Source organism: Eptesicus fuscus, chromosome 5 (assembly GCF_027574615.1).
Source record: "Eptesicus fuscus isolate TK198812 chromosome 5, DD_ASM_mEF_20220401, whole genome shotgun sequence".
Lineage (NCBI taxonomy): Eukaryota > Metazoa > Chordata > Mammalia > Chiroptera > Vespertilionidae > Eptesicus > Eptesicus fuscus.
In genome coordinates, this window is record NC_072477.1 from 33,311,956 (window position 1) to 33,447,260 (window position 135,305).

Consider the following 135,305-nt stretch of genomic DNA (forward strand, 5'->3'; position numbering starts at 1 on the left):
CAATATTACCATTCCTATTCTCATGTTACTCTTTCCTCAAGACGGCTTTGCTAATAGCAGAGTCACCATCATGGTATCTCTCTGGTCAAGCACAAGGCAGCTGGGTGCTGGCACTGCTGCACCGGTGCTAGTAACATCTGGTCCAAAGCAGCGCCATCTCCTAAACTAGAGGTTTCTGAGTTCTGTGCACAGTGAGAACCAGCCACTGGAGGGAGGTCCCATTGAGCAGTCAACATATGGAGCCAGTAAGTGAAGCAAAATTTTAAATTTTAAAAAGTAAACACATTCACAGTGATGTTAATAGCTAACCTAAATGACAGAGCGTTGCCTGTACTATCTCACTTAATCCTCCCAACACCCTCCCTGGTTGGTTACTATTATTATCCCTACTAGAGGCCCAATGCACGAAATTCATGCAAGAGTGGGGCTTCCTTCCCCCGGCTGCCGGCACCGGCTGCCCTCTGGCACCCGGGACCCAGGCTTCCCTTGCAGCTCTAGCTCCGTCCAGAAGGTCAGAATGTCGTCCGGAAGGACATCCGGTCTAATTAGCATATTACCTTTTTATTATTATAGATTTTATAAAGAAGACAACAGAGCTTAGAGAAGGTGAGACACTTGCCTGAAGTCTCACAGCTCGAAAGCCATGGAGCCCAAATCGGACCCACTTCTGTTTGATGCCGGAATCCACACCGTGAGTTCACTCCTGTGATGGTGTAGTTAGCCTGCTGGTGGCATTTTCTATGGGTAGTTCTGCTGCTATAAGCAGTGTGTTCATGTTTTCCCTAGGCTGTGGTCTAAATATTTTTAAAAAGCAGTCTTTTAATTTTTTAATTAGCCTGGTTCCCCAAAGATAAAGCTCTTTAAAGGTCAGATGTTAGCTTAATCCTCTTTGGGTTATCACTGAAAGAGATCAGCTGAATTGACCTTGACAAAAGCGCCTGGGAGGCCCAGGGACAGACGGGCCTTGGGTGTCAGTGAACACGACAGCTGCTGATACAGGAAGGGGCCTTCTCTGCGCCTTTGATAGCAGGCAGATATGTTTTCCTTGACAAGAGCCTGAGTAAAAAAACTTAATATCCACCTTCAGCGTGAGTCGAATCGTGTCCCACTGACATTAGATCCTCTGCCCCGGGGAACACCAGGCTGGGTGCTGAGGGGCTGCCTGAGGCCGACTCAGTGACCATGAGAAGAAACAGAGCGTGATGGGGACAAAGCACATCGCCAGGAAGGGCGGGCTCAGCACAGCTCACTGGCCAGCAGAGCTAACCAATCACACAAGACAGGTTCATGTACCACTTTCCTAAGGACAGTCAGGGTTGCCAAGATGTCAACCTAAAATGCAGAATTTGCCCGAGAAGAACAGAGATCTGTCAGCTTAGTGTCAACATGGGAACAAACAACTCCATACGTGACAAGCATAAAGCACCGCTGTCCGGGGCCTGTGCAGGGGAAGGGACGGGGCATCCTGACCCACGGAGGCCTGCTGCTCCCTCATCCACGTCGAGAGTGGGAGCAGCTATGACCACCATTGGCTGGAGCTTGGCCAATTGGAATTCTTTCCTGGGGGTTTTATTTTTATTTTTCAGATTTTAAAAAAATGATCTTTAGAAAGAGAGGGAAGGAGAGAGAGAGAGACAGAGAGAGAGAGAGAAACATCAATGTGAAAGCAAAACATTGATCTGCCTCTTGCATGCCCCATCCTGGGGATCCAGCCTGCAATACCCCGGGCTTGTGGCCTGACCCAGAATCGAACCAGCAACGTTTCAGTTCATGAGAGGACACCCTACCAACTGAGCCACACTGACCAGGGCATCCCTGGGGTTGTTAGGAAAGGGACTCTCCGCCCTCGCAGTGGCGGTGGAGGAGGGATGAGGCTCAGGAGCTGCAGCAGCCATCTGCCTCCCACAGGAGGAAGCTGCTCTGTCCACATGGAGGGTAGAGGCCAGGGACAGTGTGCAGATGCCAGGACCCCTTGTTCCTGAGGCCCAGCTTCTAATTTAGTTGTTCAGTCTAGATACTCTGAACTAACAAGTCCCCCTTTTGCCTAACCTAGTCTGGCTACGTTCCTATCACTTCTCCCAAGAAAGTCCCGACTCATCTGGAGGAAGCGACTGTGACCCTCCACTTGCTGTTCAGTGTCCTTTCCTCCCAAGTGGACAAGCAGTACCTTCCTGCCGGGACACTGCTCCCGTTTCAAACCGGTGAGCTCCTTCCCAAAGGATTGGCCCTCGTTTTCTCTCGTGTGGCCTTAAGGAAAAGCTGAGAGTTTCAAAATTCTCCTTTGGGGAAAATTTGCATTTTTTTTTTTTAATGGAAAAGAGAATGCATTTCAACTCAATAAGCTGGTGAGTGCAGGTACTGGAGACAGTGGGTCTCCCAGCTGCTGCTCACATGACATCGCAGTGTGGACCCTAGAATGACAGAGATGGGCGTTTATGGAACCTGACAATGTGAGCACATTATACAAAATACCCTTTAAAAATTAATCTTCCCCATCACAATTAGATAAGAATTGCTAGCCTGTTTTATAGTATAGCTGAGAAATATTATAATTTTTAACTATTTTCTAATCCCTTTACCCTTTATCCTTTCTCTTGCATTCAAACATCCATGGGAATTTCCTGTAAGACCTCCCCTTAGGTTAGGACTAAGAAAGAAGGAAATTCTTGGTGTTTGAGTACAAAGGTAGATTTTAAAAATCAATAGCAGATTCATCTGACTTTTAAATGTAAGAGTCACACATGAATATATATATATATATATATATATATATTTCTAAAATCTTGTTTCTAAATACTCAGGGCTAAGACAAGAGGACCTAGACTCTAGAACTTTAGTCTATAAACCAGGGTCAGAAGGCTATGGGCTCAAGGGTAAAGGTTTATAAATAAAATTTTATTGAAACCCAGTCACACCCCTTTGTTTATGTATCAACTAACTACTTTTGCATTAGAACAACAGAGTTGAGTGGTTGCAACAAAAACTGTATGGACCTCAAAGTCTAAAATATTTATTATCTGACCCTTTTTTGGAAAGTTTGGGGGATAGTAGACATCATGACTCCTGTTTTCCAGTCTCTTCAGTCGTGTCTCTGGAGTAAATTCCTGGAGTGTTCCTGACAGGTTCCCACACATAATACAGATCAGAGAACCCAAATGAAGGAGCAAAACATGGATTGTTTGCCATGAGGAGGCCTCAAGAGGTTTTATTTTGATCCTCACAGGCCATCTGGTGCTGGTGTGGGACGATGGACAAAGAGATAGGAGATAAAGGGCAAACACACACACACACACACACACACACACACACACACACACACACACACACGTAAAAAATGAAACCCAAGGTAAGGAGTCAAAGATGGAGGGGCAGGGCTGGGGCTGGAGGTGATGTAACCTCCTCCACTGCCTGGTTTCCGTCCCTCCACAGGCTCCCCGCCCCTGCCCTCGCCCCCCAGCCAGCCTCCCACACCCAGCTGTATTTGGCCTGCCCTGGTCTCTTCTTTCCTCCCTGCCCAAGCCTGTAATTACTGCCACCAGGTGCACCGTTTCCACTCATCTCCTGTGACTTTATCATTCTCAGAGCTGTGAATGGTAATTTGCCAACCTCCATGGACCTTTCTTTTTGAAAGCAGGATAAGCTGGGTGTCATGTTACATCACTAAGACTCCTTAGACAATAGAAAAGGAAATGGAATTTACCGGGGAACAAAGGAATCTGCAGCTCACTTCTCTCTAGCTTTACGTAATTGTGTGGGGTCCAGGGTAGGGCTCTGGGGGAACAGAGGCTGGGCCCAGTCTGGGAAGGAAGGGGCTTCTGGCAGAAGCTTCTGGGATCGGTGCTTAGTAGACCCAACGTGGCACCTGCTCAAGTGCCAAACGGAGGTTAAGGTAAGGAAGCAAAGGCTGCGGCTCATCCACTTAACAGATTGCCAGTGGGGACCACAGAGTGGCTAGCAGAGTGGATCTGAGGGCTTAACCAGGTAGGCGTGGTGCACCTCCTGCAGGCCAGGCACCCTCTCAAAGCCTCTGCTTTTCATCTGAGTGATAGATTATCACGTGTACCTCACGGTGTTATCTTGAGGATTCAGATGAGATGCTGCATGGAAGCACGTAGTGTAGTCCCTGGCACAGGGTACACACAAGTGTCGATCATGTGTTGGTGCTAGTTTGACTTGCTTTGTCCGGCCCTGTGCAAAGTGATTGTGGGAGAGAGTCACCTTGTTCTTTGGGCAAGTCCCGCTAAGCTGTCATGTCCCGTATCTTGGAGAACGGAATGGTGTATCTGAAGCTGGGTTTATGTGTTTCTTGCCTCTGTGGGCTTCCATGCAGGTCTCTTTCCTTTGGAAGAAAAAGACTGCTTCTTCCTTGCATGTCTTTACCTGGCTCAGGGGACCTACTATTCTGGATTGAGAGGTTGGGAAGTCCCCTTCAGAGAATTAAAAGAGATAAGAAGGGAGTGATTAGTAAACAACTTTCATCTTGGATAAACAAATGACATATCATAGCTCAAATACAAGTGACTCTGAGCTGCCTGGGGTTTCTTGGCGGTAGGATGATGAGAGGTACACGTGTCTCTGGCAGGTTCTCCGGTCTCTTTGAGACCAACGCATTTGCTAAGAAGCCAGTTCTGGAGGATTTAACAGCCCTATTTTAGAAATCAGGTCGTCGTCCCTCCCCCTCTCCCTACCAGCCCTTCTGTGGCCTACGTTGCCTTTGAGGAGTTTGGGGAAAGGCCTGTCCCCTGGCCATGTTCCTATCTCTGAGACATTTAGGAAGGACTTAGCAAGTCAAGGATTCTGGAACGAAGTGGACTTGTGATGTGGGACACCTGGGAAGGAGTAGGGACACGAGGGAGGATCAGACACCTGCCCTTGGATGAAAAGCTTGATGATCAGCAACAACTCCCCTTCCCTAACTAACCTATGAGACTTGGTGTTAACCCCTGGCAACAGCTGAAAACACTGTCTACCTCCCATTAAAAACAAACAAACAACAACAACAACAACAAAAAACACAGTCATGGATCAAAAATAAGAAATTAGGCCAAATCTAGTCACAGGGATAGAATTCATGTTCGCAGCCCCGGGCAGTGGGGCAGCCCGTGAGGATGGCCCTGGCCCTCTGCCCTTGCCTTAGTTCCACGGGAGGCCAGACCACAGTGCTGGTTCTGCGCTTCCCAACAGCTGAGAGCCTCCTACCTATATTTCAAAAGTGACTTTTCCAAAGTCATGCTTACTACCTGGTGATCTTGAGTTTTCGTGGTGAAAAGATTAGTTTGGGCCAAATTAAACTCAAGACCCCAATGGGATTTACAAGCAGTGTTTGCAGAGCTACATAAAAATATTCCTTGCTATTCATTCACTTGCTGTGTCCTGGGAATCATACATCTGAGGCCAAGCGCTCACCGTGTGAGAAGCGATGGGTGGGAGTCCCATGTGAGCTTCCTCCTGCCCATGGGGACCAACGGCTGGCTCTGTAGGGGCTGGGGACAGTCAGGGAAACACAGCTACTTACTGTTCAGGAAGACCTCCAGCCAACCACTGTGGTTACGGCTTTAAAGAAGGTGAAGGTGGCGAGAACCCAGCAAGAGAAGTTCATCTGAATCCACAAGTTCCCAGGCAGACATGGGAGCTGGGGCCATGAAAGAATGGTGTCAGCTGACCTGCTGACAAGCAGAGGGTGGGGTGACTGGAGGACTGAATGCACTCTAAGCTTCCTCAAGTCCCTGGTGAATGCCTCCCATTAGCCCAGCCAAAGTGCCTGCCTGGGCTGGGGGCAGCCCTGGGGGAGTAGTTAGGGGTGGTTTGGAGTGACAGTGGCAGCTCTGTGGACTCCTCCCCTGCTGTGCTCTCTCCCATTTGCAAAAAAAAGCAACTGCATCACAGACTGGTTGTGCGTGCTCTCCAATGCTTCTTGGTCCAGCAGAACTGGGTGGGACTCAGCAGGCCTGGGAGGTTCCAGGATGGGGCTTTGCTGTCTCCATAGTAACAACTATCATTTACTGAGCTCTAATTAGGGAGAAGCCCCAAGTTAAGCAATTGAGTGAAGGCTTGGCTTGGGGGCAGAACTAACATTCAGCATCAGCCGGACACTGCCATCTTCCACTCCCTGTTCATTCACAGGCTTGTCTCATAACTGTGTACAACAAGCATGTCAAACTTGCGGCAAGAGGCATGCAGCCCGCCGGCCGTGAGTTTGACATGCTTGTTGTACAACATCTACCACTGTTCCTCAACAGGAATGAAGTCTTTCCCACATCTTTATCTTCTACAGAGGTTAGCTCAGGGGCTTGCATGTACTGTTGGAAATGTTAAGTAAAACCATCCACTTCTGTAGTGCTTGTGATGGGACTGAGTGCCTGTCACACTCACAGGTGATCTGGTCTTATCCCACGTGACCTTGCTGCCCGAGGTCAAAGGTTGGCCCCTGAGTCTAAGGCAGCTGTTTCACAGGCTGACTGTGGCCCAGAGAGGGAGGTCAGCCCAGCAGGACGGGAGAATCCATGTTGACTGGCTAGCCACTCAGATCCTCTCTGAGAGAAACTGGAATAAAGTTCTGTGGAGAGAGCCCACCAGTAGGAGTAGTAGGAACAAAACTGAGTCACAAATGTGATGGAATCTTGAAAGTGACCAGCAATAACTGCCCGCAGATAAGGCTGGAGCTGTTATTCCTTGAACGAGGTAACCCTGAGGCACTGTCTGTCCAGCTAAAATTACATGCTGTATTAGGAACATGTTGACTCTACTACAACCATCATCCAAAGGTATAAATACTGTAAAGGATTTTGGGATGAAAAACAGCCAAACGGTTTCTTAGCTGAGCCCATTGTTTTGAAATTCAGGACATAGTCAAGTGCTTTCCATTGCCTCAGCCCTTCCGAACCCAATTCCATGGTCTCACGTGGATGACTGGAATGGGATCTCTGGCCATGCAGACGCCATTCCTAGACAATAGGTCACTGACTGCCTTTCTCTCCAGAGGGGCTGTGGGCTGAGAAATCAAGCTCTATTTGGATAAGTTGTATGTATGTTTGGCCAGGGAGAGGCCATTCCTAGGTATGGTAGATCCAGCATGGGGTCCACTGTTCCCAGATAGTGCAAACAAGAGATACCTACGCCTTCCAATCCATAGGTGCTTTTTATTGATACCCAGGTTAATTTACTTTTTTTCTAATGTGCATTGTCTTTTTCTATCATCATTTTTTACTTGTCTCCAGATGTTGGGGAATTGAATATATTTAGTAAATCTATCTATCTATCTATCTTCCATATATTATCCACATAAGATGCAAACATGTTTACATGACAAACATTGCTTACAAATATGACATGATAAACAACAAAAATGACTATATTCTAGGAAATAAAAGAAGTCTTGGGTTCAGTTAATAACATGAAAAGCTGATACTATAATTGATCTTGTAATAATACAAACCCTCCTTTCCCAGATCACTGCAGATCTGAGGACACCCAACGTGGAGGCAATGAGAAGAAATAAAATGTCACTGAGTTTTCGTTAGGATATTTTTATGTAAGTGTTGTCCAGAATATGCAGCGGTTCCTAAGAGTTCTGATCACAGGTTGGTCCATTGGGCTAGGACTTAAGAGTGTGGGGTTGTCAAGAAGCAAGGGACTTCAGTTCTGGCTGGTGTTGGTCAGTGGTTAGAGCATCGGCCTGTGCACCAAAGGGTCATGGGTTCAATTCCTGGGTTGCAGGTTCAATCCCTAGCCCCGGTCAGGGCATGTGCAGGAAGCAACCAATTGATGTGTCTCTTTCACCTCTCTCTCTGTCTCTCTCTCTCTGTCTCTGTCTCTCCCTCCCTCCCTGCCATTCTCTCTGAAAAGCAATGGAAAAAATATCCTCCAGTGAGAATTAACAAAATAAATAAATAATTTTTAAAAATTAATATAAAAAAAGCAAGGGATTTCAGATTCCAATCAGATGGACTATCCGGGACTAGATTTATCCTTCCACATGAAGCAATTAAGGAAACAGACAAAATATATGAAACAAAGTTTTTGGGGACATTGGACAATCAGGCAGCGAGACACAGGGATCCTCCCCGAGAGGAGGGAAATATACAACATGAGCCCCATGAGTGCTCTAGCATCCTGCCTGGCGACAGGCTATGTATGGCACAGGGAGGGGGAACCACATGGGGCCTGGTGGCCTCACTGTGTTGAGCAGATCTGGGAGTCCAGGGAAGCCAAGGCCACTGAAATTCTCAGGAGAGTCTTGGAGAAAGCTGAGGAGGGAAAGAGCTCTAGAGATCTGCAGAGGTCCATGCACGCCTTCAGCTGAGTACCAATCAGCATTTGCATGTGAGGAAACTATGTAAGGCCAGGGACAGAAGCACCCAGCACTGGAAAATGGTAAAAATATCCCACATTTTTAGTAGCTAATTTTGTTACTTCAGTTTGGGAAATTTAAAATGTATTGCTATTTGATGAATAAAGATGACAAGTTAATGATAAAACTCCTTTCACATGGCTACAAGGACGCCCCAAACCAAGCAAAGCCCACATGACATGCATTCTATATATTAGCCTTACTCCAGGCTTAATTGTACTTTTGCTATTCTTGCTTCCTGTCCTAGTCAGGATGGGCTGCTATAACAAAGGCAGCTTATAAACACAAAAAATTCATTGCTCCTAGTTCTGAGGCTGGAAGTCATCAATCAAGGTGCCAGCATGGTCAGGTTCTGGTTAGGGCTCTCTTCTAGGTTGCAAACTGCCAACTTCTTGTGTCTTCACATGGTGGAGAGAGCTGGCCAGCTCTGGCCTTTTCTCATTAGGGCACTAATCCCATTCATGAGGGCTCCATCCTTGTGATCTAATTACCTTTCTAAGGTCCCACCTCTAAATACTATCATATTAGAGATTAAGATTTCACCATATGAGTTTTATATATGAATGGATGAAACAAATGAACATTCAGCCCACCCCTAATTCCTATTCTCTCTTTCAAAAAATCATTGGACTGTATATTTTTGAAAACTACATTTTAGAATAAAGTATTTAAAAAAGTAAAACCAGGACTCATGTTTTAAGAAAAAAAAAACAACAACTAGTTTTGACTATTGTAAAAGCCAATGATACAAAGATTAGCAATGAAAGTATGTCTATAACTTTTAGGATTGATGGGAAATAGTAGAAATCTATAAAGATGTAAGAGAATAAAATACTTAAAAAGAGGGGAACATTGATATAATGTTCTCTGAGGTAAATGCTCTTGATAATAGACTATCAATATCCACTCTACCTGCCAGGGTACATTGTCCAGACTCTAGGCCAAAAACAGGGTGGGGTGAAGGAGACAGGAAAACTTGGGGAGTGGTAAAATCCAGAGACGGAGTAGGAGTCAGATGGATAGCAGTCAATCAAAGGTAAGGCTCAGGACTAGAATGGGGACTAACAGTGAATTGAGAATAGGGTGAGTCAGAGATGGGGTGAGAATATGTTGGGCCCATGTTAATTTTCAAAGAGCTGAAAGCTGGAAAAGGGGAAGTCTTTCCTTATCCTAATATATAAAAACCCAGGGTCTGTGATGATCGAAGGCTCGACCGAACACCGTAAGTCAGTCCTGCAGTCAGTGCTGGGTTGCCATGGCGACTCAGCACTGACTGCCGAGGGGGCTGCAGATCAGGCCTGGAGAGAGGCCCAGAGAGAGAGGCAGGGTCTGATCCACAGTCTCTGTGGCAGCTGTTGATCAGCCCTTGCCTCTCTCTTTCTCTCTGGGCTTCACCAGCGGCCATGCCTCTGTTTCTCTCCGGGCCTCTGCAGGGGCTGCTGATCAGCCCCGCCTCTCTGATCAGGCCCGCAGATAGGCCCGGAGATGCTGACTGGTCTAGAAACTGACCAATCAGAACCAAATCTGGGTGAACTGTGAGGAGCCAATGGCTGCCTAGGAGGCAGAGCTTTTGATGCTGACTGGCATAGAAATTGATCAATCAAAACTAAATTTGGGTGTACTGTGAGGAGCCAATCGTTGCCTAGAAGGCAGAGCTTCTGATACTGACTGGCATAGAAACTGACCAATCAGAACCTAATCTGGGTGAACCGGTATGTAAGAAAGGCAGAACGTAAGGTGGGTACTGAGGAGGGTTTTAAAGGGCAATAACTGTTTGGTATAAGGTGTAAGAAAGCGGTTCAATATTTTAATGACCGGTTTGGCAGTATAATGCATATGGCTGGATATCAGTCCAGATATAGGGATTATGTATTTTTGTCTGCCAAGAGCATCACCTCCTGCTGAAAAAGGTTCCCCCTCCCCCTGATTTAAGCAATCCTATCCTATATAATCTATCTATACTAATTAAAGAGTAATATGCTAATTAGACCGGGTTGACCGGCCATCTTCTGGACATCTGACTTCCTTCTGGACAAAGCCATGGTGGTGGGGGCCAAGGCAGAGGCAGTTAGGGGTGATATCAGGCTGGCAGGGGAAGGCAGTTGGGGGCAACCAGGCAAGCAGGGGAGGGCAGTTGGGGTGAGATCAGGCCAGCAGGGGAGGGCAGTTGGGAGCAAGATCAGGCCGGCAGGGGAGGGCAGTTAGGGGTGATCAAGCCGGCAGATGCAGTTGGGGGAGAGATCAGGCCAGCAGGGAAGAGCAGTTGGGGGCGAGATCAGGCTGGCAGGGGAGGGCAGTTAGAGGCGATCAGGCAGGCAAGCAGAGGCAGTTAGGGGTGATCAGGCAGGCAAGCAGAGGGGTTAGGGGCAATCAGGCAGGCAAGGCAGAGGCAGTTAGGGGTGATCAGGCAGGCAGGCAGGTGATCGGTTAGGAGCCAGTGGTCTCAGATTGCGAGAGGGATGTCCCACCGCCTGTGAGATCAGGCCTAAACGGGCAGTCGAACACCCCCCAAGGGGTCCCTCATTGGAGAGGGTGCAGGCTGGGCTAAAGGAACCCCCTGCCCTGTGCATGAATTTCGTGCACCGGGCCACTAGAAGAATATAAAGACTGGAGTTGGAAAATACTGATGGGTGAAAATTTGATCTGGAACAGACTATTTAGACTCAATCTCTCCACAAATTACACATTAATTACTAGGGAAAAAACAATGACTTCACAGTGGAGGAAAAAAAGCAGGTATCACCTTATTTGAGATATCAAACATCACATCACCAGTAATGGGACAAACAGATAACATGTGCCTCCGGATGTGATACACTAAGGACATGACATTAGTTCTGTGGTGATTCTGCCAGAATTGTGTAATATGAAACTAATAATGAGAATACACTGGACAATAGCAAATTGAGGAATATTCTCAGAATAACTAGCCTCTACTCAAAAGTGGCAACATCATTAAAGATGCAGGCAGGCTGAGGAACTGTCCCATAATGAGGAAACTAAAGGAACACAACAACTGAGTGCCATGTACGATCCTAGGCTGGACCTTGGAGTGGGAAAAAGAGCTATGGGGTAATTGATAAAATTTGAATGTGGACTTAGATTAGGTAACTGTATTTTATAGATACTATATTTCCTGATTGTAATAATTGTACTGTGGTTATGTAAGAAAACATCCTTGCTCTCAGGAAATACACATTGAAGTATTCCGAGGTAAAGAAGCACAATGTTTCCAATGTATTCTCAGATTGTTCAGGAAAAAAATACACACACACACACACACACACACACACACACACACACGCACCACAGAGCTATTCTGGACTTGGAACAGAAATTGACAACACTTTGTATTGTCTCCCTCTGGGAGAGGCTAGTGCATTATGTGAGGCAGGTGCATTTTGGAGAGTATATGAATGAAAAGGATGTGGATGTTGGGAAACCAACCAGATGAATTATTTCAGGCAGTTGCCATAAATTGTTGCCCATCTTTGACTCCCTCTTCCTAATGGTCCTCTGATTTCCTCTGGGAAATCTTTTATAAAGCAATATGTATAGTCTTGGTGCTTCACTAAATTTTGGTGTCTGCCCCACTATGAAGCAAAAAAGGATAGACCCTTCCTCAAATGACCTTGGTTTCTACCCATTTCCAAGCCTGGTTTTCCAGCCTTCCTATTCGTCTGTGAGCTTTTAATGGCCTTTCTATAAATTTCACTTTTTGCTTAAGTCATGGAGAGTCAGGAGCTATTGCCTGGAAAGGAAGGACATAACGGATCCACCTGCTGTGTGGCAGGCACAGTGCTAGGTGTTTTGTAAACATTGTCTCACCAACTCTCAAAACCACCTACCAGCCTCAGGGTGAAGACAGGCATATGAAGGCTAATTGCTGGTAGCAAGAACCGCAGAACCCATGGGGAGCATAAGTGTTGTTATTACTGTAGGAATTAGGGTGGCTCTTCACCAGCCAGGCAACAGGAAGGGGAAGAAGCAGTTTGCAAGCATTCCGTCTCCAACCTGTGTGTCCAGTGTCAGGTGAGGCAGGGGAAAAAAAAAAAGGAATAGCTCAATCCATCGTCATAAATAAAGCTGGTAATCTTTTCAACAAATGGTGCTGGGAAAACTGTGTAGCCACACACGAAAGAATAAAGTTGGACCCTTACCTTATACCATATTCCAAAATTAACGGGGAAAAAAAAAAAGAAGGATCAGGGGTGGGTGGAGAAGGATCCCCACCAAGATCCCAGGTGAGGCTCTTGCCCCGCCCTGGCCACCAGTACCCACCCAGCCAGCCTGGCTCAGCCATGATTAAGGCCATGCTCATCTTCAACAACCACAAGAAGCTGGGGCTCTCCAAGTTCTACAGGCCTTCCAGTGAAGAAACACAGCGAATCATCAGGGAGACATTCCATTTGGTATCCAAGAGAGATGCACATGTTTGTAATTTCCTAGGAGGAGGATTATTAATTGGAGCTAACAACAAACTGATTTGCAGACATTATGCAGTGTTACATTTTGTCTTCTGTGTGGATTCTTCAGAAAGTGAACTTGGCATTTTAGATCTAATTCAAGTATTTGTGGAAACATTAGACAGTGTTTGGAAATGTCTATGAACCGGGTTTAATTTTCCATGTAAGCAAGGTTCACAATATTCTTGCAGAAATAGTGATGGGGGACTAACATGAATGAGACCAACATGAATGAGATTGTTACACAAATTGATGCACAAAATAAACTGGAGAAATCTGAGGCTGGCTTAGCGGAGGCTCTAGCCCATGCTGTATTAGCAGTAAAGAATGTGAATCTTCCTGAGATCCCCAGAAATATTAACACTGGTGACATCAGTATAAAAGCACCAAAACTGCCTTCTTTTAAATAAAACAATTTAAAAGGCTTAAATTGTAAAACCCAGGGGAGGGGGGGGAAGTCACCTAAGTGCAGTTGTTTGTCAAAAATAGAGGAGAGTCTTAACTTTTGCTCTTGGATTTAAGTCAAGGTACTGTATATAAATTGTGTAAAATTAGTATGGCAGCTGAATGTTGTTTTTCTTGCACAGTAATCTTGAAGAAATTGAGTAGTTCTAGTGTGATTTTTTTTTTTTTTTTAAGATATTTTAGAAAAAGGATGGGAGAGAAAAACATCGATCAATACGAGAGAGAAACATTGATGGGTTGCCTTCCACACTCACCCCAACCAGGGATCAAACCCCACAATCTGGGCATGTGCCCTGACCAGGAATTGAACCCGCCACCTTTTGGTGTACAGGACACTCCAACCAATTGATCCACACTAGCTAGGGACAGTATGATTTTTTTCTTTCTTTTCTAAACTGCATTCCTATCCCCACCTAAGGCATGCCTCCATGTATTGGCGACAACTATTTCGAAGAGTGTTGGAAACATTTCTTTAAATTATGTACGACCCAAAATGTTGGTGTTTTGTATGGATGACAAGTGCAGCATTACTTAATTCTTTCTATTACTTGTCCCTACTTAAAGAACCAATTATGTATTGCATGAAAACATTATGACCTTTTCCTTAGTTTAAATAAACCCAAGGTAGCAGCAAAAATGCAGAGACAAGGAAAGAGATCACAATAAAAATAAAAAATAAAAATAAAAAATAAACCCAAGGTAACTGGACTTCTAAAGCACCTTTCTATTTGTCTGATTATCTACTTTGTCAATAAATTTTTTTTACAGCCCTCTGACTCAACAAAGTAAACAATAGTATATTATATCACTGCTAAAAAAATAATAAATGGACCAAAGACCTAAATTTAAGAGCTATATAACCTTCAGAATAAAACATGGCTAAAAATCTTCATGACCCTGGATTAAGCAATGATTTTTTAGGTATGACACCAAAAGCTCAGGCAATAAAAGAAAAAAAATTGGACTTCACCAAAATTAAAAACTTTTGTGCATCAAAAGACACTAGAGTAACAATCCACAGAGTAAAAGAACAATTCACAGAATGGGAAAAAAAAAATTTGCAAATCACCTATCTGATAAGGTATTAATATTTAGAATATTTAAAACTCCTATAACTCAACACACCAAAAACAACAACAAAACACCCAAACAACCCTACCACAAAATGGGCAAGAACCTAGACATTTCTCCAAAGATGCATAAATAGCCAAAAAGCACATGAAAAAAATGCTCAACATCACTAGTCATCAAGGAAATGCAAATGAAAACCACAGTGAGAGACCACTGCACACTGATTATTCAAACAGAAAATAAGTATTAGTGAGGCTGTGGAGAAACTGGAACCCTCATGCATTGTTGGTGGGAATGTAAAATGGAGCAGCCACTGTGGAAAACAGTCTGGCAGTTCCTTAATAAGTTGAACATAGAATTAAAATATCACCCAGCAATTCCACTCTGAGATATACACTATATACCCAAAAGAATTGAAAACAGGGATTCAAACTTATAAACACCCACATTCATAGCAGCATTATTCACAATAGCTAAAACCCAAATGTCTATCAATGAGTAAGTGGATAAACAAACTAGTTTATCATGGGAATAATATTCAGTCATAAAAAAGGAATGAAATTCCTATACATCTATAACATGGATATAACTTGAAAACATTATGCTAAGTGAAAGAAATTAGACACAAAAGGACAAATAGTGTATGATTTCACTTATATGAAATATCTAGAATAGGCAAATTCCTAGAGATAGAAAGAACAGCAGTTGCCAAGGGCTGAGGGGAGGGGAGAATGGCGAGTTATTGCCTAATAAAAGATACAGAGTTTCTGTTTGGAGGAGAGGTTCCATGGTGTAATGGTTAGCACTCTGGACTCTGAATCCAGAGTTTCTGTTTGGGATAATAAAAATGCTCTGGAAATAGGTAGTGGTGATGATTAAACAACATTGTGAATATACTTAATGCCACTACATTTTATGCTTAAAATTATAAATTTCATTATGTATTTTTATAATTAGAATTATGTCAAAAGGTAATAAAGCTGGTGAGATCTTCCCTAAGAAATTAATTAGGGTGGTTAATGTTAATCAAAGATGTTTGAAAAAAATAGTTTTTTTCCCCAGCTTGAGAATTTTTACAGGTTATTTTAAATCATGCTGGGAAATAAATCCAGTACATTTTAATTAATATTCAACGTATACAATAATCCATATTTTCAGATTTTCTATTTGATTTGTCTTTTCCTCACTCCACCAGAAAATGAGTAGAAAGACTGACATCAAATTTGGGTGGGGGGGGGGTTTAAGGTAGTCGAACTTAAATTATAGGCTCTGTGGCAAACATAAAATTCTCTTTAGTGCCCCAGAAGCACCTCAAAGAGATAAGTATCATTATCTAGAGAGGATGAGGTAATCACGTTTCTGCTGGTGTGTGAAAGCAGACAGCAAACAGTTTCCACGTGAACTGTCTACTAGTCTCAAAGGCAGAAACACCAATTGCAGTTGTGGATGGCAGTGGAGAAGACTCTGAAAGGGGCAGCTTTCCTATTTCAGGGTTAGTGACGGCAGGGTTTATTTATTAATATTAATAATTCTCCCCTGCAATGTGGGGCAGGGCAGCTGGAGCAGCAGGAAGATGAAATGTCCTGTGAGTGAGCAGAGCCCACACTGTTGGGTTTTGCTTTTGCTTTTTATTCCCACTATATTCACAGAATTTCTACTCCGAAGAATCACATGTACTAAGAAGAAAATATGTTGTTTTACCTCATGTCCTAGCCACAACTGTATAGGTTACTGCTTTAGAGTGGAAGGAAGCAGAGCACTGTGGATGGAGAGAAGCTTTCTGATTAAAACAAAAGGTGTTGTAATGTTTACATCCAAATCATATTCACAATGAATAGGCTTGGGTAATAGCTTTAGAAGCTAAAAATATGCACTTAATGATACACTTTAAGATAGGCACTTCAGAAATAAATTGCTAATAAACTGAAGACTATGTTTAAAATTATGAAATACACTGCCCATTGTTTAAAACTTGGAATATGATGAACTATCAAATACCTGACTGCTTTTAGCTCTAACCTCACCTCCTGAATGCTAATGTTTCTTCGTTTTGGCTTGGAGGGTGGTGGTGGCAGAGGAGCAGCAGCAACAGTGGAGCTAGAGCAAACAGGAAACCTCAAACAGCTTTTCATGTGGTCCCCGCCCCTCTGCTCACATGCACTTGCCTTAAAGTGCACAGTTCAAATTAGAACACAGCTCCTAGCTCCTGCTGGCCAGGTGCTAGCCAGGCAGCCCAGTGGGGCTCACTGAGGTTATGAAGAATGTCTTCTACGTGGACCCACAGGTCTGCCAGACCACTGCCGAGGCTCTATACAGCCCACATCTCTTCCTGAGGCCCCAAACACTCCATCTGGGTGGGGGACATAACACATTTTTCTGACTGGACAATCAGCCCAAATTACATCAAGACTGTTAGGTTTGGGGCAGCACTGCACTGGGTGGAAAACAAATTCATGTATTATTGAAATGGCACTGCACTTGAGAGTAAAGCTGATTTGAGATAAGCAATAACATTAACGTAAGAAACCTCGGACATAAACAGCAGGCTTTCTTAGGGATGTACCTCTCAGTCCCCTTAGGAGGTCAGTGTGTGTGAAGTTCCTGCTAAGACCAACATCCTCACTGGCCTCACTGCCTTCCCTACTCAGCCATCCTATTTCTTGTAATCTCTTCCTACTTAGCTCTCTGCCTATGCAAACTTACCCTTGCCCTAAACGCCAGGTGCTCTACTTCAGCCGTCGCCAACCTTTTGGACCTCATGGACCACCAGTGGCCCACGGATCACCGGTTGGCGACCATGGCTCCAAAGGTTTCCTTAAACCAGCGGTTGCCAACCTTTCGAGTTCACGGACCACCAGTCTACTTCATCCCCAAAGATGCAGGAACACTGACCTCTTTCTAAGAATGAGTACTTACAATGAGACGATCCCTTATGGTCCTAGTCTCTCTGCTATTGGAATTGTTCAAGTAAGACTGTCTCCTAGCGTGTACATAACACCAATCTCATTTTCTGCAGGCGCATACAGCCATTGAATGCATATTAGGCTGTCATGGTTCACAAGTATTCCTTTCTGTTCCTTATAAGTCCCTCTTGAAGTTAGATGTGACTTTGGCCAAAGACACAATCCAGGTAGAGGTAACAGCTAAATCAAGTGCCTGTAAGACCCTGGGGTTTGAGTGAAACAGGACAGCCAGTTCTGGGGACAGCCAGGCAGGAGACCTGTGTGGGTAAAGCAGACTGAAGTGAATCCAAGAGGTCACAGGGATCAGATCATATAGGGGCTTTGTAGTCCACTGTAAGGACTTTGGCTTTTACTGAGTGAAATGGGAGCCATCACAGGCATTTGAACAGAGGCTGTTAGGAGGCGCAGACGATGATGCAGGCATTCGAAGGGGCTGGAGAGGGAGGAGAGAACGGACTTTCCATGGTTATCTTCCAACCTAATCTTTTCTGCTGAAGGATTTAAAAAAAATTCCCCAGATCATTTTATCTTGCTGGCAGGTAGCAGGTTGAAGACCAGAGAACAAAACTGATAATAAAAGGGAAATCTGCAATCCATATCTTAAACCTAATTTTAACTGCTTTGCTAATCAAACATACAAGTGAGAGTTGACAACTGAAATTAGACGATCTCCCCCTTCCCCTACTACTTTGAGGGAGAACAGAGACTTGACTAACCTACCAACCAGTGATGCAGACTGACTGCTATAAAACCTAACGATTTATAGGGCCTAAACTGATTAATTCCATTTGAATATCAGAAAAATAGAATTTTCTTTACTTAAACCTCCTCTTTTTGTCCTTAGTATTTATCTTCCTTTCTTCCCCTCCTCCAGTCTCTTTTCCTCTTACTTCCTTGTCAAAAAAAGAAAAATGCCAACTTCACTAAATTTCAAGTAAAAAGTCTAAGATAATCAGATTCTAAAATTAAAAAGTACAATTATTTTTACATAAAGTATTCAAATTTTTATACCTGAACCTGTTATTTGAATGTGTTTGACTTTTTCAGTCCAAGAAAACTAAAATATCAAGAGTTTAAATAGATTTAGAGAATAAACTACATGATCTTAAAAATTTGCCATAACTTGGTCCGTGTTGCTCAATGGTTAAGCATTGACCTATGAACTAGGTCACAATTTGATTCCTGGTCAGGGACTGCAGGCTCAATCCCCAGTAGGGGGTGTGCAGGAGGCAGCTGACCAATGATTCTCTCATCAACTGATGTTTCTATCTTTCTCTCCCTCTCCCTTCCTCTCTGAAATCAATAATATGCCAAATCTATCTGATCGTGAAGCAGGCAAAACTCTCTGAAGGTCAAGTTGAACCAGTAACACTAGTGACAGGGATTGCGGAGTTGGAAAGGGTATTTCTTATAGCCATATTGTCATGTTGCAAAAAATCAGCATAAAGTACATGGCAAATCCTTATGATATTTAAGGATGCAGAATCCAATGTCCACAGACTTTTCTGAAAAAAATATTCACAAAGGCCCTAAAGCAGAATGTAGTCTAGGAACTTATGTATTTAAAACAAAACCAAAGGAAAAGAACAGGCAAGCATTCTGATTTCAGACATAAAATATTAAGAAAGGAGGAGACCAAGCAGCCTCTTTATGAGATCTAGGCACAGAAGCACTTTCATTTCCCTTATTAAATGCTAAGGCCTCTCTCTCTTTTTATTTTATGAAGGATCATTGCAGCAAAGAGTCTGTCAAAATACATCAAGAAAGGCAGACAGTTGTAAAAGTTGAATTTATAACAGTTACATGAGACTTTTATTTGTCTAACATGACAAGTTTCAAAAAGCCAATTCCCATGTGCTTCTACTACATCCAATCACTAGAAAATTTTAGTTGTTTTGTTAGGAATGTTCTGGAGATGTTTAGTTTTAAAAAACCTTTCAGTTTTGTTAGTAAGCAGTTAAAATATCAATGGCTAAAATAAGAATAATTCTGCTTTTATAATGGCATATAGTAAATCTTTGTTTTCTTCATTAACATAATCAAATTACACATTCAAGTCTGTTATACTGAGAATTTAGAAGACAAACAATCCTGGAATGGTTTCAGTATGCTGACGTAAGGTACACTTACAACTCCTTTGACCTAGAACAGTCACAATTCTTCTAGCAAACCCTTTGATTTTTAAATACTAGACAATTTTAGTCAACAGTTACCAAAACAAATAGCAAAATATAATACAAAAAAGATCTTTAAGAAGGACACAGCATGGCTGCAATCTAAGCCAGAGTTTGTCACCTATAACAAAGTTAGAGCCCTTAACAAAGATTGCACTTAAATAGTTCAGAGACTTCAGTGAGGATCCTTTGGGTCCATACATCTCAACACCTTTAATAAAATATTTGAAAGTTCTACATTCACCTCACTTAATTATATAATTCAAAATAAACATTAAAATCATTTTCCCATCTTATCTTTGTTTTATTATAATCCTGCCTGAACACTAAATTCAGTATTATTTTCTTTCCAGGTTACTGCTGATGTAACATTTCTCATACCAATGTCTGAACAGAAGTTGAACATCTATGAAAAATTGGACAATTAGTAATTTAAAATATGTATTTGATATTGTCTGTTTTATCAAACTTCGTATTTGCAAATTTGTTCAAACATATATGGCTTTTCTTTAAACCTGTTATCTAGTTCAAAGGATTGTTGCAGATAAGCTGCCAGGTGGCATGGGAGAATTAATCAGCTGGGCACTCAGAGGATATTCAGAAAAGTAGCCTTTATTTGCAGATGCACTAGTGCCGTGACTCAGGGGAGTCAGTCTCCAAATCCTGAGGGATGAATATGGACGAAGCTTTCACTTTATACCTTTTAGTTTCTTTGTCCCTCAAATATGGATCAGGCTTCTGGACTTTCCGCGGGCTTTGCAGCCCTCCGTGAGTTAAAATAGGGCAAGTGAGATTACACTCAGAGGCCTGTCTGGTGCCAGCGCTGCCAACCCCCTCAGGGGCTGTATATGGTTCATGGTTTATGGTCTCTGTAAAATGGGAGTATTCCGGAAAACAGGTTCTGCAAGGCAGGACAGGCATCACAGGTAGGAATGGAGCTTATTGGCAAGCAAGAGTGTGCGTCAGAATGCAGGTTACTGACACAGATTCAGATAGCTAGGCGTCCCCCCCAAAAAAAGAAATGTCTTATTTTCTCCTTCAGGATCAATTCTAAGGAGACATGATTAAATTGAAATATAAATGGGAAGTACTGACTTGTAATCTGATCATTGAAGAACCAATTTCAGGAACTGGTAAATCGATCCAAATAAAACTGCCATTTTGGTAGGTGGTCAAATATTGGAAATTTCATTGGCTTGAATTAACACCTGGGAAAGATTTTGGGTAGTTACCAGGAAAGTTATAGGGAAAGTGCTTTGGTCTGAAGACCCAAGCCTGGACCTAAACTATAGCAGAGAATAGACGACACACGTAGTGTGTTTAGCAAATCCATTATTTAGGTAACAACACAGCTATTCACATGAAACACATGAACTAATAAAAAGCTTTTTAGAAACTCTGAATCATTTTAATAAGGTATCAGGACAAATAAATATAACTCTCATGTACACAACAAGAAGTAGCAGAGCACATGTTTTGTGGCAAGTAAACGAAAGTCCTATGGAGGGCACACAAGCCAAGGTTTTCTGGGGTAATTAATCTACAAACAGACTTTTTAACTGGAACAGAAATTTCTGTGATTTGATGAAAATTTCAGTATGAGCTATTAAGCAGTAACAAGGGGAAAAAAGAAACATGAGTACCCCAGTATTAGTTTCTCAGTGCAGTAAGTAATCAAGTAGGGGGGGAAATAACTGAAATGAATGTTTTACTAAAAACAAACAAATCTAGCTTCAACTTTCAAATGAAAAACTAAAACACAAGGATACACCTTGGCAAGTGAACAGATATTAGCTACATATAGCCAAGTAAATACTTATTTGCCTCAATTTTACTTACTTTTAAAGACTTTGGTTAGGAGGCCTCATTATTGTGCTTTCATTAAAAATTTTACAACAAACAAAATAAGTTCTTGCAGTCACCGAAGTTCACTTACATCACCAATTCAACTTACTCTAAAGTCCCTCTAATTTAATTGTATAAGCCTCTAAGTCACACTTTTAGACAAGAAAAAACAGAGGTAATACAACCACTTAACATAATCAGCAGAGGAAATAAGCATCCTAAAACACACCCACACCCACGCGTGCATCCATACACACATATACATGTCTACTATGAAGTGGGCTGCAACCCAAGTCAGAGTTTACACCAGGGATACCATATGGGGAAGTTATACTCCTAATTCCCAATCTCAACTCTTCAAGGGAATAAGAAAAATATATACCACCTATAAGAAGACAACGGGAATGATCTTGCCAAAGGAAGTACCTTTGGCTTTATTTCTGGAATGTGTTCATTGAAAATCATCATCAATCCAAACTTACTGGCTTTCATTATTCTTCCTTAAATCAAGAAGAAATAGGTGCAGTTCAAACAGTGACTATCAGATCCACTGTTTTATATCAAATTAACCAATTTCAATTTTTAAAAAAAATATTTTATTGATTTTTTACAGAGAGGAAGGGAGAGGGATAGAGAGTTAGAAACATCGATGAGAGAGAAGCATCAATCAGCTGCCTCCTGCACACCCCCCCACTGGGGATGTGCCTGCAACCAAGGTACATGTCCTTGCCCGGAATCGAACCTCATACCCTTCAGAGCCAAACCAGCTAGGTCACCAATTTCAATTTTTAAAAAATTTCTTAACGTCTCCTAATAACTAATTAAAAAATGTCCAGCCCTAGCTGGTTTGCTCAGTGGATAGAGTGTTTGCCTGCAGACTACAGGGTCCCAGGTTTGATTCTGGTCAAGGGCACATGCCCGGGTTGCAGGCTCGGTCTCCAGTGGGGGACATGCAGGAAGCAGCCCATCAGTGATTCTCTCTCATCATTGATGTTTCTGTCTCCCTCTCCCTCTACCTTCCTCTCTGAAATCAATAAATATATATATGTAAAGGAAGTCCAGGTTTCTTTTCTAGCCAGAACAAAAATGCTGCTTTCAATATCAATCATAAATACACACACATTGTGCAATTGCCTGTTTACTTAGTTTTTATGATATTTAAGGATGCAGTTTTGCAAACTAGAGATTATTTCTACTTTTCATCTCACATATAACTTGCAACCATTCAAAGGCTGAATGAAATTTATCCAATGGACTTGAAAACAAAAGTAGAACTGAATTCACTTCTTTCCCTTGGAACAGGAAATGGTACATAATACAAAATATACATTTATGGAAGCTCATTAAAAGTTTGGATCACATAAACTGCAAAGAGTTGATGAGTAACTGTAGAGAATTTTGTTATACACTGTGTTTAGGAAAAATATTTCTGCAGTTGTATTAGTTTTTTTACAAGTACAGATTTAAAAATTCTATATATTATACAACATGCTTTTAATATGTATATGGTCTCTCCACTCATAACACTTATACAAATTAAGAGAAATCATTTCAAGAGTGAAACTAAGCAGAAAAGGACATATTACTACAAACAAGTTATTTTCCTACCGGTATGCTGTTGACTTAGTTAGAGCTAACCAGCTAAGACAATGAGTGGTTTTGTTTCAAAAGTCCCACAAATGGAGTAAATAAGCTGTAACTAAACATCCAATTTTGGCAACAAATGGAACAGCTAATGATTTTTTTCACGGTAGTTATATTTTAGTAGAAATCTCAATTAATCCTGTATATTGGTAGCTGCATGTTAACATTCTGTATCAGTAAGTAAGTATCTAATTCTTTGGAATCTGAAGTGAATTAAACATTTAATGAATTCTAACACTAGGAAGCTCAAAATCTGAGTGAGATCTGACTTAGTTAAATATGTTGTTTGTGAATATATTGCATCTGCACCATGAAGGTCAGAAACATTCCAGAAACACTCAATATCTGTTTTAACTCTTTCCTGTTGACTTTCAAAGTGGCAAAATCATAGAATAATGTTATCCTCTGAAACTATCCTCATACTAGTTTTTCACCTTTAATAAATCTCCATTTCCTCAAAACACAACCTTTAAAAAGCATATTTTAATTCCAGCCTAGGCCCACATCTACCTCCTCTATTTTTCAAAAAGTGAAACAATTCCTTAAGAGTCAAATTATTTTGATGCCCTTGAAATATTTCTTATGGCTTTGTAGGAAAAGAGCTGATGCTCTATTGTGCTATTGTATGGGATCTTAAGCAGGGGTCCCTAAACCACGCAATATTGTATACTTTGTGGAGTTATGTAAGGAAGTCCCTAGGATTCACCAGTCTCAAAGGGCCTATAACCCTAAAAGATTAAGAACAACTGTTATAGTGAATTTATGCTTATACCTAAACCTAATCATTACCCAATCTCCTACAAAAATCTAACTTCAGATAGTACCATACAAATGCAAACGTTATTAAATATCTTTTACTGGGTCAGGAGTACTGTGTAAAAAGAAAGGAAAAACTAAATTTTTCTAAACGTTTAGTTCAATGACAAAGCTATTTGTAAAAAACTGGGTTTGGAGCAATGAAAAGAACTGAAAGTTGGGTTTTGTGGTGAAGAACCATTGCATTCATTTTTCTCAGTAGTTTTTATGTTGAAGGAACAGTAGTTTTTATTATTTCCCTTGGTGGAAAAATCATATTATCTGAAGAAGCAAAGTTGGTTCTTGCAGGTTTACTTAATGCAACAGTTTTTAATACATAGCTGGGTCCAAGGAAGACCTTCCTATGACTTTAAAAATAATTGAGTAATCCTCCTCTTTTATCCTCACTGGCATATCCCCACTCCTCCATCTCCCAAGTTTTCTTATTTTTGGCCATTTTACATACTATTAGTTGGTGAGGTAATACATTAAGTTTTCTTGCTCAAAAAAAGGAATTGGCCAGTTTCCATCTGAAAAAAGAGAAAACACCAAGAGGCTAGTACAGGAAATGAAGCAACATTTCATGCAGAATAAGTGGAAAAAAAAAAAAAAAGTCACTTTGTTATTATATCAATTTAACACCCCCCCCCCCCCCCCACCATCTATTAAAAGTATAAGTTTCCAACTACAACTTCAATACAGTTGAGTTTTTCTAATTGGCACACTCCTACCTGCTGGTAATATAATTAGAAAAATATGAGATCAGAAGCCACGAGTTTAATATATAAAGCAGGTAAAAGAGAAATAATCTGTGTTGTGGTGAATAAAAGTGGAAATGTTCATTTGACAATGAAGTGGAGCCTAATGCTTCTCATCATTTCTGCATACAGCATTCTATCAGTAATAACTAACACTTAACTGACACATTATTCTGATTAACAAAATAAAGTATTAAAATCATAACATTTAGAAAATGTATTCTTAAAAATTTCAAGCATATTCTCAAGTAATGTTTAATTTAAAACAAATACAATCCAAAACTCATGGCACATTATTGAAAGAAATAAAGTAAAATTAGGCTTCTAAAATTTTAAGCTATAAAGAAGTCTTCCTAAATCCTAAAAACAAATACACCCACAAGAAAACCCTTACTAATGAAAAGACTAGATGACTCAATTAAAAAATGGTCACCTCACCAGCAGGATCTGCAAGCAAAAGTATATGAAACTCTTTAAAGTTCCTTAAACCTCAGATGAGTGACATTTATATCCTGAAATATTTACATAATATTTTCTAATACCAAATCCTAACATAAAACTGTACAAATAGCAACCAAAATATTAAAAGGCTTAAACCTTTCACTCAAACTTTATGAATTAAAAGCATATACATCATGAAATTCAAAATTAAAACAACAAAAGAGAAAACCCTTAACCAATTTAATCATTTCTTTCAGAAGTCACAAACTGAATTCCCATATGAATTTGTCCAATAAAAATAGGCAGTGAAATTATTTTTAAAAATTAAAACACATAGTAATCATTTAGCTAAAATTGGATATTAGCACTGGCAGTATGTTTTCAAGTAAAGAACAGAGTTTTACTTAAATAAGATAAATTTAGCTAAATATATATATTTTAGCTAAAGTTTCAAAATCAACCAAAATTTCCAGGGTTTCAGAATGCTATGAAATCCATTATCCTTTTCTCTGACTTGCTGCTCTCAGCAGGAGAGTAAAGGCTATCTGTTCAAGGCAGTCAAGCATACTGAATAGACTTGAATTTCATCAGTCCAACCTTATTCCTATGCTTAGCAAAATTTTCTTTTGAATGAGATTTTTAACTTTGTGGAGAAAATAAACAGATTTTTAAGTGACAAAGGAAGTACAAATCAGCTGTTTAGGGTAGAGACCTGTGTGTTCAGGAAATTATCTGGCAGACAGTAGGTGGACAATAACTTTTTTTTTTGATGAGTGACCCAGTTTTATTAACATATCTACTCAAATGTAAACTCCTTGAGGGCAAGGACCTATTTATTCAATTCTTTATAGTACAAGATGTTTTGCCTAGCACAGTATTTTGCAGATAACTACTCAAGACATTTTGTGGAAAAGCTGAGTTATTAATTGGTCAATGGGATGATCATTAAAAGTACTGCTAGAATTCAGAGCATCTGAATTACATAACTTATTCTTTGACCCAAATTGGTTATTAAGTTAGTTTTTCAAAAAAACTAAGTGGCGGAAGCAGTACACTCATTGCATAGTACTCTAGAAGCAAGTTATGCTTTATAAAAAAAATTTGTTTCAAATAGTTCAAAGCTGAGTAAGAAAAATACCTCTAGGATTTTCAAAAGTTAACACTAATATTAAGAACTGCTTTTGTTATCTGTAAAAGTATAGTCCCTAAGAAAGTAGAAATTAAGAGTTTACCTTGCTAAAACAATAAGAGATCAGTGAAATTCTTTAATGTTAGGGTAACAAGAGTCTGCTATACAAAATGGATCTCCCACAAAAAGCAGCAAAGTGGGTTCATACTATTAAAACATTTAAGCGAAAGCACATGTTGAATAGTATATTATCATCACACATGAACTTTTTCCCTCCAAAGAAAATAACATACAACACATCAAACAAATTTTGAGGCATTGCCCTGAGATGCTAATTAGCACACAAAAGGGGGTGGGAGGTCAAGAATTTAAGTGGTACAAAAATGAAGTGCACAACAGAGGTGCAAAAGTGCCTTTTAAAAGTGTGGTTGGTTCCCTACCACCACCATTACCCCAGGAATGAAGAACACAGTTTGCTGTTATAATGTATATTTTCTTCCTGTATTTTTATAATGAAAAACTATACCTAATATGGCAATGCTGACTCATGTAGAAAAGATTTAGTTTTCTCAGATCACACTTCATACAGTTTTCTCTCACTTCCAAGCCTTATTTCAGTACTAATAACTTTAACAGAGGAATACTCAACTTCTTTTTTATTTAAAGATCTTCAAATTTAAAAAGGCTCTACATATGCTGTTATGGTTTAAAATATAGATTTCTATCATATATCTTACTTGTGATTTAAGATTTTTCATTTCAAAAACTAATTGAAGTTTCCAGAACTAAAAACTGAGTCTACTTAAAAAAATTAAGGACCTGGCCTCTTGCAATAGGGATTTAGTTTTCAGTATCAGTATGTCTGGTAATCAATCTATACTACAAGCACTGCTATTCATAAAATGCACATTTAGATGCAAAGCCATAACTTAAAACATTATCATACTTCGCACTTTACCACAGATTTTAGACATTAAGCATTTATTTGTAAGTTAAGTATGGAATTGGTTCTGTAATTCCAACTGTTATGAATTTCTAAATATAAATAGTACTTGTTTTTCTTCATTCATGCTAGATTAAAATATAAATTAAATACAATTAAGTTACATTTAATCACCTCATGAATAAGAGGGATAATGAAAAGATTTTGTTGGTATGTAACTACTTAAATCTGAGACATTTCACATCACTTTTCCCACTATTCCCCTACCTTTAGGTTAGTTTTAAGGCTATATATACAAATATGTGTATTTTCAAATTATGGAAAAAACGGAAGAAAACTGGTTATATTACCTTTTATACACAAAGTTTTGATCTTGTATTCAAATGTATTTTAATATTTTTCTAGTGGGGAATCTGCCTACTGAATGATTAAATTACATGGCGATAAATACAATATTCAACCTAAAGAGACAAAAAATACAGAAGGGCACAGAACAGTAGTCTTTTCAATGTGACAGATTTAAACACTTACTTTCACATGCTTAATCAGAGGAATTTAAGCCTAAATTAAATTAGTTATTTTTATATCTACAGTTCTTTAAACTTTGAGTTATTTTTAAAGGCCAACAGCTAATATTATCAACATGCTATATTTCAAATCACAAATACATCTTAACTACTTGGATTCTAAAGACATGGGCCAATTAAAAATCACAGGCAAACACACTCACAAAACACACACACCTACCACAGAAAGTTAGATTGTCAAGCTCTGACAATTATTTTAATTAAACAGTAGGCAAATTCGAGCTGATACATATCTTAATGAAAAATAAGCAGCCAGAAAGAAACCCATTTAAAAAATAGATTAAGGGACAACAGAGACTAAAATCTTTTAGTCTTGCCAATGGAAAAGAAACAGTTCCATCTATGCCTTGAGTAACAGGATGTTCCAATTAAAAGAGACTAACATCTTTCCCCCTGAAAAACTTCTCATTTACAATGGCATGGTATTTTAAAAGGGCAAGGTAAAGGAGGAATTACACATACATGATTAAATTTCTTGTTTGTTAAATCAAGCTTTATTGATAAAATGGAATTCAGAATATCTTACTAGGAACAGCAGCAGGCCCAGCCAATCATGATAGCAAAATGTGGCAGTCTCCTACTATCTGTAGGAAGCTGCTGCTTATCAATTAATAATTAAATGTAAGGACTTGTAAAAGAGGTGCAAAGAATCAAGGCATTTTGCCCCAAGACTGATATTCTTATGAATATACTGTATAACCTGCAATACTCATGGCAACAAGTAGAGAACAACCTAAAAGACAATTAAGTGAAGGGACCAGCTTTATCAACAATGCCAATCCCACTGCCAAGAACATTAAGATAGTTTCCAATTAACTCCCTGGATGCTCGGCTTTATAAGATTTTGGAATTTTTCTCCATAATCATGTGCACAGTTGAGCGTCTAGCTGACATGGCTGCTGCTCTCTCTGTCCCAACCCCAAGTCCAAACACAACATGACTCGAAAGGTCTATATATCTGTTGCGTCACACAACAAGCCAAACATTTCTTATAACTTTGATAATGATTTAAAGCAGTTCATAATTAAATATGAGCATTTTGTACAAGGACAGTTACACTTTACAAAAAAACAAAATCATACAACAAAAATTGCTGGAGTCTGATTTACAACATGAATTATGGTTTAAAATCACGTTTACATAAGTCTCAAATTTACAAAAAAAAAAAATCAGTTCTGGGCTAGCTGTTGTACTGCTGAAGTTCTCTGGTGTGTAATCACTCTCACCCATGTCATATGCTCTTCTTTAAAGTTGAGGATGAATGTTAAAAGGTTCAATGAAGTTGAGCTGTACTCTCCTTTGGAGGTGAAGATAAACTCCATGGCTAGATGAGCAGTTTTACCACATATCATCAGTCGATGTAGAGTCCTTTAAAAAGGAAACAAAACAAAACAAGGAGCTAAATTAAAGCACAGAGGTGCCACAATACATTACTTTCTGGATAATGAAGAAGTTAGGTTTTGTAAAGTTGACTTTCAGAATATGTTTCTTAAAGCTTATGTGTATATGTGTATATGAAAATATCAATATTTAATCTTTCAAAAAATTGTTACCCTTTGTTTTGTTTTGGAATACAATACTACTTGAAATAAAATCTTACCATGAGTTTGACCAAAAGTATTTCTAAGCCAATAAAACCACTAAATTTTTTTTCCTTCAAAACTCAATTTTTTAGAACATTATTTTTATAAACTTTTTTATTGCATAAGAGATTAAGACCTCAAGTAATATGAGATTTGAGGAGGCTTCATATGCAATATATAAAATATTTCAGAACTTGCCCAAATGATTTGAAGTTACCACTCTTCTACACTAACAATACTATAACACAACTGTAATAGGAAACTTAATTGAAGAATGGCATTCCAATGTCTATTTACATAAACAGAATTCTTTACTTTAATATTTAAATGAAGTATTAGTACTTCAGGTTCTTGGCAAAAGTATTCCCAACCATAAAAAAACTACTTAGTGGAGATGGGCATTCTGAAGTTCTGTTGTAGCTGCTTACAAACTCAGAATAATTCAAGATTCTGAGTAGATATATTATTCCCAACTTCAAAAAAATGTTTAGTGGAGGCAAACCTCCTGAAATTGACTGCTTGTAGAGGCTTAAAAAACCCACAATAATTCAAAGGGACTTTCTTCTTTTTTGAGAGAGGTGGCCACTCACCATGATTATGTCCTCAATCACTAGAACTGTGGTGCAGGCAGAGTTCAGAGCAATCAATCAGGGGTGTGTGTAAAAGAATGGGTGCAGTGAACAACTCTGCAAAAACAGGTAGGAAGGATATGCATTTAGAGTGGAGGGGAAGGAAAAGCAGAGGGAACTAAAATGCTACTTACAGTGTCATCATTTTTGTAAGGATTCAGTCTATTGTAAACGGCTTCAATTATATTCCGCCTAAATTTTAAAAAATGCAGAAAGTTAATTTTTCTTCAGAGTGTAAAGTTGTTTAATAACTCACAGCCAGGTGTTCATTAAAATGTCAAAGATAATTTTATACTTGGAAATTATTTTAGTTATATTTCTAGCTGTCAATAAGTGAGCCTCACTTTAAGATACTAGAGGCCCAAAGTTAAAGTAGAGGTAAATTTACTCTAAAATGTAATATTCCACCAACCTAATAACAGAAGACTAAAAGTAATGAGAAAAAAAAAATAAGCCACTTTGGTCCATTCCTATTTGAACTGTTTAAGTGGTTGTAAGTTGGCAATGATGGTGCAGTTCTTAAGACATACTAATATATTCTGGTTAAAAGTTGAATGTTTTGAACTGGAAGTTAACTTCAACCTCTGTGGTAGTAAAATAATTTACATATATTTTACATTTCAGTTTGTGCTTTTTGTAATGCCCCTTTAAAACAGCTTTATTAAAACTTAATTGTGCCTTGCCGGTGTGGCTCAGTGGTTGAGTGACAACTCATGAACCACGGTTTGATTCCCTACAAGGGCACATGCCCGGGACTGTGGGCTTGATCCCCAGTGGGGGGGACATGCATGAGGCAGCTGATTGAGGATTCTCTCTAACATCGATGTTTGTATCTCTGTCTTAAAAAAAATAAATAAATCAATAAAAACATATCTTTGGGTGAGGATTAAAAAAACAAACTGAAATGTAAAATATGGCATTTCCTTGACAAGTCTAGGAATTCGTTTTTGAATAATATTTCGTAAAAAAATCTGTAGTGGTACTTATAAGTTATAGCTTCCCTACTTCCAAAATCAATTTGAAAATTTTATAGACATTCATTTCACAGAAGGTCATATTGGAAAAAAATGTTTCATAAAAACAAAAGCTTCAAACAGGAAGTTTTATAATGACTAAATGTGAAAGGATGATAAAAAAATATGATTACACTTACGGAATACAGTGGAGAATCAATGAAATTAGTCAATATATCCTTAAAGGTCAATTATATAGATATCTGAGGTAAAAATGTTTTAAGCCTTAAATTATAAAATGCCTTAAAATCTTCACTTTAGTTTCTAAAGATGTAAGCTTAATATTTAACATAGTAAGTCCAGCTCTGTGAGATAAAGTGCAAAGAGAAAAAGACAAGAAATGCAACCTTACACCAAAACCCAATCTACCAGCAATCAACAACTAAAAACACTGGAAAAAGTCAGATGTAAAAAAATGGATCCAATGGAGGAGGAAAAAGATGCTAATCTCTGGGGTAAATTATCCAGGGCTTGACATGATCAAATATAATAGTAGAAATAATAATGACACTTAGAATTTTGTAGTGCTATGGAATTTAATTTAAAAAATTCTTTCACGCCGAAACCGGTTTGGCTCAGTGGATAGAGCGTCGGCCTGCGGACTGAAAGGTCCCAGGTTCGATTCCAGTCAAGGGCATGTACCTTGGTTGCGGGCACATCCCCAGTAGGGGTTGTGCAAGAGGCAGCTGATGGATGTTTTTCTCTCTCATCGATGTTTCTAACTCTCTATCCCTCTCTCTTCCTCTCTGTGAAAAATCAATAAAATATATTTAAAAAAAAAATTCTTTCACTATATTATCTCACTTATACTATATAAGGAAATCCAAACCTCCACTAAGGACAGCTTTCAGTGTAATTAGTTAAAAACAGTAACATTCTGATATCTATTCTAAACAAGCATCATATATCATTAATACTGGAAAACAATGAACCACAAATAAAATATTCTGAAGATACAGATAATTGCATCACTTTAGAAATTATGTAATAAGAAATATACATTTAATCATCAAACACCTAACATTTTCATGTACTGAGATAAATCATAAGAGTATGCAGAATGTAACTTACTTGCTTGCCAATTCACCTCCTGGTGGGAGGCTGGGGATGTTCTCACTTGCTAATGTGCGCATCACATGGACTAAGTCAGGGACGCCTTCCCCCTGCTTCTTTATGATTTCTGGGAATCAGAAGTACTTTTTTTGTAAGTGTTATCCAAATTTAATTAAAAAAAACTGAAACAAAGATAACTTAGGTTTTTAAAGATGGCATTTACCATATCTGAGATTTTCTAAACTGGTGTAGGGGGGAAAAAATCAAGTTGACCTTTGAACATTTGTGACAAAGGATGTACAAAATGACACAAAAGATATTTTCAATAATTAATTGCAAAGTGAAAATAAACAAGACAAAAATGTGAAAACAAAATTTCATGTTAAAATCAATGTGTTATATAATCAGATATACATATGTACAAATGAGAATATTCTTCTTAAGATGCCAATTAGTTACTTTTGAAATCAACTCCTCTCTTTAGACTAGAAATATATTCCTTGAACTTTGCCCTGAAAATACACTACACAGATTTTAAAAAAACGAACAATTTCAAGATTTGAAGAAAAAAAAAATTAACGTTTAAGTACAGAGGAATTTATTGATTATTTATTAATGCAAATTATTTTTACATATAATTTTATATTTCCCAAAATGACTCCTAAGTAGCATGTGCAGATTAGGTTATATACTAACATATCATTCTGTTTAATTTTTGTCTAAAGTATCTTTAAGCAATACAGAGATACATAATACCTTTTCCTTAGTTGATTTGAACAAAGCCTATAGAATGTAAAAGCCTAATTTCATGACCAAATTTTTAAAAAGAAGAAAATTGATAAATTATACAACTGTATTTGAAATAATTCAGTTACTAAATGAGTATAGTGATATGATCTGCAGTGTTGCCATACAGATGCATTCATACCACAGAATACCAACAATTATGTACAAGCAACTTAAAGAACTCTCAAACTATTCACTTTAAGTATAAGTCTTTACTTGAAGTTTTAGCATATTTAATTCTAAATGCAAGATCATGCCAAAAGTATTTGTGTAAGTTATGTGTTCAAGTTTGTTCAATTTTTTGTTTTGTAATGTTTATTATACTAAGATATTTTCTTTGTCACCATTGGGGCAAGAAAATTATCATTCTAGTTCTCAATTTGTAAATACCTTTGAAAATAACAATGTGTATAAAGATCTTTCATTCTTTGATCAAATCTCAAAGTATTAATTCATCTTTAAAGCCACCTATTAAAAGACAGACAATACTACCCATGTTTCTTTAAATGGCTCAAACTATCCTTTTAGAATTAAGGCCAAATTTTACCATCTATTATATTTTGCCTTTAAAAAAGAACAGTCTTAAATCTGAACAAAAAGCAAGGATCTCAGATTTGGTTTGCCAAGTTCCTTTATTGTGTAATCTTTAACATCTAGTATATTTATTCTACATGGTTCTAATGCTGGAAATCTGCTATACAAAAATAAAGGGATTTGATATTTACCTAAACTGCACAATTTCACAATCTAAAGCTTTTATTACACTTAACATACAGTCTCTGCTAAGCCAATACAATTATTGGGTAGATAACTAGACATAATAGAAATGAACACTGATGATAAATTCAATCAATGATGGTTTCAGGTCTAAAAAAATCATTACCTTAAGTCATCTATGCTTGATATATCTTACATCTCCTTTGTTAAAATATAAATTAGGATATTTTAATTGTGAAGAAAATTACAGGAAGACAAATTCTTAAAAAAAAATAATGTAAGACTTTAAAAACTGTTAATATCTCCTATTCCACAGGGGATAATACATGTAAATTATCTGACCATTAATACTACACTAGCCTTGTTTCTTTCTGCTTTTAAAAAAAATGAAAAGAAAGAACTTTAATAAATATTCCTTAATTGTTCTTGGACTATACATTTTAATTAGAATTGTAAAAAGACTAAATGCCTTTTATTGAACAACATTTATGTATAGAAGATCGATGTTTCACATACTCATATAAAAACACATTCTGCTCTTCCATCCACTAAGTCTGAGAGATTCTAGCAGTTATCTCCAAATTAGCAACTTTAAAGCTTGGGCACCCAGTAGCAAAGATTTAAAAAATATGTACATGCAAGTATAATCTTTTTTTTTTTTTTTTATGCAAGTATAATCTTAAACTGGCTTAGTAGGACCACAATCTTAGGTGATATGGTTTAAATTATGAGCTCAATCTTTTCACACCACAAGAGAGTCAAGTTTTAGATGGGCACAGATAACAGCAAGGGAGCTGAAAAGTCTCTGTTCTTTTCTGTGATGTGGACAGAGAAGCCAAAAGTACTCAAAATAAAATGAGGTTTAGTAAGTCACAGCAATTTACTGAAGGTATGTATTTAAAGAAATAAAGAAAAAGGTATTCGATGTCTGTTTTAGAAGCTAAATGAAGTATTTTTCACTTTTTAAGATATAATTTTTATAATGCAAATAGTTATAGCCTTTCTGTTTTTTAAATATAGTAGTTTTAATTAATGTAATATTTATTCTCTAGTTGCAGTCTCATCAAATCTCAGTAAAGAATATCGTATTTAGTTTATGACATAATAATCTCCAACTGCATGGTATAAGTGTAATAACACTATAACATATAAAAAACATTGAGTATTAATGTAAACTGTTCAGGTGGCAATTCTTGTTCAATAATAAGCAACATAAAACTCAATAGTGTACCACAAAATTATATATCTAAAGCAATTATTTAGAATAGCATCAAAATTAAGAGTGCACATTAAAAAGTAGCAATTTATTTCTAAAATTTGATCCCATTTCATAGTAAATGAAACTACTTATTGTTTCTTTAAATCGGTAAGAAACCATCTATGCCCAAGTTACTTTAAAGTGCCAATAAATTAAGTATCAACTTATCCCAATACATATTTTTCTTATGGCTTCATACTTTTTCACTAACCAGCAGTTTAAACCAATGTGATATGATTTGGTATCACTCTAAATATTTTATTTTACTGTATTATATATAAATAACTTATATTTAAATGATTCATTTAAAATATAAAAATTCTATGACCCTTGGTGAGGAAACAAACTCACTGGATATTATGTCCAATTAATGAAATATTAAACAGTAACATACACACAATACTAAACATATCACTATCAAGTGGAGAACTATAAAAACAGCAGCTATAGATAGTACTGCAAATCAAAACCAATCATGATTCTAATATCAGACAGATTATAACTGATATCAAACAGTAAAAGGGAGAAAACAAAATTAAAGTGCAGATTGATTTTAATAATGCAGGCACAGCAGGATATAATAGTGTGTAGGTCAATGCTTACATGTATTATAGGTCTTTAGCGTGCAAATTAATGACATTAGGAGCCCAAAATGCATTTTAATGCTATTATAGGCATGCCAAGTTTTTCTGCTTAACACAACTGCATAATTTACATGCTTATGGCATATATGCAGTATACTGGAATTCTCTGAGATTTAATATTTATATCAAATAGTAACTGCATTAAAGATCATTTAAATTTTTTCAAGGATTTAAAGGCATTACATTTGAGAGTTACAAACATCTTTCTAATCATCTCAAAATAATTTGCAGAATTCTCACAAATACACTCCTAGAATTCCAAACTTATTTCTTGATTTTATTCAGCATTTATATCTCTGCCAGGTAAGAGACCTAGTGTGTCCTCTCTTCAGGTCTATGTTGTTCAGGTGTGGCAGTTTATGACTTTGGCAAGAAAGTCTTAAAAAAGTTTAAAATAAAAATTTTAAAGTGGTGGCACATGGAAGTTGTTAACAACCATGCTGTGCTCTTCACGTTATTAAAAAACAAAAATAAAAAAACAAAACCCCTAAAGATCTCAACTTCATATACACAGCTTTACAAAGATGGTAATCAAATTATCACCATCATCAATAATCTGTTTATAAATAAATGAACCACAAATTACTTTCCTGGCATAAAATCACTCATACCAGTGAAGTCATAAAGAATTTTAAAGCATACAAACACTTGAGCCTTTTAAAACAAAAGTATCCTGAACAGAATGTATAGGACCACACTGGTTGTTATTTCTAGTGATAACTGTGATAAAGACAATCACAAACATCTAAACAGCTACTACAGAAATGCTCTTTCCCTCTTTTGTACACTAAACACTAGATGTCAAAGGCATGTAAAGATATAAAAGCTAAAATGTTAACGTTTGATTGTGTTGAGGTTTTCTTTAATAAAGAAACTTATTTTTTGTTAAATGATCCACCTTCTACTCTGCTTTCCAGGTACTTGTCCAACTCTGCCTCCTTCTTCACTGCTTCTGGCAATACTTTGGGTGCATTTGGGAAACAGATCAATATCACACTCATGTTGTCTCGACTTCCCTGGGAAGAAAAAAGTTTGAGAAAATATTTTGGTTTTCTTTTTGCTCTTGGAAGCCTTGAGAACCTTTATAGCCATGCCAATTATAAATATACTTGTCTTAGTGAAAATATATATTGTTTTTAAGGAGGAAAAAAATTTATGAGTATGTGGAAGGTACACCCATCCTAACACATACTGTGTATATATATAGTACACAGTATAACCAACACTATAAAAACAGGACTGAAACACAAGTTAAATTCCACTGCAATAATAATTTTTTAAAATTCTATAAAACAAAAATATTTCTGAACATTTGTTGGTGGCCTACTTAACTTGAAGTGATATGATACCTAAAGACAAGTACACATATACACAGACATTCATTTAATTCAAGAAAATAGAAAATTCCAGTGGTGTTTTTAACTATATGACCTGTAGTTACATGTATACTTGACAAACTTACATTTAGAAAATTATAATAAATTGTGGGGCTAATTTACTTAAGTAGATATAGTACATCAAGTTTATAAACCAGATTTTAACTTTCAAAATTAAAAAAAATTGACAACTTTTTGAAAGCACATTCATTTTTAAAGACACCTAGATATTCAAAATACTATAATTAAAATATTGAATCAATGTGGAGTGCCCATACTTTCCCTTCCTATTAGTAATTGGAGTTAACTTTTTACATTTTATTTAATCTCACTATATGGGAAAACCGACCTTATATCATTAGTTTAAGCAAACAATTACAAAGATTTAATAATAAAAAATATTGGGGAATTGTATAAAATGTGGCAAATGATAAGGTATTGAATAATTTTTTATGAGAATAACTTATTTTTAGAGAGAGGGGAAGGAAGAAGAGAGAAACATCAACGTGAGAGCACAACATCAATCAGCTGCCTCCTGTATGCCCCCTATCAAGGATTAAGCCCACAACCTGAGCATGTGCTCTGACCAGGAATCAAAACAGCAACCCTTGGAGCATGAGATGATGCCCATGCAACTGAGCTACAACAGCCAGGGCTGAATAATTTTTAAAACAGAGTAGAATGCAGAAGAGAAAAAGTGGAATCTGAACCATATTTACTAATATTGGAATCTGACAATTTTCTTAAGAAAACAGCTTTTAGTTTAGCTATCAAGCATTTAATTCTCAAGTGCTATAGAAAAAAACCCAACAAATAGATGCTATTTTTATGCATACTAAAAGGGACAAAGAACATATGCATCATTTGTTTGATTCTCCTCAAATTCAAAAATTAATAGTGTACACTATTAAGTTGTGGCTCTATTGAGTTTTTAACTTAAGTGCTGAATGTTACATAAACTTGATTCGTGTTGGATGATACAAAAAAACTGGTCTCTAAGTACGATCAGATTTTAATTAAGTTTAAGTAGAGCTGGCAGTGTGCATATAAAACTAGAGTATTGCCCTGGCACATGTGTTCCATGGTTAGAGTGGTGGCTTGCACACCAAAGGGTCATGGGTTTGATTCCCAGTCAAGGGCATGTACCTCAGCTTTGGATTCAGTCCCCATTCCTGACCAGGGTGCGTGCGGGAGGCAACCAGTCAACGTGCCTCTCTCACATCGATGTTTCTCTGTCTCTCCGCCCCCTACTTTATTTGAAAAGCAATGGAAAAAATATCCTCAAGTGAGAATAAACAAAAAATTAAAATTAAAAAAATTTTAAACTATAAAGAGTATTATGTTGACTTTTTATTTCTGTATGTTAAAAGAAAATCAAATACATATAGCCTCAGAAGAGTTGTACATAATCAATATTTGCTTAAAACAATAAAAAAATGAGCCAAGGAGCATTACTGACAAGAGAGAACAGTGTGGTAGAAAGAACACTAAACCTAAGTCAAGGCTTAGATTCTAGCCTTAGTGCTAACAGAGAAATAAATTGTATAACCCTCTAGAAGTCATTTTTAACTTCTCTAGGATAGGGAACAGCATGTACTCAGTACACACTATTTGCTAAACTCAGCACTTCATATCTATACATTAGCTCATTAATTTAGTTCCTTAATAATCCCGAGTTAGATATTATTATCTTCATTCAATAGCTGAGAGAAATTGACAATTTGTTCAATACTCTAGAGTACAAAAGTAATAGAAGTAAGCCTTGATTCTAGGTGTGTATGACTAAGTCACAGAGCCTTCTCTGGCTTCAGCTTCCTCTGTAAAATAAAGGTGTTGAGCTGGCTCATGTTGACTCTATGTCCAAGACTATTTCTATTACATCACACCAATTGATCACTCAGTTCTCTTTGTTGGTGCTATAGATTCATTAGACCACAGTCTCAAAGCAATAAATATACTGAGATATCACATGGTAAAAATAAAACATTAAAATTCTAAAATACTTTTCATTTACAGATAGTGAGACCTAACCTTTTGCTATCCTCCTTTTTAAAACATGAACTTTTATATAATCGTTTTACCTTTGACAATGTTATACAATATTAAAAAGCTCAAGTAGTCATGGTTACTAAAAGACTAAACATTCAGATTATAACTTGCATATTCAGTAACGGGGTTATTTATTTATAAAAAGTGTTCCTATAGTTTCATAGTGAAGAGTATCCTGCAATTATGGCAAAATCTTACTTCTGAGAACTACCAGGTTCTAAGATGATTAAATATTAGAGTAGTAATTAAGATGGCATAATCATTTTATCTTAAAAAAAAAAAAAAGTCTAGCTACCTTATACAAACAGGTGTCGACTACTTCATTGCAAACTTTCTCAAGGTCATCAGTGACTTCAAGTCTGGATCTTACAAAATCACAGAGCTCTTCATTTCCCATAACATCCCAAATACCATCACATGCAAGGATAATGAACTGATCATCTTCTTCAGATCTTTCAATATCATGGACTTCAGGCTCTGGTGAGACAAGCTGCTCTGTAGGACCTTTTCCATGGACACATTTGTAATCAAAGTCCCCAAGTGCCCTCGATACAGCCAGAGAGCCATTCACACGCTGAATCATTACAGAACCACCTGCATTCTGAATCCGTTCTTTTTCCAGCGGATTACTTGGTTTGTGATCTTGTGTGAAGAAATGAACTTTTCTGTTCCTACAAAGTAAACCTCTCGAGTCTCCACAGTTAATGAAATAAGTATGGTGAGGAGAAATTAAGACACCCACAGCTGTTGACCCACTTCTATCTGCACCATGTTTCTTCTCTGACATAACTCTCATGTGTTCATCAATCTCCAGAAAACCTGTTCTGATTCCATTCTTTACATTTTCAACAGAAGGTGCTCCTGCAGACCCTTTAAAATCCTGGTTATTGGTGATGTGATCTAACAAATGCTCACAGCAGTATTTGGCAACCTGAGAACCAGCATGCCCATCATACACAGCAAAGAATGACCATGTTTCAAGTCCACTTGGCAAACCAATCACAGCTGTATGTGCATCCTCCATTTCAACTCGCCAGCCTTGCATGCTGCTTAGCCCATATCGCAACCCATTACCCTGCCCCTGGGCATTATGTTTTTCCATCTTTGGCTTGTCTAAAAATGCTCCCATTATGTCTTGATGATCCTTTAGGTCTGCAAAGGAAGAGAAACAAGAAAATTAATAACCATTTTGTAAACAAAATACATATCCAACAACCTTTTAAAAGTGAAGGAGATATAAAGAAAACTTTCAATAAGAATTTACAACTCTTGTGATAAGCAGACACTCATTGTATTGCTTACTTGGAACCTGGATATTAAGAAGGAAGATTTGGAGGAAAGACTGACCAGGAACAGCTAAGAATGGACAACAGGCAGAAAGAACTAAAGTATCAGGATAAAAATGGCAGATCCAATGCTCTTCAAAGCATAACCACTTGAGGCAGAAAGACTTGGCAGTAGCCATCTACTTATATAAACTAGGCTTCACGTTTGGGGATGCATTAAACATGTGAATCTTTTAGGGAATCTCAGAATTAAGTTGTATGTGTATATATTTTTAAAAAGCCAAGTTAATACACAGGACATACGAAAGGCTAAATCAAAAATCTTAAAACATTAAAACTTTCCAAAGTTTAATTCCAAATTACCTAGTTTTATTCCTACTCCACAACCCTCTGAAAAAGTAAAAAGTGATGTACTGACAAAGGTCCAAATCTGCACCTTTCCTTTAAGTCTTTGCTATGTCAGTCCCTTGCCTTTCCTCCCTACTTATAAAAAAAAGCATAACCCTCCTTTAAAGTTTACTTAAATTCTACCTTTTCTATTCTATAGGTTTTTCAGTCTTTGATAGCCAGTAAGTTAAATTACCATAAGTGGTCCAGCTTCAAATTTCAAGTTGCAAAATAATTATACATACATATAACAAAGCTTACATATTAATTAATCTACTGTAATGTACTGGTATTCTATTAATCTAGTGTTAATAACATGTATCACTATTATACTCTACTAGAGGCCCAGTGCACGGATTTGTGCACCAGTGGGGTCTCTCGGCCTGGCCTGTGCCCTCTCACAATCCGGGACCCCTTGGGGGATGTCGGATAGCTGGTTTCAGCCCAATCCCCGCAGGCCCAATCCAGACAGGAGGGAGCCCGATCCTGTGCACTGTCTGTCCCCTGGTGGTCAATGTGCATCATAGCGACTGGTCAACTAGTTGTTTGATCACTTAGACTTTTATACATATAGATGGTCATTAGGTATAAATTGTAAAGGAGATGAAAGAGACTACGGACAGCACTGTGGACAGCCTGAAAGTTTACCTAATCTAATGCTTAGCAATAATCAAAAACTAAAATCCCTAGTGTGAAAGGAGCCACACAAGGCAGAGAGACAGTTGGTCAGGATTTAGGTTGGCCTTTACTTGAGTAATAGTCTAGGAATGTAGAGACTTGGGGTCCAAGTCATCAAATGAGTCACAACTGGAAACAAAGCAATCTGAAAAAAAGATAGAATGAGATTTGATGGAGGTGAAGGGGAGATGGGTAGTAGAGAGTAAGAATGGGAAAAATTACCTAGGTAAATCAGGGTACAGTTATGAGACTAGGGGATTGATGAAGTTGGTGATGTTAAGCTCTGAGAAGAAGGTAGGAGAGAAAGGGAAAGAAGAAAAATGAAAGAAATAGTTTACCAGCAACCTCTCCCTGTTCCCTTTCCTACTAGGGTCAAACAAATACACTGGCAGAGAAGTCTAGTTGACTGGTACTATAAAATAATCTCCTGCCTACTCCTCTACCCCCTGTTGTAATTCCACTAATGGAAGGTAAATAATGAAAACCAATCACCATTCATTTCTTACATTAGTATTCATCAGAGTGCTGTTCTGACACAAAGTTGATACACATTACTTTGGTAAATGTAGGGTGAGTGTTTTGACTGAACAAAAATTAACATGATGACACCTTAATGGCATTGCTTAAGAATTCTAAAACTTTTCAGTGTTTTATAAGCATTATCTCATTAATTCTCCTCAAAAACCCTATAAAGTACGCAATAATAATATCTCCAATTTACAGGTGAAGAATCTTTGTGAGACTAAAAAACTTGGCCAAACTCATTCGATTGATCAATTTAGAGGAATCAGGACTCTAATTCAAACCTACCACTTACGCCTAAGGCAATGGTCCACACAAAAATTATCTGTGGACCTTCTGAAAACTTAAGATGAACAAATCAGAATTTCCAGGGTAGTGCTGGAACCTAGGTATCTGTGGAAAAGATTAGATATAATGCCTAGACAGGTAGAGAAGTCTGGTAGGTAGATGATTGAGCCAGGTGAAGGTAAGCCATCTGCTGAAGGTAAACCAAATTGCCTCATCTTGATACCTTTAGCTAGGCTAAAGAGAAAGAAGGAGGTATTATATTTAAGAGGCTTGATGACCACTAATTTAGCATTCCTTATCTGTGCAATGGGGCATATTAATACCTCTGAATATTGCTGCAAGACTTAAATGAGGTTATGAGTGCAAAGTAGCCATATAGAGTCTGACAAAAATGATGCACTCAGCAAATGGAAACTAATTATTATTACACTAGAGGCCCGGTGCACAGATTTGTGCACCGGTGGGGTCCCTCCGCGTGGCCTGCAGGGATTGGGCCGAAACCAGCAGTCCAACACTGCCTGCCACCACTCGGTAGGCTCGCTGCCGCTCTGCTGCAGTCTCTGGGCTGCGGCGGCCAGTCATGAGTCCTGTGTCTGGCGCTTGTCGGTCAGCTGAGTGGCACTCATGCTGTGGGAGCACACTGACCACAGGAGGCAGCTCCTGTGTTGAGCGTCTGCTCCCTGGTGGTCAGTGCACATCAAAGCGACCAGTTGACCAATCATTTGGTCACTTAGGCTTTTGTATATATAGAAGATAGATTCCTACATACATAGCCATATCTAGATTCTGATTATCACCTAACAGGAGCCTGTCTCCCTTATAGAAAAGTCCAGAAATTATTTTCCAAATAGACATATGAAACTACCAAATAAACAATTCTTTGAAGATAAATAGGGTATACTCCCTAAAACCAAAACCAAAACTTTTGAAATACAAATATTAGAAATGTAAAATTTTAGGTCCAGCTCAATAGCAAATGTACAATATAGTCATGGCAAATTAATTTTGTGGTTGAAATTTAATATACTGAAAATAGGCAATAAATCTTACTTCCTGGAATTCTGAATAATTTATAGAATCTTGGTGAAGAGCCAACTATAGCTAATACATATAGCAGATGGTTATGTAAATATAATTCTTACCAGAAATTATTTACTTACAAATACTATGTTTACATAGTCATCTTCCATAAGTGAACTACTAAAGAATATTTTGTCAAATTACTAAATTGGCATATATTTATAAGTAATAGATGCCCAAGGGGGATTCAATTTGCCCATGAAAGTTTAAGTAAGTTTCTGAGAGAAATTTTAGTTCTCACCAAGTCTTAAATCTACTCTGAGCACATATTGGGTTTTATCACACACTACCATTATCAGTTGGTCTGGACTTTTTAAAACAAATTACTATGACAAGCATAAGACTGAATTTATCAATGATATAACCAGAAAATTTAGTGAACATTTTGGTCTTTTAAAACCAAACTAATTCCCAAATTGAAAAATTGTAAGGCTGGGCCAGAAAATCACTCATTGCCCTGGCCTGTGTGGCTCGGTTGGAGTGGCGTCCCTTGCACCGGAAGGTCAGAGGTTTGATTCCCAGTCAGGGCACATACCTAGGCTGCAGGGAATATACAGGAGGCAAAGGATCAATGTTTCTCTCTCACATCTATGTTTCTCTCTCTTTCGCTCTTCCTTCCTCTCTCTCTAAAAAATCAATAAACATCCTCGGGCGAGAATAAAAAAAATAAAGTGAAAATTGGAAGATTAAATATTCAACTCAAGTAGTGAAGAGTACAATCAATCACACACAAAACTTAAGGAAAGCTGAAGGAGTGTATTATGAAAAATTAAGGTAAACATGATAAGTTATGAGAGACAAAATAGGTAAACCACCAGTTAGCCTAATTGAGAAAATTATTAAAATCTGAAACTAGCCCTAGATGGTTTGGCTCATGGATAGAGCGTTGGCCTGTGGACTAAAGGGTCCCGGGTTCGATTCCGGCCAAGGGTACATGCCCGGGTTGTGGGCTCAATCCCCAGTGGGGGGCGTGCAGGAGGCAGCTGATCGATGATTCTCTCTCATCATTGACGTTTCTATCTGTCTCTCTCTCTCTGAAATCAATAAATTAAAAACAAATTAAAATAATAAAATCTAAAAAATAAAAATAAAAATCTGAAACAGGCTATACTTACCTCACAGATAGAAAGGTATTTTGTTTCTTTGTTTTAGATTTTATAAAACACACTGTACAATTCTTTGCTAATAAATTTGAAAATATGAAGGACACTGATAATATTCTGGGAAAAATAATTACCAAACTTTTTCAAGCTTATAAAGATCTGTAACTCTCAAACGAAATTAGAAAGTTATCAAAGAACTATCCCTCAAAAAAAGTTCCAGAACAAAAAGACTGAAGAACCATTTCAGGTTAAAGAAAACCAAAAGATATTACATCGAAGTGTAATGTGTGATCGTGCACTGGCTTATATATATTTGTGTGTGTGTGTGTATGTATGTGTAAAGAGAATTTGCATGTGCATACACAGAGAGGAGAAAAATTCATAAAACAAATGTGGCTAATGCTAACAATGGTTGGTCATTTACATAAATCTGGAAGTTCATTGTACTCTTTTCTTTTCAAATTTTCTGTAAGTTTACAAAGAAGAAAGCTTCCTATTTTTCACAAACCTACCATAATCTACACTAATAAAAGAGAAACATGCAAATTAACCATCACTCCGCTACACCCACAAGCCATGCCCACCAGCCAATCAGGCGCGAGTATGCAAATTAACTCAACCAAGATGGCAGCCAGCCATGGAGCTGGAGCAAGCATGAGGCTTGGGTTGCCCCCGGCGATGGAGGAAGCCAAGCTTCCCGCCCACCCTGGCCTCCACTCAAGGCTACAAAGTTTCAATTATAGAAAATAAATCCTAGATATTTGCTTCCAGCCAGCCCTGGCCTCCGCTCAAGGAGGCACTGAAAAAAAAAAGAAGAAAAAGAAAAAGAAAAAGAAAAAGAAAAAGAAAAAAAGGAGGGGCTGGGACCTTGGGTAACCGGGGGGTGATCAGGCCAGGATGAGACGGCAGGGGCTGTTGGGGGTAAGCAGACCAGCAGGGGGGCCAGTTTGGGGGTGAGCAGGCCGTCAGTGGGGGTCAGTTGGAGGTTATCAGGACAGCGGGGGGGGGGCAGTTTGGGGCGAGCAAGCCAGTGGGGAGGGTAGGTGGGGGCAAGCAGGCCAGCAGGGTGGGCAGTTGGGGGTGAGCAGGCTGGTGAGGGGGCATTTGGGGCGAGCAGGCCGGCGGCGGAGGGCAGTTGGGGGCAAGCAGGCCAGCAGGCAGAGTGGTTAAGGGTAATCAGGCAGGTAGGCAGGCAGGCAGGAGCCAGCAGTCCCAGATTGTGAGAGGGATGTCCAACTGCCGGTTTAAGCCCGATTCCTGTAAACCGGCAGTAGGACATCCTTTGAGGGGTCCCAGATTGGAGAGGGTGCAGGCTGGGCTGAGGAACACTCCCCCCCACCCCTGTGCATGAATTTCATGCACCGGACCACTGTCCTACCCAATAATAGACAAATATGCAAATTGACCGTACCTTTGCTATGCCCGCAATTGGCCAGGAGGCGAGGGGGGGGGCGGGACTCGGGGTGGCCGATTGGGCCGGCGGGACGCTGAGCTCGCGTCGCCAGCGGCGGCGCGAGTTCAGCATCTGCGCCATGGCTGTGCTGCGGCACAGAAGGGGCCTCTGGGGCAGCGAGCTCACGTACCACCACGGACCATCAAAAGCGGGGGAGCTGGGTGCCTGTCCGCTCAGGCACCAGGCCTTTCAGAAGCCTCTGGCGGGGCGGAGGCTTCTGAAAGGCCTGGTGCACCAGCGGACAGGCACCCAGCTCCCCCGTGATCGAAAGCGAAAGCGTGTAGGGGACCCTACATGTGAATGATTCAATCATGCACTGGGCCTCTAGTTACTGATATAAAAACTGACAAAGATAGCACTAAAAAAACCTATAATCTAAATACACTCATTAATACAGATGCAAATAACCCTAAGTAAAACATAAGCATTTTTTACAAATCACCAAGGAGGATACATTTTAGGAATTTAACCCCAAGCCAACCTATTAATATGTCAGTTTTTAAAAAGTTCGAAGTAGAAAAACATCACATCATCTCTTTATATGCTAAAAGGGATCTGATAAAATTCATTCCATAATATGATAATACTAGAGGCCCGGTGCACGAAATTCGTGCACTGGGGAGGGTGTCCCTCAGCCCAGCTTGCACCCTCTCTAATATGGGACCCCTCGGGGGATGTCCAACTGCAGGATTAGGCCCGATTCCTGTGGAATCGGGCCTAATCCTGCAGTTGGACATTCTTCTCACAATCTGGGACTGCTGGCTCCTAACCGCTCACCTACCTGCCTGATTGCCCCCTAACTGCTTCCTTGCTGGCCTGATTGACCCCTAACTGCTCCTCTGCAGGCCTGATTGCCCCCAAATACCCTCCCCTGCTGGCCTGATCACCCCCAAGGCTTTTATGAGTATAGATATGACCCTGCACAGAAAATTTTACTAACCCTGCTTTACAATAAGGGCTTGACGATTGAATCATTAGGACCAGACACCAAGATTTCCTTTCTTTGAATAGTGGAGGGAATACTTATCTTGTCTTTAAGTTGCCCGGAAATTAAAATGAGATAATGACTTAGAAAAGTATAAAAGCATCACATAAAGACAACTGTCTTTTTAATGAAGTGGCAAAATGAAAAACACTTTTTATTCTCCCCTTCCTTCCTTTACAGCTTCTATTTAAACTTTGAAATTTATAAAAATTTCACTCCAATTTTCATTTCTTTACATTCAACATTATTTTGTATTGGTTTCAGGTTTTATATTAGTTACAGAATAGTGGTTAGACAATCATATACTTTACAAAGTGTTCCCCGATATTTCTAGTACCCACCTGGCATCATACAATCATTACAACACTACTGACTATATTCCCTATTTAAGTGACAATGGGTTTACAGGTTCCTTTCAATCTTTCTTTTGTGTTTTTTTGTCCTTACTTTTCTTTCTCACTTCTTCCCTCATTTTCTTTATATAGTATCTCAATTGGCCATCAAAGCTCAGTGAAGGCACTAGGACACGCTTCATCCATTTTACAGACCAGGAAACTGAGGCCAATTCCAGTTGGCTGTGGAACTTGACTCAGGAAGCCCTCAGAGCACACAGGAAGCCCTCAGAGCCATGCTCTTTGCCCTTCCTAAGGGGCAGCGGCCCAGCAAACAGAACAAACCTTCCAGTCAGGCTTCCGAGCCTCTTTCTCAAGCACCTCTTCATTGCGGATGCTCCACATTCTTTCCTCTCCCCCCATTCTTTACTGCCCCCCCTTCTCCGAAGCAGGTGGAAGGCTTCCCACTCACTGCCTAGGCATGCTCTGCTATGGGGCAGGGTGTAGCGAGCTTGCTTTTGGGTGAAGGCAGGAGCAGTAGTCACTGCCTCTGAAGTGTGAAGGCCGCCTGAGCGAGGCCCATTAGCACTGGGAGCTTCTCTGAATCACATCAGTCAGTCCAGTACCCTGCAGTGCAGCACCCCTTCACTGAGGTGGCTCCACCCCTCAACCCCCGCCTTAGGGGTGAGGGTCCTTGCCCCTCTGCCAGGAGTCCTTCCATGCCCCTTGACCCCTGGCTGGGCCCACCCACATCTTGGGGGCACTGCAGAACCTCCGTCTCTCTGCAGATGAAGCAGATCCCTGCCCTAGGTCTCCCCAAAGCTATGAATCTGTGGCCAGAGGCCTGGTCTGGGTCTCAGCAACCACATGCCTGCAATGTTCCCAGGGACACTGGGAGGGGCTGGGGAGTGCTGCCACGCCCCACCCAGGGTGGCGATGGCCCCCGGATCCCCCGGAGCGCCTGGCTCGGCCGGACTCGCGCCCCCACAGGGTGGCGATCGCCTGGCTCGGACCCCTGGCATCGCCTGGCTCAGACCGGACACGCCCCCCAGGGTGGCGATCGCCGCCCCAGTCCCACGGCAGCGCCTGGCTCGGACCGGACACGCCCCCCAGGGTGGCGATTGCTGCCCGCGGACCCCTGGCCTCGCCAGGCTCGGACCGGACACGCCCCCCAGGGTGGCGATCGCCTGGCTCGGACCCCCGGCAGCGCCTGGCTCGGACCGGACACGCCCCCCAGGGTGGCGATCGCCTGGCTCGGACCCCTGGCATCGCCTGGCTCGGACCGGACACGCCCCCCAGGGTGGCGATCACCACCCCAGACCCACGGCAGCGCCTGGCTCAGACCGGACACGCCCCCCAGGGTGGCGATCGCCTGGCTCGGACCCCTGGTATCGCCAGGCTCGGACCGGACACGCCCCCCAGGGTGGCGATCGCCGCCCGAGGACCCCTGGCATTGCCTGGCTCGGACCGGACACGCCCCCCAGGGTGGCGATCGCCTGGCTTGGACCCCCGGCAGCGCCTGGCTCGGACCGGACACGCCCCCCCGGGTGGCGATCGCTGCCCGGGGACCCCTGGCATCGCCTGGCTCGGACCGGACACGCCCCCCAGGGTGGCGATCGCCTGGCTTGGACCCCCGGCAGCGCCTGGCTCGGACCGGACACGCCCCCCAGGGTGGCGATCGCCTGGCTCGGACCCCCGGCAGCGCCTGGCTCGGACCGGACACGCCCCCCAGGGTGGCGATCGCCTGGCTCGGACCCCCGGCAGCGCCTGGCTCAGACCGGACACGCCCCCCAGGGTGGCGATCGCTGCCCGAGGACCCCTGGCATCGCCTGGCTCGGACCGGACACGCCCCCCAGGGTGGCGATCGCTGCCCGAGGACCCCTGGCATCGCCTGGCTCAGACCGGACACGCCCCCCAGGGTGGCGATCGCCGCCCCAGACCCACGGCAGCACCTGGCTCAGACCGGACACGCCCCCCAGGGTGGCGATCGCCTGGCTCGGACCCCTGGCATCGCCTGGCTCGGACCGGACACGCCCCCCAGGGTGGTGATCACCGCCCCAGACTCCGGCAGCGCCTGGCTCGGAACGGACACGCCCCCCAGGGTGGCGATCGCCTGGCTCGGACCCCCGGCAGCGCCTGGCTCAGACCGGACACGCCCCCCCGGGTGGCGATCGCTGCCCGGGGACCACCGGCAGCGCCTGGCTCAGACCGGACACGGCCCCCAGGGTGGCGATCGCCACCCCAGACCCACGGCAGCTCCTGGCTCAGACCGGACACGCCCCCCAGGGTGGCGATCGCCTGGCTCGGACCCCTGGCATCGCCTGGCTCAGACCGGACACGCCCCCCAGGGTGGCGATCGCCGCCCGAGGACCCCTGGCATCGCCTGGCTCAGACCGGACACGCCCCCCAGGGTGGCGATCGCCTGGCTCGGACCCCTGGCATCGCCAGGCTCGGACCGGACACGCCCCCCAGGGTGGCGATCGCCGCCCCAGACCCACGGCAGCGCCTGGCTCGGACCGGACACGCCCCCCAGGGTGGCGATCGCTGCCCCAGACCCCTGGCAGCGCCTGGCTCAGACCGGACACGCCCCCCAGGGTGGCGATCGCTGCCCGAGGACCCCTGGCATCGCCTGGCTCAGACCGGACACGCCCCCCAGGGTGGCGATCGCCGCCCCAGACCCACGGCAGCGCCTGGCTCAGACCGGATACGCCCCCCAGGGTGGCGATCGCTGCCCGAGGACCCCTGGCCTCGCCAGGCTCGGACCGGACACGCCCCCCAGGGTGGCGATCGCCTGGCTCGGAACCCCGGCAGCGCCTGGCTCGGACCGGACACGCCCCCCAGGGTGGCGATCGCCTGGCTCGGACCCCTGGCATCGCCTGGCTCCGACCGGACACGCCCCCCAGGGTGGCGATCGCCACCCCAGACCCACGGCAGCGCCTGGCTTAGACCGGACACGCCCCCCAGGGTGGCGATCGCAGCCCGAGGACCCCTGGCATCCCCTGGCTCAGACCGGACACGCCCCCCAGGGTGGCGATCGCCTGGCTCGGACCCCTGGTATCGCCTGGCTCAGACCGGACACGCCCCCCAGGGTGGCGATCGCCGCCCCAGACCCACGGCAGCGCCTGGCTCGGACCGGACACGCCCCCCAGGGTGGCGATCGCCGCCCGAGGACCCCTGGCATCGCCTGGCTCGGACCGGACACGCCCCCCAGGGTGGCGATCGCCTGGCTCGGACCCCCGGCAGCGCCTGGCTCGGACCGGACACGCCCCCCAGGGTGGCGACGCCTGGCTCGGACCCCTGGTATCGCCAGGCTCGGACCGGACACGCCCCCCAGGGTGGTGATCGCCGCCCCAGACCCACGGCAGCGCCTGGCTTGGACCGGACACGCCCCCCTGGGTGGCGATCGCTGCCCGAGGACCCCTGGCATCGCCTGGCTCGGACCGGACACACCCCCCAGGGTGGCGATCGCTGCCCGAGGACCCCTGGCATCGCCTGGCTCAGACCGGACATGCCCCCCAGGGTGGCGATCGCCCGCCCCAGACTCCCGGAACTAAGAGGATTGGGCGCCGCCATCTTGTTCTTCTCAACGGCCGGATAGGCCACCCGGAGTCCCGCCCCCAGCCTCTCGCAGGCCCAATCATGGGCATAGCGGAGGTGCGGTCAATTTGCATATTTCTCTATTATAAGGTAATATATATTTCAAGCCAAACAGGGAGCACAGTGATTAGAACAATTTCCAGAAAACCAGGATACATGCTCTTATCCTTGTTATTTAGCAATGTCTAGAAATAGTGATCAATGAAGTGAAGATTTTTTTAAAGGGGCAAAAATTATGAGACAAGATCAGAGTATTATTTGCAGATAATAACTATATGATGGCAAACTCAAAATCTAAAACATTATTAGGAATAAAGAAAGTTCAATAAGATTAGAAATAATAATCGCTTAGAAAAAAACAAATATATCTAATTTAAAAATTAACAAGAAATGATTCAAGATCTTTAAGAGAGCCTCAGGATAAAGACACTACTTTTTCTTAGATAGTAAAAGTCAATATTGTAAAGATGTTTATTTTCCCTTTATTAATCAGAAATTTAATATAACCACAACTGGGCCTTTAAAATTTTTCTTTTATTTTTTTCTTTTTATTTTTTTAAATATTTTTATTGAGGTATTATATGTGTACATATCTTACTATTACCCCCCCACCCCACACCCACACATGCCCTCCCCCCCCAGAGTTTTGCGTCCATTGTTTATGCTTATATGCATGCATACAAGTCCTTCGTTTGATTTCATAACTCCCCCACCTTTCCCAAACTTTCGCCCTGTAATTTGAAAGTCTGTTTGATGCTTTACTGTCTCTGTATCTATCTTTTTGTTCACCACTTTATAATGTTCTTTACTATCCCTAAATGAGTGAGATCATGAGGTATTTTTCTTTCATTGACTGGCTTATTTCAATAAAATTTTTCTTTTAAAAATGTATTTTTATTGATTTCAGAGAAGAAGGGAGAGGGAGAGATTGAAACATCAATGATCAGAGAGAATCATTGATCGGCTGCCTCCTGCACGTCCCCCAATTGGGGATCCAGCCTGCAACCTGGGCATGCACCCTTGATCGGAATTGAACCCGGGACCCTTCAGTCCGCAGGCTGAGGCTCTATCCAGAGCCAAACCAGCTATGGCACAGCTGGGTCTTTTTGTTCCCAGAACTTGATTCCAAAATTCATATGAAAGAATAAATGTTTGAGAATAGCCAAAAGAGTCTTAAAAACATGAGAATTTACCATATCTAATATTGAAACAATTTAAGAGGGAATTGATCAGTGGAATAGAATTTACAGTCCAGAAAGAGAGCTGTAAGAACAAAAATTCAATAAATAGTATTAGAACAGCTGCCTTATACTCTTGCCCTCCTGTGGAGAGTAGCTGAATCCCTATTACACATCTTAAAATAAATACCAGGTGATTAAATATTTAAGTTGGAAACACTAATAATAAAACGATGCAAGTACATGTAGGCAAATGTTTCTATAATCTATGATAGAAAAGGATTTTATTTAAATATAAGTATGACATCAACAACAAAAAGGAAAAGACTGACTGCAAAGGAATAAAATGTGACTCCAGAGAATAAAACCTCTACACTATAAAGCTCAGAAACTTGAATGGCAAATATTTTTAAATAAGTATCAAATTAATATTCCTAATAAACAAAAGGCTCCTATAAGACAAATTAATATTCCTAATAAACAAAAGGCTCCTATAAGACAACAAAATGAACAATTTAAAGGAAAAGAAATGGACAAAGAACATGAACAATTCAAATGGCCAATAAATATATGGACCACCAATCTCATTAGCCATTAAACACAAATTTGTTTTTACATGTTACTTTATCAAAGAGTAAAAATTTACAATGCCCACTATTGGCAAATAAGTAAAAATATATCCTTTTCTTACGCAGGAGAGCAAACTGGTACTTTTCTGAAGGATATGTATGATATACATTAATTTTAAATGTTGACTTTCATATACATATTATATATTTACATTTTGAAGTGCTTCTCTGTTTCAAATGTATTTTTAAAGTAGATAACACAGAACATTAAGAGACCAAGCTACCTTTGCTAATGATACACTCTTAAGATACAAAGAACTTTGTGAAGCTGAAACTGAAACTTGGGCTCAAGTAACAGCGACAGAGAGAAGTCCACATCCTACAGGGACTAACAATGTCCCTGTACAAGGCTGGAATAGACCCCAGGCTCACTGAAGTTACTAGTATGTGCTTAGTGAACAGAAGTATAGAGAGATATAAGCCTAATCATTTTTTAAAAATTGAATTTATTGGGGTAACATTGGTTGGCAAAACCATACAGGTTTCAAGTGTACAACTCAGCAAAACATCTGCACACTGCATCGTGCGCCCATCACCCCAAGCAAAGTCTCTTTTCATCCCCATTCCCCAGCCCCCTTGCCCTCCTCCACCTATCCCCCTACATTCCCACTTTCCCTCTGGCTTATCACCATGCTGTTTGTCTGAGTCTATGTGTTATGTATATATGTTTTTTGGCTAATCCCTTCCCCGTCTTTCATCCAGCCCCCTCCTCCTCCCTGATAGCTGTCAGTCTGTTCCATAGATCATGACTCTGTTTCTATTTTGTTCATCAGTTTATTTTGTTCATTAGATTCCACATATAAGTGAGATCATATGATATTTGTCTTTCTCTGACCGTCTGAGATAAGCCTAATCTTGATGTTATCAAGAATGAGGGGAACCAAGCCTTTAACCTAAGACATGGTTCAGACTGGGCACCCCAGGGACAAGATGTAGGCACATGCAACATTAAATAAGAAGGGTGAAAAGAAAAAAAATAGCCCAGTTGTTTGAACACTGTTCCATGCACCAGGAGCCTGCCAGTTTGATTCCTGGTCAAGGCACATGCTGAAGTTGTGGGCTTGATCCCTGGGATGGGATGTGTGGGAGGCAGCTGATCAATATTTCTCTTTCCCTTCCTCTCTCTAAAATCAATAAAAGAGCCGAAACCGGTTTGGCTCAGGGATAGAGCATCGGCCTGCGGACTGAAAGGTCCCGGGTTCGATTCCGGTCATGTACCTTGGTTGTGGGCACATCCCCAGTGGGGGTGTGCAGGAGGCAGCTGATCATGTTTCTCTCTCATCGATGTTTCTAACTCTCTATCCCTTCCTTCCTCTCTGTAAAAAATCAATAAAATAATTAAAAAAAAAAAATAAAAAAAAAATAAAATCAATAAAAGATTTTTTTTAAAAGCAAGAAAACAAAACTAATAACTTCTATTTAACATGAGACTGCAAAACCGAACTCCAACATACCAGTATATAAGGAAAATTAAACTAAGATGGACAGCCAAAAAAAAACCCAATTGTAGGAATTCGATCTAAAAGAAAAAATAGCACTGGCCAGGTGACTCAGTTGGTTGGGAGTATCATTCCATAAACCAAAAAGTTGCAGGTTCCATTCCCCATCAGGGAAATACCTAAGGTTTCTGGTTTGGTCCCTAGTCGGGGCGTGTACAAGAGGCAGCCAATTGGTGTTTCTCTCTCACATTGATGCTAGAGAAACATATCCAAGGTTGAGGATTAAAAAAATAATAATAGAAAGAATAACAATTTGTAAGTAAATTAAAATACATATGTTTAGGAGCCTTCCAAAGTTAACAAGAACAGTAAGACATGAAGGAAAATTTTTTTAAATTCAGAAATCAAACCAGAATAGGTAGCTGTTAAAAGAGAGAAACAGAGACAGAAAGAGAATGTGAACAGGAGAAACACAGTCAGAGAAACAAAAACAACTGAGGCCACATAAACTCAAGGTGTAAATTAGTAAATTGGAAAATAATGCTTAGGAATTGCCTAGAACAGTGGTCGGCAAACTCATTAGTCAACAGAGCCAAATATCAACAGTACAACGATTGAAATTTCTTTTGAGAGCCAAATTTTTTAAACTTAAACTTCAAACTTCTTCTAACGCCACTTCTTCAAAATAGACTTGCCCAGGCCGTGGTATTTTGTGGAAGAACCACACTCAAGGGGCCAAAGAGCTGCATGTGGCTCGGGAGCCGCGGTTTGCCGACCACTGGCCTAGAACACAACACAGAGATTAAGAAGAAACACTGGAAAAGCAATATTCAAAGACATGAAAGCTAAGGAATTTTCTAGAAATGAAGAGGAGTTTTCAGATCAACAATGTATTTCAAAGAGTACCCGCAGATAATACAGCATACACACACCGAGGCATATCATGGGAACATCAAGAATGCTAAAACAAACAACAAATACTAACATTTATATCACACTTAAAATATGTAGGGCTCTGTCCTAAGTGCTTTACATATATTAATGTAATCATCACTACAAACTGCCCCCATGATACAGACATTATTTCATTATCTCTGTTTAGACTTGCCCAAGATTTCACAATAAGCTGTGGTGACAAGATACAGAATAGGAATTTTTTTAAAAAAAAACTACCAGAGAGAAAAATTATAAAGTTATAACAATTATATAGAGACCAGCCTTCTCAGAGATCAACTCTTGCCAATTTTCATAATATGTACAATGAAATAATATCCTGAGGGTGCTAATATGAAGGGGGGGAAACCTATGAACCAAGAATTCTTTATTTGTTTTAAAAAATATCTTGTGCAAAATACACTTTCAGATAAAAACTTGCCATACTCTGTTATTATGATTACTAAAGGATACACTTTAGCAAGAAGAAAAGTAAACCCAGGAGTGTGATACAATGAACAGTAAATACCTCAGAAACTGGTAAAATACACTAGCTGATTAAATTAGGTATTAACTATTTTTTTTAGAAAATCACTTTTTTGCTAAAAAACGGGGAAATATGGCAATTCCAAAATGGCTGCAGAGTGTTAGTAAGTGGAAGTTAACATTGACACTCTCCTAGGACCAAACTGGAAATACAACTAAAATACAGAAAAACTGCCCTGAAATATCAACGTAAAACTAGCTGGAGAGAACCCTAATAACGAAGGATGGAAAGTGGAGACCGTATAGAGATTGGTAGGAAGTGTGGAGGCACAAAAGGGCTGGCCTGGCTCCCACAGACAGCATCTGAAGCTCTGGAGAGCTTTCTCACCTGTGGAGGGTTCCCACTGAAAACTCTGGGATCTAAACCCCAAGCTGGGCTCCCAGCCCAGAGCACCAGAACTGAGAAAGGTGCAGAACATCTGGCTGTGAAAAGCATCAGGGTTACTGTCTGCCAGCGAGAGACAGCTGCAAATGCAGGCACCCTCTTCAAGGGCCAACACACAAAACTTTGTGCGCAGCCACTCACCTTGGGCTCTAACGGAGGAAGGACAGAGTGGACTGGAGCAGTATGAAAAAGAGTCCAGGGTTAAGAGCACTGGGGTTGGAGCTTGGAGGGCAGACACCCTGGTTTCCTGTGCTGAGTCATTCCCTCATGATACAGAGGACATCTATCTCCAGCAGAACTTTGCTATGTAAGTGGATTTTGCCAGGAGCAAGGCAGTTGCTCCACCCTGTTGTAAGACCTCTGGCCCCACTGTGTGGTTGACAGCCTGAAGTTAATCAAGTCTGAGTGTCAAGTGGACTGCAGGCAAAGGCAGGTCTATGGAGGATTTGAGTCTTTGCCTGATCTCTTTCTGGGCCTGGGGCTAGGAAAAGCAGATCCTGGTGCACATCTTGGTCTTTTCCAAAGGCACCCAGTCCCAGCAGATGGAGCTACAACCTATGGATTGCTGACAGCTTCAAACAGGGTACTCAGTCACTAACAGCATCTGGCAGAGTTCTGCACTAGAGATTGGGAGTTGTAGCAGAACTACCTAATGCATAGACACAAACCAAAAGAGGCAGCCAAATAGGGGTGACAAAAAAACAAGCCCAAAATGAATGAACAAGAAAATTCTCCAGAAGAAGAGATAAATGAAATGGAGAAAAGAAAGTTATCAGGTATGGAGTTCAAATAATGATGGCAAAGATACTCAGCAGCACAGGTAAAGATATAGTAACTATGAAAAAAGACCAGTCGTGAATAAAGAATGACAAAGCACTAATAAAGAACACAGTGGAAGGAATACACAACAAATTAGGGGAAGCCGAAGAGCAGATCAGTGAATTAGAAGACAGGGCAGAAAAAAATCACTCAGAGAACCAAAAAAACAGGAGGACAGCTTAACCCTTTGCACTCGCTTGCTTTTTTCTCGATTCCTTTATTCTAATGCTAACCGTGTCGAGTCACACTCGACATCCGAGTGCAAAAGGTTAAAGGAGCTGTGGGCCAATATGAAATGGAACAACATTTGCATAATAGGAGTACCAGAAGGGGAAGAAAAGTGAGCAAAGGATAGAGAACGTATTTAAAGAAATCATGGCAGAAAGTTCCCCTAAACTGGTGAAGGAAAAAGTCACACAAGTGCAGGAGGCACAGAGTCCCAAGCAAGAAGAACAAAAACAGGCCCACACTCAGACACATCATAATTAAAATGCCAAAAATTAAAGACAAAGAGAAAATCTTAAAGGCAATGAGAGAAAAGCAATTTGTTACTTACAAAGGAGATCCCATAAGGCTGTCAGCTGATTTACCATCAGAAACTCTACAGGACAGAAGGGAATGGCATGAAGTATTCAAGGTAATGAAAAGCAAGGATCTGAAACCAAGATTACTATATCCAGCAAAGCTATCATTCAAAAGAGATGGTGAAATAAAGAGTTTCCCAGACCAAAAAAAGAGGCTAAATGAGTTTATCAACACCAAATAAGCACTGCAAGAAATGCTAAAGGGACTGCTGTAATGAGAAGAAACAGAAACATAGGCATAAAGAAATAAAATGACAATAACTAAGTACCTATAAAAAATAAACTTAAATATAAATGGATTAAATGCTCCAATCAAAAGACATAGTGTAGCTGAATGGATCCAAACCATGACCCAATTATATATATATTGTCTATAAGAGACCCACCTTAGAACAAAAGACGCACAAAGGATGAGAGTGAAGGGATGGAAAAATTTTTTCCATGAAAATACAAACAAAACAAAAAGCTGGGGTAGCAATACTCATATCTGACAAAATAGACTGACAAGACACAATAAAGATCACTACATAATACTAAAGAGATCAATCTAACAAAAGAATTATAACCTTGGTAAACATATATGAACCCAATATAGGAGCACCTAAATATATGAAAAAAACTTCTAGAGAACTTAAGGGAGAGATAGCAAGACAGTCATAGTACGGGACTGTAACAACCCGCTCACTTTCACTGGATAGATCTTCCAGATAAAAAATTAATAAGGAAACTCAGACTCTAAAGGATACACTGGATCAGATGGATTTAATTGTTGACATTTATAGAACATTTCACTCCAAAGCTGCAGAATATACATTCTTTTCAAGTGCACCTGGGACATTCACAAAGACAGATCATATTTTAGGACACAAAAGTTTCTTACAAGTTCAAGAAGAATGAAATCATATCAAGCATCTTCTTAGATCACTGAAATCAGAAATCAAATATAGTAAAATCACTCAAAAAACATTCAAACACATGGAGCTAAATAGCATGTTATTAAACAATAAATGGGCTACCAATGAAATCAAGAAAGAAATCAAAAACTTCCTGGAAACAAATAAAAATGAACACACCACCACCCAAAATCTCTGGGACACAGAAAAAGCAGTCCTGAGAGGGAAGTTCATAGTACTACAGGCCTACCTCAAAAAAAACAAAAACTATTAACAATGAACTATTTAATCCTACAATTTAAAGAATTAAAAAGAGAACAACAAGAAAAGCCTAAAATAAGCAGAAGGAAGGAAGTAATAAAGATTAGAGCAGAAATGGCATACAGACTTAAAAAAAAAAAAAATCAATGAAACCAAGAGCTGGTTCTTTGAAAAGATAAACAAGATTGATGAACCATTAGCCAGACTCCTCAAGAAACAAAAAGAGAGGACCCAAATAAAGAAAATCTGAAATGAAAGTGGAGAAGTATCAACTGAAACACAGAAATACAAAGGATTACAAGAAAATACTATCAACAATTATCCTATCTAATAAAGAGGGAATATGCAAATTGACGACCATGCCACAACAAAATGGCTGCACCCACAGCAGAGGCAGGGATTCCGTAACACAAGATGGCTGTGCCCACAGAGGAGGCTGAGTTCCCATAACAAGCCTAAACAAGCAATCAGCAGGGACCTGAGGCTGCGTGGTGCTGGGCTGGGACAGGGGACCTGAAGCTGCGCCCCCCGCCTGGCGGAGCTTGACGGTGGACCTTAGGCCATGCCCCCTGGCCTAGGCCAGGGGACCTTAAGGCGCGCCGCCCAGGCTGGGGGAACTGAGGCTGCACCCCCTGCCCCGGGCCAGGCAAACTGAGGCCATGCCTCCCACCCAGTGGGGCTTGACAGGAGTGGGGTCGGCCGGGTCTGGGTCTCATGCGATTTCGAAGTGTACATGGGTGGGCAGGGACTTGACTCTGGTTCCCGAGGTGCATCCCAGACTCTGACAGGAGGAAGGTTTTCATATACATTTTACTAATTTCCTTTCATCTTTGACACTTCTATTATAAGAAAGGGCAAACAGCAATATTCAAATATTTCCTCTAATTAACTCCCTTTTAATGTGAATGAATTTCGTGCACCGTGTCACTAGTATGCCAATAAGCTGGACAATGTGGATGAAACAGACAAATTCCTAGAAAAACACAACCTCCCAAACTGAATCAGAAAGAATCAGAAAACCTGAATAGGCCAATAACAAGTGATGAAATAGAAGCAGTAATAAAAAAAAAACTCCCAGCAAACAAAAGCCCTAGTCCAGATGGCTTCACAGGAGTTTTACCAAACATTCAAAGAAGAGCTAACACCTATACTCCTCAAACTATTCCAAAAAATCCAAGAGGAAGGAACACTTCCAAGTTCCAAGCTCTTTTTATGAGGCCAGCATTATCCTAATTTCAAAACCAGATAAAGACACTACAAAGAAAGAGAATTATAGGCCAATATCCCTGATGAACATAGAAGCTAAAGTCCTCAACAAAATATTAGCAAATTGAATATAGCAACACATTAAAAAGATCATAAACTATGACCATGTGAGGTTTATTCCAAGGATGCAAGGCTGGTACTATATTTTCAAATCAATAAATGTGATACAAAACATAAGCAAACTGAAAGACAAAAATCACATGATCATATCAATAGATGGAGAAAAAGCATTCGTCAAAATCCAACACCCATTTTTGATAAAAACTCTCAGCAAAGTGGAAAAAGGATCATACCCCAACATAACTAGAGGCCCGGTGCATGAATTCATGCACGAGTGGAGTCCCTCGGCCTGGCCGGCAATCTGGACCAATGGGGGCCATCTCACCCAGTCCCAATTGGGGCCGATTGAGGCCGGCCGGCCGGGGAGTGAGGGGGGACCGCGGAAGGTTGGCCAGCTAAAGGACATTGACTGTGAGAAAGCACTGACCACCAGGGGGCAGCTCCTGCATTGAACGTCTGCCCCCTGGTGGTCAGTACCCGTCATAGCAACCAGTCGACAGGTCGTTCGGTTGAAAGGTTGTAATGGTCACTTAGGCTTTTATATATAGAGATAGTACTGGAAGTGCTAGCCACAAGTGAATAGACAAGAAATAAAAGGCATACAAATTGAGAAAAAGGAAGTAAAACTTTCATCATTTGCAGATTACATGATATTGTACACAGAAACCCTAAAGACTCCACCAAAAACTACTAGATTTAATAAATGAATTTGGCACTAGCAGGATACAAAATTAACACCCAGAAATCTATGGCATTTTTATTATTTTTTAAAAATATTTTTTTACTGATTTCAGAGAAGAGAGAGGGAGAGAGAGATAGAAACATCAATGATAAGAGAGAATCATTGATTGGGTGCCCCCTGCACGCCCCACACTGGGGATCAAGCCCACAACCCAGGCATATGCCTTGACCAGGAATCGAACTATGACTTCCTGGTTCATAGGTTGATGCTCAACCACTAAGCCATGCCAGCTGGGCAAAATCTATGGCATTTTTATACACCAACTAGAGGCCCGGTACACAAAATTCGTGCATGGGGGAGGGGGCGGGGGGGGGGGGGGGAGGTGTCCCTCAGCCCAGCCAGCACCCTCTCCAATCTGGGACCCCTTGAGGGATGTCCGACCGCCAGTGGGATCGGGCCTAAATGGGCGGTCAGACATCCCTCTCACAATCCAGGACTGTTGGCTCCCAACTGCCCTCCCCTGCAGGACTGCCCCCCCCCCAAACTGCCCTCCCCTGCAGGCCTGGTCTCCCCCAAATGTCCTCCTCTGCTGGCCCGGTAACCCCTAACTGCCCTCCCTGCTGGCCTGATCACCCAAAACTGCCCTCCCCTGCAGGCCTGGGTTCCCCCCAACTGTCCTCCACTGCAGGCCTGGTACCCCCCCCTAACTGCCCTCCCCTGCTGGCCTGGTCTCCCCTAACTGCCCTCCCTGCTGGCCTGGTAGCCCACAACTGCCCTCCCCTGCAGGCCTGGCCTCCCCCCAACTGCCCTCCCTTGCAGGCCCTGTCCCTCCCCAACTGCCCTCCCCTGCAGGCCTGGTCCCCCACAATTGCCCTCCCCTGCAGGACTGGTCCCCCCCCCCCAACTGGCCTCCCCTCCAGTCCTGGTCCCCCCTAACTGCCTACCCTGCAGGACTGGTCCCCCCACAACTGCCCTCCCCTGCAGGCCTGGATCCCCCCCCAACTGTCCTCCACTGCAGGCCTGGTTCCCCCGCAACTGCCCTCCACTGCAGGCCTGGTTCCCTGCCCCCAACTGCCCTCCCCTGCTGGCTTGGTCCCCCCCCAACTGTCCTCCCCTGCAGGCCTTGTCCGCCCCCCCCCCCCATTCCCTTCCCTGCTGGCCCGGTCACCCCTAACTGCTCTCCCTGCTGGCCTGATTGCCCACAACTGCCCTCCCCTGCAGCCCTGGTCCCCCCCAACTTCCATTCCCTGCAGACCTGGTACCCCCCAACCATCCTCCCCTGCAGGCCTGCCCCCCCAACTGCCCTCCCCTGATGACCTGGTCTCCCCCAACTGCCCTCCCCTGATGGCCTGGTCTCCCCCAACTGCCCTCCTCTGCTGGCCTGGTAACCCCTAACTACCCTCCTCCCTGTTGATCTGGTCTCCCCCAACTGCCCTCCCCTGAAGGCCTGTCCGCCTCCAACTGCCTACCCTGCAGGACTGGTTCCCCCCCAACTGCCCTCCCCTGCAGGCCTGGGGACCCCCCCAACTGCCCTCCACTGCAGGCCTGGTTCTCCCCCCAACTGCCCTCCACTGCAGGCCCAGTACCCCCCCCAACTGACCTCCACTGGAGGCCTGGTTTCCCCCAACTGCCCTCCTCTGCTGGCCTGGTCACCCCTAACTTCCCACAATTGCCCTCCCCTGAAGGCCATCTTGTGGCAGCCATCTTGTGTCCACATGGGGGCAGCCATCTTTGACCACATGGGGACAGCCATCTTGTGTCTTGGTGTGATGGTCAATTTGCATATTATTCTTTTATTAGATAGGATAATGAATTCTCAGAAAGAGAAACTAAACAAACAATCCCATTTACCACTGCAACAGAAAGACTAAGATACTTAGGAGTAAACTTAACCATGGAGGTAAAAGACTTGTACTCAGAAAACTACATTGAAAAAAGAGATAAAAAAAGATATAAACAAATGGAAGAATATACTGTGTTCCTGGGTCGTAGAATTAACACCACGAAAATGTCCATACTACCCAAAGCAATCTACAGATTCAATGCAATCCCTATTAAATTACCGATGGCATATTTCACAGAGCTAGAACAAATATTCCAAAAATTTATATATAACCAAAAGAGACCCCAAACAGCCATAACAATCATGAGAAAGAACAAAGTTGGAGGGATCACCAGATATCAAGTTACTAGTATACTACAAAGCCAATGTAATCAAAACAGCCTGGTACTGGCACAAGAACAGGTATATAGATTGATGGAACAGAACAGAGACCTCAGAAATCAACCCAAGTCATTACGCTTAATTAATATTTGACAAAGGAGGCAAGAACATACAGTGGAGTCAAGATAGTCTCTTCAATAAATGGTGTTGGGAAAATTGGACAGGCACCTGCAAAAAAATGAAACTAGACCACCAATTTATACCACACATAAGAATAAACTCAATAAAAGACTTAAATGTAAGTTGGGAAACCATAAAAATCCTTTCCACTTTGCCATAGAAGCCATAGGCAGCAAAATCTCAGATATCTCTTGTAGCAGTATGTTTATGGATACACTAGAGGCCCCGTGCATGAAATTTGTGCACGGGTAGGGTCCCTAGGCCTGGCCGGCTATCAGGGGCGATCCACAGGGCAATTGGGGGGCCCCCCGCTGGCACCGGCCTTGGCTGGCCTGAGGGCAGCTCCTGTGTTGAGCTTCTGCCTCCTGATGGTCAGTGCACATCATAGCGACTGGTCGTTCCACCATTCAATTTGCATATTAGGCTTTATTATATAGGATCTCCTAACGCAAAGGCAACTAAGGAGAAAATAAACAAATGGAACTACATCAAAATAAAAAGCTCTGGACAGCAAAAGGAACCATCAAGAAAATGAAAAGGGAGCCTACTGTATTTACTGCTGCACAGTGTTCCATGGTATAAATGTACCACAGCTTTTTTATTTACTCATGTAGAACCTATGTATATTTGGCAATGATACATCTGATAAAAGATTTTTCTCCAAAATATATAAGGAACTCATACAACTTAACAAAAGGAAGACAAACAATCCAATTTAAAAATGGGCAAAGGACCTAAATAGATACTTTTCCAAAGGGGACATAAAGATGGCCAAGAGACATGAAAAAAATGCTCAAAGTCACGTATTATTATCTGAGAGACTCAAATTAAAATGACAATGAGGTATCACCTCACACCTGTGAGAATGGCTACCATCAACAAATCAACAAATGACAAGTGCTAGCAAGGATGTGGAGAAAAAGGAACCCTAGTACACTGCTGGTGGGAATGTAGACTGATGCAGCCATTATGGAAAACAGTATGAAGTTTCCTCACAAAGTTAAAAATGGAATTCCCATTTGACCCATGATCCCACTTCCAGGAATATATCCTAAGAAACCCAAAACACCAATCAGAAAGAATGTATGCACCCCTATGTTCATAGCAGCGCAATTTATAATTGCTAAGATTTGGAAACAGCCTAAGTGCCCATCTGTAGATGAGTATATAAAAAAGCTGTGGTACATTTACACCATGGAACACTATGCAGCAGTAAAAAAGAAGGATCTCTTACCCTTTGAGACAGCATAGAGGGATCTGGAATATTATGTTCAGAGAAATAAGCCAGTCAGAGGAAGATAAATATCACACTATCTCACTCTTGTTGAATCTAAAGAACAAAATAAATGATGAACAAAATAGATCCAGAGATATAGAAGCATGGAACAGACTGTGGAATCTCAGAGCATAGGTGGGGGAGGGTGGATGGTGGGAAGAGATCAATAAAAAAACTTGTATGCATATGTGCATAACCCTTGGACACATACAATAGTGTGAAGGCTTGGGTGGGGGATGGAGGAGGTCTAGAAGAGGTCAATAGGCAGAAAAAGGGGACATATGTAATACTTTCAAAAATAAAGATTTTTTAAAAAATGTTAAAAAGGGGGAAATACAATTGCAGGTAATTATACAGATGATGGAGGAAAATTTATTAGTGTTTAATCAAGTATAAGCTTATAAAAAATCACCAAAAATAGAAGAAAACAAGCTGCTATGAGTAGGGGTTAACATATAATAAATGTTATATATATAATAAATATAATAAATGATGTAATAAATATCCCTTAAAACTTCAGATAATTGAAATCAGAGAATATAAGATATAAAATAAATATGTATAAAATGTTTAACAAGATTTAAAAAAAGAAACAGAAAAATGAGAAAGTATTTTTAAAATTACCAGGCAAATTGGGAAAGAATTAAATAACACTTTAGAAATTAAATAAAAAAATTGAGCTATTAAAAACTCAAAGGATGACTTAAATAATGGATTAGAAATAAATGCAGTAAATTAGCTCACTGAGTTAAAAAATTAAAAAAAAAAAGTTTGCTTTTTTTTTTAAAAAAAAAAAGCTTCAACCAAGAATGACAGAAAGGGAAAGAAAAATAAAATTCTCCAATGATAGTAAAATAGCATAAGTACTCTACAGATGCAGGAACTAAGAAATTTTAGACTAGGACATTAACACCTCTGGAAGTCCAGCAACTATTAACTAATCTCTATGTTAAATCCCTGGAATTGGCGATGTATTATAACAGAGTTCTGTAGACTCTTAATATCAACACATTCTACTGAAAGAATCAGAAAACACCAACCAAATAATGTTACCTTAATCCCATATAGTAAAGCTTAATCTCACTGAACAAATGCTTCTCTGGTATTTAATTTTTGTTCTAAATATACTCATAGCAATCTTTAAATTCTCACATCTTTCTTTAGTTAACGGTAGAAATTTCTTATAAGACCTATTCGTTTGCAGTTCTCAGGATCATGGTCTCTATGTTTCTCCAATTTCCCTCAGGACTAAATTTTCACAGGTTTTTCTGATTAAATATTCTTTTAATAAATGGAAATATTACAGATTAGTCAGTTAAATCAACAATTATTCTCAAGCCTGTCCTTCTACAATTTAACGAATATACAAAATAGTTATGAAAATTTATAGCTGACCTTTGAACTACATGGGAGTTAGGAGCACTACCCTCCCCCATGCAGTTGAAAATCTGAGTATAACTTTTGACTCCCCCAAAATTTAATTACTAATAGCCTACTGTTGACCAGAAACCTTACCGACAGATTATATATAAAGTCGATAAAACTTATTTTGTACTAGTGGCCCAGTGCAAGAAATTCGTGCATGGGAGTGGGGGGTCCCTCAGCCTGTCCTGCACCCTCTCCAATCTGGGATTCCTCTTGCAATCCAGAACCACTGGCTCCTAAGCGCTCACCTTACTGATGCCCCTAACTGCTCTCCCCTCCATGTCTGATCCCCCTAACTGCCCATCTGCACTCCCCTCCTGGCCTAAACCCCCTAACTGCCTATGTGCTCTCCCTTCCTCTCCACGCCTTCAGACCCTGGAGCAGGAGTGATGAGAACTCTCCACCGAGGCCCCGCCCCCATCCTGACGCCCCCTCCGGGCTGGGCGGCGGTCACAGGTCTGCACGCGCTTCTGTGGGGGGGGAGGGAGGGGGGAAGGGCTGCTGCGGCCCGTCCTGACGCCGCGCCCCCCCCCCCCCCCCCCAATCCAGCCTCATGTCCTGGTGGTGCAAGTCCCCGCCCACCAGCTCCTGTGCACACGCACCTTTGACTGGTCATGACTGGGACACCATTAGGACCAATCAGCATATTACCTCTTTATATATATAGATGCTTTATTATATACTGCATTCTTTTTTTTAATCCTCACCCCTGGATATGTTTTTATTGATTTCAGAGAGAGAGAGAGAGAGAGAGAGAGAAACATCGATTGGTTGCCTCCTATACATGCCCTGACCAGGAATTAAACCCACAACCTTTTGGTGTACAGGACAACAGACCAACCGGCTGAACCACCCGGCCAGGGTATATACTACATTCTTGCAATAAAGCTACAGAAAAGAAAATAATCCATTTATAGTATTTACTAAAAAAAAAAATTAAAAAAAAATTCTGTGTATAAATGGACCCATGCAGTTCAAAGCCATGTTGTTCAAGGATCAAATGTACAGGGTGGGCAAAAGTAGGTTTATAGCTGTAAGTACACAAAACAGTTTATCTTGTACTATTCTCTATTAATTACTGTATTATTTTCCATACCCACAATTGTGAACCACCTATTTTTGCCCACCCCTGTATATAGAGCTCTTTAAGGAATACTTGCTATTAAAACAAATTATATACACAAATATTTGGTTAAACTTTGTTTCCAATACTAAAAACATTCATTTAAATTATATAATACACTTTACCTGTTAAATAACAAATCTCAGTTATTCTAAAAAAAATAAATAACTTATCTACATCACCAGGTCTTTGAAAAAGGTATATACAAAATATTATAGGCAATATTTCTGATCAAGGAACTGAATACAGATATTGAAACATTTCATCCAAGTGGTCACATACAGACACTAACAATTCCTATTGGTTTGCACTTCCCTCTTCCCAAATTTCCAGTTTGCTTATTATATGACTTTACTTACTTTAAAACTACATGTGGGATTCTGCTCTTTTGAGGCACTTTTACTGACTGTCCTTAAGATCTCACTAAAAATTCTAATCCAACCAAAACATTCCTGATTTATCAAATCAAATAAGATTTTCTTTGGCAATGGCCACTTCTCAATTAGTAGCCAAACTCTGGCTAATTGTATATCTCTGAAGCAGCCCACTGAACATGAGGCCCCCAGAAGAGGATTTCTGCCCTTCCAATTAGAAAACCTCAGGGGACAGTGCCTTTAATTCTCTGTGGGACTTCTTTGAAGGATAATCCCAAGGTGAAATGGGTTTCCGACTCTGCAGTGGTTCCAACCTGAAGATCTTCAAACAACCCAAAAGACATGACTATGGTTCAGCTTCAAAAGGCCTACACAAAGTTCTGGAAAGAAACAATGTCAAGGGTACTAATCCTCATCAGAAAATGTAATTATCATTTGTGCTTTACTTACATATAACTAATATTAAAAATTCAGAACTGAACATTTAAAAAATTTCACTTATCTTTTTTTACATCATAACATCTTAGCCTTCTATGTCTTTTTTTTTTTTTGCCTTCTGTCTTTCCCTCTAGGTCTTATTCTCTCCTAAGCAGCAGCCAAGTTTTATTCTTCTTCCCACAAATTTAGTCTTCTTGCAAATTGTATACCATTTCTACTACTGCTCTTACCACCTTGTCCCTCCCCAGCCTGAGCAGTCTCTTTTTCTATTTTTCCTTTCTTGCTTTTAATTCTTCCTCATTCTTGGGCTTAGAGTCGTAGTCGGCAAACTGCAGCTCGAGAGCCACATGCGGTTCTTTGGCCCCTTGAGTGTGGCTCTTCCACAAACCACCACAGCCTGGGCGAGTCTATTTTGAAGAAGTTTTAGTTTAAAAAATTTGGCTCTCAAAAGAAACTTCAATCGTTGTACTGTTGATATTTGGCTCTGTTGACTAATGAGTTTGCCGACCACTGGCTTAGGGGAATGAGAAGGTAGTGTTGCAGCAAGCCAGCTGCAAAGGGAAACATGTTAATGAACTCATGCAAATCTGAGTTTGAGAAGTAGAAGAGAAATCACTACCACAGGAACATTCTAGGGAAAGCTGGGGGGCTACTGAGCAAGCCACAGTGAAAAACACTACTACTAAAGGTGAGGATGAGTGATACATATTTGTTCAAGTTATACTAGTGGAAAGCCTGAATCTTGATTTAAATTTGGATACAGACTTCCAATTATTGAATATTTTTTCCTGGTCCGAGAAGAAGAAAACAACCATTATTTAAGCTGTAAAAAGGAGGTTAAATTATTCATAGCAGGCTATTTCATGAGATATACAAGATGCTGATACAGGCTAGAAATCACAGATCAAAAAGTTATCTTATCTAGATTCTACCTATAGGTAATACCCAAAAGGCAAAAACCTATAGAGACAGAATGTAGGTGAGTGGTTGACAAGGGCTGGGGGAGAGAATAGGGAGTGACTGCTAATGAGTACAACATTTTTTTAGGGGTGATGAAAATGTTCCAGCCCTACCTGGTTTGGTTTAGTGGTTGGAGCGTTGGCCTAAGGACTGAAGGGTCTCGGGTTCGATTCTAGTCAAAGGCCTGTACCTAGGTTGCAGGCTCCATCCCTGGCCCGTTGGGGCATGTGCAGGAGGCAACCAATGTGTCTCTCTAACATCAACGTTTCTTTCTCTCCCGTCTCTCCCTCTCCCTTCCCAATTTTTTCTTAAAAAAAAAAAAAAAAAAAAAGTTGTAAAATTAAATTGTGGTAATGGTTGTACAATCCTATGAATATAATAAAAAGCTCTGAGCTATAAATAGTATTTTTTTGAGCTATAAATTTTAAATGGGTAAATTTATGCTAAGTTATATCTCAACTAGAGGCCTGGTGCATGAGTTCACGCACCGGTGGGGTCCCTCGGCCTGGCCTGCGGGGATCAGGCCGAAACTATCAGTCTGACATCCCCTGAGGGGTCCCTGATTGCTGTGAAATGTCCAACTGGAAAAAGGACCCCAAAGTATTTCTCTTGAAGAGATAAGACTTATGTCCATACAAGCTAACACTCTTAAAACAAAATTATTCACTGAGTTCGTCCATGAGATGCTTTGTGTATATGGAAAGGGTGCTGGAAAAATAACAGAAACTTTTTTTCAGTAAAAATTTCATCTTTCTAAACACACATACACCCTCCTATACTTTATTAGCCTCACGTCAAATGACATGGCCCAAAATGGCATTTCTCAATTCCCTACCACTTCTCCTACCCAGTTCTGTGTCTCAGGAAATAAATCTACCATTAGTCATGAGCTTACAGAATCCTGTATTTCCCTTATCAAAGCACATAAAACCCTGTGAAAGAATTATCTCATTTTAGATTTTAAGATCCATGAGGGAAGGGATCATGCCTTTTTATTCATAGTGCTTACCATATCATGACATTTGATTACTATGTAAGACAAATGAATGACAGCCATCATTGTGCCTTCTTCCTTCTCAATAGAGTTAGGAATTCTTTTCTACCCAGGTATTCCCATAGAAATTGACCTGTAAACAAACTGTATCTTGCCATTTCCATTTTGTTATTCTTTAGAATATAGATCACACTAGGTGGCTCAGTAGTTGTTGAAGTACTCGCTTGTATCAGGAGGCATGTATGCAGATGGAGAAAATGAAGACAACAGATATGGAGTAACACAAGATTAAGCTGTGGGTTGACTACGAAACAAAAGCTGCCAATTCTAAGATCAGCCTCTTGACATCCAAAACAGCCTTACAGACTCTCAGCAAAGATAATATTCTACTGCTTTATAAAAAGTGAAAATTTTATTTATTGCCTATTTACATTCTGAAGCATGATGGCATACTTCAAAGATGTTTTTCTAAAGCCTGGTTAAGTTTTATGATTCTGTTTGCAAAACAAAACCAAAAATTATACACAGCCTTTCTTCCCTTATCCTTACCATTAACATTTTCATTTCTGAATTTTGGCAACAAAAGTAGTAAGCAAGCAAGTTGCATCTCCTATAGATGAAAGTCATAATATTGTGTTTGGCTTGTGGTACTAGTTGTATTATAGGTGTATCTTATATGCTTTTTTAATATTAAAAATTAATATTTTCTTCTTGGTGAAAAGTGTTAAAAAGGAGCGGACATGACACATAATACTGTAACCTCAAATTTAGCATACACTTCCACTTCAGAACCCAATTCAATCACAAGACTCACTTTTTGGGTACAATGAAACCAGTCATATCCTCCCCATACAGATAGATTTTCTAATCTATCACAACTGCCAACATATTTTCTTTTAGCAATAGCAACAAACTGCAGTAACCCACAAATATAAATACTTTGAAGAGTCCAATGACATGTGTTTGGTTTCTGTTACTAGCTGTCAAACTTTGGGCAGGTAACTTAACCTCCGTCAATTTCTTCATCTATTAACAGATAGGTAATAATAGTATGTATCCCATATAGATATGAATATTTAATGAAATAATACTTGAAATTTTCTATAATAATACTTGGCATATAAGTGCTCAATTATGCTCTATAATTGTTATTAGCTAATGTCAAGGCTAGAAAAAATGAAGAGGCACACAAAGAATCAAATTCATGATTCTGGTCTCTTTAGTATCATACACCAAATGAATCTAAGCTGCCTATATAAAATTTCCATTTAAAAATTTAATAAAGGAAATTTTATATGTATTTTCTTTTTTTAAAAAATATATTTTATTGACTTTTTACAGAGAGGAAGGGATAGGGATAGAGAGTCAGAAACATCGATAGGAGAGAAACATCGATCAGCTGCCTCCTGCACACCTCCCACTGGGTATGTGCCTGCAACCAAGGTACATGCCCTTGACAGGAATCGAACCTGGGACCTTTCAGTCTGCAGGCCGACGCTCTAGCCACTGAGCCAAACCAGTCAGGGCTGTATTTTCTAAATACTGGAAATAGTTTTAACAGTTTGATAAGGTTTAAAGTTTAGCTTAGAGGTTTTAATGAACAGGCTATTCATATATTAAACATTGGTTTGGTTCACATTAAATCAGTTGATAGTTGCTAATACACTGTGTAATTGCTGTGATACCACAATTCCTCTGTTTAAAAGAATGTATAGTTCATAATATCTGCAAATGTAACTGGAAACAGAGATGCATGTTACGAATGTCCTGTGAAGCTTCAAAGCCTAAATACAGAAAATTAAAATGAAACCTTTAAGGTCCAGAATCAGTCAAGTTAATTTTCTATACCAACATAAACTCTGCCACATTCCAGTTTTGCGTAATATTCACTCTTAAATATCCAGGTTCAGCCAAAATAATATATAAACAGTGTAATAAATATCTGCTCCCAGAAAGGTCTTAACTTCTTGCACCACTGCCTACAGCAATCACTCCCACTCTCAGGTAGATTTTGCCTAACCCTAACAAAATATCTGAAAGGCATTGTGCTAGGCTTTGGGTATAATAAAAAGTTACTGTATTGTCCTAGCCAGTTTGGCTCAGTGGATAGAGCGTTGGCCTGCAGGTCCTGGGTTTGATTCCAGCCAAGGACATGTACGGTGGTTGCAGGCTCCTCCCCTGGTTGGGGCTCATGCAGGAGGCAACCAATCAATGTGTTTCTCTCACACTGATATTTCTCTCTGTCTTTCCCTCTCTCTTCCACTCTAAAAATCAATGGAAAAATATCCTTGGTTGAGGATTAAAAAAAAAAAAAAGTTATTGTATTTTGCCCTTCAGAATTGTATAATTAAAATGAACACACAATTAGAATTAAAACACAAATACAGAGAAAATTATATTATTAAAGCAATAGATATAATACATAAAATACAATAAATATATAGAAGTACAGAGAAAAGAAGAGAAGAAATACTCTGGTGATTAGGGAAGGTTTTGTGGAAGAGGAAATATTAGAAATAAGCTTTCATAAAGGAGAAAACAAAAGCTGAAGAAGAAAGGGCAAGAATTTCAAACTACCAATTAGCATAAACAAGGATCCACTGAAAGTACAGGGTATATTCCAGAGATGGCAAGTGTACCAGTTTGGTTGAAATTAGATCAGTGCTGAGGTCCAATCATGGAAAGTGTCAAAAGCCAAACCAAGATTTCCAAACTTTATTGTAGAGGCAAAAGAAGTCATTGAGTATATTGAACAGAGAAATAATATGATGAAAATAGCATTTTAGAAAGAATTTTGTGGTTTATAGAATGTGGGAGATACAGTACAAGATGCTAGTGGTAAAGACCAGTTAAGCATTCTAAAACCATGGTCTGGGTATGAGGTAAGAAGACTGGAATTGTTCCAATGCAATTCTTCAACTTTAAATAACCCAGGACCCACATATAAAGCTTTAATACCTTTTATGAAAACTCCCTATTTCTTTTTTACAGGAAGAACTAAGTTAATTAGAATAAATTCATTTTCTTACTTTCATCTTTTCCTGTAGCAGTATCTTCTTGCCCATTTCTAATCATGAACTGTTAACTCCTCTTCGAAATACCAACCCTTGTATTTCCCTCACTTACTGAACATTCACCTTTACTTTATTACTTACTTTTTTTATCCTCTATTTAATCATCTACTCCAAACCCATGACTCTTCTCCAGCTTCATAGTCAAATAAATCTACTCATATGTAACTTTCCCATTATCTCTTAACTTTTCGTCTATTCATATGTAAGTTCTAGAACCCCAATCTCTTCTAAAGTCTCTACTCACTCTCTTATAGCTTCCAGATTAGTGGCTAAAATTATACTCAGCCCAACAGGCATGGCTCAGTGGTTCAGCGTCAACCTATGAACCAGGAGGTTCGATTCCCAGTCAGGGTACATGCCCAGGTTGTGGGCCCGATCCCCAATGTGGAGGCATGCAGGAGGCAGCCGATCAATGATTCTCTCTTATCACTGACCAGAGGCCTGGTGCACGAATTCGTGCACCAGTGGGGTCCCTCAGCCTGGCCTGTGGGATCGGGCCCAAACCAGCTCTCCAACATCCCCTGAGGGGTACCGGATTGCGAGAGGGTGCAGGCCAGGCCGAGGGACTCCACCAGTGCATGATTGGGGCCGAGGAGGGCTCCAGGGCGTGTCTGGCCTCTCTCACTCAGTCCTGATCAGACCAACCCCAGCAGCAAGCTAACCCACCAGTCAAGAGTGTTTGCCCCCTGGTGGTCAGTGCATATCACAGTGAGTGGTTGAGCGGCATCAGCATATCATTAGCATATTACACTTTGATTGGTTGAACAGACGACCGGACACTTAGCATAGTAGGCTATTATTATATAGGATGTTTCTATCTCTCCCTTCCTTTCTGAAACCAATAAAAGTATATTTTAAAATAAATAAATAAATAAAATTATACTCAAAGACAATCCTCTCATAACCACTAAGTCTCTATTTCCCTAGGTATCTGAAGATTTCATATACTCAATAATAGCATATACTCAATAATAATAGCTACCATATTTCTTTGGTACTTCATGGTAGAAAATATATCAATTGCTTTACATAATTATTTAAGTTAATCTTCAAGATCACCTTATGAGAATAGCTTTTCCATTTGACAGATAAAGAAAACTGAGGCTTAGAGAAACCAAGAAGCTTGTCCAAGATCATCCCACTAGGAAGTGTTACCTTCTTCTCTTTGTAGCCTTCAATGTGGCTCTACACATTGAGAGTACTCAAAAACATTTCCCTTAGTATCAATCATTTCAGTACATTGATTCATTCCTCAATTTGAACAGTGATAGTTAAAGACATAAAATTAGCTCTGCTGACTTCTGAAACTTTGGGAATGAGGAAATGAACTTAGCTTCTTAAATCTTTCCTGAATGTTTTAGAAGGGACCCTTGCATTGAAAGATTTAAGTAAATGTATAAATACTCTTAACTCTAGGAATCTGGATCAAAAGTATTAATATTCAGCTTTTCAAATTTTAATTCCTAAGAACAAGAAGGATAATCTAAATGGGAAAAATCCACTCAAATATTTTGAAAATAATTTTATATCTATACAGATCTGATCTTGGCATGTAACTTCAATTCTGAGCCAATATTTCATTTTTGAAACAGAGATAGCAACATCAGATATTTTAGAGGGCTGTGGTGAAAATTACAGTCTGACACAAATAAATAGTAACAAATTATGGCTTTTCTTACTCACTTTCTTCTTATCTAAAAGTACTTTGGTTTCTCATAGGATTTTAATTCAAATCTTTTCAGCCACAAAAACTCTAATGACTTTCAAACTGAATCCTAAATATGAATGCTACATAAAACTGGTCAATGGATTCCAAATAAACATATTAATAATTATAAAAACTCAAGCTCCCTCATTTATTGCACATTTAACTCAAGAAATGTTTAAAACACTTTTAATTTTATAAACACAGTATCATTTATTAATATATGCTAATATCCAGTATCTTTCCCTCAGTTTCTCACAAAAACTCTAAAGTGTGTATTACATTTTAGATAAAGATTAGTGAAGCTCACCTCTCATAACTGTTTATTTTCTCTAGCTCCTCCTACCTGCCTCAGCAAAACAAGCTTTGTAAAGAGATTATCTAGGTAATACAGAGACAACTAGGACATGCAAAGGTCAAAATCATCACGGAATATATCCTGGAGACTCAAAATAAAATATAAATTTTTTACTTGAGTAATATGGAGCACATTAAATATTAGAAAGAGGCAAAAAAGGATATAATCAATCTCTTGATTTTGATATAATTTAACCCAAGCTTCTTCCATATAAGGACCCAGGTGGGAATAAATCCCAGGTGGAAATTCACAGAATTTATACATAGAGGCTAATAGTAAAATAATAAGTGAAACAACTCAATTTAAAAAATTTTGGTCACCAATGTGATTTGAGATGGAAAGTAACATATTCTGGAATAAAAATACTACTCAAAGGAATAGGAAGACACAAACTTTTCCTAGTTGCCTCATAACACCTTCCTCCTCCCCTACGGTCCATATATTTTACAGGGCCACACCTTGTTTAACCTTCTTGTTTAACCCTTATAGCACTCCACATGAGCGGATTTTCTGCCTCCTTCCTCTGACTGGATTAAGGATGGAAAGTAGTCAAGAGTAACATTCATTATCAAGTCATGTTTATGCCCCAATTTTATACACTTGTATCTATCAATAAACATTGTGATACTTGGGGGGAGGGGGGCGGGGAGAGAGGTAACAGTCAGGGTCAAGTGCCTATGCCAAGAGTTAGATAATCATTTGGGGTGATCAAACTACCAAGGGCCATGTGATTGTTCAAACCTACAGTCTCAACCACCCTTTGTCTCTTGTGTAATTTCAATCGCCCTTCCTCCCAAGAGTTTTTCTAGACTTTCCAATCCTGATAGAAAAGTCAATAAAGGCTACCTACTGGATATCTTCCCTAAAGAACAATCACCAACTTAAAATTCTTCTAAATAAGACAAAACCCCAGGCAGAAAATTAGCTTTAGAATGCTGAAACATTAAAGTACATACCAAGCATTTGGTCAAGGCACATTGAACAAGATAAAAAAATTTAACAACTGGACAGTACATCTGATAATATAATCTACTCTTTTGGCTTTACCAATTTGTAAGCTGAGATTCAAAAGGTTAAAGGACTTGTCCATGGACACAGATATGTTGGAGCACAGCCATGACTAAACAATTCTCGTCTCCTAGTGCAATGTTCCCTTCAACAGTTTATACTGTAATTATGGTCATCACTCAGCCTTTCAAACTAAAATATAAACAGATACAAACCATGTTAAAAATAATAAATATATATACACATGTATATTTATATTTATTTATACCTATGCCATGTACAAAATTTTGATGAATGCAGGCTTCAACCATGTTACTTCTCAAATATATGAGGTACCTAGCCAAACCTTACCTCTCTCAAAATGATTTCACTGATGTGAAAAAAATGTTTAGATATCAAATAAAAAATGTCTTAAATAACTTCCATGTGTAGTTCATTAAGTTAAAAGCAATCATCCCTACATGATTGAATGTTTAATCAGAAATGTGAGTTACACATAAGAAGAGGACTGTAAAATTAGACAAGGAATGTTTGTGCTTCAAATTATTTACAGGAAAAGGAAATACTAAGTTAATAAAGGTAACAGGTATGATTAGGAAATAGGCAGTGGGCTGGGTCACTGTCTTCCTAGTCCGTTTTCTAGTCTGTAAAGAGTTACAGAAATACCATCTTTGGCATAGGCCCAACATATAAATAAATAAAAGTATAAAAATGAGGTTGTTCCAATTAAGGAGTTGGAGAGCAAGCCCTGCTGGACCTCTGAGGACTCTGGAACCCCCAACGCTCAGCAGAGTACTGTTTAAATAAATAAATCCTCTTGACTCTTCAGAGCTGTTTGCATCTAAAAAATGGTTGTATTTAAAATCCCAATGTGCAAATTGGAAAAGATTAAGCCTTATTCCTCAAAACAATTTTTAAAATGTCTAATTTCTTTCAATGTCAAAATCATTCACTGCGAGAAAGTAACTATCTCCCGTATTTGTACACCTCTGGATACTCTTCCAATCACTTATTAGAATGCATTAGGCTCATTATTTCAATTAGCAGAAAATGTAAGGGGGGTGGAGGCGCATAGATTTCTTGGCTTGGACAACTGATGACCTCTGTGGATTTTTAAGTACCACGTGCTTGAGGAAAAGGAAAAATAACTCAGGTGATGAAATTTTCAAAACGTATCTAAAACTGCGAGTGGTAGAAGGCTCTCCACAGCCAGAAAATATTTCAAATCGACAAGCAGAAAAGAACTATACCTCAACCAAACGTTAACATCAAGAACTTTTACCCACACAATTAACACGGCCAAAAAGACGAGAAGAAATCAGTGTGATTTACTTCAATGGATCTGTTCGATGCCTTAATAATGAATGAATCGGAGGCATCACTGACTTGAGTTCTGAATTAGCCTCACTCTCAGCTCTGCGCCCTATAAAACCTGAACCAAATTCTACAGAATTTGGTGTATCGAGGCCAAATTCGGTCCAAAGAAAGCCCCCCCCCTCGCCCCCGCTTCTCTCTGCGGGCCTCCCTCCCACTGGTTGGAGTCCAGGGCGGCCAGGCGGGTGGGGGCGACGGGAGCCCCCTCGCCGCTCGGGAAAAGTTCCGCCGGCCGCTCTCGGGCCGGGCCGGCCCAAGGCCCTCACCCGCGTCGCCGCCACCAACACCCAACCCGGCCGAGGGTCGCGCCCCCTCCCCTCGCCGCCGCCGCCACCTACACCCCGCCCCCGCCTCCTCGCCGACGCCCTCGCGGAGCGTTAACCCCTCGCCGCCCGCCGCCCGACTCCGAGGAGGAGGCCGGGCCAGGGGGAGGAGTTGTCGCGTCTCCTCCCGGGAGCGCCCCGGCAGACGCCCGGCTTGTTTACAGGCCCCAGGCCCCAGGCCTGGCCGCCGCCACGGCCGCGCAGGCCCGCGCCGCCCGCCCGCCCTCGGCCCGAGCTTCGCGCTTACCCGGAGCAGCCGCGGGCGGGCAGGTCCCTGGTCGGCCGAGGCGGCGGCGGCGAGGGCGGCCGGGGAGGGGGCGGGATGGGGGTCACCAAGGCGGCTGCGGACCAGGTCAGACTGGGGAGGGGGCAGAGGAGGGGAGGAGCCGGGCTGCGTCCGGGCCCCCGGCTCTCGGCGCCCTCGCGGCTCAGATCATCCGGGCGTTGGAGCGGCAAGCGGAGAGCGGGTCCCTGAGGAGGAGGAGGAGGAGGAAGAGCCGAAGATTCATCGCTTTCGCGACCCACCTGCCTGGAGTCCCCCCCACCCCCCCTCCCCAACCACCGGTTCCTGAGCTGCAGCCGCCCGAGCACCCGAAGCTGCGGGCCGGGCCGGCCCGAGACCACTGCTCCTTCGCTCCTGCGCGCGCTCCCGCCCCTAGAGCCGCCGCCGCCGCCGCCGCCGCCTTGAGCGCGTACTCGCGCAGGCGCGCTCACGACGGAGCCCTGCTGCCCCTCCCCCACCGCTCCGCCCGCCCCGCCCCACCTCGCCCGGCCGGCTCCGCCGCCGCCACTGCCACCGCCGCGGCGCGGCCGAGCAGCCGGAGAGACCCGGATGTCGTTGGGCAGGAACTGCGGCGAGGGCCGGCCGGCGGGCCGGCGTGGGCGGGGCGGCCGTAGATGACGCCACTCCCTACCCAGCTTTTCTCGCTGCGAAGGCCAGGACACCAGGCCGAAGTCAAGGAAGTATTCGAATCCCGTTTCGGAACTGGGCACCGGCGCTGGGCAGTGTCGCGACTGTTAGGAGCAGTGCGGGGAGGGAGGGGGGGTGGGAATCGAGGGCCTCTCCAACCCAGCAGTTCGCTGTGTCGGACTCGGAAGCTCTCCCTCGGGCGTCCGCGCCCCCCGCCCCGCGTTTCCACCTGTCTGCGAATCCACATCCCGCTCCCCGCCAAGATGCCGTCCACGGGGCCCCGAAGACGGACCTGCCCTTGCCACCTCTCTGCGGCGCGGTCCCGGCCTGTTCGCTACCTGGCGGCTGTGTGTGGCTCGAATGCGCGCTGGGTTCTAGGCCGCCGCCAGACCCTCCTCCCCTAGGTTCCCCCTCTGTGGATCCCTTCTCCCCCAGTGACCCCGGGAGATCCCTGCAAGTACCCCAACCACAAACCTCGCGACCGAAGGGCGAAGACACACACACAATCACACACACACACAATCACACAAACACTACCACCACCCACCCACATGCACGCACAGGGCACATGCTCTGAGGTTCTGGCAGGTTTTCTGTCTAGCTCGTGGGATCCCACATTGTATTTATTTGCACATGTTAGTCACATGATTCTGTCACTGGGAACCGCCAACGACCTCCAAGTGAAATGAAAGGAAAGGAGATTTTTCAAAAGCTAGAGTATAGTCTGCTGCTGTGAGAAGTCAGAGAGCGACTCGACCTAATTGAAACTGTGCGTGCAGGAGGCCAAGATCCAGTTTAGCTAGCTGGACTGCGGAAAACCCGACCCACGCTGTTTGCAGACGCCGGGGGTAGAATGACAAACCCTAGCCGGCCAATGAATGAGAACGTGGGAGCAGTACATCACCAGCATGGGTTCCCATTGGCTGGGGTGCCTTTCCCTCTCTCGTCAGAAGCTTAACCTGTTCGTGGATTTGGCCTACACCACATTTGCAGGAATAGAAGTTTAAAAGAAATATCCGTTTGTTTGTTTTTAAATGCTCCGATTTATACAAAGAGAAAAACAAACATATACATACTTCACTGTAGTAGACAGGTACTTTAAAAAGAACACTGAAAACTATTAGTCAAATTGGGTTCTGGCCAATAAAATGGTAAATTTGTTATGAGGCCTCTCCATTTTATCTCAGGAACTTACTCTAGAGAGCAAGTTGTATCTCCTAAAACCACTTTGTTGCCCCAACTCTTATTTTGTCTTTCTGTCATCAGCAACCATTTAGCTGCTTTTAGAGCTGTAAAAGTCATCTCCAATTTCTTCAACATGACTTTTTGGGGAAGATTCTGCTTGTTTCACTTTTAGGACTGGGACCTAACAACAAGATCAAATATCACCAAATGGTCACTGGCAGGCCAAATCTTCAAGGAACCCCCAAATCACTCTACCCAATATGTTTGAGGTTAGAATTAGAGTAAGATGAAGATGGATCATTTCCATGTATACAAAGCAAAATAAAATTCACTTCTGCACTTAGTCCCAGTATCATGTGAGGACACATTTCCTAATTACCTCTTGCCAAAAGAAAAAAAAAAAAAAAAGGAAAATTAGATCAAAGATCTTTGAAACTGCCTTTTGGAATCCCTAATACTTCAGACAAGTAAAAGCATGATTAGCTCATGTGGCAACCAGTTTTTGGAGTGTCTTAGAAAACATTTTCTTATTCATAAGGCAGAACCAGGGTTGCCAATGGCAATAGTGGCATTGAACTTGAAGGTCTTGTCTGTCTTTCTACTTCCTTCCTTTAGGCATCCATATCTTCCTTCTCTCTGCTCTATATTTGTAGGAGAATCTGGGCCAATTATAGAAGAAGAGGAAAAAGAAATTCTGAGCATAAAGAGATTTTTAAGGAGTCTGTACAGTGTATCAAGAACTGCCAATAAAACTGCATTTTTCTCTCTTATTTTTTGATACAGCTTACAGGGACATTTTGGAAAACTTATGGGCAACTAAGAAACTCATGGGTTATAAGATTAACATTTAGAAATTTGGAGCAAAGGTATGTTAATATTGCCTGAATATATATGCTTGATATTATAATATTCCCTTCCTTATAATAACTATTATTTCCTTAAGTATTATACTAAATATTTCTTAAATATTATACTATCTAGAAAGGGGCAAAAGGACATTGAAAAAATAATGTTAAAAGTTTTGTTTTCTTTTGAACTATAAGGGTTTTATTGGGCCTACACATGTTAGGGATGTTCATAGTTTTTGTGAAATAGTTTGAATAGACTGCAATAGCTGTAGTTTAGTAATTTTTATAGGTATATTTTTAAAACTATCCTACTCTGCTTTGGAAATCTGTTTATATTTCAGTTACCAAAGAAGAAGAAGATTTTCTGACAGATTGGCTTTCAAGTCCTGAATTTAAGTACTATATGCTATTATTAGTCTAGTAATCGGGAGGCTTGGGTGGGACAGGGGCTGCAGTGAGCAGTCTAAAGCTTAGACTGTTGAGTAATACTCTCTCTTCTTTTCTTCCACAATCATGATTTTTAAAAAAAATTAACATTCCTGGTTCCAAAATTACTATTGTGAATCCACCCAGGAGAGTCACCCCTGAGACAGCCTTGCTTGGGCCTCAAAATAAATCCCAGCAATTTAAGTGACTCCTCAAGGGAATCCCTGAGGATCCGCCTCCCTGACCCATTCATCCTTTTACACTGAAGCCAGTCGCTACCCAAGTTACAAAGCCCAGCAGAACACAGGTTCAGCTCTTCCATCCTCCCCCCCCTTTACTACCTGTTTCATGCTTTTTTCTCACGAACATCCTCTTCCTTTGTCCTCTTCTCTCTTTTCTTTTTATTATGCTTTTCTTCTGTGTGCTTTTTTTCTCCCTTGCCCTTTTCCCCATTCTTCTTTTCTCTCTTTTCTTTAGCTTAGTCCAAATTACAGCGTCTGCTAACCACTTTCTACTGAGGCAATGCATATCAGCGAATAGTGCCCCTACCCTGATTTTGTTGGAGGGTGCACCCTCACTCCAGTCCTCCTTCCTCTACCCCCCTTCACCTCAACAGATCAGGTTATGAAAAACGTAGCTGTTGAAAGGACCGTTACAGAATGAAAAGGATGAGAGAATTCTACCCTGTGTGACATCACTGAGGCCCATTAGGGGGGAGCAGAGGGAAGTCAGCAGTCCTTCTGCTGCCACTTGGGCTCCTCCTGGTCCCTGAGAGCAATGGGCACTGTGACCACCACAGGCCAAGCCTTGGTTACGCTTTAGAATAGGCTCTTGCCTCCGGAGAACTGTATATTGCTATGCCTTACAACATTGGTGTGGTTCTTGTCAGAGAAGTTCATCTGTTCAACAGATAGTTATTGGGTGCTGGGTGCTGGGGGTAGGTAATGACACCACTGGGCAAATGCCCAGTTCCCAAGGAGCTGATATTATAATGAGGGATATAGACAAAGAAGTAAATAAATAGATTGTGATCAGCTCTGTAAAGGAAATAAGGAGCTATATCAAGGAGGTGGCTTGAAACAAGGAGTCCCTTTTAAGAAGGTCGCATTTGAGCTGAAGGATGAGAGTCAGCTTTGCAAAGAATCACGGCGAGCTCTCCAGGCAGAGGGATCAGCGTAGGCAAAGGGCTTGACGTAGGAAAGATCTTTGGCAGAGAAAGAGTTGTCTATAGACCCAAGAGAAGTTCTGCAAACTCAAGGCAAATATTTTATAAAGCCACTCGACTTCAGAATTTCAACTTAGGTTACTTGGGGTACTTAAGCCAGTTTACAATTAGGAAACTGCCTTGAGCAGAGGAACACGATGCATACAAACTAACTTAGTGAATTGGTCTGGGCCAAAAAAGCAAAGCAGCTTGAAAAATCAAAATTAAAAATCAAAGGACCTTTATGTAACTTGAAATTAAGAAGCATTCCACAAACCCAGGGAGAGTTCCTTTCAGACAATCCAACAGCAGCTAAAAATGAGTAAACTAAACTTTGAAAACATTGTTTTTCTCTCAATAAAGATAGATGTTCTTAGTGAGTAAAGACTAGCAAAAATTTGGACTTCTTGAGAGCATTTTTTTTTTCTGGGCGTTTACTGTCTAATGCAGGCAACACAGAAGATCTCAAACTACATCATACCTTTGAAAGCTGCAATACATTTTGCATCCTTAACAATGGTGGCCTGTTTGAAAACCAGTGATGAAATGACCGTCAACATAAAGGTCTTTTTCTATATCTGCCTCTGAACTGCCACTTAAACCAATCAATTTAATCCTCACAACAACTCTTGTGGGCAGGCAGGGCAAGGACTGTTGTCGTCTTCATTAACAGAAGAGAAAACAGAGTGTGGGAGGGATAGCAAATACCCAGAGTCACCAAAAGTAATGATGGGTACCCAGGTTTTCCCGGTAGCCTATGGATCAAGCCTAGCTTTTATATGCCAGTAACAAAGGCAGCAAGGAGAGTCAAGGAGTAGAAAGAGCATGTCATGGTGTGTGCAGCTGGCTTGTACTAGCTCAAGAGAGTTGGCTGTTAAATTTTTAGCAATTTTGCCAGCTGTAAACTTCTAATTAAGTGAATTTTAAACAAAGGTAATGTATACTTAAAACTCATCACTCTCAAATTATTTTAATATATTCTTATTATCTATACTTGAGATTACTTACACGTATTGTATGTGTATGGTAAAAATTCTCTATAACATGTTACTTCACATCTCTTCTCAACATCGTATTCAGTGACTTCACTTTGGTAGCTTAAAATTGGCTGTGGAGGGAGTATTTACACCATGGAAGTCAGCAAATGCCACAAGTCAGGGCTGACTTATAGCTTTGTTGATTGTCTAGACCTAAGAAAGTGATGGAGAAAATGTTAATAATGCAGATTAAACTTAAAAAGCACGTTGTGTGTATATAGCTGTTACATGGTGAATAGCATAAAAGCATCTGATTCAGAAAAGAAGTCACTCACATAGACAAATATGTTCCCATATAGTACATTTTGTTTCACTTTTATCTTAAATGAAAATATTAGCCTACAGGCAAATGAACTACATTTGAAGAGCTGGTTGTTAAATATTTACCAGTATACCACTGGATCTACATCCACTGTGCCAGCTGGCCACTTACTGGTTCCATGACTTTAAGCAATAAGTCACTTAACTTCAATAAGTTACTTAACTTTCAACAAGTCACTTAAACTATAAGCCCAGTTTTATTCTCCGCAAAATACTCCCTCTCATTATGTATTAATGAGAATTAGAATAGATGAGACACCCTTGACCACCATGTCCTTCTTCCTTCTCACTGGTAGACCCCTCCTCTCACTAAAGTTTATATATGGATACATGTTCTCTCGATCTCCCATGTAGCCGAGAGCCGAGTGTTCTATATCTATGTGCCAGCATATACTGGTATGTCTTGAATGGGTTATAGACGTGAAGAGATATTGATACCTTAAACCTCAGAACACTCAACTGAAGTTCAGCTTCTGAAGTTCTGAGATGATCCCATCCAGGTACCCCTCATCCAGGTACCCCTTGGTGTTAAAAAAACATTCTATTTGAAACATGAAATAAGTTGGGGAGCACTGGCTTAAGGCATGGGTAATGTGATGCAATTCTGACAATGGAACCTCAGGAAAAAACCTGGGGAGATGGATGTGGGAAACATTTTTCTCCCTAACCAAAAGAGTTACAAGAGAGATAATGCCTTCTTCTGCCATATGTTGTTATATCTATACTAGAGGCCCGGTGCACGAAAATTCATGCACTCAGTGGCGGGGGTGAGGGTTGTCCCTCAGCCCAGCCTGTACCCTCTTGCAGTCTGGGACCCCTGGGGGGATGTCCAACTGACAGCTTAGGCCCGCTTTCTGGGGGAGCAGGCCTAAGCCATTAGTCAGACATCCTTAGTGCTGCTGCGGAGGCAGGAGAGGCTCCCGCCACTGCCGCTGCGCTGGCCAGCCATGAGCCAGCATCTGGCTGAGTGGCGCTGCTCCCCCTGTGGAAGCACACTGACCACCAGGGTGCAGCTCCTGTGTTGAGCATCTGCCCCCTGGTGGTCAGTGCACATCATAGCGACAGGTTGTTCCAGTTGTTCTGCTGTTAGGGTCAATTTGCATATTACCCTTTTATTATATAGGACTAGTGGCCCGGTGCACAGAATTCATGCACAGGGGGTGTCCCTCAACCCAGCCTGCACCCTTTCCAATCTGGGACCCCTCGAAGGATGTCCAACTGCTGCTTTACAGGGATTGGGCCTAAACTGGCAGTCGGACATCCCTCTTTGCAATCCGGGACTGCTGGCCCCTAACCGCTCACCTGCCTGCCTGCCTGCCTGATTGCCCCTAACCACTCTGCCTGCCAACCTGCTTGCCCCCAACTGCCCCCCGCCACTGGCCTGCTTGCCCCCAAATGCCCCCCCCACCAGCCTGATCACCCCCAACATCCCCTGTGCCAGTGTGCTTGCCCCCAACTGCCTCCCCTGCTGGCCTACTCGCCCCCACCTTCCCTCCCCACTGGCCTGCTCGGCCCCAACTACCCCCTTGCTGGCCTGCTCACTCCAAAATCCCGCCCCCCCCACTGTCCTGATCACCTCCAACTGACCTCCACTGACATCCTGCTCACCCCCAACTGGACCCCTGCTGGTCTGCTTACACCCAACAGCCCCACCCCCCACCAGCCTGATCACTCACAACTGCCGTCCCATCCTGGCCTGATCACCCACAACTGCCCTCCCCTCTTGGCCTCTAACCGCCTCTACCTTGGCCCCACCACCATGGCTTTATCTAGGAGAATGTCCGGAAGGTCTCCTGGAAGGTCTCCTAGTCTAATTAGCATTTTATTACTATAGATAGAGGCCTGGTGCATTGGTGGGGTTCAACTAGTTTTCCCTGAAGGGTGTTCCAGATCAGGGTGGGAGGTATGGACAATTTGCATGTTTCTCTTTTATTAGTGTAGATGTGAGCCTGGAACTCCTGGGTCATCTTGCAAAGAACCAATGTACTGTGAAGAAGGGGAATGATGGCAAGAGTTTGGGTTTTTCACATTGTTGAGCCATTGAGCCCTCCCTGGAACTGTCTACCTTGGGAACTTATTTTTTGGGGGGAGGAGGGAATAATAAATGTTCCTCATTGTTTAAGCCACTTTTGTTTTTGATCATTTGTAGCTAAAAGCACCCAAACACAGTATATCACTGACTCCTAGTGAGTGCTCAAAAAGGTTAATCACCAAAATAGACCCTTTGCCTTTATTTTTATTTATTTTTTAATTGACTTTTAGAGAGAGTGGAAGGGAGAGGGAGAGAGAGAAACCTTGATAGGCCACCTCCCTCATACCCTCTACCCCACATTCCCCCCACTGGGGATCGAACCCAACAGTAAACCCAGGCACGTGTCCTGACCTGGAATCAAACTAGCAACCCTTCAGTACAGGGGATGATGCCCAACTGAGCCACGCTGGCCTGGGGAATCCTTTTCCTTTAGAAAAGTTGCCAAGGTCAGGTGTATATTGATCTTACCCTTTAAATATTTAAGAGGTGTTTTTTTCCCCAGTACTTAGATTCCTTTTAATCTTTATCTTCATTGTTACTTTTAGGAAATAATAGTAAAAGCGTTAAATGAAAAATGAAGTCATTTTAAGCTTGAGAACAATTAAATACAGTTATATTAAAATGCATTTTCTTTTCTTGCAAGATCTAGACAAACTAGAGCTCCATTACAGAAAAAGGTAAAAATCCCTTTGTGTTCAGCAGAGTAGAACTAGAACCAAATTCGTGGGAATTTCAGAGAAGATAATTTTAGTTCACTATAAGGGGATGAGAATGACCTTGACCTAGAAAGAATGTGCCAAGCTCCATACCAAGTCTCTTATGGGTATCATTTAATTCTTGTAACAACTTGCAAATAAGATACTATTTTTCCATTTTACAAAAGAGGAAACCAAGGTTGAAAAAAAAGCTCTTTTGCAGACCTAGTATCATCTGATTTCAAAGTCACTGTTTTTTCTGTTGCAGAAGGTAACTGGGCCTTCTTGATAACCTGCTCTCTGCTTGAGACCCTTTCCAATGCATTTTCCATCCAAGAAAAAAGAACAGTTTCAACAAGTTCTTACAGAGAATGAAAAAGTAGTTTTCAGCTTTAAATGGCACAGAGTGATTACATTTTCATGGGACAAATGTGGTCTTCTAGAGATATTTTGTTACTGGGGCTCATGTTTTCACTATCTGTGGAACTATACTTAGATATTTTTGCCAATGACTCATCAAGTACCCTTTCTTGGTAAGTTTAGTAAAATGTAGCAAGGAGTACCTTATTGGAAAGGCCAACAGTCATTGGTATTCATTTAAGTGGTTCAATATAGGTGAATACTTATTGCCATCAAAAATACTCTGTGAAGACTTCATTGCTCTCTCCTTCGCTGCTTTCCCAAGACACATCTGAAGGCTGAAAATTAAAATTTTACTAATTTATATCTTGTGTGTAGAGTGAGGATGGTAGTTTAGGCATTCTCACCTAAGGCAGACATTTACATCTTAATAGGAAAGTCTTTAGATTTTTTAGACTCAAGTTTTAATACTTGGTAAGCAAGTTGCCTTGACATGCATTAGTGAAGTAGGGTAAAATAATTTTAAGAAGGAGTTTAGTAAAGACTAAGCACAAAAATGCTTAGGTCCAGTCTTGCTCATGAATCTTTGAAATAAATACATATACTTCATATATTTAGTCTCCTTATTTGCTACTGGATTTTCTTCATTTAATTTAATGGTTATATATTGGTGTTCTCCAAAGTAAACCTAGAATAGGCCTTTGGCAAAAGACCATGACCAATTCTATGTTTAATCTTATAGTAAGTACATCACAGATAACCTGTAAAATATTTTTATAATAAAAATTATATGGCTATTATATGACATCTATAGAATCTATAGTTTCTCCAGTGATGAGTCAAACAATAATTTCTGCCAAATTGAGCCTATGCACTAAATGGTGTAAATCATAAGCTCCTACCATTGGAAAGAATAATCCATCATCCAGAACCAAGTATTCATTTAGGACCTACCATGTGTCAAATATGGAGAGGGATGCAAATAATAGCTGCTGAAATATATTTCAAACCTCCTACTTACCAGACTCTTGTCCCATCAATTCTGTGTAAAATATCTGTTAGAAATAATTTGTTGTTCAAATTACATTTATGGCAATTATAAGCTCTTGAAAGAAATATTTAGTAAAATATTTAGCATCTGTATTCTTAAAGAACCATGTGTACTAGTACATCTCTCGGGGGTAAGTAAAAGTACTGACCTTTATCCAAGTAGGAAAGACATACAAAACTCTTTTGTGTTGTCAATCACAACAAAAACAGATTAAAGGGAACATTGTGAGTGCTTTAAACATGCAATGCCAACAGAAAAATTTTGACTTGATATAAAATACCAGTGATTTGTATGGCCTGGTGAGTCATGTGTATCATATCTGGGTTATGTACCCATAAACATTGGCTTAAAGGCAGAGTCAGACTATTTAAACTGTCATCACTAAACTCATCCACATGTGTCAGTCCTTCCTGAACATGAAAGCAAAAATTAAAGTACAGAAACACATGGAATTGACGACATATAAAATTTCTGCCGTCCTACACTTGGATTTCCAAAGGCAATGTTACAAAAGGGTGTTCAGAAGCCCATAAAATGCTCCTTGTAATTCTATCTAACTTGTATTAGCTAGATACTTCTTTTTAAAAAATATTTGTTTAATGTCCATTAAGAGCAAGAACTTTCACTGACTTATCAATTAAATGCTCTAGATGAGGTAAATCTTATCCCCCACGTATGAAAGAATTAAGTTAGTTAACCACTAAGTATGGAATATGTGTCAAACCCTATTAAACATGGCAAGAGATGGAAATAATAGCTACAATTTATTGAGCATTTTGTGTTTGCTAGAATTTCTACAGTTTTTAATGTAATCCTGGTAACATCCCTTCAAAGTAGCTGTTATTACTATATTTTGCATATGCGAAATGGAGGCTGAGAGAGGATAAGTCACTTGTCAAATGAATAGGTCAAATGAGTGGATAGAATTTGAAGCCAGGTGATTTTAATTTTTGCTGTTCTTTTTTTGAGTATTTTGTTTTTGTTTTGTTTGTTAATCCTCACCTGAGGATATTTTTTCCATTGACTTATTATTATCATTTTTTTAAAGACTGTCTTTTATATATATATACTAGAGGCCCAGTGCATGATTGAATCATGCACGTGTAGGGTCCCCTACACGCTTTCCCTTTCGATCACGGGAAGCTGGGTGCCTGTCCGCTAGTACACCAGGCGCCGGAGGCTTCTGAAAGGCCTGGTGCCTGAGTGGACAGACACCCAGCTCCCACGTTTTCCTTTCGATCGCTGGTGCAACAGGCCTTTCAGAAGCCTCTGGCGTGGCAGAGGCTTCTGAAAGGCCTGCTACCTGAGTGGACAGGCACCCAGCTCCCACACTTTTGCTTTCGATGGCGGGGGAGCTGAGTGCCTGTCCGCTCAGGCAGAAGCCTCCGGCTTCTGAAAGGACTGCTGCCTGAGCGGACAGGCACTAAGCTCCCCCACTTTTGATGGTCCGCACGGCGGGATGTCAGCTCGCTGCCCCAGAGGCCCCTTCTGTGCTGCAGCACAGCCATGGCGCAGACGCTGAGCTCATGCCGCTGCTGGCCATGCAGCTCAGCGTCCCGCCGGCCCAATCAGCTACCCCGGCCACCCCGAGTCCCGCCCCCCTGCGCCTCCTGGCCAATCATGGGCATAGCGAAGGTATGGTCAATTTGCATATTTGTCTATTATTAGGTAATTTTTTGAAAAATTGATTTCAGAGAGGAAGGAAGAGGGAGAGAGAGATACAAACATCAATGATCAGAGAGAATCATTGATCTGCTGCCTCCTGCACATCCCACTGGGGATGGAGCCCGCCATGACTAGGAATCTAACCGCAACCTCCTGGTTCATAGGTTAATGCTCAACCACTGAGCCATGCTGGCCAGGCTTCATTGATTTGTAGAGAGAATGGAAAGGAGGGAGAGAGACAGAAAGAAACATGGATGTGAGAGAGACACATCGATTGGTTGCCTCTTACATGTGCCCTGACTCTCTCAGGGCTGGGGATTGAGCCTACAACTGAGGTACATGCTCTTGATTGGAATCAAACCTGGGACCCTTCAGTCCACAGACCAAACCACTGAGCCAAACCAGCTAGGGCATAATTTTTGTTGTTTTTTAATAACACAAAACTGATGTTTAAAATATATAACTTGGTGTCTATTAAAACATTAGGCTATACAAAAAGGGAGTCAGAATATGGGGTTTTAGTCTTGGCTCTGATGATGTGCCACTGTGTGCAACTTGGGAAAGTCATTTCATCTTTTTGAATTTCAAGTTTCTGCATATGTAATTGTTTGGGATTCATTAGAAGAAAGACACCCTATTCTTTGTATATGATGGCTGGCAGTAAGAATAATGAATCAAACCATGCCTAAAGTCAAATCCTCCTCTGGAGTGTTCAGTTTGTTGAGGCAATACATTCTCTGTTATGTTAAGCTGGTTTAATATTTCTGTCTATTGGTTCATAGATGTCATAATAGGGATATCCTTGGAAAAAAAATGGGCTGGATTTACATTAAGAGAAGACAGTGGGGGAAAAGTTATGTTCAGAATCTCTGAGATGGGAATGACTCCCAAAGTGGGAAGAGGCAATTAGATATTAGGAAAGAAAAGTTATATGAGACCTAATTGTCAAAGATTGTGAAAGCCTTCAGGTGGACTTGAGACTTGACGGTTTTGTAAGATTTATTTTTCAACAAATGCCTTTACGATATTTTATTTTCCACTTCTCTTTTTCCAAACTTTGACTTCTTGGATCTTCTTCATTGATTTTGGGTAGGTCTTTGGAACTTCCTCAACAAATAGAACATGGTTAAAGTTACATCGCATTACTTCCAAGCTAGGTCAATTAGGTCAATAAAAAGCATTATAGTTTCTACCCAGTTCTCTCTCTTACAGGACATTTACTCTTGGACCCACGGATAACATGGGATGGCCATGTGTAGGAGTTCTAGTTGCCAGCCTGTGTAATAAAAAAAAAAAAAATTAGTCTTTGTCCTTAGCTCCTGGGAAGTAACCTCTAAAACCTTGGAATTTCCTAAATGATAGGAGTGTCTTTGTTAATTGTTATGTTCCCTGATAAGTGACTAATGGTGGGTCATTAGATAGTTTTAACAAAGAAGATGACTCAGGACAAAAGCTGACCACTCCAGAAAGACCAACCATGTGATTAGAGAGTTGTACCTTTGAATAGAGTGATATTAGATCAACCCACTAGGAGGATTGGGAAGTTGGAGATTGAGTCACATGGCCAATGATTTAATTAATCATGTCTCTGTAATGAAACCCTAATGAAAACGCTGGACACTGAAGTTTGGGCGAGTTTCCTCAGTTGGCAATGTGCTGCATATTGTCACATAGTGATGTGCTGGGAGAGTAGGCCAATGTAATCACGGTGTCCTTCTAACAGGGAGGTAGGAAGAGCACAGCCAGAGAAGGTGATGTGATGATGGAAGAGGAGGTCAGAGTGGTATGAGGAAGGGCTCACAAGCTAAGGAGTACAGGTGGTCTCTAAAAGTTGGAAAAGGCAAGGAAATGGATTCCTTCCTAGAGCCTCCAGAAGGAACATGGCACTACAGACAAATCTTGTTTCTGACATCCAGAACTATAAGACAATAAATTTGTGTATTTGAAACCACCAAGTTTATGGTAATTTTTTAACAGCAGTAAAAGGAAACTAATGCATATACAGTAGTCCCTCCTTACATGCAGGGAATAAATTTCAAGATCCCCAGTGAATGCCTGTGATTGTGGTAGTAGTAAACTGTATATATACTATATTTTTTCCTATATGCACATATATACTTTTTCACTTAAAGGAACCACCTTAAGGCTTCTCTTTGGCATATCCGAACTGCCAGAATCACTACTGTTGCAACTTTGGGGCCATTATTGAGTAAAATAAGGGTTACTTGAACACAAAAACTGTGAGACTGGACAGTTGATCTGATAACCCAGATGACTATTAAGTGACTAACGGGCAGGTAGCATATACAGTGTGGATATGCTGGACAAAGCGATGATTCACGTTGAAGGTGGAACCAAACCGGGTGGCATAAGATTTCAGCACACTACTCAGAACGGCATGCAATTTAAAACGATGACTTGTTTATTTCTGAAAATTTCCATTTAATATTTTCAGACTACTTTCCTCAGGTTATCATAACAAAGTTCCACAAACTGGCTGGCTTAAAAAACAAAAATTTATTATTTTACAGTTTGGCATCAGAAGGCCAAAATCAAGGTATCAGCAGGGGGCCATGCTCCCTGGGAAGGCAGTGGGGAAGGACCTGCTCCAGGCCTTTCTATGAACTCTGATAGTTCCTTGGCATAACTAAAATCTTCACATGGCATTCTCCCTGTATATGTCTGCCTTCAAATTTCCCCTCTTTATGAGGATACCAGTCACACTGGACTAGGGCCCCATCATACTTCAATATGACCTCCTCTTAACTCATTACATTGGCAAAGACCCTATTTTCAAATAAGATCATATTCTGGGGTACTGGGGTTAGGACTTCAACATATGAACTTTACAATGACACAATTCCAGCCATAACAGGGTTGTAGTCCCAGGAGACTAAAAATAAGGCTTGTCAAGAAGATGAGCGGGGTAATAACGGCTACCTTGCATCAAACAGACTGTCAAATTGCAGGGGGAAGGTTAGGGAGAGGTGGGGGAGATAAGAAATCAAACGAAGGACTTGTATGCATGCATATAAGCATAACCAATGGTCGCAAAACTCTGGGGGGTGAGGGCATGTATGGGTGTGGGGTGGGCGGGGGCAATGGTAAGATATGTACACATATAATACCTCAATAAAAATAAATAAAAAATAAAAATAAATAAACAAGCAGAACAGAAAAAAATAATAATAACGGCTACCTTTTATTCTCACAGGGACTCTCCAAGGTAGGTGTTTTTACTTCCACTTCAAAAATGAGGAAACTGAGGCTGAGAGGGGGTAGGAAATTTCTCTATGTTGACACAGTTATACAGGGCCAGAGCTGGGTGCATTCCCAGATTTGTCTGGCTCCAAAGCCCAAGCTTTTAATCACTTTGCTCTGCCATCTCCAGGAATCATGAAAGGAACAAATGACCTGGTTTGTAGGCCCAGTTCTGTCACACATGAAGCATAAGACATTTAATAAATCATTTACCTTCTCTAGGGCTTAATTTTCTCTTCAGCAAAATGAGCCTAATAATAATATGTGGCAAAGAACAAGTGCTTCATAAATGGTACAGTGTCTTGCCACTGTAATAAGTGTTGTTAAGAGTGGCATCAGCATAACGCAAAGATAATTAACATGCTCCCTCAGTGGAGAATGGTGATATGTTTGTGTTCCCTAGGTTTTTAGAGTTTGTGTTGCCTTTATGACCCTTTGCCCTCCTCACGTGAGTCTCTCCATCAGCCCATACACCTATCTTCTGACCTTTCCCCCAGTTTAGACCTGAATTTTGTTTTGTTAACTACCTGCTATAAATAAACGGACAAATAATTTTCAGGCTACTTTTTTTTTAAAGCAAGTTTTCTAAGTTAAAACCATTGTTATATTGAGATGGTTCTTTGGGTAGTTGTGGGGAAAAAAAAATAGTGTCCTAGTTCGGGCTGTTATAGTAAAGTACCCCAGACTGGGTGGCTTTTGAACAATTGAAATTTACTTTTTAGCGTTCTGGAGGCTGGGAATTTCAAGATCAAGGTGCCAGAGATTACCTGTCTGGTGAGGGCCTGCCTCCTGGTTCATAGATGCCCATCTTCTCGTTGTGTCCCTACATGGCAGAAGTGAGAGAGCTCTCTGGGGTCTATTTTTATAAGGGCACTAATTCCATTCATAGGGCTCCACTTTCATGACCTAATTATCCCAAAGACCCAACTTCCAAATATCATCACTTTGTGGCTTCAACCTATGATTTTTTGGGGAGGGGGGCATGCAAGCATCAGTCTATAACATACAGAAAATGGAGCATTAAATCTCTTCAGAAGCCTGTTAAATCTTCTCTGTACTTTGCCATTTGATCTGTTAACAAACTGCAAAAAAGCAAACACACACCAAACACAAGACCAATGAATTCACCTGACAACTTCACATAAATCTATTTTTTAAAACTTAGCTTTTGTTTACTTTTTGAAATTGGCAAAAATGCATGTTTATTATGAAGAATGGAACGATACACAATAAGTAGAAAGGAAACAAACCTCACCAGTAATTCCATATCTCATATCTGTGTCCCAAGAAAGCACCTGTTAACATTTTGGTTATTTATGAAAAATTAAACTTTTATGAACATTTTGCTTTCTAAATTCATTATTACATTATGAGTATTTTCATGACTTTTAATATTCTTTTTTAAAAAATCTTTATTGTTGAGAATATTACAGATGTTCCCTCTTTTCTCCCCCATTTTCCCCTTCTATCTGGTTTCTGCCCTGCCTCAGGCTTTCACCAATCTATTGTCTGTGTACATAGGAAATGTATATATGCATATAAGATCTTTGGTTAATCTCTTTCCACCCCTCCCCCTTCCCTCTGAGATTCATCAGTCTGTTCCATGTTTTCATGCTTCTATTTTATTCATCAGTTTATTTTGTTCATTAGATTCCTTGTTAATTTATTTTGATTTTTAGATTCAATTGGTGATAGGTATGTATTTATTGCCATCTCATTGTTCATATTTTTGATCCCTTCTCTTCCTCTTCTTCTTCCTCTTCTTAAAGAATACCCTTTAACATTTCATGGTTTGGTGGTGGTGAACTCCTTTAGCTTTTTCTTGTCTGGAAAGCTCTTTATCTGATCTTCAATTCTAAATGATAGCTTTGCTGGGTAGAGTAATCTTGGTTGTAGGTCCTTGCTGTTTATCACTTTGAATATTTCTTGCCACTCCCTTCTGACCTGCAAAGTTTCTGTTGAGAAATCAGCTGACAGTCATATGGGTGCTCCCTTGTAGGTAACTAACTGCTTTTCTCTTGCTGCTTTTAAGATTCTCTCTTTGTCTTTAATCCTTGGCATTTTAATTCTGATGTGTCTTGGTGTGGGCCTCTTTGGATTCCTCTTGTTTGGGATTCTGTGTTTCCTGGACTTGTAAGTCTATTTCTTTCACCAGGAAGGGGAAGTTTTCTGTCATTATTTCTTCAAATAGGTTTTCAATATTTTGCTCTCTCTCTTCTCCTTCTGGCACCCCCATAATATGAATGTTGGTATGCTTGAAGTTGTCCCAGAGGCTCCTTACACTATCTTCATATTTTTTTAGTCTTTTTTCTTTTTGACCTTCTGACAGGGTGTTTTTTGCTTCCTCATATTCCAAATCATTGATTTGGGTCTCAGAATCCTCTATTCTGCTGTTGGATCTCTGTATATTATTCTTTATTTCAGTTAGTATAGGCTTCATTTCTGATTGCTTCTTTTTATGTCTTTGACATTCTCTCTAACATTCTTGAAAGTCTCACTAAGTCCCTTGAAGCTCTCATTAAGATCCTTGAGCAACCTTATAATCAGTGTTTTGAACTCTCTATCCAATAGTTTGCTTGCTTCCATTTCATTTATTTCTTTTTCTGGAGATTTCTTCTGTTCTTTCATTTGTGACATATTTCTTTGTCTCTGCATTTTGGCTGCTTCCCTGTGTTTCTATGTCTCCTGTATTTGGTAGAGTGTCCTTGTGTAATAAGTGTCCTGTAGGGCCCAGTGGCTCACCCGCCCCAGTTGCCTGAGCTGGGCAGCCTAAGTGCATCCCTGTGTGGTGAAGAGCCTTGATTGCTATTGGCATCATTGGGAGAAATTGACTTACAGGCCAATTGGCTGTGAGGACCAGCTTCAACTATAGTGAAAGAGCTTCTGTGCAGGAGACACCCCTATGGAGTAGGACTTGCTTCAGTGGGACTTTGATGCTCACTGAGTCTGCCCCTTGAGTGTACTGCTCATGGAGTGTGTGGAGTTGTAATCTGGTATGGTCTGGAGCTGACTACCAGGTGCATTGGCTCTGGGGCCTCCCCAGAGGTGCAAAGGCAACCATTGCCTGGGGTCACCCATCAGGAGTTACAGAGTGATCTGCTGATGGCTGCTACTTGTGTTGGGCTTGGAAGTGTCCAGGAGAGGCCAAGTTGTGGAGCAAGGCAGGCTTGTGCTAGTTTTGGGTCTTGGGCCTCTTATTGAGAGGTATGGGAGCACAGTCACAACAGCTGCTGCTTGTTTGAGAGATTTTAGCAAAGTCTGGAGCCTGAGCCAGAAGCCAGAACAGGCCATTCATATGGAAAAGCCCCTGCAAACAGCTTGGAAAGGGCTGCAAATTGGATGGGATGGAGTCCCAGGGAATCACCAGGGTGGAGTGAACAGTGTGAGCCATGCTGATAAAAATTCATATATGGCTGCCAGTCAGCTCTGCAACCAGGGAGGTCCCAGCACAGTAATAATGACCCCTGTGAGCACCCCCGTCTGGTAGAAAGCCTCCTAGCTTCTCCTTGTATATCCCTGGCTCCCCCAATGCTGCCACTCAGTGCTGGAGCTCAGAGGGAGCTATTCCGTGTAAGTTCATGTGCCAGCTCTTTAAGAGGAACCACCTGGGTCTCCAGTAGCCTCCATGTCACTTAGCCACAATCCCCACTGGTTTTTATATCTTGAAGTTACGAGGACTTCTATTCCCAGCTCTGGAACCCTGGGCTAGCAATCTGGTGTGGGGATGGGATCCCTTGATTCTCATGGGAGGCCTCTGCAGTGGAGATATCCCTCCTGATTAAAAAAATGCCACGTGTTGGTGTTGGACCAGCCAGTTCCATGCCTCTGCCTCTTCTACCAGTCTTGATGTACTTTTTTCTTTACTTCTCTATTTGCAGGCCTTCCATTCAGTCAGATTTCAGGTGGTTCTTAATGATGGTTGTTCTGTATTTTGGTTGTAATTTTGATGTGGTTGTGGGAGGTGGCGAATAATAGCATTTACCTATGCTGCCATTTTGGTTCTTTTCTTAATATTCTTTAAGAACTTGATTTTTAATTATTATTTAATAGTCTAGCCCAGCGGTCACCAACCTTTTGGACCTCACGGCCCACCAGTGGTCCACGGACCACTGGTTGGCAACCACTGGTCTAGACTATAGATATATTACAATTAATTTTACTAATTCCTTATGGGAGAATATTCATATCATTTCCATGTTTTTGCTATTCTCAGCAGGGCTTAGGATACACTTTTACTTAAATGCACACATTTCTAATAATATCTAAGGATATGTCCTGAGAAATGAAAATACCAACCTAGGAGAGCTTTCTTTATATATTACTACATCAGTCAAGCAACAGAAACCATTGCAGGAGCTTACTGCAAGGTATTGTGCATCCCACAAATTTGTCAGGAGAGCTACAGCCACAGGCTTAGAAAATGGGCAGGAATGGAGGAAGGCTGTGTAGCCAGAGACACAGACAAGACCATGCCACAGATCCAGTGCAGTGAGGATTCCCCTGCCATTGCCACTGAGGCTGAATGAGAGCTGTACTTGCTTTGCCACAACTGCTGGTGCTGGGCCTGGACATTGGACACTAGACACCAAAGCTGGCAACACTCCCTTAGAGCTCCTTGAAACTGGATGAGGCACTGCAGCCAGAAAGAGTTCTGCTCTCTGTCAGCTTGTCAGCATGACAGGCAACAGACACACAATCTTGGGTTGTCACATCTGAGTGCCCAAGCCTAGGGGTTGGCAATGAGAGTACCAGGTGTATATACCTCCCATAGAGAGAGAGATGAGGCCTGCCTTCTTCAAAGACTTGCAAGGTGGGAGAGTCCACTCATTGTCAGTTTTATAGGCAAAAAAATAGTACCTTAATATTATTTTAATTTGCACTTACTTATTTGCTAGAGATGATGGACCTTTTGGATATATCTATTTGTGGTTTGTGGGTTTCTTAAATTTTGTTGGTTTTTTTGTTTGTTTGTTTGTTTTTACCAAGAACCTACATGGCTGCTTTCCTGTGTTTTTTTCTTTTATTAATTACCTAAACATATCTTTTGATGACTTTTCTATTCAAATAGTTAGCTTTCTATTGGGGAATTTATCTGCCTTTTTTTTTTTTTTTTTTTGGTCTGTCTTTTTTGTAAGTGCTCCTTTAACAGTACGAGTATGAACACTTTAACAGCTATATATGTTTCATCTTACCTCAAATTTGACCTTTAACTTCATTTAGGGATTTTTAAATTTAGCCTGCAGAAGTTTTCCACTTTTAAATATATTTTTATTGATTTCAGAGAGGAAGGGAGAGGGAGAGAGATAGAAATAGCAATGACGAGACAGAATCATTGATCAGCTGCCTCCTGCATGCCACCTACTGGGGATTGAGCTTTCAACCCGGGCATATGCCCTTGACTGGAATTGACCCCAGGACCCTTCAGTCGGCATGCTGATGCTCTATCCACTGAGCCAAACCAGTTAGGGCAAAGTTTGCCACTTTTATAAAATTAAGTCTATCACCTTTTCCCCCCATTATGTTTTCTTTACTTTGCTTTTGAACTTTGGCTTTCCCCAATCAGGAGTCAGATAAACATTCACCTATATTTTCTGGCTAACCCAAGTAAATCTAATCTTCAGGTGACCTACATTGCAGAAGAGAGATCTACATTCTAGATTATGAGAGGAATCCAACAAAATTTAGTAGAGGCAACACAGGATTCACTTAGGAATAGTGTGGGCATAAGTGTTTAATTGCCTCCTCTTCACTCCATCAGTGAGAGAGGGATTCCTAAGAGCCTTAGGATTAGGGGGCTGGCCAAACACCGGACACCCGACACTGGACAGATGAGATCAAGAGCAGTTTATTAATCACATACAGCCTGAGGGAAGAGGACACTGAATGGCATGCAGGGCCACATGGGGAGTTGCACTTGGGGACAGACTGAACAAGCAGGGGCTGTGGGAGGCAGGCTTCCCCTGATTCCAACAGAAGGATGTGATTGGCTTGTTTGAATAATTCTGTGAGCTGGCAGAAAACCGAAACCACGTACTCAAGGATAGGCAGGCATTGTGCCCAGTTCCTTTGATAAGAAGGGTTGCTTGGCTAGGGGACCGTATCCACAAGAACAGAGTAGGGAGGGGAACTTGCAGTTGGGCCATACAAGGACCTCTGGATTTTAAAAGATATCAAGGGAGTACATAATATTGAGCCTTAATTTTAATAGCACTTCAGGACATTGGTTGATGATGGGCTCAAATGGTTAGGAGGAGAGAAAATTCCAGGGGAGAAACTCAGGTCCTGAGCAGAAGTTACGTTGTATCTTCAGAAATCAGAGATCTCAAAACAAAATGGCAGAAGGAAGACAAATTATCAAGGCAGTTTGGGAGTGGCGCGAGGTGGTGAGGGTGGGCAAAATGGGTAAGGAGAATCAGATGGAACAAACTTCCAGTTATAAAATAAATAAGTGTTGGGGATGTAATGTATAACCTAGTGACTATTTATATATATATACTAGCGTTCCCGTTGCAGGAAGAATCCTGCAATAGGGTTTCCTGCTGCACTCTACCCCGCCCCGCCTGCTCTCCTCCCTTCTCCCCCGCCCCGCCTTCTCCGCCAGCCCGCCTGCTTTTCTCCCTTCTCCGCCAGCCCACCTGCTCTCCTTCCTTCTCCCCCGGCCCTGCCTCCGCTCCTCTCTTCTCCTCCCCCAGGCTTGCTTGCTTCTCTGCAGCATTGCTCCCTTCTGCAGCTCTTGGCTTCTTTCTACGCTGTCTTGATATGCAAATTAGCCACCATCTTGGTTGGGGTAATTTGCATACTCGTCCTGATTGGTTGGTGGGCGTGGCTTGGCTGGTGGGTGTGGCTTGGGTGTAGCGAAGGTGCGGTCAATTTACATATTTGTCTATTATTAGGTAGGATAATTCTAATATGCAAATAGACTGAACAGCAGAACAACCGGTCGCTATGATGTGTGCTGACCACCAGGGGGCGCACGCTCAGAACATGGTGGGCGTCGGCAGTAGGCAGCAGAGCGCGGAATATGGTGGGCATCAGCCGCAGCTGGTCACTGTCATTGGGGTGAGCCTCTGATGGTTACTGAAAATTCTTTGCTCCCGTGTGCCACGGTCCCACCGGGCACTCACACCCACTGCCATTGTTGGAGCCACTGCTTCCACCCGCTGCCAGTGCTGGAGCCACTGCTCGCACCCACTACCAGAGCCTGGCGCCGGCCCCAATCGCTGGGCGCCATCAGAGGGTGGGAGCGCAGCTGCTGGCCCCAATAGTCCCTGAGGTCTTCTCCACCTCCCCCTGCTCCTAAGGGGCAATGGGGGCAGCAGCCACTGCTCACACCTGCTGACAGTGCCAGCCCCGCTTATTCCCGCTGCTGCTCTGGCCCCAATCGCTCCGCGCTGTCAGTGAGTACGAGTAGGGCTGGCACCTTCAGCGCACTGGAGCAGCGGTGTAAGAGTGGGGCTGCCGGCAGACAGGGGACTGGGGCTGCATCGGGAGGGGCCGAGCAGGGCCGGGTGGGGGCGCGGAGGATGGGCCAAGACCTGCCCCTGTGCCCACCTCAGCCTCGTGGCCCACAGTTCCTTTCAAGGTACACGAATTTTTGCACTGGGCCCCTAGTAGTTAATAATACTGTATTACATATTTGAAAGTTGCTGGGAGAGTAGATCTTAAAATTTCTCATTACAAGAAAAAAATTGTAACTATATACAGTGATGGATGTTAACTAGACTTATTATGGTGATCCTTTTGCAATATAAAAAAATATCAAATAATTAGGTTGTATACCTGAAACTAACATAATGTTATCAGTAAATTATATTTCAATCGAATAAAAAAGAGAGGAGAAAGGGGAAAATGACAGGGTGGGAGAAAAAGATGGTGCTAAGAAGGATCCCACTCATGGTACCACTCAGAAGACTGCTTATTGCCCTTCAACTCATGCCCAGTAATGGAGACAGTGTGTATCTGTAACTTAACCTGCCTGCTACAAAAAGTAAGTTCCCTTCAGTCAATGCTGCACTGTGAGGAACGAGGAAGAGAAAGTGAATCCCATGGCCCTGGCCTCTAGAGACCCACAAATGCTGTCACTCAGGTGATGTCAGCTTTAGAAAGCAGCCAGAGAAACTTCTGGGGGCTTCCCAGGGATGTTTTGTCATAGTTTGACATAAGATGCTGGATGGTACTTTCCAAACAAGCCAGATCTATCTTGGACCCAGGGTTAGCAGCATATAGTACTAGGTCCCACAGTACTCACTTTTCATCAAGGTTTTAATGAGCACCTACCAAGCACCCAGAATTTTGTATCAGGTTGCACAGGACAGAATCCTTTCCCTCAAGGAGTTCCTAATATCCTTGATAAAATAATATAATTTATGTGAAATGGCAATGCAGAAAAGTATATTAATATGTTCCAAGAAGAAGAGTATAGAAAAAAAGAATGCTATAATGGAAGTCAGTATATTTTTCCTTATATTGCTTACATTTGTGCTTTAAACAACTTACTTTGCAAAACATCATGTGGTGAGACTTTTTTGGGTTAATTTTATTAAATTTATTGGGGTGACATTGGTTAATAAGATTATATAAGTTTCAAGTGTTTAATTTTATAATACATCATCTGTATATTGCATGGTGTGTTCATCACCCAAAGTCAAGTTTCCTTCTGTCACCATACCGTATATTTGACCCCCTTTACTCTGCCTCCACCATCTCCCTTCCCCTCTAGTATCCACCATACTGTTGTTTGTGTCTATGAGTGGTTTTGTTTGTTTGTTTGTTGCTTTCTATTTTATATGAGAGAAATCATATGGTTCTTTTTTTTTGTTTACCTCTGCTTGGTAAACATGAAGGAAATAATTGCTACCATTTTCTAAAGACAATTTCTTGACCTATGAGCTGAATCTCTTATATACCCACAAACTAATAATGGCTAAAGTTTCTTATGGCTTTAGAGAGTGTTCATTTTAGTCCAAGTATGTACAAGCACCAGGTAAGGGGGTGGGATACTGTAGAGAAGTCTCCTCATTCATCTCTTTTTTTCTAAATAAACTGACAACCCCTGACAAGCCAGGCAGTGTTCACTCTCTCCAGTTTTTCAGCCGCCCTTGCTGTGGCCATTCTCCTTGCTCTCTTCCTCCCCTACCCCAAGTCACTTCGGAGATACTTGAGGGCAATTAGAAGGATAAATTGGGTTTTGGTCATTTGGAAGATAAGTCATATAAATCCAGAGGGTTTCAGACAAACTCCTGGCCAAGGGTAGAGTTTGAACCACAATGGGTAGGTTTCTGTCCTTGCTGTCCATAAAACTTGATCATATCAATGTTAGCCCAACAGTTTTGCCCCAATTCTGTGTTATTCTTGGTCCCTAGGTCAGTGGTTGGCAGTCTTGGCTGTCCCTCAGTCACCTGTGGGGATTTTAACTATATACACCCAGGTCCTGTCCTCAGAGATTCTGATTTAGAGCGTCTGGATCTTGTCCTACAAAACCCATTAGTGTCAAAGTTGAGATGAAGAACAGGCATTTACTTAATGTAAAGGGAAAACTTTAAATAATCATAACTGATCAATAATGTAATCATCCTTTCTGTGAACTCATTGTTCCTGGGAGTTTTCCAGCAGAGACCAAATTTATGAACAATTACTCCTCTTTCTCCATCATAAAACATAACTATACCTTAACGCATCTTTCCCACATTATCTCATTAATCTGCACAGATGTTTGTGGCATAGGTGTCATTATTATTCTCATTTTGCAAATGAGAGATGTGAGAAGTAGGGAGTATAAATTATTTGCCTAAGATCAAATAGTCAAGAAAAGATGAAAGCAGGACTACTGTGGGGATAATTCCTGACATGCTACCCCATGTGGCCTCAATTTGAGGACATGTGCTGGCCCAAGGAGATGGCTAGGAGACTAGGCTATTTGTCAGTTCATTCAGAGATCATTAGATCTCATGGGGATCAGAGTGGGACGAGGTGGGGTCACCAGAGCCAGAGATTTGACTGCTGCAGATTTTTCTTTGCTAATCCCTCTTGCTTACTCATTTGGGGCCTTTGACCTCTGCTTGGTAATCATGAAGGAAATAATTGCTACTGTTTTCTAAAGGCTTCCAATGTGCCCAGAATTTTGTGAACTGAGTTATATGAACTCATTTAATCATGACAGCAATCCCAGCAGAAAGATATTAGATCCATTTTACAGATGGAGAAACTGAATGTCTTGCCCAGGATCACATAGTAAGCCATGAATCAAACTCAGATGTCTTTGTGGTCAAGTCTGTGCCTTACAAAGAGGTCTCTTTTTGGGGGCAGTGTTGTTCTGAAGGGCAGGTAGGATCTATAGGAATTATTTGCACCCTTGGTGTCTCCCACTACCTCTGTGTAGGCAAGCATGTAGGCCCGAGGGAGCCCCGTGAGGACTGTTTCAGCCCCAAAGATGAAATTTCATTGGGACATATCCAATCAGAACAATTATTAGATATAAGAGACTTCAAGATTCCTGAAATTCAACACACACACACAAGCACACAAGCATATGATTATATGGTGTAGAGGATGTTAGAAACATGGGTTCTGGCTATGTCAGCCACTCTACTAGTACATTTCAGAAAATCCAGAGAAAAAATAGGCTGACCCTAGAGTGGGGTTCCCCAGGACTTTTTGAGGACATAGTTTTACTTTACAGATGAAACAGGTTGCCAGACACTTAGATCTTGTAAAATACCTTGAAACCAACTCCCCTTTCCTCATCCTCCAGCCTCAAGCCCTATTTAGCAGCTATGAATATCCTCAGGCCACATCCATATCACCAACCCGCTCCCTGAGGACCTCCGAGCTTCCCAGAGGGGGTTGGGGTTTGCAATGCTAGCATGGAGGCCGACGGGAGGCCACAAACTCCCGCTCCTGGGTTCTCTAAAGACCACTGCCACCATTCAGGGCTCAGAATCACAGAAAAATCAAGACTTCCAAAGGGCGTGCTGGTCTTCCCTTCTGCACTTGGGCGTGCAGCCTAGTTGAAAGCATGAAATGCAAATTGTGTCCACTTTTGGTACTCAGAATCGTACTTTGAGTCCTGAAGGGTGCCTCTCAAAACTGAATGTGCCATCTGTGTAGTCTTCTGGCTGTACCATCTCCAGGACCCGGGGACTGGAATTGCACAGAGGCCTTTAGGTGCTTTAGGGAGGGAATGCATGATGGCACAGGCCTCTTAGCAGGCAGCTGTTCTCAGGAAGTTGTTAGTTTGGCACATGACTTTGGACTCAGATAGACTTGAGTTTAGATCCTGACTCTGCCCCCAAGTAGCTATATGGTCTTGGGAAGGTCACATACTTCACTGACCTTTGTTTCCTCCTCTGGAAAATGAGGGCACTAATATCTGCTGTGCATTATATACTAACTAGAGGCTCGGTGCACAAAATTCGTGCACAGGTACGGTCTGTAGGCCTGGCCTGCGATCAGGGCCATCTTCCCCAGCTGCCTGCAGCTGGCCCTGCCCCTCGCCGCCACCCACCCCCAGTTCCCCGTTCGCCATTGGGTTATCAGTGCCTGACGGCCGGGGAAAGGGACCGAGAGGTCAGCTGTTCCCGTCTGCTCGCCAGCCCTGCCCCCTGCCATGGGTGGCCATCAGGCAATGGGAGCCTGCCGGCTGGGGAAAGGGACCAAGAGGTGGTCAGTGCACCTCATAGTGACTGATCCAGTGGTCGTTCTGCTGTTAGGGTCAATTTGCATATTACCCTTTTATTATATAAGATAAAGGCCTGGTGCACGGGTGGGAGCCGGCTGGCCTGCCCTTAAGGGGGCCCTGGATGGGGTGGGGGGTCCCCACTGGGGGGTGGAGTTCACCTGGGTGAGGGGCCTGGGGCGGTTTGTATGCCGGCCATGCCCCCGATCAGGGTGGGGGTCCCTGCTGGGGGCAGGGCCAGCCTAGGCGAGGTGCTGTGGGCGGTTTGCAAGGTGGCCATGCCCCCAGCTTTGTCAGGAAGGACATCAGGAAGATGTCCAGTCTAATTAGCATATTACCCTTTTATTAGTATAGGTATATATTACATGCTAATGAGTATTATGCATTTTCAGTAGGAGGACAATCAAAACCAAACAAGGTGCCACATTTGTCATTTCTTCCTCATTGTGAGTGAGTTTAATCAAGACCCTGCCAGGGAGTGAGTGATGGGGAAGTAGAAGAAGTCGTGGACTCTGAAGGTGAGGAACTCTGTCTCTCTCCAGCCTGCCTCCAAACAGAGAGTCCCTGGGCACCTGGGAGCAAAATCAGGTCACATCTTGTATATCTGAAGCAGATGGACTGATGACAACTCACCCCCCACTACTGACACACGGCACAGCAATCTCACCCTAGACCTGAGTTCTCTTTACCGCTATTCTTACCAAAAGACTTCTTACATCGGCCATGGAGGGATTTTTACCTGTTTGTCATTTTCAATAAAAAGTGACTCCAACAATGCCGTGTAAAGTTGATGTGTCCCAAGAAACAGACCTGCTCTCTGTCTGGTTTTGTTTTCTTTTATTGCTTTTGAAATCCAGCATTCCTCTTTTCGTTGCTGGCCTAGGATACAGGGCAATGCTGGTTTCTCTCAAGTGGATTATCTATGTGGGGTTGATTGAAAAAAATAAAGCTGGCTAAAAGAAGGGCCAGGCTAGTCCTAAAGATAATTTCAATAGAAATAAAAGGGTGACACATAAACCAGATGGGCGTCCAAACCGGGTTGGTTTCCATATACCAGATATTGACTTCTGAGAAGCTGTGTTTGAATGTGAGTGTGGGGCAGTGCCTGCAACCTCCCAATGGATGCAGCATGTAAATGAGGTCGAATAGAACAGAGCTGGAATGTCCCCACAGAATCAGGGACAGCGTTCACAGGCAGGGCCAAACTGGGAATTACGAAGCGTTTGTCTCCCGCCCTTTGTTTCCATGTCCAGCTGGGAAACTCGGACTGCCCCCTCACTAAAGCCACCATTGTGGCTTCCCACCTCAGCCTGTCCAAGTAGCCAAATTATTTCCATCCCATTTACTCAAGTCCTGATCCTGCTTTTAAAACTAATGGTTTAAATGTGTGATTTCTTTCTCCGCAAAGTGTTTGGATGTTAAGGAGGGCCTTCTGCTGAAACCAAAGAAGTCACTCTAAGGGTGGGAAGTCAGGCAGTAGGATAGATACTTCACAGTAGATTGTCCTTCAGTTTCCTTCAAGTCCTGCGCGGAGGCAGCTGTCTGCTCTGGCTTGGTAGGACTGGCGCAGTTACAGATCTTTGCTGTGGAGTAAAGGTAGGTCAAAGGGCAGAAGTGCACCACATGGAACCGAGAATAGAAAACAGCACATGGAGGTGGTATTTTGTCCATGGATTGGGGATTACTATCCTAAGCAGCCAGGAAAGTTTTACACAATAAAACAAATGGGTTCTGCACTTTTAACTTTTAAATAAACAGGGAGGATTTATTTCTAGCCGTAATGTAAATTGGTGATGTGGAAAGTTATGAAAAAAGAAAGCGTGCTAAGACTTCAGACCTCCTGGTTTCTGTCAGCATGCTGTGTGCTTAAATAACACTGATTTCTACATAAATAACTTCTTATACAATATTTGTAAGATATTTTACTTTAAAAATCCCCCCCCCCCTTAAAAAAGGTACTGTTAATATGAACAAAAGTTTATGGAAACTAACATGAGTAAACCAAGGGATGGATGGATATATATATATATATATATATATATATATATATATACACACACACACACACACACACACACACACACACATATTCTCATTTGAGCTTTTGCTTTGCTGTATTTGTGGTTAAAATTACAACTGAATATTATGACCCAAGTTATTCATTCCTAAAATGTACTATGGAATAGTGGCTTTCCAATCTGTTTTGACTTTGACCTTCAGTAATAAATCTATTTTACCGTGTGATCCATGGTAAATGAAATGAAACAAAACAAAACTTACACTTGTTATATACTCTAGTGTTTCCCATTCTATTCTCTTTATTTTTCTTTCTTCCTTTTTTAAAAAAAATATTTTTATTGATTTTAGAGAGAGAGGAAGGGAGAGGGATAGAGAGAAACATTGATGAGTGAGAAACATCACTGGTTGCCTGCTTCCTACATGCCCCCTACTGGGCATGTGCCCTGACCAGGAATTGAACCAGCAACTTCTTGGTTCATGGGTAAACACTCAACCACTGAGCCACACAGGCTGAGCTCTTTCTTCCTGTTTATTTTCTTTTTTTTTAATTGCTATTACTACCTACCAGCAAGCTGGGACCTACAGATTGAAAAGCATTGCCTTAGAGAAACTCTTGTGTACACATATGAAAATGTCCACAGCAGCATTGTTTGAAATAGCAAAAGAAGTGGGAAATGAATATGGCTAATGATAAACATGCGTGTAAAGTAATTGTAGGGGTATAACTTGCACTGGGTATTAGGAAAGGACTTTCTTGGGAAATGACATTTAAATTTAGACTAGAAGGCAAAGCCTGGCAAAAAGTATTGTACACTGAACTGACCTTAAATAAGCAAAGAACTCGGAACCCTCACGGATCTGAAGGAGGCTAATGTGATTGGGCTACAGTGAGCCAAGGGAAGATACATGTGATGAGATTGGGATGGTAGGTGGGAGGTAAGTTATGCAATACTCTGAAGGCAATATTAAAGATAGCATATTTTTATCCAGGTGCAATGGGTTGCCATTGAAGCATTTGCATCAATGTTACCAAATTAATCTTTTCAACCATTGCCCTGGTTCCTGTATGAAGAATGGATTAAAAAAAAGATGAAGGGAAACCAGGTAAGAAACTATTGTAAGAGCCTTTGGTGATTTGGATTTGGTTAGAGTGTAAACAAAGAGAAATGGATCCATGCTGGTAGTATTTTACAGGTGTAATCTATGGGACTTGGTGATGGCTTATTTGGGATTGAATTGGGGGTTAAAGGAAAAAGATGAGATTGAAGGTAAGGAATATGTCAAGGATTCCAGCAAGAACATTGGGTAGATGAAGGTATTATTTATTGATGGAGAACACCAAAGGAGGAGCACATATGAGTGGAGACAGATTAAGATTTTGGTTTTGTAAGTCTTAAGTTAGAGGTACCTGTGAGCCATTTGAATATTGAATTCAAGTCAGCAACTATCTATGCAAATCTGGAACTCATCGAGGAAATCAGACTGGAGATACACATTTGAGAGTTGGCAGCTTAAACAGATGAGACTAGTCTGGGAAGACAGAACAGAATAGAAAAGAGGCGAGAGACCACAGTAGAGCCATGAGGAGGCCCGACTTTCAGAAGGGCCTTGAGAAGGAGGAACCAGGCCAGGAGTCTGGCCACAGGGTTGACAGTAAGCCAGGAGTGTGTGCTCTCATAGGAGCCAAAAGAATTGGTCAGTAGTCAACAATGTCAAATGCTGCTAAGAAGTTAGATATGATGAGACTGAGAAGTGTCTTTTGGATTTAGTAGCATGAATGTCACAGTGACCTTAGTAAGAACTGTTTTTATAGATTGGTGGGGGAAGAATGCAAGGAAGAGACAGTGATTGCAAATAACTCTTGTGAATCTTGCCTGGGAATACAGGCAGAGGAGAATGTATCACCAAGGGAGGTATTTTTGTTGTTTGTTTGTTTGAGGGTAAGAGACATAAGAGAATGTTTGAGTGGAGTTTGGAAGGTATGACTGGAGAATAAGAGGCTAAAGAGCCAAAACTGAGAACATAACCACCAGAGCAAGGTCCTCAGATGGAAGGAAGGTCATGTGTGGCAGAATGACTTTCGATCTGTGGCGGGATGTCTCCTCTATTGCGACTACAGGAGAGAAAGAGGGCTTGTTGGTTAGGGAGTTCCTGTCTGATGAATGTGATATTATTCACTGTCAGATGAGTTAAGAAGGTGAGTCAGTGTGGATGCTTTAGCTGCAAGTAACAGAATATCCAACCAAAATTGGTTTAAACAAGTAAAGTTTTATTTTTTCTTCCTTAATGTGAAATCCAGGGCTGAGCATTCCAGGGATGGATCAGTAGCTCAGCAACATCATCCTTTCCATCCTTCCATCCCGTCATTCTCTCTGTGACAACGATGCCTCCCCCAAGGCTGTAGAATGGCTGAATCTGTAAAAAGAGTTGCATTATCACAAGAAAATATAACAAAAAGGGAAAGGAGATTCTTCTCTAAGGAAACCCTCTGCCACATTCCTCTGAGGCCTCACTGGCTAGGACTTGGTCACATGCTCACCCCTAGATCAATCACTGGCAAAGGGGAGCAGGAATGCTATGATTGGCTTACAATAGTAATATGTAGAACACCCAGTTTAAATGGTTAATAAAAATGTAATTTCTGCTATAATATAAAATTGCTATTGAATAATAAAACTCATATCATTCTTTCAAATGTATCTAGTGGAACACAAATACTATAATGGTTTAATACTATTATTCAATAAAACATGGCCAACTTCCTCTTTAGGAGTTGGACATTTCATCAGTTATTTTTCTTCTTGAAGTCATATTTTTATTCTATTCCTATCATAGAATTTCATCCTAATACAATATGTTTATACTTCAAAGTCTTTAAGTGGTCACTCTGCCACATGTCCCTGCAGTAACAGAGTGACCACTTCATGCTTATGGATGAAATTTTACTATTTTAAAAATTGAATAAATGAGCTCAAAATGTTAACACAGTTTTCTGGATTGAGTTATCATTACAATTAGAATAGCATAGATTAGCCCAGCTGGCATGACTCAGTGGTGGAGTGTTGGCCTATGAACCCGGAGGTCATGGTTTGATTCCTGGTCAAGGCATATGCACAGGTTGTGGGCTCGATCCTCAGTGTGGGGCATGCAGGAGGCAGCTGATCAAAGATTCTTTCTCATCATTGATGTTTCTATCTCTCACTCTCTCTTCCTCTCTGAAATCGATAAAACATATATTAAAAGAATAGCACAGATCAGAACTACATATATATATATAGTGAAAATGTTTTTTAAACATGCAAAGTAAAAATCTATTAGATGTGTCTTTTGATGAAATGCATAGGATCTTTTAAAATTAGTTTCTTTATCTATGGATGAATATCATTTGTTGCTTAAAAGAAACAGAGTTCAGCATCAAGTCTATTCCTATTTTTTTGTTTTTATGGATATAAATGCTGAAAAACCTTGTTCATGCAAATAGGTTGATGGTAATAAAAGGAGTTTTGGCATGCACTGCTATTCAACATTTTTAGTTCTTTCTGAGTTGCATAACAAAACCACAGTTACCTATAATCAAAATTATTTTTAGTTACCTATTATGCTTAATTAGGTCCTCTTTCAATTTGGTTTGAAAGGAAGAATTGGAATCTACCTGATTCGCAAAGAAATTTGTTAACCAGATATTATTCACTTTTTTTCTCAATACCTGTGAAAAAAATTAAGAAGGCCTTATGAAATGTCTTTTACTGCCCTGGCTGGGTGGCTGAGTTGGTTTGTGTATTGTCCCATGTACCAAAAGGTTGCAGGTTTGATCCCCGGTCCTGGCATGTACTCAGGGTGCTTATGGGAGGCAACTGATCCAGCTCTCACATTGATGTTTCTCTCTCTCTCTCTCCCTCTTCCTCTCTCTCTAAAATAATTTTTTTAAAAAGCATGTTCTCGGGAGAACATTGAGAAAAAAAGAAAAGTCTTTTACTAAATGACTATTAATTATACCAACCACTCATTTAATTTCACCTTGTTTATGGAGCTTAAATTGGATCAAACCTGTTAAAACACTGTAAAATTGGAAATTGTATATTTAGATTTTCTTTTCTTTTCATCTATAAACAAAAACATAGATATTCATACCAAAAAATATATTTTTAGGTCCAAAGGAAGTTAAAACAGGTATACCAGGAAGCAGATACTTGGGAATTACAATTTATAAATAGATTAATAATTTTATTTCATGATTAAAAACGATTACATTTATAGCTATCCATTTGGCATAGTTAGAATTAAATATCTTCATCTAGAGAATGAAGCCAGCCTTACATTCTAGGTTGCATTTAAAGAACTTATTGTCCTACACTTGTACATTAATAGAGATTCTACCTTTTATAGTGTAGTTGAATCTACTTTGTGAAAAGCTACAGAAAATAAGAGAAAAAGAGGGGCAGAAGGTAATAGGCCCTTTGTAAACTCAGGATTATAAGAGGATTATTAATGATTGCTACTACTAGGGCTGCTTGAAAAGTTCCCCTGGAGTTGTGCAATGTTGCTGCACTAGTTGTTAAGTGCATAGTGCAGTGATGGTGAACCTATGACACGTGTGTCAGCACTGACACGCGTAGCCATTTCTGATGACACGCGACCGCTGAGGCGGCTGCATGCCGAGGATGAAACATTTGCTGCTCCTGAGGATGAAACATTTGCGAAATAATGTTTTTTCCTCAAAGTGACACATTACCCGAGTTATGCTCAGTTTTTTGGCGAAGTTTGACACACCAAGCTCAAAAGGTTGCCCATCACTGGCATAGTGGAATCTAGTACATATTCTTGTTGGGATAGTCCAACATTTACAAGGATGGTAAGTATAAACACACAAGCAGATAACTCTTTGATGCTGACAGCCAGAAAGAGATGTTTACTTAAGAAAAAGTGAATGTGAGTTTAAATCCAATACTATTTTAATAAATATTAGGAAATTGTTTTCCTACTAGCCTAAACAAATGAATAAAACTTGAACTCTGATCCATGTTCCTTTTATTCCAAGCTACATTGTTTACCTGTTGGAAGTCAGAATAGAAGTTTTCACCTTTTTCTCTCTCAAATCCAACAAAATCTGCACAATTGTTGACACAGAAAAAGGAACGAACTCATTCAAAAGTGCTTTCTCACTACCATGCATAGTGAGATTCGGAGAGACTAGGTTTGATGCTGACTGGTGTTTGCCATCATGCTTTTTACCATCTTCAATATATGAATTTCAAGATAGAGAGGAGAAATCTGGGAGCCTCACCATGGATAAAATCAGGTACTCCATCTTCAACATTTCTAAGTCATTAAATTAATATTGTCATCACTCTCACTACCATACTCTACAATGAATCTTTATTCAAAAATCCCAATAGAGTCCAAATGCCCCATTTCTAAAACTATGCTTAACTCTTAATGGAAATAAGTTATAAAGACACGAAACCCTATCATGAGTTTATGGTGCCTTCATTTAAAAAGTTTCTCTGATGTCAATATTTTGAAATATCTCTTGATTTAGAACATCATAGGTTACATCAGTGTAAAATACCACACAGTAAGATTTATGAAAGGTGAATGTATTAATTTCTTCCATAAATTCAAAGAAGGGTAATTGCAAAAGGGGAGGTGAGAACAAAGGAATGGGAGGGCATGTTCAGGTGGATCAGTTCAGAAAAATTTACAAAAGGTGGCTGAGGATCTGTGTTCATATTTTCCTGGAAAGTCTCAGAGTTTCCCTAAAGGTTCACATAACACAAGTTAAAAACAGATGGTTTAGCCCAAATGTGTTGCCATCTCACTGATACAAAATTAGGATTCTGTAAGCACAGACAAACCTACAATGTCTGCAATAGGTGTTCTTCTGAGAGTGAGGGGGACAAGGTTCCAGAGAAATAGTTGCAGAGAATGGAAACTCAAGCTTTCTAGAGAATAAAAGTAAAATTGCTGGGTCATGTAGACCACTTGCTGAAATCTGTAATTAATTGCTGGGTCATGTAGACCACTTGCTGAAATCTGTAACTGAGATTTTATTACAATACCAATCTGGATTGCTTTTGTTATATTTATGACAACACTTAGTTGCTGAGGAACTGACACTATGGTATTCACTGCATTTAAACTATTCAAAAAATAAATAAAGGAGAACATTGTTGAAAGAAGAAATCCTTTGAATGGGGAAAGCCTGACATAGTTTGTAGGCAAGGAGGAAAGCATTCAGAGAGAGAAAGAAGTGATATAGGTCTCATTTGCTGCTGGGCTTTTAGCACTTAGGATAAAAGGAATGAAGGAAAGAAGGGGAAGGAGCAAAAAGGAGAGAGAGAGAAAGAGAAGGAAGCAAGAAAATTAAAATATATAGATTTACAAAGTCTGCTGGAGAGAAGATTCCATTGATGCCAGGCACCTATTGTTTGTTGTTATTGTTGTTCCTATCAATTGAATTTCTTTCTTTCTTTAGCAGCCACACCCTGTCACTGTCATGGACAATCATGACCCTAATCAGAGATTTTGAAGACTGTCCTTCCATGACTGCACATTTTCTGTTTGGTTTTTTTTTTTTTTCCCATTGATCTTCCAATAGGCACATGGCCTGATTCTCAGTCCAGTCCAGCTCAGCCTGCAGTCCATGAACTAAGTGTAATGCATTCTAATTTGCTCAGCTGTTATGCTGCTATTCTTTGAGTGGGGCCAATAGATCTGACCTCCTGCCATCCACATGATTGTGGTTGGGCTTCTTGTAATCTCTGGCTCTCATTTTTTAAGTCTGGCAAGGTTTAAAGGTATAATAGATACAGGAAGAAAATGCAGCTACGTGGTTCAGGAAGAGATTACCGCCAAAATTTTGATCTCTTTATACAGTGTTCAGCACAAAGGGAAGGGGTAGTCATTGGTCTCAGTCGCTCCTTTCCAGATTCTCTTATGTAAACCAAGACTTAAAAAAGTGCGCTTTTCTCCCTAACTCACTTTCACCAAAACAATCATAAGAAAAATTTAATTATATGACAATGAACAGCGAGAACATAGAGCCTCACTCCTTTTGTGACAGACTTTTCATTTGCCAGCAGCTTGATGTCTGATGCTCCTAGAAAGATCTAAGATCTAAAGAATAAAACATGCCCCACATTTGAGAATCTGTGAGTTCCCTGTTAACTTAACCAATGTCCTACCAATTGTGAAATGGAACAAGGAACAACAGGACAAGCTAAAAATGATTCCTGAAAAATGCTGAGCACTGCCGAAAGACACGACCAAGGCTATAAACAAGCAGTGGAGATGTGAAAATGGGTAGTAAAATTTAATATATGTGTCATTTGGCTCAACAATTCTTTTCTTAGGAAATTAATGCTTTGGGAACAATTAGTACAAGGAGACTGTATAATAGAAAGAGACTCTAATGACCTAAATATCCATCAACTAGATTTGTTGAATAAATTATGGTACAGAAAATACAGTGGATTACTATGGAGCTGTTAGTAAAGATGATGGAGTGCTACATTTACTGACACAAATAAGTGCCCATAACTTTCTGTTAAGTGAAAATGCTGGTGGTAGAAGAGTATGATAAAGTCTGGACAAGACCTGCTACAATGTGGCAGGGTGAGAGGAGGAGCTCACCTTCTTTTTCTATATCATTAATTTTTCACAATAAGCACTCCTTGCTTTTCTAATCAGTAGAACCATGAAAATTGTTCCATCACAACCCCCATAAAACACAAAGAAATAAAAAGTATTTGTGTGAGCTGGTAAGAATAGACATAAAAGGCAATGCTATTGACACCTCTCCCCTTCCCCAATCTCCTCCCTCCCCCCCGTCTCGTGTTGGAATTCAACATCAGCATCACTATGGCAGTGACACTAAAGGTTTGATGTTTCAAGAACATTGTTGAATAAATTCACAGGCCTGAGGATTTAAGGGAAATCTATCAAGTTGTCTCCTTTTATGGTGGTGTGTCTTTATGTTTGCATGCCCTTAGACATAGCTTCTCATGCATGTTTTCCAATGAACCTCGGAGCCTCGGGTGAATGTCAAGGGTGTGGACTCTTTTCACATTCCCGCCTTCCCTCCCTGATCCCCAGAGGAAGTCCTCCTTTCGGAATGTGTAGCCAGCACCAGCCCTGGGAAAGCTTCCAGTAGAAGAAGCTCTCCCCACCTCTTCTCCGGGGACTGGCTTACTCTTCCAACCTCCCTTCTCCTCACCTTGTCACCTGAGGCTACTCTCCAACTGCCTGTTTTTGTCAATTGTGGTCTTCAGAACATTTTAGTGATAAGTGTCAAAGTCTTAAAAATGCTTATCCCCTTTGAAAAGCAGCAATTCCACTTAAAATGTGTGAGGGGAATAATCAGGGATATTGGCCAAAAGTTTATCTGCAATGATACTCATTGAACATTTCTCATGATAGAGAAAAATAGAACAAAACAAGGGATTAGGTAAATAGATTTTGTTTTTACATATGAAGGGATAATATGCAGCCATTAAAAATAATGTTTTAGCCCAACTGGTATAGCTCAGTGGTTGAGTGTCGACCTATGAACCAGGAAGTCATGGATCAATTCCCGGTCAGGGCACATGCCCGGGTTGAGGGCTTGGTCCCCAGTGTGGGGCATGCAGAAGGCAGCCAATCAATAATTCTCTCTCATCATTGATGTTTCTATCTCTCTCTCCCTCTACGTTCCTCTCTGAAATCAATAAAAAATATATTTTTTTAAAAATATATGTTTTAGGAGACTATATAATGCTATGGAAAACTGCTCACAGTATATTAAATGGGAACACTTAGTGCAATACCAATATTTTTAATATGAATTTTTAAAGGCTGGAAAGACATACTTTAAATTTTTAACAGATGTTTATTTCTAAGCAATTAAATTGAAGGTTATTTTATTTTTATTTTTTAAAAATTTTCTTTGTTTTCTATAGAGATCATGTATTATTTTCATTGAAATGTTAATTGAGATCATTGTGTACTCACATACAATGGTAAGAAATAATACAGAGGTCCCTTATTCCATACCCTTTCTCCCCCAATGGTAACCTCTTGGAAAACTGTAGTAAATATTACAACCAGGATATTGACATTGATACAATTCACTGATCTTGTACGGTTTCTTATCTTATAGTACTCATGTGTGTGTGTGGTTAATTCTATACAATTTTATCACACTTGTAGGTTTGTGTATCCATCATCACAAGCAAGATACAGAACAGCTCTTTCACCATAGAAGCATCCCTCCTGTTCTCCTTTTATACCCACACCTCCCTCCTTTCCCTCCACCCTCCCTCCTGATCCTTAACCCTGGAAACTACCAAACTGTTCCCTATTTCTAAAATTTTATATTAAATAGGTTAAATAAATGTTTAAATTTAACTAATTTAAAATATGGAATGTTAAATAAATAGAACATTAAATGTTCACAATGTTAAAATATATTAAAGATTGGAATGTAAAAGTTAACATTTAGGTGTTAAATAAATAGAATAATACAGTAAGTAACCTTTTAGGACTGGCTTTTTAAAACTCAGCATAATTCCCTAGAGAGTAATCCAAGCTGTTGCATGTATCAATAGTTTCTCTCTTTCTCTCTCTCCCCCCCCCCCCCACCTACCTCAGCCTCTCTCTTCTGAGCAGTATTTCATGGTATGGCTGTGGCACAGTTTCCTTAACCATTCAGCTGATGAAGGACCTCTGGGCTGTTTACGGCTGTGGCTATTTTGAATAAAGCTGCTATGAACATTTGTGCACAGGTTTTCATTTGGACGTAAGTATTCATTTCTCTGGGATAAATGCCCAAGAGTGTAGTCACAACACTTTACGGTATTTGTGTGTTTACTAGTAGTTTTTGCAGAAACTACCAAACTGTTTCCAGAGTGACTGTACCTTTTTATATTCTCACCAGCAATGTAACAGTGATCCAGTTTCTCGCCATTCCTTGCCAAGTGTTTAATGTTGTCACTAATTTTTATTCACCATTCTAATAGGTGTATAGTGATATCTCATTGTGGTTTAAATTTGAATTTACCTGATAGCTAATAATGGCAAACATCTTTTCATGTGCTTATTTACCATCTGCATTGAAATATCTGACCCTGACACATTTTCAATTATTTGGGGGTGTTTTAGTACCGAGTTTTTATTTTTTATATATTACTAGTAGCCCTGTGCACAAATTCGTGTGCCAGTAGGTCACTGCCGCCCTCCAGTAGCTCCTCCCACACCCTCCCCCTCCTCCCCCCTTCATAGCTTGCTGCCCTGCCCCCTCCTGTAGCTCTCCACTCTCCACTCTCTGCTTGTAGTTCGCTGCCCCACCCTCCTGCAGATCTGTGATCCAGTCATTAGCATATTCCTCTCTTATTATATAGGATAGTTACAGATATGTGGCACACAAATATTTTCTCTAAGTCAGTAGTTTGTCTGTTTATCCTGTTCACCTGGATTTTACAGAGCAAAGGTCTTTTTTGTTTGTTTTTTTAGCCTTATGAATGTCCACTTGGTTTTAAAACTTGTCCAAAGAGCATTTGAGGAACTGGGTATTTTTGACAGTGGTAGTGTAAGATTGCTGGGTTATATACAAAACTTGTAAATGTCCAAAGGTCCATACTCTAACCATTGGGGTTATGTGTTGCACCGGATAGAAATTACTTGTATTTATATCAGACAAGAATCTATAAGTTCACCTCTACTCCTACAGAGTTGCAAATATCCTAGACAAAGAAAGTCAAGATCAAAAAATAAAAAATAAAAAAAGTCAAGTTCTGATGATTACATTGCTGAGTAATCATCTCTTTTGCTTCTTCCCAAGTTTAGTAGTGTGCCAGGAACACAAAACCAAACTCGAGGCAGTGAGAATTCTCAGGTCTTGAGCTTTAAATGATAGCTTTCAAATGCACAGGTAACGACACAACCTTCTGGTTCATGGTAGAATGCTTAGTTTGGGGGAGACCATTCATGCTTTCCCATCGACTGAATGAATTGCTAGGTAGTTTGCGTTCCTAGTGAGTTTGAGGAAGGCTTGATAGGCTTAACTTAAATCTTCCTGGGCAGCAATTTATAACCAGGGGACTAAGTCAGGTGGCCTCACTGGTCATGGCCAAATGCAGTGACAACACTCTACTCTTCACTACTCTGGGATTAGAGGTTCCATTTAAAATTGTTGGAGTCCTTCCAACAGGCTAATAGTCCCTGGAATGCTTTCTTCTTCATCTCAGAGCACATTCATGGGCCACCAAACCCTCTGGGGACTGGCCAGTTAATAAACATGTCGGCGTTCATGACTCTTCATGACAGTGATAGACAACCCTAATTTGGATTCAGGAGCGGCAACCTTGACTTCTCTGTTGGCAGGAGAAAGTTCTGGTATGAACTAAAGAAAGGACTCTTTTTCCTGGTGCACTAGCCTCCAGGCCCTGCAGAGCGCTCTCATTTCCGCTGCTCAAAGCCTTTCAAAGGCACATCTCCTGATGGTCTATTACCTTGCTTTGAGGAATTCAAAAGAGCACATTTATTCATTAAATAGTGCTTCTGAACCATACTCCTGGATAACCCAATCCTGCAGGTGGCTCAGTTTCATTAATCAAGGTCTCAACTCACTTCTCCAGCCTTCAACTCCTACTTCTATGACCTGAAAGTGGTTTCTTTTTCTGGAAAATGTGTTTTCTCCTCTTCATCCTCCCTGACAGACAGGCCTTTTTGTTAGGGTCTCCTCTGTTTCTTTTTCTTCTTCTTCTTTTTTTTTTTTGCAAAATATAAACTATAACATCACAAAGAAAGGAGCATAAAACACAAATGTAACATTGTTTAATGCAAGTGCAAAATTATAAAGTAAAAGATCTGCGAAACCACCAAGTCAAGGAAGAACATTGCCAGGTCAGAAGCCCCAATGTGCCCCTTTCCTTCTTCCCTTCCCTCCTCAGAAGTAACTGTTTCTTGACATTTGAATCAATAATTTCCTCACTTTACTTTGTAGTTTTACCAGTTTTGTACGAATCTCTAAATAGTGTAAATTTGCCTGCTTTTAAACTTTTTGTGGAGTCATATGTCTTGCTTCTTTTACTAGCCATTATGTTTATGAGCGTCATTCATTTTGTTGACTCTACATTTAGTTTGGTATACATTCACTGTTATAAAGTAAGATGTGATTACACTGTATGTTTGCCCATTTTTAATCCATTCTACTCTTGTTGATCATTTGAGTTGTTTTCAGTCTTGGGTGAATAGGAATAGTACTACTATTCACAATCTTGTACATATTTTTTTTGTTCAAATGTGCAAATAGTTTCTCCAGAGTAAATGCCTAGGAGTGGACTTTCTGAGTCATAGAAAGTCTGACTTTTCTAGATTGTGCCAAAGAGGTTTGCCAAGTTACTCTCTCGCCAGCAGTCCCCGTTACTCCACGTGAGCAGGTGTACTTTTAGAGTTCTGGTGGAATGGCCTGTGTGGCTGCTGATTTCATCGAGTGATGCCTTTCTCCTTTGGTTCTGTGAGTCCACGCACACCTAAAGTAGCCACGCTCCCTAGAGCTCAGATTGGGTCTTTTGAACACTTAAGATAGCTTTGTAAAGACTAAAAATATTTGTTGCAATAAATGACATTATCAGAAAACAAGAACCAAATCTTTATTAACAGTCTGTCACTCAGTAAGTCACACTGTTTTTCTGTATTTTTTTTACAGACCCGGCTCAACTTATTATTTCAGTGTTTTACATAACTGTATTCACAACATGGATATGATTTTGTGTTTTGCTCTATCCTCTTAAGATATCATGAACATTATTTTCTGCTACATAAGATTACTAATAATTATTGTACACTGTGCAATGTTTTGCCAATAGTGGCAGCTCTGGAGGAGCTATATGGGGCAGGTTTTCATGCACTTCAACCCCATTCACCACAAGCAACCCCAAATATTCAGTCTAAGGGAAAAGAGCACACACGCTATGTAAATGCCACTTTAAGACCCCTGGCCTCCCTCAAACAAAATCCTGTATCCCAACCCACCTGCTATATACGAATGCTGGTGGTCTACTGACTACGAAGGGTATATAACTGACTTAATTGTTCTCCTGTTGGTGAGCCTTCAGATTGTTTCTAATCCTTTGAAATTTTAAATCATGCTCATTCATATGTCCATTTTTCTTCCTTTGGGCTATTTCTTTAGCATAACTTCCTAGAAGAGGGTTAATGAATCAGAGAGGAATGTTTTCTGGGTCTTGATATATAATACTAAAGCACTCTTCCAATTTATAGTTGTAACCAAGGTGTATGAATGTACATACTAAACTAATCCGTGTCCTTAGTTGCAAACTAAGAAATTTATTGATCCTTCCAGAGGTCCAGGGAATAAGTCCTGAAGGCTCCCACCACACTATGGGACTGTTCCAGAAAAGACAGTGTTGTTGTCATCAGGAAACACCACCACAGCTCACCTGCTGAGTCTGGTCACTGGCTGATGCAAGAACCTTTGCTGTCCCCAAGCTAGACACCTCTGCTGTCATCTCCATCAGAAAATGAATCCTGTGCATCATCTGCTCCCTCCTGTGTCCTTCTATATCAAACTCTTAATTGGATATAGCTGTAGGTGACATGTCTACATCCCTGTTTCAAAGATGCTTGGAAAAATGAGTTGTGTATTTTCCTTAAGAGTCAGGATTCACAGTAAGACAACTTCCCTAAATATAAGAAGGTTGATCAAGAGATATTGGTGGCCACAGACATGATATATGTCTGCCTTACCTTTCATCATGCCAGCATTATATAACTAAATTGTTTTTGCTAATCAGTTACATGATAGTTCCCTTTTCATTTATCTGATTACTAATTAAATTTCTTTCCAAGTTTCTAAGTGCTAATTTTACAATCACTCACATAAACTATCACCTTTTTTATCTATAAAAAATATTATAAACATTTCTATCAGATATATCTGGAATATATTTATTAATATACTAGAGGCCCGGTGCACAGAATTCATGCACTCAGGGGAGGGGGGAGTCTCACAGTGTCAAGCCCCCGCCAGCGCCCGCAGGACCCCAGGCCTCACCACGCATGCAGCGTCAAGTCCCCACCCACACGCGTGTGCCTGCTGTGCATGTAGCCTCCTAGTGATGGGTTGTTACAGCATGAGGGCATCACGGCGTGAGGGCGTCATGACCACATAGGCTTTTATATATAAGATTTCTCATAGATGCATAGATGCTTTTATATAACATAGAGATTAACCTTCATTGTCAACTTTTCATCCTTCAACATCTAAATGTCACAATCATTTCTATGCAAGGCGAACGTCAGGTAGGCTCAGCTTGTCTGGCCTTTGTGCCCTTTCATTGCCATGTTATCATTTATTCTAAGAAGCAGCTGGTCTATTGAAATATGCTCAGAGAATTCGGAGTAACTCTAAAAGAATAAAAAAAATGAATAAAAAATCACAAACATATGTTTTATACCTTTGTACATTTCGTTAATCCAATTATTTTACGAAACATAAGAACATTATGCTCTTAAGAGGCTGAGATATTTCTTTTGAAAAAGAAAAAGATAGACTTGACATTTTTCTCCCATCTTCATTCATCATGGATGATGAAACAGGCAAGGGAAATAATATTTGTTCTTTATGTCTAATCCTTCATCCAAAAGATCACCCTATATAATAAAAGGGTAATATGCAAATTGACCCTAACGGCAGAACGACCGCTGGACCAGTCACTATGAGGCGCAATGACCACCTCCTGGCCCCTTTCCCCAGCTGCAGTCTCTGATTGCCTGATGGCCATCCACTGCAGGGAGGGGGCTGGCGAGCAGGCAGGAACAGCCGACCTCTTGGTTCCTTCCCCCGGCCATCAAGCATCGATCACCCAATGGCGAATGGGGAGTCAAGGTGGGTGGTGTTGGGATGTGGGGCCAGCTGTGGGCAGCTGGGGAAGATGGTCCTGATCGCAGGCCAGGCCTAGGGACCATACCTGTGCATGAATTTCGTGCGCTGGGCCTCTAGTTCATTTATAAACATGGACCTCAAAATGAAATCCAAGCCTAATTCTACATGCTATAAATGGCCATTTTACATATGGGGGCAGGGGGAAGGGAATATAGCAAAGTTATTTTATTAAGATTAAAATACTATAACAACTGAGTCGGAAATCGGATACTTCTCAGTTTTGGTCCCTAATTGTTCCTATCTCATATGCCCTTTATACAGAATTGTACAACTGCCAAGTCACATTCTCAAGAGCCAGGGCATTAGGCAGCATGTCTTTGGGGCACCAGGCCATACCCTTTTCTCCTCCACTAATAAAAGTTCAAAAGATGCAGGTTACCTCATAGACCTTTGAGCAAATGCCTAAATTCTCCTGGATCAATTTGCCCATACTTTCTGACACATACAGATTTGCTCTTGCTAATACTGCCCATGATTGTGAATGTCTATGGAAGGGCTTTGATGGATGAATGGCATTTTCCACTACTCGGTGAATTGTGTGCTCCCATGGATAATAAAAATAAATCCAACCATCATGATTGCATTTTAGAGAAGGGGTGGTGGAGCTGGGAGCAACCAATCAGAAGTATCTAAAGCACCAAATTATGCCCCAGAGGAGTCATCTTGCATATCCTTTAGTTCTGTTTCCATGGTAGTAAGGATTGCTTGGGATATTCAAAGGCAATTTAAATGCATTTAGGCCACAGCATACAAGGGGATAATCTTAGAAAAATCAGAAGTGAGTAAACATTAACAGCTAGTAAAAGAAGCCGTATTAAAAATAATCACACTCCATCTTGCTTGCTTTTTTATTTGTGAAGAAACAAAAAATTTTTGACATCTGGAATTTATGTCTGCTTCTAACTTGGGCTTAGGATGACTTGTTTCAGGATAGTGCCACAACTGTCATATGTTAGAATACAGAAATTTGGGCTGTTTATTATTTTTTTATTTAAATTTTAAGCATAAAAGGTATGAATTCACATTACCATTCTCCCCAGGGCCAGCCTCAGGAGTGTGCAGACCAAGCTCTTAAGGTTGCCCCCACCTGAAAATACAGTTCTTAGATGATATGTTAGAATTGGGGATTCATTTTTTTTTAAAGTGCTGGTGACTTTTCAGCCTTTCACAGTCTCCAAGGGGAATTCAAAGTCCCCTTAGAGACGGAATCTCAGACTGGCACCTGAAACATCACCAGTTGTGATTTGCTAACACCCTGGTAGAAATCTGGAAAGGGAACTCAAGATAAACAAAAAAAGGAAGAAGGGACTGAACAAAGAAAGTGTGGGTAGGAAAGACAAAAAGTCTATTTCCTAATTTTCCCCTAGAGCAATGATTGCAATAATGGGGCAAAAGCCCAGCAACCTTTATTTATTTTATAATTTTTTAAATATATATACATATATTTAAATTTTTTAAATATATATATATATATATATATATACATATATATATATATATATATATATATATATATATATATATATATATTTTATTGACTTCAGAGAGGAAGAGAGAGGGAGAAAGAGATAGAAACATTAATGATGAGAGAGAACCACTGATCAGCTGCCTTCTGCATGCCCCACACTGGAGATTGAGCCCGAAACCTGGACATGTGCCCTGACCAGGAATTAAACTATGACCTCCTGGTTCATAGGTGAGCACTCAACTACTGAGCAACAGTGGCTGGGCAACAAATATTTTTATAGAATTTGCTAGATGTTAGACACCACTCTATGCACTTTACAAATGTTAAATAATTTATTCATCATAACAAAATTAAGAAGTAGGCACTTTTAGTATCTCCATTGGATAGAAGAGGAAACATGCACACAGGGATGAAGTGAGGGCCCAAGGTCACCAGCTAGTAAATGGCACAACTGAGATTCTAGACCCAGGTCCAGATGTGGCTCCAGAATCCCCTCTCATAACCACTTCATTCTGCTCATATAGGTGAATGTTTTCAACTCTCTTGGAAAGCTGTGGTATTAGGGGATATGGTGAGAGGAGAGATCAGTTTAACGGTAACAGCTAGCTCCCAGAATTCAGCTTTCAGGTGAGAATATCTCATGTCTATGGAAGACTCAGGAGACTTCATTTGCTTTGTGGAACATTTAGAGAGCTACAGCAACTTGCTACCTCTGCATTCATCCTTGAATGGAGATTTTGAAGTTGATCAGATAAAAATTTTAATTTTGATATAAAAGAGAGGTTGAACTCTGCCCAGGGGCAATTGGGCATTAACTTGACGGGCCTCTGAAAAAAACTTCACCACATTTTGTTCAGTTGAAAACAGAGAATAGTGGGATGGGAGAAAAAAGTAGGGGACTCAAAAGTATTTTGTAGAATCTGAAACTCTTCTATGTGGCTTAGCATCATGGGAATTTTCTTGGCCTGCTCTGTGAAGGTAGCATGACCCTCTCTCAATGAGGGGTGTGAGTTAGTCACTATTTCAAACCATACAATTGCTTCATTATGTCCACACCCACATTTTTCTGTTTACGGCCAAAGAAAAGGCCCATTGTTGGTGCTAAATCACCATCTGAAAACAAGAGTATCATAATTCACCTAAAATATCTTAGACTGTTCCTGGGAACAGTATATTTTGACTGGAATGCAATTTTCAATTATCCCTTATTTAAGAAAATGGTGTTAAATCTTTCTAAGTATTAAAAATACCTAGATGTTTAAAGGTATTAAATCTTTACAGGTATTAAAAATTATTCTTCACAACTCCCAGAACTTGTGTTTTACTTTTTAAAAATGTTATGTGTCTTGCATATTAGTAGTTTATCCACAGAAATGTGGGCTTCTGGCCTTTGAGAGTTGTGGAAAACTGAAGTGGTTGTAAGCCATTGTTCAGAGACCACTGCATTTCAGTGTCTCAATGGAGAGTGATTTTTGATCCCCCAAGGAACCTTTCTTTCCTGTAAACAGGTGGTGGGATATTGTTACTGCATCTTGGGAATTGAGGCCAGGGATGCTGCTAAATATTCTACAATGCACACAACAGCCTCCTACAACGAAGAATTGTCTGGTCCAAAGTGTTAGTGATGGGACTGAGAAGCCCCACAAAAGAGATTTTCAAAACCTTATTTGTAGGACTTTTTACATAGACCCTTCGTTTTATGTTCTTTGTCTTTTGTCCTTGCTTCCATCTGTCTTACAAGTCACTTATATACACAGTTAGTCAGTCCATCTTGGTTATTTACAGCTCACGAGGGTGCCCAGTAGTGATCAATGTTCACAGAAGTTCTATTTCAGGGCTTAAGGTTCCAAACTACACTATACACAATTTTTGTGAGCTAGCCCAGGAACCTAACCTTCATTTAGAATATAGAAAAAGCATTTGCTAAATTCTAGTCTTGGGATGAACTTTTGGAATGCTCATGTTTGAAAATTGGGTGCTACCTTGATAGCATCTCTCAGTTCAGAACATTGGGATAATAGTTTGTGTCTGCATTGCTCAATTTCGTGCTCTTTAGCTCCTAGGAATTCTACAGAATAAGCCGTCTGTTGGATGAGTGCAGAGTATCATGGGCGTGGGGTAGTGGTTAAGATACTGGGCTTTGGATGCAAGTGGGCTTTGGAGGGGTGGTCTTCCAGCTCTAACCCTCAGTATGCTCATCTGAAGATAGCGATTTTTTACAGAATTGTTTGAATGACATGAAATGGTTTATCCAAATCATGTGCTCCAGTGCCTGGTACATAGTAGATGTTCAATTAGCAGTCATTCTCTTTTCCCCACCTATTTTTCTTAGGGAGAACTCTTCCCTTCTTCTCCTACCTCATAAAAAAATGAAACATCTAACCTTTTGGAAGAAGTGGGGAGGGAACTTCTGTCCTTACTTCTGTCTGTTGTATTCTTCTGCAAGGGGGAGGGAAGACCCATCTGATTGATGAGATTTGAGAAAAGCTTATTTAGTAGAGTCCCATTGAGTTCACATGGAGCGTTAGCACAAATGAGACAAAGATTCCCTTCTGGATGGACACAGCCCTCTGAACACAGAGCTTGATTAGCAAACAAATATAATGATTTTAGAGAAAGAAGAAGAGAGAGGGAGAGAGATGGAGAGAGAGAAAGACAGCTATTGGTTACCTCCCATATGTGCCCCGACCAGGGATCGAACCTGCGACCTGGGTATGTGCCCTGACTGTGGATGGAACATACAACCTTTTTGGTGTATGGGATGATGCTCCAACCAATTGAACTGCCCAGCCAGGGCAGCAGACAGTATTTTTATATAACACAGACTCAAACCCGTGTGCCCAACTTGGCTAGTGGAGTGTGGGCTGAATTTCAGCCCCCGCCTGCCCCTCAGCTGGCTCCTTGCACAGGAAATAACTTGCACTCGTGTGTGCATTCTCATCTTTAGAACTGCCCTGCCTGCAAAGAGCAATCCTTTGCTTCTGCCCCTGGTTCTGTGAGTAAGCACCCAAGGGCGGGCTCGCAGAGGCAGGCCTGTCTCTATTCTGTGCTTGACAGTTACATGCAGGTGGCCATTTCCTCTGTGGGAAGGTGGCTGCTTAGCAAATCTTGTCTGACTTTCAGGGTCTAGAATCTGAACTTGGGGGAAGGAATAGGAAGCCTGATCCTGGCTGCAGGAACATGTGGCATTCTCTCTGATTCCTGACTCTATTGTTCCACAGGGGAAAGGGGCATTTCAGAGAGATTAGCATTTCAGAAACTCAAACAACATACTCATTCATCTATGCATTCATTTATTCATTTATTCCAGAAATGTTTTTCAGCATCTGCCTGTGGCAGGTACAATGCTAGAACTTGGAAGTAAAACTATGAATAAGACACAACCTCTGCTTTAAAAATACAGCCCAGTGGGAAAGAGACTCAAGTGACAACGTGGTGTAGCCGCTTCTCTAAGAGACACATATATGGGGTGCTTTGGGAATACGGGACCAGGTAAAAAACTTAACTTAGTCTGAGAGGAGCAGAAAAATACAGGCTCTTCCCAGGAGAGGTGACATTTGAACTGAGCATTAAAGGCAGAGGAGGAGTTTTTCAAGCAGATGTGGAGGCAAGTGGGAGAAGGGCATGCAGGGTAATGTTCAAGTGTCTGGTGGACAACTGGTGAATGAATGATGGTGAAACTAATTAGGAAAGAGGGTGTAGAGCAGGGTTCCTCAAACTTTTTAAACAGGGGGCCAGTTCACTGTCCCTCAGGCCGTTGGAGGGCCGGACTATAGTTTAAAAAAAACACTATGAACAAATTCCTATGCACACTGCACATATCTTATTTTGAAGTAAAAAAAAAAAAACACCTGCATGTGGCCCGCGGGCCGTAGTTTGAGGATGTCTGGTGTAGAGGGACAGGAGTTTTAGACTTGTTGCTTGAACATGATGTCCTGCGTGTCACCTTTAGTTGTCTAGTAACTGGGTAGATATAGGAGTTTGGAGAAAACAATATATATATTTTAAAAACTAATATATGCCAGGTACTATGTTAAATGATTTACATGCTTTATTTCACTTAATTTTCCTCAGACTCTGTGAGCTGTGTATCACTATCTCCACTTTATAGATAAGGAAAGCAAGGTCTTTCTCAAGGCCACACAATGACAGAGGTGGGATTGGAATCCAGGTTGTCTGTGCCAAACCCTATGTCCTTCTAGGATCATGCTTCTGGGTGAGATGATGGAGGTTGGGGTTGGAGGGTCTGGTTTGGAAGTCTTTAACCCAAAAATGATGGCTCACTCTGCATTTGCATTTGTCTTATGAAGATTGCACCCAGGTGTTCTTGTCACTGAAATTTATGGCATATAGTTTAATTTATATGAGGCTTCCTTCCTTCCTTCCTTCCTTCCTTCCTTCCTTCCTTCCTTCCTTCCTTCCTTCCTTCCTTCCTTTTCTTCCTAAGAGATACTCATTTAGTAGTATCTTTTAATTACTGTTTATTTTTCCTACCTTATAAGTCAAAATTGGGGCTAGATTTCAGTTGGCTTTAACACTGTTACTATGTTGATGCTCAACAAACCACAATTTAATCTGCTTTGATAGAAACATAACATTTCCACAGCAGGAGGACCAATAACTGACCAAGATCACAGCTTACATTTTCTTTCAAGAAGTTAAAAGGTTTAGCCCATGAGCTAGAATTAGCATATGCACTATAAGGACTGCAGCTGGCGATGTCACAAAGGAAGTATTTATTTACTTGAGTTTATTTTTGAGGTTGCCAAAGTTAGACGGCAGTTCCCATTTAATTTTAATGAGAATTGTCTCTCTCTCTGTGTATCTCTCTCTCGCTCATCTCTACCTCTATTTATCTGTTGTCTCTCTGACTCTCTTTGTTAATGCATTAGAATTCATTTTTTAAAATTATAATTCTAAAAATAGAAAATGAAGGCTTCTTTAGAGGAACATTTTATCAGGCCATATTAAGAGACACGAAGGAATATCCAGGCAGCTTGGGTGTCCTGGTTTCCATGCATCTTTCATTGAAGTTAAGAAAAAATATCAAAAATTCTATTTAAATCATCTTGGACAAACGATTGAGTAATAAACACAGATCATCCAGTAGAGGGCAGTGCTGACTTATTCATGGGCACCTTCAATATGAATATGAATGCAAAATCTAGTTATGAAACTCTCCTTTTTCCTTCCTTCCTTCCTTCCTTCCTTCCTTCCTTCCTTCCTTCCTTCCTTCCTTCCTTCCTTTCTTCCTTCTCTCCCTCCTTCCTTCCTTCTCCCTCCCTCCCTCCCTCCCTCCCTCCCTCCCTTTTTCTGTCTTAATAGACAACAGGTGGTTTTATCCAGGATACTTTGAATTCAGCAGCAAAAATGCCTTTGTTACAAAGGAGCACAGCCATCAGCTTTGCTCTCAGAACATCCAAGTTTCTGTGCTGCCTCACCCCCAGTACTTATGAAAAGGTACATTTCTGACTGCAGAGCTAGACTAAGGTAGTGTAGACACCATGTCCCACTCCCCCAATTCCAGTCCCCATTAGTGTTCCTTCATTGACTTTGCTTCTTCGGGACTTGTGCTGGGGATGATGGTTCAGGGTATCAATGGTGGCTGCTCTCCCTAACTGGTCATTGGACTGGTTTGAAGCTCTGGAGAAAAGGGTTTGGGACACCCAGGATCCAGTGGATTTATACCAGCCTTTGTGAAACTGAGCACAGAGAACAGCACATAAGGCATGGGGGAGGGAGGAGATGCTCTATTTCCTTCTTCAAGACCAGTGATGGATGGTCTTGCATCCTGCAGAATGGAACCTTGGAGACAGAAACCTTGACACCAGACTTGATGTTCTTGCAATGGTGGGTGGAAGCACTGAGGCTTTCACAGTTGATTCTGCAGGAATCAGTTATGGACAAGTGGGAGTAGAGGTGAAAGATTAGGGCAGATGAGTTGTACTTGTTGCTGACACTCTGCCTTGCAGGGTTCATGTGAATCTCTGATTTGGGGACACCCAACTATAGAAGGGAATCATTTTGATAAGAAAACAGTTATTTTGAGTTGCTGCCAAGGCATTTTACTGCATGACAACCCTGCTCCCATCCATAGTCGACATTTAGAGAAGGACCAGAGTACTTAGGATTCTTGCCCCAAGTTCCCACTTTGCTTTTCCCATGGCACCTTTTAAAATAACCACTTTGAGTTGAGCTCTTGATCTTTGCTCAAACCACCTTATATATAACTAATGGCCTGGTGCACGAAATTCGTGCTGGGGGTGGCGGGGGGTGTCCCTCAGCCCGGCCTACACCATCTCCAATCTGTGACCCCTCGGGGGATGTCCGACTGCTGGTTTAGGCCTGATCAGTTGGACATCCCTCTTGCAATCCGGGACCGCTGGCTCTTAACCGCTCACCTGACTGCCTGCCTGATCGCCCCCAACTGCCCCCCACTTCCAGTCTGATCACCCCTAACTGCTCCCCCATGCCAGCCTGATCACCCCCAACTGCCTCCTCCTGCTGGCCTGCTTGTCCCCACTGCCCCCCCATGCCGGCCTGATCACCCCCAACTGTCCCTCCCCTCCCGCTGGCCTGCTCACCCCTAACCACCTCTGCCTCGGTTCCGCCACCATGGCTTTGTCTGGAAGGACGTACAGAAGGTCTCCTGGTCTAATTAGCATATTACCCTTTTATTAGTATAGATAAGTGCTTGCTACCCTAACCTCTATCTCCTGCTCACTTGTGACCTGGGACAGAGAGCTTCCTTCCCCCTGGTTCACGTCTAACCACCCCCCATTCTTGGATCTGTAAGTAATAGATCCTGTGACTTTACTTCCTTTGTGTGAGTGATTTGAAACTGTGCTTTCTATCAAAGCATCTCCAGGATTTTTACAATCCCAAGTGAAAGCTTCAATGCTGAGAGATCTACTGCTGACCCCGTGTGGGTGGCTTGTGCCTCCTCATTCAGCAGGTCATAATTTGGGTATTCTTAATTTAATACACCAACTATGGGTCTCCCAACACAGTCATATTTTTTTAAACGAGTACTTCATCATATTTTTATTGAAATATTATTGGCATATCCTATATAATAAAGAGGTAATATGCAAATTGACTATCACTAAGATGGCCGCCCCCATGTGGTCAAAGATGGCCGTCCCCATGTGGACACAAAATGGCCACCACAAGATGGCCGGCAGGGGAGGGCAGTTGGGAGGGACCAGGCCTGCAAAGGAGGGCAGTTGGGGGCGATCGGGCCTGCAGAGGAGGGCAGTTAGGGATGACTGGGCTGGCAGGGGAGGGCAGTTGGGGGGACCGGGCCAGCATAGGAGGGCAGTTAGGGGCAACCAGGCCTGCAGGGGAGGGCAGTTTGGGGGAACCAGGCCTGCAGGGGAGGGCAGTTGGGGGTGACCAGGCCAGCAGGGGAGGGCAGTTGGGGGTGACCGAGCTGGCAGGGAAGGGCAGTTGGGGGCAACCAGGCCTGCAGGGGAGGACAGTTAGAGGTGACCAGGCCAGCAGGGGAGGGCAGTTAGGGGTGATCAGGCTGTCAGGGGAGGGCAGTTAGGCGTTAATCAGGTTGGCAAGGGAATGGTTAGGGGGTGATCAGGCTGGCAGGCAGAAGTGGTTAGGGGCAATCAGGCAGGTAGACAGGTGAGTGGTTGGGAACCAGCAGTCCTGGATTGAGAGGGATGTCCAACTGTCCATTTGGGCCCAATCCCACCAGGATCGGGCCTAAATGGGCAGTCGGACATCCTGCGGGGGGGTCCCAGATTGGAGAGGGTGCAGGCTGGGCTGAGGAACACCCCCCACCCTGTGCATTAATTTCATGCACTGGGCCTCTAGTAACATTATATTAGTTTTAGGTGTAAAACAGAATGATTTGATATTTGTATATACTGAAATCACTGCAATAATTCTAGTTAACATTCATCACCACACATATCTACATTTTTTCTTATGATGAGAACTTTTAAGATCTATTCTCTTAACAACTTTCAAATACACAATACAGTATTATTAACTACGAAATCGTGCACTGGGGGAGGGGGGTTGTCCCTTAGCCCAGCCTGCACCCTCTCCAATCTGGGATTCCTTGGGTGATGTCCGACTGCCAATTTAGGCCCAATACCCCAGTTTAGGATCAGGCCTAAACCGGCAGTTGGACATCCCTCTCACAATCTGGGACTGCTTAGTCCTAACAACTTGCCTGCCTGGCTGCCTGTTTGCCCCTAACCACTCCCCTGCCAGCCTGATTGACATCTAACTGCTCCCCTGCCAGCCTGATCACCCCCAACTATCCTCCCCTGCAGGCCTGGTCACCCCCAACTGCCCTCCCCTGCTTGCCTGGTCACCCTCAACTGCCCTTCCCTGTAGGCCTGGTTGCCCCCAACTGCCCTCCCCTGCAGGCCTGGTCCCCCCAACTGCCCTCCCCTGCTGGCCATCTTGTGACAATGTGGGGGCGGCCATCTTGTGGCGGCTATCTTGTGATGACGTGGGGGCAGCCATCTTGTGATGACGTGGGGGTGGCCATCTTGTGATGACATGGAGGCGGCCATCTTGTGACAATGTGGGGGTGGCCATCTTATGATGCGAGGGTGTGAGGGTCAATTTGCATACTACCGCTTTATTATATAGGAGGATAGTCACCATGCTACACATTACATCCCCAGGAATTATTTATCTTATACAGTAACTGAAAGTTGTACCTTTTGGCCACCTTCACCCATTTCACACACACTCCAGCCCCTGCCTCTGGAAACCACTAATCTGCTCTCTGTATCTTTGAGTTCGAGGTTATTTATTTATTTATTTATTTAAGATTCCACATGTGAGATCATATATTTGTCTTTCTCTGTCTGACTTATTTCACTTGGCATAATGCCCTTATGGTCCATCCATGTTGCTACAAATGGCAAGATTTCCTACTTTTTTAGGGCTGAACAATATTCCATTGTACATGGATACCACATTTGCTTTATTCAGTCATCCATCGATGGACATTTAAATTGTTTCCATGTCTTGGCTATTGTAAATAATACTGCAATAAACATGGAGTACAGATATCTTTTTGAGTTAGTGTTTTTAATTCCTCTGGATAAATACCCAGAAGTGGAATTGCTGGATCATATGGTAGTTCTATTTTTATTTTTTTGAGAAGCTTCTTGCTCTTGACACTCAGAGAAGACTGATTTATTCAGTTTTAACAACTCTCATTCTAATATCAACTTGAGAACTTTAAGGAGGTTGAACAGAAAAGGAAAGGAAAATTCAAATCAATGTTATATTAACATTAAGCTAAGTATTGTAGGTGCTTCAAAAGACCCAAGTTTTGCTACTGTATCTCAAGGAGCTTAAAGCTCCATTGGAGCAATAATATATTAACCCTGAAAATGATTAGAGAACGTTATCAGATACAGTGCCCATCAGAAGCAATTGTAAAAGAGGTGAGACTAGGAAGGAAGTGATTATGTCTTCAGGTAGCCCAAATAATTTTTCTAGAGAAGAATGAGAGTGGGGAAGAAGAGGGAGTGAAGGTTTGCAGAGGAATTGGAAAGAGAGAAGGAAGACCTGTTTAAGGAAATTTAATTACTGCAAGTAACATTCTTTAATACATTTCAAGATGAAAAGGAAAGTTTGGTAGGCAAGACTGAAAAATAAAACATTGAGGAGGGTCTTTTTACTTTCATTATTGTTTTAAAGTTGTATTTGACTTCTGCCAAGGAAAATAGGCATTAGAGCATGCAAGGTATTCCAAGAATTAGAGAGGCCGGAAGTTCTGCTGCATGAACGCCTGGAACTTCCTCCATTTGACAATCCATTGTTCTCAGCCATGACCTAGTTTCTATGCACTCTAACTGGGTCTCTGTGAGGCTTGTGGATTGAAAACTCTCTTGCCTTTAAATGCTTAAAAATCAGAAAGTTGCAGCTGTAAAAAAGAAGGATCTCTTACCCTTTGAGACAGCATGGAGGGACCTGGAGAATATAATGCTAAGTGAAAGAAGCCAGTCAGAGAAAGACAAATACCACATGATCTCACTCATATGTGGAATCTAATGAACAAAATAAATGGATGAACAACATAGATCCAGAGACATGGAACAGACCGATGAATCTCAGAGGAGAGGGGGGAAGGGGGCAGGAAGAGATTAACTTAAGAATTTATATGCATATATGCATAAACCATGGACACAGACAATAGTTTGGTGAAGGCCTGGGGGTGGGATTGCGGGTGAAGGGAGAATGGGAGGAAAAGGGGACATCTGTAATACTTTCAACAATAAAGATAAATTTAAAAAAACAAATAAGAAAGTTGCTGCTGTTGTCTATTCAATACATGCAGGTGGTAAGTAGGGAGCAATTAAATGTTTTGAAGCTCTTTCTAGTGGAAATTAATCAAGAATAGCATCTTAATATTTTGTGTAATTAGATCATGGTGTTTTGATTTCATTCTGTTTTTATAGTGTTGTTTACTATTAAGATGTGAATCATGGCTTGGATAGGGGAGGATTTAGCCCCAAACTGGGATATGGTTTGCCAAAACAGATACTTCCGCCAAGAATAAGTTTGTGTGTTGTCAGGATCATGTAGGGTGCTGAAATAGAGCATATGATTTCAGTCTTTTTTCCCTAATTGTGAAAGGACCCTGTCCTAACTCATGGACCATTGCCTTGGCAATGACTCACGCGATGACCACATCACTGTTCTGGCCTCATGAAAAAACAAACAAACACAAGACTTATCCACTGGCGGGGCTCAGTGGTTGAGCATCGACATATGAACCAGGAAGTCACAGTTAGATTCCGGGTCAGGGCACATGCCTGGGTTGCAGGCTTGATCCCCAGTGTGGGATGTGCAGGAAGCAGCCGGTCAATGATTCTCTCTCTCATCATTGATGTTTCTATTTCTCTATCCTTCTGCCTTTTACTCTGAAATAAAATATTAAAAAACAAAACAAACAAACAAACAAGACTTGAGGAGAAGGAGCAGCCAATACTGCCCCCAAATGGAAATAGACAAGGGGGACTAAGCTGCAGTGATTCTCTCCTTGTCTCCTGGCAGTTGCTTACGTTTCACCGTTCACAGAAGAAATAATGTGGCTTATGTTGGAATCGTGTTTTTTTAACTATTGAAATTTTATATTTAAATGGTTACAATTCTGTCAGCTCATGAATGGACTGATCCAAGGGAGACTGGGGTTCCACGGCCCCACTGGCCTCAGGAGACTCGCTCATTTGTTTATCTGTCCTTTGTTTACTTTGAGCACTTTGGCTCCGTGTTTTGTGATAAATTCTGTGCCAAGTGGGAAGAGAAAATTCTGATGGCTACTATTTATGAAAATCTTGCTGAGCACCTTCCCCAGAGGCAGTCGATTCGGAGGCTGGATTTTTCTCACCAGTGAAGAGAACAGACAATTTTGCACTGCCAAGATATTAGTTACAATAGTTGTTTTTCTGATGTGAGTAACAGATTCTTTAAACATAGTTGAATTCCAAAATGAATTATGCCTCTATTCAGGGAAATTAAAATTTCTGATATTGAAATTTGTATTTTAATTTGTTGTTTTCATTTTCCAATGCATGAACTGCTGTTGAGGTGACATGACTGTCTGGTTTTATTATAGTTTGCGTATTAGTCAGGGTTCTCCACAGAAATAGAACCAATAGGAAATGCCTATACCACACATGTATACATATATATACAGAGAGATTTACTTTAAGGAATTGGCTCACCTGATTGTGGGGGCCATCAAGTCTGAAATTTGCCAGCAGGCTGAGACTGAAGGGAGAGTTGATATTGCAGCTCAAGTTCAAAGGTGGTCTGAAGTCAGAACTCCATCTTCTTGGTATTTTTTTTTTTAAGTCCTTCAACTGATTGGATGTGAACTATCCACATTATAGAGGCTAATTTGCTTTTTTTCAAAGTCTACTAATTTAAATGTTAATCACATCTACAGAATACCTTCATAACAACAATTAGACAAGTGTTTGACCAAAAACTGGACACCATGACCTGCACAAGTCAACACATAAAATTAACCATCACGGCTTATAAATGCATGTACATAGAACTATGTATATGACTTTACAATAAGTACATACACTGGAATGATGAGACATTCATACTGGACCAAATTATCAGATTAAAAAGCAAAGACACATATTTTTTTGTTAATCCTTACCCAAGGATATTTTCCATTGATTTTTAGAGAGAATGGAAGGGAGGGGGAGAGACAGAGAAACATTAATGTGAGAGAGGCACATCGATTGGTTGCTTCCTACATCCAGGGCCAGGGATCCAGCCCCTGAGGGGAATCAAACCCCGGACCCTTCAGTCTGTGGCTGGTGCTTTCTCCACTGAGCCAAATTAGCCAGGGTGCAAAGACACACTTTTGAGACTTAGACATTCAGAGCTCACGTAGACGTCTTAATATCTAGGGCTGGACAGATTAGAGATCATATTCTTCTGGTGAGTTTTCCCCAGTCCTGAACCTGCTGTTCCATCTCCCACAACACTGCCCTAATTGCAATGCGCAGCTCTGTTCCCCTTTCGCCCTCCCAACAGCTGGAGTTTGTGGTAGGAACCCGGTTACCCATCCACAGTATGGTCTGGCTTGGAACACTAAATCTAACTCAACCCTTATATTTTACAAAAAGGGAAACAGGCTCAGAGGAAACAGAGTTTGTTCACTACAGTGAGACTCAGGGTGGTATTTCTAAGCATCTTATTTTAAAAGTCATTCTTCATGAGGCATATAAACCCCCATTGCAAAGGTGGCACACCAATGAGGGCAACTCTTAGCAATGTTATTCCAAGTTGTAATTGGGGTAAACAATCAGTTGAGATAAAAGTTTCGCTAGCTCACAGCTTCCTCAAGGAATCCAAAACCATATAACAATTTCTGACTCATCACAATTTAAACATTCTTATCGCTCTCACGTGTGAGGGGGAACTTTAGGGGTGCAGAATATACAAGTTTGTAAACCAAGTCCCTGACTTTCAGGTGGAAGTCTAAGAAATTATAATAATTAAGACAATAAATAAGTAATAATGATACTTAATGAATAGTAAGCCAGAACTGTGATTCTCTCCTTGAGAGAATTAATTACTGTGTACGAGCCACATCACGGGCACCTTTTCATTTAAGTCATCTTCCAGATTCTTTGTGCGCACAGATAAGTACACGACTCGATCAGCTTTGCGCAGTGACAAACTTCAACTGCGTTTGCCTCCGCTCCCCGATCCAAGCTCCCAGCGCTAGTGCTCCTGGCCGGTCACGGCCGAAGTTGCACTTTCTGGTCCAGCAAAGTCATTTGCCACGC

The 135,305-nt window shown here is 41.3% G+C and overlaps 1 protein-coding gene and 1 pseudogene across 2 annotated transcripts; one reads left to right on the forward strand and one right to left on the reverse strand.

Annotated features, from left to right (window-relative positions):
• Window positions 1–12,651: 12,651 nt before the first annotated feature.
• Window positions 12,652–13,226, forward strand: LOC103283683 (AP-3 complex subunit sigma-1-like; annotated as a pseudogene).
• Window positions 13,227–27,800: 14,574 nt separating this feature from the next.
• PPM1A (protein phosphatase, Mg2+/Mn2+ dependent 1A) lies at window positions 27,801–77,587 on the reverse strand. Of its 2 annotated transcripts, XR_008556087.1 has the most exons (7): window positions 77,149–77,587; window positions 39,035–39,891; window positions 36,213–36,330; window positions 31,928–32,036; window positions 29,978–30,035; window positions 29,805–29,900; window positions 27,801–28,999 (listed from the first exon to the last, which is right to left on the reverse strand). XR_008556087.1 is itself a non-coding variant. In XM_028141634.2 (5 exons), exons 1-5 carry the CDS (start codon window positions 39,866–39,868, stop codon window positions 28,970–28,972), a joined length of 1,149 nt encoding a protein of 382 aa, XP_027997435.1. In that variant the 5' UTR covers window positions 39,869–39,891; the 3' UTR covers window positions 27,801–28,969. The 2 variants fall into 2 exon arrangements, 1 of the variants encoding a protein (XP_027997435.1); XM_028141634.2 differs by lacking the exons at window positions 29,805–29,900; window positions 77,149–77,587.
• Window positions 77,588–135,305: the final 57,718 nt, after the last annotated feature.

Excerpts from the sequence above, each read along its gene's own strand:
- PPM1A (XM_028141634.2), bottom strand. The coding sequence starts at position 39,868 with ATGGGAGCATTTTTAGACAAGCCAAAGATGGAAAAACATAATGCCCAG. Across the intron at positions 36,331-39,034 it reads TCGACACCTGTTTGTATAAG|GGAAGTCGAGACAACATGAG; the intron begins GTAGCTAGACTT and ends TTTTCTTCCCAG. Across the intron at positions 29,000-29,977 it reads CTTACAAAAATGATGACACT|GACTCTACATCGACTGATGA; the intron begins GTAAGTAGCATT and ends TCCTTTTTAAAG.